Source organism: Poecilia reticulata, chromosome 19, assembly GCF_904066995.2.
Source record: "Poecilia reticulata chromosome 19, P_reticulata-male-v2, whole genome shotgun sequence".
Taxonomy (NCBI): Eukaryota; Metazoa; Chordata; class Actinopteri; order Cyprinodontiformes; family Poeciliidae; genus Poecilia; species Poecilia reticulata.
Window position 1 is genome coordinate 23116203 of NC_088848.1, and position 135097 is coordinate 23251299.

The 135097-nt window shown below is 40.6% G+C and overlaps 7 protein-coding genes across 13 annotated transcripts in view; 3 read left to right on the forward strand and 4 right to left on the reverse strand.

Moving 5' to 3' along the window:
- Window positions 1-9772, forward strand: part of LOC103481956 (cAMP-dependent protein kinase type I-alpha regulatory subunit) — a 15017-nt gene extending 5245 nt beyond the window's left edge. For both annotated transcript variants that reach the window (XM_017310960.2, XM_008437796.3), the window contains exons 3-11: window positions 4094-4264; window positions 4359-4450; window positions 5123-5184; window positions 5272-5318; window positions 5407-5565; window positions 5640-5700; window positions 5832-5953; window positions 6178-6259; window positions 7437-9772. In XM_017310960.2, coding sequence (XP_017166449.1) covers window positions 4094-4264; window positions 4359-4450; window positions 5123-5184; window positions 5272-5318; window positions 5407-5565; window positions 5640-5700; window positions 5832-5953; window positions 6178-6259; window positions 7437-7609 — 969 coding nt within the window. In that variant the 3' untranslated portion in view covers window positions 7610-9772. The remainder of the gene's footprint in view (window positions 1-4093; window positions 4265-4358; window positions 4451-5122; window positions 5185-5271; window positions 5319-5406; window positions 5566-5639; window positions 5701-5831; window positions 5954-6177; window positions 6260-7436) is intronic.
- Window positions 9773-11131: 1359 nt separating this feature from the next.
- Window positions 11132-31937, reverse strand: fam20a (FAM20A golgi associated secretory pathway pseudokinase). Its single transcript, XM_008437795.3, has 11 exons — window positions 30545-31937; window positions 27543-27736; window positions 26516-26566; window positions 23512-23590; window positions 23179-23271; window positions 14910-15025; window positions 13782-13962; window positions 13351-13460; window positions 13187-13268; window positions 12176-12235; window positions 11132-12088 (listed from the first exon to the last, which is right to left on the reverse strand). The coding sequence occupies exons 1-11, from the start codon at window positions 30916-30918 to the stop codon at window positions 11818-11820; spliced, it is 1611 nt and encodes a 536-aa protein (XP_008436017.1). The 5' UTR covers window positions 30919-31937; the 3' UTR covers window positions 11132-11817.
- Window positions 31938-43961: 12024 nt separating this feature from the next.
- LOC103482105 (myoferlin-like) lies at window positions 43962-81649 on the forward strand. 6 transcript variants are annotated; one of them, XM_081600211.1, is made up of 54 exons: window positions 43962-44233; window positions 44830-44885; window positions 45043-45134; window positions 51808-51916; window positions 52002-52095; window positions 52192-52355; window positions 54016-54144; window positions 54257-54319; window positions 54407-54457; window positions 54546-54576; window positions 56171-56286; window positions 56393-56519; window positions 56594-56697; window positions 57268-57336; window positions 57414-57457; window positions 58002-58084; window positions 58199-58237; window positions 60127-60287; window positions 60369-60482; window positions 62323-62500; window positions 62615-62739; window positions 63389-63498; window positions 64500-64692; window positions 64838-64993; window positions 65107-65238; window positions 65793-65956; window positions 67454-67568; window positions 67756-67858; window positions 68456-68598; window positions 68719-68889; window positions 69115-69208; window positions 69296-69373; window positions 70176-70357; window positions 70716-70874; window positions 71987-72088; window positions 72165-72326; window positions 73289-73454; window positions 73530-73606; window positions 75170-75181; window positions 75265-75363; window positions 75482-75610; window positions 76593-76748; window positions 76832-76923; window positions 76999-77169; window positions 77274-77422; window positions 77499-77638; window positions 78357-78445; window positions 78530-78625; window positions 79437-79578; window positions 79660-79759; window positions 79850-80043; window positions 80261-80370; window positions 80448-80595; window positions 81178-81649. In XM_081600211.1, the coding sequence occupies exons 1-54, from the start codon at window positions 44146-44148 to the stop codon at window positions 81214-81216; spliced, it is 6210 nt and encodes a 2069-aa protein (XP_081456337.1). In that variant the 5' UTR covers window positions 43962-44145; the 3' UTR covers window positions 81217-81649. The 6 variants fall into 6 exon arrangements, with proteins under 6 accessions (XP_081456337.1, XP_081456338.1, XP_081456339.1 ...); XM_081600212.1 differs by having other exon boundaries at window positions 52195-52355; XM_017310714.2 differs by having other exon boundaries at window positions 43963-44233; window positions 60163-60287.
- A 105-nt stretch (window positions 81650-81754) lies between these two features.
- Window positions 81755-88695, reverse strand: aarsd1 (alanyl-tRNA synthetase domain containing 1). The gene is made up of 12 exons (XM_008438132.3): window positions 87745-88695; window positions 87334-87462; window positions 87100-87259; window positions 86314-86371; window positions 86073-86229; window positions 85156-85272; window positions 84947-85077; window positions 84797-84863; window positions 84632-84723; window positions 83714-83768; window positions 83550-83644; window positions 81755-83468 (listed from the first exon to the last, which is right to left on the reverse strand). Exons 1-12 carry the CDS (start codon window positions 87781-87783, stop codon window positions 83330-83332), a joined length of 1239 nt encoding a protein of 412 aa, XP_008436354.1. The 5' UTR covers window positions 87784-88695; the 3' UTR covers window positions 81755-83329.
- A 339-nt stretch (window positions 88696-89034) lies between these two features.
- On the reverse strand, window positions 89035-91916 carry ptges3l (prostaglandin E synthase 3 like). Its single transcript, XM_008438131.3, has 7 exons — window positions 91739-91916; window positions 91504-91617; window positions 91363-91429; window positions 91171-91269; window positions 90983-91072; window positions 89291-89353; window positions 89035-89191 (listed from the first exon to the last, which is right to left on the reverse strand). Exons 1-7 carry the CDS (start codon window positions 91771-91773, stop codon window positions 89183-89185), a joined length of 477 nt encoding a protein of 158 aa, XP_008436353.1. The 5' UTR covers window positions 91774-91916; the 3' UTR covers window positions 89035-89182.
- Window positions 91917-93741: 1825 nt separating this feature from the next.
- Window positions 93742-105991, forward strand: kat7b (K(lysine) acetyltransferase 7b). The gene is made up of 14 exons (XM_008438133.3): window positions 93742-93947; window positions 95503-95653; window positions 95740-95988; window positions 96791-96873; window positions 96992-97075; window positions 97170-97268; window positions 97379-97489; window positions 99589-99780; window positions 101703-101792; window positions 102600-102740; window positions 102840-102933; window positions 103164-103310; window positions 104829-104935; window positions 105049-105991. Exons 1-14 carry the CDS (start codon window positions 93930-93932, stop codon window positions 105148-105150), a joined length of 1668 nt encoding a protein of 555 aa, XP_008436355.1. The 5' UTR covers window positions 93742-93929; the 3' UTR covers window positions 105151-105991.
- Window positions 105490-106914, reverse strand: LOC145549126 (uncharacterized). The gene is made up of 6 exons (XM_081600736.1): window positions 106565-106914; window positions 106399-106486; window positions 106297-106326; window positions 106027-106080; window positions 105821-105892; window positions 105490-105709 (listed from the first exon to the last, which is right to left on the reverse strand). Exons 1-6 carry the CDS (start codon window positions 106676-106678, stop codon window positions 105675-105677), a joined length of 393 nt encoding a protein of 130 aa, XP_081456862.1. The 5' UTR covers window positions 106679-106914; the 3' UTR covers window positions 105490-105674.
- Window positions 106915-135097: the final 28183 nt, after the last annotated feature.

A 135097-nucleotide genomic window follows, 5' to 3' on the forward strand; every position in this document is an offset into this window, starting at 1 on the left:
CTCCACCTGGTAGTGACTCTCACACCCAACCTCTGCTCAAAGCTGCAGCATCTAACCTAAAAAAATACATTCTACATGTGTATTAAAACTTTAGTTGTTTTAATACGTATTGACGGATGAGACGGATAATCTCTGAAAAAATAATCGATCTCCTCAAAATTTGAATAAAAAATGCATCTGAAACTTGAATGTTATATATTTGCGCTTACTTTTTCCATTTCAAAATTAATTCAGAATACAATTTTGACCTAAAAAAAAATCAGTGTCATTATTGGTACATGTTTGCAATTGTCATTTGTTAAAAAAATTCACATTCCTATTTCAAAGTGATGAAATTTTCAATATATATTTTTTCTCAGTGTTAAAAAAATTCAACTTTTAAAAATTCAAATACAATATTTTCAGTGTCCTAAAAATTCAACTTGCTCAAATTCGCTGTCTCAAATTCAGCGTCTAAAAATTCCCTGTACAAAAATGGCGAGGTTACTTCAGGTCACAGACATTAGCAATCGTCGTCAGATTTCAACACTGAGCCAATCACATGACCCAAGCGTCATATTGAAGAAATACCAGCATCACGAGGCTAGCGACCATGGAGGCGAACGCAAACCCAACCTCAACGGTGAGTCTATGCTTTCATATTTCTGTAGTACATTTTATTTTGTGCATGAACTTTGATACATGATATTAAAGCTTGATTTAAAACACGGGTTTGGGCCGTTGTTGATCTTACGCCATGTAATGCTGGCATATTAGTTCTCGCTACCTGCTAGACCTCCACCCCCGTCTCTTGGCTGTCCCACACCCAATTTTTCCGTGTTTTATTTCAAAAAAGAATATCACTTGCACCAAGTCTAGAATCTTTAAATATAACTGATGGGTGGCGACTTCCCGGGTTGTTTGTATGTTGTCTTAGAGGAGACTGAGACAAGCAGTCTTAGTAAAGTTGTAATTTTCCAGGAGATGCTACCGCTAATGTAGAAGCCAATATGGCTGCCTTGTGTGCTTCAAGGAGGGGCTGTGAACTCTACCGACATTAATTATAACCACAACCCCATTCTGTTCATCTACTGTGTTGTTCATGTGAATTCATTTATGAATAAATTAATAAATGTATGTTCATTATAGCGTCGTCCAAACTACTATATATTAATTTACATTCTTTTTACTTTGCGGTACAAAACGTCGTTCTGTTACCTAGCAACATTAGAAACAACCTCCTTTGTTTTTTAATTTGATTTTAACTCATTTTGAAGAAAAATATGCTTACAAGTACAGCTGTTAACTTATTAAAATTCTTTTAATCACCACTACTTTGCATCTCCAAAATGTCTTTGGTTACAAAGAATGTTTCAGCTATGCTAAAATTTTACTAAGACTGCTTGTCTCAGTCTCCTCTAAGACAACATACAAACAACCAGGAAAGTCGCCACCCATCAGTTATATTTAAAGATTCTAGACTTGGCGCAAGTGATATTCTTTTTTGAAATAAAACACGGGAAAATTGGGTGTAGGACAGCCAAGAGAAGGGGGTGGAGGTCTAGCAGGTAGCGAGAACTAATATGCCAGCATTACATGGCGTAAGATCAACAACGGCCCAAACCCGTGTTTTAAATCAAGCTTTAATATTATGTATTAAAATTTATGCGCAAAATAAAATGTACTACAGAAATATGAAAGCATAGACTCACCGTTGAGGTTGGGTTTGCGTTCGCCTCCATGGTCGCTAGCCTCGTGATGCTGGTATTTCTTCAATATGACGCTTGGGTCATGTGATTGGCTCAGCGTTGAAATCTGACAACGATTGCTAATGTCTGTGACCTGAAGTAACCTGGCCATTTTTGTACAGGGAATTTTTAGACGGTACAAAACGTCTAAACGCTGAATTTGAGACGGCGAATTTGAGCAAGTTGAATTTTTAGGACACTGAAAATATTGTATTTGAATTTTTAAAAGTTGAATTTTTTTTAACACTGAGAAAATATATATATTGAAAATTTCATCACTTTGAAATAGGAATGTGAATTTTTTTAACAAATGAAAATTGCAAACATGTACCAATAATGACACAGAATTTTTTTTTTTAGGTCAAAATTGTATTCTGAATTAATTTTGAAATTGAAAAAGTAAGTGCAAATATATAACATTCAAGTTTCAGATGCATTTTTTATTCAAATTTTGAGGAGATCGATTATTTTTTCAGAGATTATCCGTCTCATCCGTCAATACGTATTAAAACAACTAAAGTTTTAATACATATGTTAAATTTATTTTTTTAGGTTAGATACTGCAGCTTTGAGCAGAGGTTCAGTGTGAGAGTCACTACCAGGTGGAGCAGAAGCGGCGCTCCGTCTGAAATATTACTACCTGTAGCGCGTAGCAGCGGTTCAACAGCGAGAGCAGAACCAGCGTCTTACATCGCAGCTCGAAGACTTAAATAATTTTGCGGGTTATTTGTTTAGCTTTCTGACCGTCATGCTAATCCGGGTGAGTGTTTGTAGCTGTGCGCTGCTTTACCTGCTATCTGATCCTCCATATGTCTTTTACTGCAGTGAGCCTCGATGTAGCAAAACTCCATCAAGTATGGCATTGTTTTTATGCCATATTAGATTTGTCGTGTTGATGCATTTTGACGTGCTTCACCCCATGTGCTTCAATTTTCCGCTGCAACACGCAAACTTCCCCATTCACTCAGTGCGTCATAGTTCCACATCGCTTAGGATTTGTTGCTGCGCGTTTGCGCAGAGTGAAGGAAAGAGGAGACCAGCTGCACAGGCAGGCTGTGAAATGAGATGCAGGTGATCGGTTTGTGTGATCGGCAACAAGAGACCGTGATCGGCGATCACCGATCATACACTTTTTCACGGAAATCGGCCAATTATGATCGGTGGCCGATCGATCGGCACACCTCTAATTCTAATGGAACCTGTATTTGCCTTTGTTTTATACTTTTAAGTTTTATACTTGAATTTATTTTGGCAACGTTGAGAGGTTTTATTTTGGCTCTTTGTATTATTTAGCCTCTTCAGAGCCTTCATATGTTAGTCTGTTAAAGATAGTATTATTGATAGCAGTACAATTTGCAGAATGCCTGTTTTGTTTAGTTCTTGGAAAAAGTTATTAAAAAGTTTTTGTCTAAATTGAGGTGAATTTATGGTTCCTTTTTTCACATAATGTGACCGGTAGTGTTGATCACTAAAAAAAGAAAATAATTATGTGATCGGTATCGGTGATCGGTATCGGTGATCGGCCCTCATGGGTGATCGGAATCGGCAGGAAAAAACCTGATCGGCACATCTCTAGTAAAAAGTGTTAGTTGCAAATCTGTGATCACGAGGACGGCTGCTATCCATAGCTGCCGCAACTTTCCTCATTAAAAGTCAGACAATTAAATGGCAAGTATGGTTTGCATCCTCATGTGGTTGTGCAGCCGGCCGCGCAAGTATCCTGTCACCATTTTAATGTGAAATCAACTCAATAAAAGCGATATTAAGTTACACATGTCTGTTTTTGATGGACTGTAAGGCATTGAGTGCATTGGCTGTTTTGACGAATGTCGTGACTGAGCAGGCAGAATTCTTAAGAGCGTGACATCACATGAAAAGGGTCAATAGAGAATCCTAATTGTTCTAGGAATTGTGAACCCAATCAAAATCCTCAAAAATGATTTGAAAATGTGATTAATTTGTACGGTTTTTTCCGTTCCTATTTTCCTATTTGTGAGTTTACTGCATATCACGTCCACATGGTCACCATATGCGTTTTGAATAATTCTTTGATATTTTATTAAGAAAAACCCAGGCAGCTAAGAGAACCTAATACTAGTCATTTAAGTTGCAAGATTTTATGCACAAACCTTTTTTTGTTTTAAATATAAACTGATGGAATTTGATACAATACAGTAAATGAATGTTCAATGTACACTCTGTTCATGTCAGTCACAAAATGTAAACACAATCTCTAGACTGAATTGAAAACATTGGTTTCTGAATTAAAAATAGTTTGAATCGAACCGCTAGACACTGAAAAATTGTGTCTACATGCAATAGATTCCTAATCGCAGTGCGTTTTCCTCTCTTCCCTGGCCCTGCAGGAGGAGGCCAAGCAGATTCAGAGCCAGCAGAAGGCCAGCAGCTCCCGCTCAGACTCGCGCGATGAAGAAGTGTCTCCACCCATGAACCCAGTGGTGAAGGGTCGCCGGCGGAGAGGAGCCTTCAGCGCAGAGGTTTACACAGAGGAGGACGCAGCCTCGTACGTCAGGAAGGTAGGCACGGTCTGACGTCAGCGATCAGGAACATGATGCATGCAACGCTGCTGTGGATCTGCTTCAAACATCTGTTTTCCTGCTGGTACTGAAGGTGATTCCAAAAGACTACAAAACCATGGCTGCTTTGGCTAAAGCCATTGAAAAGAATGTGCTCTTCTCACATCTGGACGACAATGAAAGGAGGTACCTGCCTTAAGCTACTTTTTTTTAAAGGGGCATTATCATTTAAAATGGACATTTTTAAGTTTTACATCCTATTATAATGTTATTTCCTCATAAAAAACATGCCTGGATTGTTGCCTTGATCTTTTTATGGATGTTTGAGAAATCCTTTAATTTCTATGGCAACCATTCAGTTGTGTAAAATGCCTGGTTGGATCTATCCCCACCTTTGAGAAGCAGCTCCTCCTCTGAGCTGCAGTTTCCAAACTTCCTCCTTCATAACTCCACTACTCAGCTCCTTCAAACTAGCCAGCAGCAATTAGCAAACCCCTGACGGCCTGCACATTTGCTGAGCTCATTATATGCTCATTATACTTTTTAGAGCAGTGCTGGTAAAATCATTGTTAAAGGTTTAAAAGAGGAGCCACGTTGTGATGACTTCCTGAAGATGGAGTTTCAGAAAAGCAGGACATTTTAAAGAGACGTAATTTTAAGGCATTAAATTTCAGAATCAAAATTTGAAAGTAATTTTTAATGTATACAGGATTTTATAACAACTGAAGGTAACAGTTATTTGGTAGTACCATAAAGTAGCACTATGTGCCTATAAAACACATAATACTGCCCCTTTAATAAACTGTTCTTATTAACATTAATATACATCCAGTTAACCATAAACCTGTTCTTTCCCAGTGACATATTCGATGCCATGTTTCCAGTCACCTACATTGCTGGGGAAACAGTTATTCAGCAAGGTAAGGGAACATACATCCAGTGTACTCGACAATTATTCATAGCATAAATTCACTTTGAAACGAAACATTTTATTTTTGTGCCTTCAGGTGATGAAGGGGACAATTTCTACGTCATTGACCAAGGAGAGATGGATGTGAGTGTCTCTCACTCTCGTTGTCGTGACGTGGCAGAAACATTCCTGTGTCTTTCAGATGATAAAACCTGTCTGACCGATTGCTCAGGTGTACGTGAACAACGAGTGGGTGACCAGCATCGGAGAGGGAGGCAGCTTTGGAGAGCTGGCACTCATCTACGGCACCCCGAGAGCGGCTACAGTCAGAGCCAAGACCAACGTGAAGCTGTGGGGCATCGACAGAGACAGCTACAGGAGAATACTCATGGTATCTATGACTCCCTGGTCTGTGTTGTTTCATGTGTTTGGAGTGACACCAACACAACTCGCCCTTCTCTGTAGGGAAGCACTTTGAGAAAGAGGAAGATGTATGAGGAATTCCTCAGGAAAGTGTCCATTTTAGGTGAGATTCTCCGGTTCCAACTGTTTAAAAATAGAAACAGATCATGTTACCTGTGTGAAGATCCTAATAACATAAAGAGTAGCTAAAAATATCTTGTCAGTTCAGATATTTCTTCCCGTCTCCATCCTCAGAGTCTCTTGATAAGTGGGAGCGTCTGACGGTGGCCGATGCCTTAGAGCCCGTTCAGTTTGAGGACGGCCAGAAGATCGTGGTGCAGGGCGAACCCGGAGATGAGTTCTTCATCATTTTAGAGGTATGCTTTTGTTTTTCAACAAACATTTTACTCTTTAGACATCAACAAGTTCACTATTGTATATTTTTATTGCCATCAAATATGCCCATCAGTGTTAAAAGTGCTGTTTCACTTTGTTCTGTAGTTTGCTGTTTTCTTAAGCTTTGTATAAAGCTTTTTGTCTTTGTTCTGTTGAACACAGTAGACTAAAACTGATCAGAGTTTATTTATTTATTTTTTTTCAGGGTTCAGCAGCTGTCTTGCAGCGTCGCTCCGAGAATGAAGAATTTGTTGAAGTAGGAAGATTAGGACCGTCTGACTACTTTGGTGAGAATCGAGCAAACACTTCTCCAGGATTTCTGCTTTTGGCAGCCGACAGTAGGGATGTCCATGTCCATGGACATTTTCTCACACTGCTGTGTGTTTGACAACTTACGCGGTCTACATTAGTATTGTGGTCGTCTACCAGAAGCTGCATTGTCCAATTTTATTTCAAAGCAGCTTTTTTTTTTTTGGCTTCTAGAAACACCCATCTTTGCCCTGCTGCTGGTGTTTTAATGTGGAGCAGATGGCTGGAGAACTAGGCTACTGCTAGCAGGCTTCCTCTTTGTCTAAGCCAGTGGTTCTTAACCTTTTTTGAGGTACCGAACCCCCCAGTTGCATATTCGCATTCAACGAACCCTTCTTATTCCAACAACACCCCCCCCCCCCCCCCCAGACACACACAATACTTTGCGGTATTCTGATTTAGTAATGTCATTATATTAGCTGTGTAACCTCCCCCACACCACTAGAGGCAGTACCAACCCTGAAAAGATGCGACTAAGGAGCAGATTTAGACTATAGCATTTGGTAAAAACTGTGAGCTTTGCTGAAGTAATTAAAGACAAAAGTTCAAATCCATGCTGAGAGTGAAACTCCTTCAATCAGGGCTCCTTCGCAGCACTGATTGGCTAAGCAATGTAACGTGATCCTCTGATTGGCTAAGCAATGTCACGTGATCCTCTGATTGGCTAAGCAATGTAACGTGAACCTCTGCAACAAGTGATGGCAAAGCGGGGCGTCATCACGACTTTACACAAGTGTGTCTTTACCTCCGCAGCAGAGGCTCCGCCGAACCCCTGGGGTTCGATCGAACCCCAGGGGTTCGATCAAACCCAGGTTAAGAACCACTGGTCTAAGTAGAACTTGTTGATAATTCAGCAGGCTAGGCTAATGCTAGCATGTTTCCTCTGTGTTTAGATAGAACTTGTTAATAATTCTGCTCATAATCCATTTTCTTTGCTGTTCCTGTGACTCGTGTAGTTTCACTTGTTAGTGTTTTGAATGACTTGACATTAAATGAATGATGTCTCAGCTGCTGTCTGTGCAGCTCTAACATTACTGAATAGATGTAGGACTGGACACCACTAAGATAAGAGCTGATTAAAATGATACAGGCTAAATGATTTAACACAAATGTTTAAGGTTTGTGTTTCAGTAGTCGTCTCTCTCTGCCTCCCAGGTGAGATCGCTCTGCTGATGAACCGCCCTCGTGCTGCCACAGTGGTCGCCCGCGGCCCCCTGAAGTGCGTGAAGCTGGACCGGCCCCGTTTCGAGCGCGTCCTGGGCCCCTGCTCAGACATTCTGAAACGCAACATCCAGCAGTACAACAGCTTCGTGTCGCTGTCTGTCTGAGGGAGGAGCGCCGTTCCCCATCTTCTTTTTCTGTCCCCCTCTCCTCTTCCTCCTCCTCCTCCCCCTCCTCCTCACCTTCTCTTCTTTCAGACCCAGGGTCCACAAATGCAATTTGCTTTTTGTTGTTACTTTGCTCTCACTTATTTTATTTTTTGGCTTTTGAGTTCTCTTTGTTTTACTCAAATGGATTTTTGCCGTCTCCACGTGTCTCGCTGTGGTGACTTTCAGCCACTCACCAGCGCTTGTACCAGCTGCTGTACGCTACCTTGTAGACACAGTTACACCACATGTTACTTATCTTTCATATATATATAAATATATATATATATCTATATATATTTGCTGGTTACACTTTTTCTTTTTAGATTTCAATTTAAAGCAGGAGATCTGAAAGACTTTAGGGTCTCAGACTGATGAGACAATCAGACCTTACAAGGCGCTTTTACTGTTTTGTTTTCAGATGACGCAAAGGCTGATTCTTTCCTCCAGGTACACAGGAGCAGGGCAGAAATATGACCGCACCCAACTGTCTTTCTGCTTGTTTTTAATCCTTTCTTTTCGGGAATCAGCTGTGATCTGAGACTCCATTCGGTGTTTTGTTTTGTTACCTTTTCGATGGGGATGACGTAGGCAGTGATGCGTCTGTTTTCGCTTAGTTTGGAAGAGTTTGTACAACTTAAAGGGTTTTTATTGTGCAGCTACCAGGCTAGTGCCAAATGTTGATTATTGTCACAGCGCAGACGTGCATAGCTGCGGAAATGTTCCCTGGAGCTCCAACAGGAAATGGCTAGAGTCCTCCTAATCGACTGAACAACCACACAAGAACTGCCTTGAATACTCGAAGGAGAAGAAGAAAAAAATCTACAAGAATAGAAGGCAAAGGAGTATTACGCGAGTTTCAGTATTCAGTTTCTTTAGAAAAATACCAAATAACTTGGTCGCTCTTCTGCTATTGTTTATAATCAAAATGTTATTATAGTATAGTCCAAATAGTTCTATTATTATCATTGAGAAAATGATAAATCTTATGGTTTGGAGTGAAATATGTTTAACTGTCTTTTGTAAACACTTATTTTTCCATAAATTCTATTTTAGGTGTTTGGTGCCACAAAGTACTAAATAAATAAATGATTCTTCTCGTCGACTGACATCAACAGTATGTAACTCGTATTGTGTAAAACGTCATGGGAAAAATTTTTCAGCAGCAACGGGAGCACGTTTTGAAGGAAAGTGAAGTATTTGGCTGCTGAAGCTGGCGGGCAGAGCGAGTAGACTCACTGCTGTCATCGCCTCTTATCGCCTGCAGGGGGAGCCTGACCTGTTCTCTACTCTTACCTGGCAGGACGCTTTAAAGCATCCAGTGACCCGGTGTGAACGGAAGGGCGTATTTAAAGACCGAAAGAGGGGGAAAAAAGCTTGTTGCAGAAGCAGGAAGTTTGTCAGATATTTTGTTTGTTATCCCTTTGGCTTAACTGCTTCACCACTATTTAGATAGCATATGATGTTTTTGTAAGATCTCTACCAAGTGAGATGATGTTGATCTGACTCCTCATTCCTGCTTCACTCTTTTATCGGAGCTGACCTCTGAACCCGCAGTGTCTCTGTTCTTTGCTTCATTTAGAGCAGTCGTATGCGCTTCACGTTGAGATGTCTTTGATTTTTAACTTTTTATTTTTTAAGCAGTTTTTTTTCTTTTTTTTTTTTGGTACTGATTGCGGAGTGTTCAGATCGGTGTGAGGAACGTCTGAACTTAAACCGGTCATCTGTCGTCCCAGCCGGCCCCCGGGTCACTCCTGGGTTTGTGTCCACTGATGACACGTCGTGTTTATTCTCCGTCAGGGCTGAGGGAGTCACCTTCATTGTTTTCATGTAAATAGCTGCATCGGAGGTTTTAGTTGGAACCGTTTTTAGCCACACTGCAATCGTCCCGGTTTGCCTTAGCTTACCTAACCTGGGCTTACAGTAGTCGTCCGTCACTTCTAGCCCGACCTTCAGAGAGTTTGATTGGTGTGCAGCGCGAGGAGCTGCGGCCCGTCAGAGGACCATTCTTTTTCTATTCTAACCTGTATTTAGTTTGACCTCCTGTATGTGCAAAGATGTTTATCCTTTTGGTATAGATTGTTCCAGATGGCAGTTTAAGCAATAAAAAAAGGTAAAAAGTCATTCACCTTTGTCTCTGGTTTCATTATTTAATTTATTTTTGTACCTTATTGAGTGTTCTAGTCCTTCATTGCAGTTTCTCTTTCACACTGAGACTCACTTCTCCTGGGTTTCCTCCAGATAACTTGCTAAAGCCCGACAGGCAGGACGTCATGGCCGTCGTCCTGCTGTGGTTTTGACTAAAAGTTGACAGGGAATTTTAAAATATGACTCGTAATTATGTGTTATTAGAAGACATTATTAATGGTACCTCAACACCAACTATAAAGTCTGACATAAAAAATGTAATTAAAATGACTACATTTTATAACTCCACTTTATTCACATCTTTGTCCTGCGGCTGATATTTTGAAGTGGAGCAGTTTGCTGTAGCTATTATGTAGCATATTTCCTCTCTGTTTAGATGGGACTTGTTGATAATAACCCATTTTCTTTGCTGTTCTTGTCAATCGTGTGTGCGGTTAAAGTTGGGGTTAGATCAGTAGAGCAGCAGCGGTGATGTAATACCAGTGAATAAAACGGACACCTGACCTCAGTTTCCCTCTGTGTTCACATGCTGACCACACTGTGATGTCATTGTGTTTCTTTGCTATAAGACGATCTTGGCAATTCTGATTCTAAATCATATAATGAACATTTCCAACTATTCATTAAATGATCAGTATGGAAAATCACCGATCTCATTTAATGTAGATCATTAAATGAAATCTACATTGTCAGCATTTTGTCTTATAACCAAAACAGCAAAAATCCCATAAATATTTAAAACTGCCTCATCTCTACCTCTGCCTACTGTGGCAGGTTCTGATGCCTATGAAACGCTGCATCGCATCTGAACAGCAGAGGGAGACATTTATCTTGTGTAACTCCTGAAAACTTGTTCTATATCAGTCTTCTGCTGCATAATAACCAGAAAGTTTAAACATCCTTTCAGTCCTATTTTACTCTTTCCATTTGGTCATTGGCAATTCTTCATTTCAGACAAGTCTGCTTGCACCATGAAGAAAATGTGTCATGTTCAAAGTCTGTACTTTTAGAGTTTGTTTGTCACGGTTCAACATCCACACCTTGCTGCATGTTTGAGGAAAAGATGAAGAAACAAGAAACCTAATAAAATGAGTTCCTCTCATTTTCATTGGTCCTGCGGAGCATGCGTGTCGATTTCTTTCTTTCTTTGCCCCGGCCTGCCTCGGATGTCGTAAAAGGCATTTAGTTGCTGATGACACAGGATTACAAGTCTGGAAAACAGGGTGGAGTGAATTCAAACGTCTGCTAAATTGCCTTTTCTCCCACTCACAGTTCCCCTCCCTAAATCACACTTCTGTTATTTTAGGAGAAAAAATTGTCTTGGGAACATGTGTCTTTATTTAAAAATAATTTTATTTTAGAATTTAAAAACATCTGTCATTTCCACGGTCCCAAACTTGACCAACAACATATCCAGTGCATGACTTCTCTCTCCCCTTTCTTATTTTTTACAGAATTGGTTTGAGGATTCAGTTAAAAATTCATAATTTGTCAAAATATGAATCTTTGTTATATCTTTGTTTTACACAATAATAAGTGTATTAATATAATAAGTGTATTAATATTAAAGGTAGAATTTTCACAATGTGTCGCTGTAAACTGCTACTGCAAGAAAAAACAGGTCTACTGCATTTTAAGGCTTTTCACTCATCTTTTCCAGTGGCGCCAGTATGATGAGGATTCTGTATCTCTGTTGCTTATGATGGTGTGTGTGTGTGTGTGTGTGTGTGTGTGTGTGTGCGTGCATGCGTGCGTTCGTGCGTGCGTGCGTGCGTGCGTGCGTGCGTGTGTGTGTGTGTGTATGACAGCGGTTTTAGTTTGTCTTAATTTAAATGATGAAAAGTTTCAAACTTTGCTCGGTCATGTAGTGGTTCGTTCTTTGTCCGAGTTCTCTTTAAGGATCTCCTGACATCTTGTTCCTTCAGCTCCATTCTGATCCTCCTCGGTTTCCATGGTGACTGCAGGTCATCATTAAAGTCTCCCAGACAGCTTCTGTTGACCAAAAGCAGCTCAATCCTCAGCTACCTGTTGTCTTCCCTCTGCGTTGCTCTCTGAGGAGTCGCTGTGGGTCTTGTGAAGTCCTTAGTGATGACCTGGTCCTGGCCGAGCCGCCGGACGCAGCGCTGCACTGCCCGCAGGACCTGCTGCAGCCTGCGATCCAGCGCCAACAGGTGGGGCTCGGTCAGCACTGGCCTTAAAGGATCCCCGTCCAGAGACTCTCTCATCACATCGCTGAGTCTGAAGCGTGGTCGGGCCAGGAGCTGGAGCCTCAGCAGCGTGGAACGCTTTATCCTAAAAAGAAGAGGAAAAAATATCCATGAGGTTTGGGTTCATCAAAGTCAACAGGAACGTTTTGCTCGTCTGATCTGCAGAACTCACATGCAGCACTGAGACAGTGGAGCCAGGATGGACATCTCATCATGGGAATGCTTCCCAAACCTGGGAACAACATGAAACCACAGAGTAACGCTCAGAGCCGACCTGAGGCAGAAGCAAACCTAGCTGCTGCTTAGGACCCTCAGGCCACCAGGGGGAGCCCAATTACTGCTTGACTTCTCATTAAGAATATTAATCTCAAAATTTCTGAGTTGCCTTTGCATTTATCATTAACAGCCTCCTTCTATATATTTTAGGGTATTTTGGCTCTTTATTTGAAGGTGCTAGGACAGGAAAGAGGGTAATGAGAGAGAAGGAAGACATGCTGCAAATGTCACCAAGCCGGGATTCGAACCTGCGACGGCCACATCGTGTGTGGGTTGTGGCTTAACCTCTGTGCCACCACAGCACACCTTCTATATTTTAATCTGACAGTTTCTACATATTATATACATAAAAATGTTTATTTAGCATTTAAAAGATCCAACAAAGCAGTTCTTGTGTGAGTAGTGCCCTGAGTGAGACTACATAGACATAAATATATCTATTTATCCGGTCATATTGACCAGTCTATATATTCTGTTTTTGTGAATATTAACTAACTGGACTCCCCTCCTAAGCAAAACGCAGTAGAAATGCTCCTGATTGTGTTTGTGCAATTAGAATAAAATATTCATGGATCTCAAATTATGATTTAATTAATTTTTGTTCAGGGAAGAATTATTAAAAGATCAGTATTAAGTCATATGATAGAAGACTTTCCATATAGTTCCATTTTATAGCACAATCAAGTAACAATGTTACTTTCAGTTATAAAAATACTGAAAAAAACTCAAAAGTCACTTAAAGAAAATTACATTTAATAAATTAATGCCTTAAAATTTGACAACTATGAGACTGCTGATAGTCACACACTGACTATCAGCAACTCATAAGAAAATGTTTCTGGAATTGGACTTTAAATCAAAGTTAGGACCAAAACGGTCTGGGCCCGGTTCTGAACCCGATCCTCACCCTCTGGCGTTGTCCAAGTGCAGAAGTAATCCTTCATCTCCAAACTTGGTAAAAATCTCATAATGGTGTCTGTCCATGTTACCTGATTTAAAAAAAGAAAAACGGGGACGTATTCGATTAAAAACTAGAGAAAAACAGGAACAGCTGATGCACTGATGACTCACCCGCCAGGAAGTCAAAGATGGACATGTCTATGATGTTGAGCAGCCTGTTGCCAGAGTTATAAGGATACGCCTGTTTAACGGAGTCACAGTAGAAAGGATTTACCTCCCACCTGCAAAGAAATGCAGACAGGAGAAGAATCTGTGCATAAAACATGGACATTTCTGAGTTTTATTTCCTAGAAAATCTTCAACTTTTCAAACTCAAACATTCTCAGTTTTTCTAGAAAATTTCTAGAAACATCTTTTTGGGGAAATTAGCTCCTTTTTTTCCTTTGTATATTGGCCGTAGTACGCCGTTGGAAAGTCTTCTATCATGTTAAAATGTTATTAATATTAACATGGAACATTTAATGTGCTGCCAAATGTTCTGTTTAAATGTTATGACCTCCAGTGCAGTACAGAACTGGGAGCAGCTGCAGCTGGATTCTTACTCCTCTCGTCCGGAGAAGGTGTAGGAGCGTTTCCATGGATTCGGGATGGAGAGTCGAGGAGCCACGGTGAGGCCCGGCAGGTAGGCGGACAGGGAGCCCTCCAGCAGGTCAGGGCCCCCACACACAGCGTACTCCGTCTTACACACATACAGGCACTTGGCGAAGAAACACGTGTTGTTTGCTGTTGGAGAAGAAAAAGCAGTGAAAATCACCAGAGATCAGCAACATGAATCCTGCTGAGGCAAAGTGTTTACTGTGTTATACTGAGTATTATAATAGTTTTACTGCTTTATGGTTTCATCCATGAAAAACCCAGACTTCAGCCAAAAGCTGCATTTAAAGAAAAGAGTTTGATATTTGAGACAGTAAGTATTTTACCATCTTCATGAACAGTGTCTTAAAAATATTCACACCCACTGATTTCTTTATGTGCCAGACAAATGCAAACCACTGCACAAATGTAAGTTAGAAGCATTTTTTTGAATTATTCTTTTAAATAATTAAAAAATACATATATGGGAAGCATTTGTTTCATGCTCAGTCAAATTGGATAAAGAGAATCTTTAAATGTCAAATTTCAAGTCTCATCATGTTTCAACATAGGTCCAGACTTTAAGTAGGCCATTCTAAGACCTGTAGATGCTTTGATCTAAACACTGAAGCTGACATGTTTTCACCCAGGACTCCCTCTGCGTTCAGCTTCGTCCATTTGTAAGTAAAGGGCTGAACTGTAGCTGCGTTTCCATTACAAATGTGAACTAATGTGAACTTATGCTAATGTTGACAGAACACAAATTTTCAATTGCGGTGTTTCTGTTAAATAAGAAACAGAGTCAAAGTCACATGTGAATAAGTTTGTCCACATGATGAGTCATTAAAAACAAACAAACGCCGCAGCGTCATCATTCCTGTTGTCTTCTTCGTTTCCTCCAGTAGTAACATCCTGCTGTTGATCATGTGACTCGTTTGATGTGAAAAATGTGTTTCAGTTGCAGTTTTGCCAAACACACTAATTTTGATGCAGCTGATCAACCACCTCATCATAATGCAAAAACTTTATATTAAAAACGTTATTGATATAGATCTGCAGCACCCAGATCCAGTCAGCACTTCCTGACCCTGGCTGACCTGGTGAGGTGAAGAACACGGCCCGCAGGTCTTCGTTGTGGGCAACGTGCAGGACTTCTCCGCTCACGTTGACTCGCCTGCCGGCCACCGGAGGAACCCTCCGGAAGTCCAGGATCCTGAAGAAACCAGGAGGTTCAAAAGAAAAACGAAATCAGATAAAGTCTCTTGCAAAAGTATTCATACCCATTGAAGTATTTTTCATTTTGCCATCTTAGAACCACAAACTGATATGGAAATTTATACTAAACCAACTCAAAGTGAAGTGGAAGGAAATTATGGTTTTTTAAAACAGTTTTCAAATAAAGACCTGAAAATGATTCCATACGTTTAAAATAGACATATTTTAAACGTCTATTTAAAATAAACGTCTAAATTTCTATTTAAAATAGAGCAGACTATTTTAGCAGACTAAAATAGAGCAGACTATAGTCAGAATAGTCTTCTCTATTCTGACTTACCACATTCTACAATTTGTTACAGCATATTTTATCAGTTTTGCTCAAGTAATAATTAGCAAAACTAATAAAATGATCTGGCCCAGTCACAGTCCAGACCTAAAATTGATTGAAAACATGTTTAGGTTTAATGTTTATGAATGCTCTCTATCCCATACAGCTGAACTTTAAGTATTTTAAAAAGTACAAAAGTACCCAAAAGTAAAAGTAAACTGGTTCAAGTTGTAAACAGTAAAGATGATACAGACTGCTGCAAAACATGGGCCTAAAAGTTCTGACACCGGGGAGCAAAATACAAATGCCTGCCACAGTGTTTAGGTTTGTTATTTGTAAAAAAATTTTTTAAAAGAATGCATTCATTTAAATGAATTTCACAATGTCCTCCGTAACATTTTGTAACGTAACAAACTCGATTTTTCCATGCATGTATCAGCAGATTCACCTCAGTAAACATTCTGTCTTATCTTTTCATCTCACTGATTCTCATCACAAGTGCAACCCCCCCCCCCCACACACACACACGTACACACACACACATACACCTATTAAGACATGCTATTCTGTGTCACTGACAATGTGGAGATTCCTACACAATGTGGAGATTCCTACACAATGTGGAGATTCCTACACAATGTGGAGATTCCTACACAATGTGGAGATTCCTACACACGTCTACATCTTGAAATAGCACCTGACCCAAACTCTTGCCCGAGTTTGGGTCAGTTTGGGTTTCTTGTTCTTAAAATCTGCCTTTGAAATACAATCATAAAGCCTTTTTATCACCAAGGCTCCTGAATGACACAAGCCAAGAACTTCTGGGTTCTGGACCTGAATAAAAGGATGTATAAGTGCATGCCTAGATTGCTCTTCCGCTTTTGTTTCTAATGTTTGGTAAAATAGTCACAGCATTAAATTGTCTGTGAAAATTAATAAAAATAAATATAACAAGTCCCAGACTGTTCCTAGCATTGTGCAATGATTAATACATGAATAATCCTAATGAATTAACAGTAATTAAAAATAATAGTGGATAAAAGGCTTCAGAACATTTATACCAAAGCAGGTATGGAGAACCACAAAAGCAAAAAGTAAATCATATACAAATCTATTAATCTCTTCATTTTAAATGAATAAAAAGTATAACATTTTATTCAAGTATTTATGTCAGCTTGAGTCATGCAGAACTGATCTGATCATTTCCATAGCAACGATCAGAAGCAAGATGTTGCGCCAGAAGTCCAGTGAGCTCACTGATGAGGTCATAGATGATATTGTGACATCACAGTAGATCATAGAAGTTCTAATGCATGAATTAGAACTTCAGTCAGGATCCAGACATTTCTTGGAGTTTCAGATTTGTGTAGAGCAACAATGTTTAGTTTTGCGTCGGCGCTTGTTCCCCTGATAATCCCGGTTGGTTGGGGCATCGGATATGCCGTGACCACCGGGATGAAGAAAGTGTGCGATCGTTTTTTTCCAGGGAAGGATTCCAACGAAGGATACGATCAGGATGAAGAGGACGATCCGTTTTGGAGAGGATTTCCATCCAGTTCCAAAAAGCAAACCGACCCGGCTGGGGAGGTTTGCTCTCAAAAGGTGATGGATGTTGGGACCTCGGACTCCATCTTGTCCTCTGTACGAGACTGTACAGAGGATGACAGTACCGTCTCCGGACAAACCGACCCGGCTGGGGAGGTTTGTTCGGAGACGATGGTACACCGTGAGGGTGAGAATTCAGTCGCAGAAAAATCTAACCCGGCTGGGGAAGATTTGTCTGCGGCTGATCTCGCAGCCGAAGCTGTGGCTGAAGTGACAGCCAAAGCTTTGGTTTCGTTGGTCCCATCGCTTTCCGTACAGGAGAGTCCTCTGAAGGGCACTTTCAGAGGGTCCTTTGAAATACAAAGTTCCCCGGACGGGGAACTTTGTATTTCAGATAGCGGAGTTGCTCATTTATCTAACAAACCACCTCTAAATGCAAATGTTTCCGTTGATGTCGAGGTTTCCTGTTCTCCTGACGTTAATTCAGTAGATAGCGTTGGGTCGGATCTGCTGGATGTAGGAAGGACATCTGCAGGACAAGGACAAGCCGAGGAGAACTACTTCAAGTTCTCCGATGAGCTCCACAACAGCTGGGTGAACGCTGCTTTCCAGAGCATCCTAAACCTCAGCATCACCAAGCGGTGTCTAGCTAAGGAAAGGGTGTTTCTGGAGGCATCGTCCATCCCCTGCTGTGGGAGTCTCCTCCTCTCAGCTGTCCGTCAGCCCGGCAAGCATTTTAGTCAGAAAGACCTTTCCCCAGTTCTGATGGAGCTGAAGGAGAAGAAGCTGCCATCAGGAGTGGGAAAGGACTACGACTTAAAAAGTTTGCTGGAGTCTGTGCTGGTCTGGATGGATTCGTTTGGCGGCGACACAGATAGAGAGTTGTATGACAACGACTCGTGCTCTAACTGTGGAGCCACTTCCCTCAGGCTCCTGAACAATGGCGCCATGCTTGCCCTTCCACCGGTGTTATTTTCAACCAGTATTAGTATACTGCTTGAATACTGGTTGGATTTGGCTTGCAAGCGCCGTTGTTCAGGCTGCGGGTCACCCTGGCAGAAAAAACACTGCCTGACCGATAACAAGGTCCTGGTGTTTTTTCTGCACAGGTTGACCAGGAAGCACCAAACCAAAGTCACTCAGACCATCGATGTCCCTGCAGAATGTGGGACGGAGACGTACCACCTGTCCTCCGTCATCTGTGGGGATCCAAACCTGACAGACTTCTACTGTTATGTAATGAAAGGAGAACAAACCATGAAGGCAGACAATGAGCATGTCTTCACTGCAGACAGCGACTGCAGTGAAGACATGTCCAACAACGGATTCATTTACATTTATGAAAGGAATTGATCAGATACCAGAGGACAAAAGGTAAAAAGATTTGACAGGTTTCTTGTTTGCAGGTTTCTCTCCGGGCGCTCCGGCTTCCTGCCACAGCCTGAAATCTCCACTGAAATGATCCAGTAGGCAGAGGTGGACCCTGGAGGCGGGTCCGGCAGGCGGCACTGATGCAGGGGGCAAAGTCCCCCAGCAGGAGACTGAGCCCAAAAGGCCCAGTCTCCTGCTGGGGGGAGCACGGGTGTTAGCACAGGGAAGCGGAGGCAGGACAGAGCACAGGGAGGCGAGGAGCAGCGGCAGACTCTGGAGACGGCGGCAGAGGAGCAGCGGGAGGCGGCGGAGGAGCAGCGGGAGGCGGTGGAAGAGCAGCGGGAGGTGACGGAGGAGCAGCGGGAGGCGACGGAGGAGCAGCGGGAGGCGGTGGAAGAGCAGCGGGAGGCGGCGGAGGAGCAGCGGGAGGCGGCGGAAGAGCAGCAGGATCAATGTCTCTCTCTCTCACATTTTGCTTTATTTCGCAAAGATTTGAATCAACTCTCTTTGAAGCAGCACGACAAATACTACGACTGTTAAAGCTGTTAAATCTGCTTGTTTTACAACAAGTAGATTTGTATGTGTGTGCCTGGGTGATTAGATAGATAGATAGATAGCTGTGCTCTATGTCTGCTATTGTTCCTTCTGGGAGTGAGACCCCTTCTGTGTGGGCGACCTTCCCTCTCTTTGTAACCATCCGACCACACTTCTCTAGTCCGAATGACATCCCAATGTCAGTGCTATAGATCCTGGTGGTGTGGATCAGTGAGTCGATGTCTTGCTCGCTCTTGGCGTACAGCTTGATGTCATCCATGTAGAGGAGGTGACTGATCGTGGCCCCATTCTTGAGTCGGTATCCGTAGCCAGTCTTGTTGATGATTTGGCTGAGAGGGTTCAGGCCTATGCAGAACAGCAGTGGGGAAAGGGCATCTCCTTGGTATATGCCACATTTGATGGACACTTGTGCAAGTGGTTTGCAGTTGGCTTCAAGGGTGGTTTTCCACAGCCCCATCGAGTTTGCAATGAAGGCTCTTAGAGTCCTATTGATGTTGTACATCTCTAAGCATTCAATGATCCAAGTGTGTGGCATTGAGTCATAGGCTTTCTTGTAATCAATCCAAGCGGTACACAGGTTGGTGTGTCGGATTTTGCAGTCTCGGGCGACTGTGTGGTCTACAAGGAGTTGGTGTTTGGCTCCTCTGCTATTTATGCCTATGCCCTTCTGTGCCTTGCTCATGTATTTATCCATGTGCCCGCTTATCTTAGCCGCTATGATGCCTGACATGAGCTTCCATGTTGTAGAGAGACAGGTTATTGGCCGATAGTTGGATGGGACTGAACCCTTCGAGGGTTCCTTCTGTATCAGGATTGTGCGCCCTTCAGTTAACCATTCAGGGTGAGTCCCATTTTGTAGCAGCTGGTTCAGTTGAGCTGCCAGTCGTTCATGGAGGGCAGTGAGTTTCTTAAGCCAGTAGGCATGGATCATGTCAGGTCCTGGTGCTGTCCAGTTTTTCATACCCGAGACATCTGCCACAGTAATTGGTTACCGGGGCTTGTTCAGGGAGGTTGCTGTGGTCCTCTCGTAGAGAGGTTAGCCACTGTGCATTGCTGTTGTGGGACGCCATATGCCTTTCCAGTATTGTTCAGTCTCCAGCCTGGGTGGGTCTGCTCTGTTGTTATTACCCTGCCATTGAGAGAGTGGCGAAGAGCCGGTTAATCCTCCTGGCTTCATTCTCTCTCGTGTATCTCTTTAGGCGGCTGGCCAAGGCTTGGAGCCTTTGTTTGGCAGTTTCGAGTGCTTCAGGTATGGGCATCTGGCTGTACTTCTTGGGTACTGATCTTTTCATTCCACCCCTTTGGAGCTCTGACAGTTGACTCACTTCCCTCCTTGTTATCTTGATCTTAGCCTCTAACCGTCTTTTCCATGGTGGGTATTGGGTCTCATGGTTGCTCTTATAACCAAGCATCTCAAGGATCACTGATGCTGAGTTGTATATCAGCTCATTGGTTTCTGTTATGGTGTTGGTAGGGATCGTTCTCAATGCTGCATTCACATCTTCACATCTTCACTCAGCCGTTGTAATTGGCGTCGGGGTCGTCTGGTGTTCATTCGGGCCATGATTCTCTCTCTCAGGTCAGTTGCTGCCTCGTTCAGCTCAGATGGTTCGTTCATTACTGGGGCTACATACCCAGTCTCTGGGCGGGGAGTTGTAGTTGACTCCCTTCTGACCTGGCATCCTGGCTCCTTCCCCTTGCCGTAGCACTTGTGTCGTACCTCGTCAATCTCAAGTTGTGACAGCAGTTGCCGTTTGCGGATGTTGGAACACTGAGCTACTAGTTGTTTGGCAGTTAGTGTTGACTGGGGATGTCAAGCTAACCATTCCTCCCACAGTCTTTGCATGTAACTAGGATTACTTGAGTAGTAGCATTCCAACAGATCCATGTTTTCACCTCTCGCCCATTTCCGTCTTGTTCCAGTAGCCCACTTTTTATCAGGGTGCTCTGGTTCCCCAGCACCTGACGCAGACCTTGTTTGACCGGGCGACGTCTGAGCCGGCATGTCGTGCTTATTTGTGTCTCTCATGGTATGAGGTAGAGGCTATATAGCTCCAAGGGTCTTGCCTAAGGACCCACACTGACAGCTCAATGTCACCGTTGTAACTTTTTGCCCCAGCCTGGCCTCAAACCCGGGTCTCCCGGGTGGAAGACTGGTGACTTACCTATTGAGCTATTGAGATATATATATATATATATATATATATATATATATATATATATATATATATATATATATATATATATATATATATATATATATATATATATATATATTTATATATTGTCTATTGTGCACAGAAAGGTAGCAAGGATTTTACTTGCGCGCGCGCCCACACACACACACACACGCACACACACACGCGCACAGACGCGCACGCACACACACGAGCCTGGAATCCCTGCAGGGCCCGTATTTCACTCAAGTTTCACAAACAGTAATCAAGCAATCCAGGGTGTGAAGTTGAATTGCTGTTTCTAAAATTGCCAGCGTTCCTCAACCCCTCATTGCCAGCGATAACGACGAGAGCCGACAGCCGAGTCAGACACAACAAGGCACGGCGCACTGCGCCTCATTCAGGGAAGAAACTAAGCAGAAGGTGCAGACCATACTCCTGTAGACTTTAAAATGTCTGAACTCTGACATATAAGCAACATTTATAGTTATTGTTTGAGCCACTCCTCCTGCTCTGTCTGATCGTCTGTCACCACTTATGGCTCCTTAATCACACTGCCTCACACAGATGACTGTATTTTTGTTGAGTGAATCATCTCACCTCAGCTCACAGTGCAGCCATTTAAAGATGTGTGTGTGTGTGTGTGTGTGTGTGTGTGTGTGTGTGTGTGTGTGTGTGTGTGTGTGTGTGTGTGTGTGTGTGTGTGTGTGTGTGCGTGTGTGTGTGTGTGTGTGTCAAGTCTGCAAACAAACTCTGTGGTTTATACTGATCAGCAAGTTGGGAAATCCTGGGCTGTGGAGAAATGCTGCAATCTTTTCTGAAAGCCACATAAGCGGTTGATAGGAGGAGCCATGTCTGCTGTGGGATCAAGCTGAGCTTCAACTTAAACACAGATATCAGCAAACTGACGACTCCTCCTGGTTTTTGTTTACAGGACTTCACACAGGATCCATAAAAACTGGGTTGTTTTAGTAAAACTGGAAAACCAGCTCCACTAGTTTAAAACTGTGAGTCATGTGGCTTCAAAACACCTGATAATGTTTTTCCTTTTTATCTCTTAACGGAACACAAACGCGTCTACCACCTCAACATGGATCAGATAAAATACTGGCAACTGGCATCCATCCATCCATCCATCCATCCATCCATCCATCCATCCATCCATCCATCCATCCATCCATCCATCCATCCATCCATCCATCCATCCATCCATCCATCCATCCATCCATCCATCCATCCATCCATCCATCCATCCATCCATCCATCCATCCATCCATCCATCCATCCATCCATCCATCCATCCATCCATTCATTCATTTTCTTTACACCCTTGTCCCTCAGTGGGGTCAGGAGGGTTGCTGGTGCCCATCTCCAGCTAATGTTCCAGGCGAGAGGCGGGGTCACCCTGGACAGGTCGCCAGTCTGTCGCAGGGCAACACAGAGACACACACGACACACAACCATGCGCACACACACTCACACCTAGGGGCAATTTGGAGAGGCCAATTAACCTGACAGTCATGTTTTTGGACTGTGGGAGGAAATCGGAGTACCCAGAGAAAACCCACACATGCACAGGGAGAACATACCAACTGCGCCACTGTGCAGCCCACTGGCAACTCTAAGAAGAAATATTATTTATTTATATGGCCACTGCAGCTCACCACCCAGGGCGGCATTGCTGCAGGGAGAAGCATAATCACTTTAAAAAACTCAAACAGTCAGACTGGGGGAGCGGCTGCCTCTCGGCCCGGATGGGGGCCCGGATCTGGAGGTGCCAGGGAGAGAGGAATGGTTTCAAGTCTGATTATAGACGGAGAAAGTGCGCCCTCGCCTGTTCAGAAAGGTATATGTAATGTTAAAGTTACTGTCCCTCAATGGAAAATGTAGTAGTCAGTCCCAGTGACGGTTTCACTCACGTTTAGCTTCCTGGGTAAAAATGACATGAGAAAGTTCACCCTTTAAGGTTCACACCCAGGTTACAAATTTAGATTTTAGTCATTATTTTGTGGAAATCAGTTGAAGTTTTCTTTTGGTGTTTTCTTTAGGTGTCAAAAAAGTAAAATTTTGATCATGATTAATTTGCAAAAACAACAGAAAGGGTAAATTACTGAAGGGGTTGAGTATTTTCTTATACACACTGTGTAAAATGACCGAACACTGTGGCTTCACCTGTCCAGGTGGAAGGCTGCGATCTCTGCGTTGTGTCTCTGGAAGTCCACAAAGTAGAAGAAGTCCCCTGGAGTTTCCTCATCTCTCTGCTGCCTGCAACACACACACATGCACACACCAATAAAGATGTCACTCACATTAGTCTGCAGTGTGTAATCAACGAGACAAATACTGTAATTCTCCCGGCCTACAGGATAATTTAGCCAGATATAAATTAGGACAGAACATGGGGTCACAGTGTTTGCTGTGATTTATTAGATTTCTCACAGACCAAACAAACCCTGAACGCCGCTGAGTCTGTTGGAAGAGCCACGTCACTCGTCATCACCTCACCTCATCGGTTTAAACATCACTTTGCCAAAGTTGCTCATCTTCAGGGCCAGCTTCAGGTGATGGCCACTCGGTTTCACCACTGCAAGAGAGACGAAGAAGATGATTTACTCCCTAAAAGACTCCTTCTGTTTGTTTGGTTTTTGTTTTTTTCATGTTTCAAATAATTTAATAAAAGTTCATATCAGACGAAGGTACAAACAGCAGCTTTCAGATGGTGGTTTCTTATAAGGAAAAGAGTAATCCAAGCCAACCAGACCTTATAAAAACGGATTTGTCCTCTGCTTTGGCTCACTTTTTGTCTTTTAAATATTTAAATATGATTTACTTAATGGGCGAAGAAAAAAATTCACATCACTATATGTGTCAACATGAACTGGGACGGTAAAAACATCGACAGAAAAATTTTAATTTGTTTGAGTTTTGAGAACTAGAAAAAAACATATTTACCTTCAAACTGTAGTTTATTAAAAAAAAAACTTCAGGCAATTCATTTAGTTAATACAGAGCCTATAAGAACATTCATTCCCTTGTTCATTATTATTTTTACTTCATAATTTGGCTTCCTTGACAGAAATGAATTGCCAAAAACAAATTTAAATGTCTAAGTGAAAAATGATTTCTACAAATGAATGACAATGAAATAAAAATGTGTAACATGAAATCAGAAATGACGTAAATATTCACACCCATTAAAGTGACTGACCTAATTCAACGGAGGTCCAGTCATCTGGTGCTGGTCTCACATTGAGTGGACTGGAGATCAGCTGAGTGCAGTGATTGTAGTATAAAGACAGCTGTGTCTGGAAAGTTCATCAATATTTCTGGCATGAAAACTAAAGAAAACTCCCAACCAATCAGAGGAAGGTTTATTGAAAGGTAGAAGTCAGGGGATGGACACAAAAAAATTCTAAGGTCCTGAACATCCCCCGGAGTTCTGTTAAATCATTCATCAAAAAGTGAAAGAAAATGCAACATGAGTAAATCTTCCTAGATCAGCCTGACATCACAACCTGAGAGATCAGGAAGAACGCACCAGGTCACCACGACAACGCTGTAGGAGTTACAATCTTCAGCAGCCATGGCTGAATTCTGAATATATCTCATATAAATGATTTTAACAACTTACTGCATAAACAAGCTTATTCATGCATGATTTTAACTTCATTTCTTATTTAATGAAAACAGTGCAATTGTGAAATTGTGTTTTTTCTATATCAGTAGAATACAGACAAAGATTTGTGAACCTTTGTAATGCAGACATAGATACTAACTGTTGGAAAGACACATGGGAAAAGACTCCATGGTAACGAGGAAGAAAATTCAGCTTTTTCACCACCAGAGGAGACTCAGTTTTCATTTTGACACTAAAGATGATTTTTGTCAAACAAACAAAATTCTTTTGATTATGATTGATTTCCAAAAGTAATAGAAGGGTAAAATCTCCAATGGGATGAATACGTTTTACACAGGGACTGTATTTAAGCTTTTGGCTCGGTGAACCTGAACTCAACGTCTGTAAATCACCTTTGTTCTTTGCTCTCTGTGTGATAAAGTGAGTTGGTGTTTGCTCATCCAGCCGCTGCGTTGAGCCCGTATATTACAGCGCCAGCAGCACGGCCCCGACTAACCACACGCCGCGCTCCACCGAGATCCAGGGTATTATTAGTTAACAATCATTCAGAGTTTACTTTCAAAACGGTTCTGGAACAGAATCAGAGGCTCGCCACTTTCTATGGCCAGCTGCAGCTGATGAACTATGTCGCTATTTGCGCCTGAAATAACAAGAGTTTATACTGCAGCCTAAATTTAAACAGAATGTGCAGATTGTTCTGGTGTTTATTTCTCTCTGGCAGGGAGTCGGGTTTGTGTGGTCACCCGCTTTATTGTGCAGGGATGCTGGTGTGGCACAAATGGGACAAAAACACGGAGAATAGACTTTTTTTTTCAATGTAATTCTCATATTTCCAGCTGAATGGAATAGAATTGTACCTCAAGATCACTATCTATTTTTGCATTAAAGCTGCAGTGCATAGATAGCATAGCCACCTATGACGGTGGATAAAGGTTTTTCCTGTAGCGGTGAGTTGTTTCTCCGCCATTAGCACATTGAGCAACGTTTTTTATAAGTTTGATTGACAGCACTAAGCCCCACCTCCTGGCTCTGATTGGTGCGTTTCTTCAGCTGGCAGTAGCAGCTCAGGGAGGAAGTGGAGGAGATCACAGATTGTCTACTGTCTCTACATGGTGACAGTTTGAACAAATATTTTTGTAAAAGTTACATACTGAAGCTCGAACAACTATTTATATCTTAGAGGAAAAGTAGCAGATGACACCCTGGGTGGAGGCTAATCTCTGCCTCTGAAACAAACCAGCGTTTTGGTGTTTTTGCCCTGCGCTGAGCCTCCGATACAAAACTACCAATCGGAACCATTTTCTGTCAAAAGAAGAGCCACGTGGACGAATACAAAGACACTTGTGTGTCAGTGTGTTAGTGTGAGACGGTGCCAAGCAGCAACGAGACGACAAGAGACAAACGGGAAACAATGAGGACAATGTGGATGAACTGTAGAGCTGGAAAACTTAACATGCAGGAATGAAGAGCCCAGGACAAGGCTGGGCGATAAGTCCATTTGATCCATTAATACAATTTTTTTTAATTTATGATTATACTTTTGGAAAATCTGGATTTATTTTTTCATCAATGCACTCCTTGGGTTTCCATATTTCAGAGCCACATATTTATATATTTAGCCACATATTTCAGCCCACCCAGGGCGAGTTGAACTAACGCGTTTTAGAGTTTGGACTTTAAATTCAGGTCAACTGTACAAAAGCAAAAAATATAAAAATGTTCTGTCACTTATCATATCTTTTTAAGAGAAGAATGGAAGGTGGGAAATAGATTAAAATCAGAAATTGGATTCTGTACGAAAAGTTCAGATGTGACTTTTTAGCTGCATCACTGAGCCCACCCGACAGCCTCTGGGTGACGAGTTGAACAAACCTTGAGTGCAGTCACACGCTCCTTTTAGAGCCTTCTCATCCTGGGTATAATCTGGAAGAAAAAAAAGATTTAAACTCAAATGTTTCAGTTTGATGTAAAACAAAACTCATATACAAGAGCAAAAACAATAACTGTTTAGTTTTTATTCTGGAACATGAATTATGTTGACGATTTTAAATAGGCCGTAGTGCAAAGAGATGTCAACAATTACTGCATTATGGTATGCTGACTTAGAATTTTAACATGTTAAAAATGTTTGCTGCTTGTTCATGGCATGTAGATATGAAAATATTTGCATGCATATACATATATATATATATATATATATATATATATATATATATATATATATATATATATATATATATATATATGTGAATATATATATATATATATGTGAATATAGAAAATACTAAGAAAGAATGTTGTAACTGAGTGAAGAGTAATGTATTGGATGAAGAGAGGGGTGTGTGAAAATGAATTCATACTTCCACTAACTCCATTAAATGTGTAAATATACTTCACTACTGTTCTTCTTTTGCTTGCTGTTGTTTTACATTTATTTTCTCTGTATGTAACTTTATTTATTCTTTTATTACACTACGTTCAATAAAGTCAAACTCAAACTCAGAGCCAGTGATAGATGGCTCCCTCCCACTCATCCATTCATCCTGACCTCATCTCTACTTCCTGTTTTTTTAGCGACCCTCTCGTCTGCCTGTCTCTTTTTCTGGTCCCTTTCTAAACCACTCATCCTCCACCTCCCACTTTATATCCTCGCTATCTGTCTTTATCATCCCACTTTACAAACTATTTTTAATCCCATTTTATTTTAAAACCTAGCAAAATTCAGTCAGATCTAAGCTAGACTTAATTTGATTTAACAACGCTGCTCTCTTTATATTCCTGAGCCAGTATAGATGAAGGCCAACTGATCCCTCTGCTTCCTCGTCCTCTCTCCTCTTTTGTTAAACAAGTGAACTCTTGCGTATCTGCGGGTGGAGATGCCATTTTTATTTCCCTTCACCTGCGCCAATGATGGTCATGTTCTGCATGTCGGTGAGAAGCTGGAGGATGGCGGGATCATCTCGGGCGTACAGGGCGTAGCGGTTGATTCCCAGGTGGAACCTCAGCCAGCTGGCGTTGGGATCATAAGTCATCTTTTGCTCCATCAACGAGATGTTGGTTAAAGTAGCTGCCTCTTCGAAGAGCTTCTTATGTCTGCAGAGAGTCAGACAATGGAAAAGAATTAATAAGAGCCTGCAGAATAAGTAAACTGACTGAACTTATGTAGCGCTTTTCCAATCATTTTGACCACTGTAGAGTTACATTAACCCATTCACACTCACGTTTATACACCAATCAGTAGGCAATTTGGGGCTAAGTGCCTTGCCCAGGGTTCACACCAACATGTGGCAGGAGGAAGCTGGAATCAAACCTACAACCTTCTGATCACAAAATGACTAAGCTATCCACAGAGCCACAGTCACCATCTGCAATAGCAGAACAGCAGTAGTAGCAAATAATTGATCATGTGGACAGTAAGACAGGTCAAGTTATATGAAAAAATATCTTGTCTTTTTAATTTTACTCTATTTTTTTACTTATTATTAGTCTTATTATTACTTATATTATCTTAATAGGGATTAATGGATTAATGGATTTATTTTTATTTTCTTGTAATTTTTCTCTTTTTCTTTTCATCAACTTATCTCATCGTTTTTGTACAGCACTTTGGTACAGTTTTAAACCTGTTTTTAAAGTGCTATATAAATAAATTTGACATTGCAAAACACAAAACAGTTCCAGTTTTTTTTTAGCTATAGCAAGAGGCAGCAGTAATCTGAAATCAGAAGTCAGAGGGACAGAACCCGGTCCAAACCGACCAGCTAGTTGGACATTCAAACAAACTCCATCACAGGCTACAAACAAACTAAGACAACGGAGCAAAGGGCTAAAGTTCACGTTTGTTTGCAGGTCAGGCTAGCCACCTGGTCACCAAGCAACCTGAAGGGTAAACAAGGCAGCTGGGAAGAGTGTGGACAAAATGTGTACTTGAAGCAGAGTTGAGATGCAGGTTAAGCACACTGGAGCAAAATACTACAGTATTTTTATACTTGAATAACTGTTTTTATCTGGAGGACAGCGCTCTGGGTAAACCAGATCCAATTTGAAGTTTTTGTCCTACGTATAAAATGCTGCCGCTAACAGAAAACTAAAGCTGTAAAAGAAAAAGCCTACCATGATACCAGGTGGTGACAGCATCATGCTGCAGGGCTGCTTTTACTGAGCAGAAACAGGTCAGACAGGTTAGAGCCGACATGCTGGATGGAGCTGAATGCAGGGGAATGTTGGAGAAAGAGCAGCCTGTGACGCTGGAATGCTGTGCTTGTCTTGTCTTTCATTCTTTTCATTTCATTCCTTTACTCAATCATAAGTATGAATGAAGTTATTAAAAGAAATCACGAATGAAAAGGAGCAGAAATAAGTATACAAGTTCACAACAGACAACATGAGCTCTTCACTCAGAAGACACAAAACATCTCACCACAAAATATCAGCTTATTCAACACCAAATCGCTTCATCATAATAATCATGCTTTTGTCATGATCCAAATCATGGATCAAATTTCTTCCATGATGAACTGACACCTTTAACTGAAATGAATCTTTCCATCATCGTCGTTCTCAATCAAATTTTTTTTTTGTAATTTGGTTCTTTTTGAGTTGCATTTGCTTTGTGTCTTTCCCAATCGCTGGAGACAAATAGCTGTTACTACAGTACCTGTAATGCTGTGTTGCCCAATTTGACCACTTTTCTGTCAACTAGGAAAGTTTTACTGGTTAATTGAGCCAAAGAGATAATAGAGCAAAACCCTTTCCTAAGGACAGCTCAGCAGAAACCTTTAACCATCACCTTTCACAAATAAAGAAAAACCACAAAGTGCTTCACAAGATGCTCTGGAAGACACAAAGTTCTAGATCGGTTATTGATCCAGCAACTGCCTGAACCAGTGACTACCTCACAAACAGTTTGTAAGACTGAAGGTGTGTGTGACTGACCAGCAGCACTGGAGCACCACAGGGCACTGGACTCACACCATTTCTTTTCACTTTGTACACTTCAGACTTCCAGCACAGAACAGAATCCTGTTGTCTGCAGAGATAATCAGGTGGATCAGAGGTGAACAAGAAGCTGAGTACAGAGAGCTGGTGGGCCACTGTGTGGTATGGAGTTGAATATGAGTGAAACAGAAATACATCAAGCCCCAGTTCCATCATTGCAGAAGAAGTGAAGGTAATTGAGGAGAAGAAATGAGATGTTCACCTGGGCAACAGGTGGTTTGAGATGCAGCGGGATCAAGAAGGGACAGAGCAGGCTGAAGTTTTTGGGAAAACGTGCATCATTCAGCAAGATGTTGGACATCTTCTCTAAGAATGTAATCTCTTCTGACATCATCTGCTGAGAGAGCAGCATCAGAGGTTGGCACTTGGCAGGACACTGACCCTAAACATGCCGCCTGACGTGGCTCATCTGTTAGAATGGCAAACGATCCTTTCACTTTACAGTTTTACACTAATTAAATGTGACAAACATGACAAAATGTGCAAAGGTTCAAAGTGTTGTAATATTCATCACAAAGTAAAAAGTCTGAGTCTCACATTCAGATTTGGAAAAACCAAACTCTGAAAGATGGCTTAATCTTCCAGAGAATAATTTAACAAAAGCTTCAGCAATGTTAGATTCCTTTTTGACCAGAAGACACCTGCTGTCAGAGTGACATGTTTGGACATCTGCACTTCCAAAGTGGGCATGCGTCTTGGGAAAAAAAGAGGACTTCTGTTTGTGTGCTCCAACGCGCCCTGGAGAGGTCTGACCGCTCTGACTCTGACCTTGCCTCTCAAACCGCAGCATGCCACAACGCGTGCTCTCAGAGCTGAAGACTTCTTTCCTTCCATCAACATAAACACAAGACGGACTGACAAAAATAAAGTTGGACTTTCATTAATGTTGCTTTAGAACCTGACCTTTCCCAGTGTGACACCTTCCTCCTGTAGTACTCCATCAGCTGCTTCACCTGCAGCAGCTTCTCCTCTGGCTTCAACTCCGGAGTCTGGATGTTGTAGAGAGGGTGGGAGAACAGCCTCTGCAGCTTGGAGCCTCCATCATCCACTTCAGGTGTAGTTGCAGCACTTGACAGAATTGCATGAGTCCAGTTGGAGAGGTGTGGTGTGGCAAGAGTCTCCAACCTTGGGAGGCTGAGGTTGCTGTCTGGGCTACACGAGCAACTGTTTGCCGCTCTATGTCTCCTGCTCTGCAGCTTTGGCAGAAGGATGAAGTAGAAATCTGCAGAGAAAAGGACTGCCAGGGTTGCAGCCAGCAGGAAGCGGTCTCTTCGCATGGTGGAGGCAAAAGAAGAGAGAGGAAATTAAACAGTTTAAGAGAACGCCGAAGGTCCGGATTGACCCAAAAGCAAGGGATCACTTGTAGGGATCCTCCAGTCACCCGGCGCGAGCAGAGCCAGATCGGAGCTGTCAGATTGTTCTAGCCTCTCAGTTCCTCAGATTTCTCTCTCTGCTTTCTGTCTCTTCTCTCCAGCCACACTTTCCATCCTCCTCCTTCCTTGGCAGGAACTTTCAAAAAGAAATAAAAAAAAGAGAGAGAGCGGAGAGCTCGAAGCCGAGAGCAGGCGTGCGTTTGCAGCAAGTCACTGACAGCTCGGCTGCTTCCAGGGACCTGCTGCTTATGAGGAGGAGCTGCTTTTGTGACTGTCTAGTGTTGCAACATTGTGGGTGTGAGCATGCACACATCAAATCACAGGTTAGCAGACCGAGACAGAGGGTGCGTGCAGCAAAGGTGCCGAGACGCAGATCCCAGGCAGAGTGACACTGAAGCCAAAGCTGGAAGGATTCTCCTCAGAAGTCAGCAGATCCACATCCAGTCTGAGATTGAGAGTGTGTTGAGTTCCCATATGCAAATTGTTGTGTAGAAACTTGTGAAGCGCTGTGGATCCTTTCTGTTTTCCCTATAAGGCAAAGCTCTCCTCTTCTGTCATCTTCCTGTCTCCTCCTTTTTAAGTCCACTCTTACTCATCACCTACCTCCTCCAACTTCATCCTTCACACCATCCCAGCTTCAAACTTCCGTCCCCCTTGCTCTCTTCTCATCTCTTCCTTATGCTTGTTTTACTTTCAGCCACAGATCTCCAGCCTGCCGCGCTCCAGGCAAAATTCCCAGCTGCATTCTCCTTCCCTGCTGCAGTTCTCACACATCACTTCCCCTCACTTTTCACGCCGAGCCACAGCAAAGCACGCTTTCAGCACTGGAACGAAACAATTGTGCTGGCAAAACTTTCAAGCAGCAGAACACGGTTTAAAATAAACCCTCCCTCTGTTTTGTCTGTACCTCCCTGATGTAATCACTTACAGCTCCTGAAACTTTATTGCTCCTTGTTTGCCGTCTCCTCTCTAAAAGCTCTATGAAACTTGTGTGGTGAAGCAATCAAACTCTCAAAGGGGATTTCATAGCCTGCCTCTGTTGTTATTGTGGTACTTTAGAACATCTGTTGTGTGTGCGCGTGTGCGTGTGTGAACTGTGACAGAATTACGTGTCAGTTTCTTAAAGTAGAGCTTCAGGGTGTTTTACCCTCTTTCAAGATAAAACAGGCTGACATTGTTAATGAGGGAAATTAGCGAAAGGCAGCTTTAACCTGTTATAGTCGGCAGTGGCAGAATTTGTGATTGGCCTCTCCACTCAAAGGCAAACTGGGTTAGTGCCATTTCAGTTATTTTGAAGACTATAACTAAAAACAAAACCAAGGAAAGAAGAAAGACAAAAAACTGTTGCCTGAAAGTAATTATATTTACTACAGGCTTTCATTATAAAAGTATAAATTGATGCTTTTAGCCGGGAACAGCGTGTTTTTGCCAATGCCAATGGCTGAGGCTGACTGGGAAAACAGGAAGATAGGTGGGCTTCACAGGAAAATTTAGGGAAGGTTTGCTTAAAGTCACTGCAAGTTAGCTTCAGGAAAACAAAAAGCACTGGGGGAACGTTCTACAGGTGCTCTGCCAACCTTCATTTTTCTGACAACTAAATGATTGGGAAATGGCTAATGGGCGGAGCTACCATTTGTCTAACTCTTAGCTAACCACAACATTGGTTGGAGCTAACTTCTGTCTAATTTTTAGCTAACCACAACTTTGCTACATGTAGCCCCAAATCAATGAACAGTGCTCTTACGAAAAAACAACAAAGCAATTGTCAAAAAACTTACTTCAGTAAATGGTCAGTAGCACTGACCTCTGTTCCCACAAGCACAGTGATACACTTGTTCCTATCTGTCAGTGTTTGACCCAGTTCGTCTTCTTGACATAGCCATTAGCTTTTACTGCTACTAACTATATATTTCCAGCGAACATAAATGTTTTTGGACTACGGGATAAAACCAAAGTAATGCATCACTGGGCAAATATGCGGACTCCACAAACAAAGGCGACAGCGCAGCCTGAAATTTGAACCCAGGAGCTTATAGGTGATTTTAAAAAAATGTTTATGCAACTTCCAGAGGCAGCAAAATGTGTCATGTCCTTCTACGATTTCACATGGGTAAACAGTAACTAAAGATGCCCACTGGTTTCCTTGTAACCTCAAAAACACAGCAGGAACATGGTTGTTCCTTTTTTAATGCCTCACAGTCATCAAAAAAAATCCCCTATGACACAACAATGAGATGTTTTCCCCATACGTCTCCCAAAGAAAATCAGATTAGACAAAAAAAAAAAAAAAAAAAAAACTCTCCAGTTGGAGAGTTTATTTTAGTTTCTCTATTCTATTCATCGCCAACCCAAGAATATTTCCTAAAAATATTAAGGCTGTCATATTAGGAATTTTTTTTGTGGTATCTTCACTTAAAATTTTTTTTATCTGAATTCCAAGTATCACAAAACTCTTTGGTCAAAAAACAACAGCTTAGACAACAGAGAAAAAATAATAAGAAGACTCTGAAGGATAATAACGACACTGTAACAGTTTGTTTTAGAAAATCACTTCCCTTTCCAGGCTGCTGATGTCACAGATTGATACCACGCCTGGTTGATGCATTCTGGATAAATACTGCAGAACATCAAACATTTTTACTGGACTTTTGGAAAAGGAACATGTTTATAGAAATCTTAAGTTCACAGGACACAATAGTTGGAAATTTCATGTACTAAAGCGGCAAGAGAGACAAAGGAAGAAGTTTTTTCCCCAGTAAATCCTAAGTGGCCATATAAACGGGCTTTTATAGAAAGGTTCTCCTCCTTTTCTGGTCCACAACTGCATTCTGAAGCAATAAACACACAAAATAAACAGACGAGGTTGGGAGGGAAAGGGAAGGAGTTAGCAAGCTCTGCTATCAGCAGGAGCCACAGATGTAAAGACATAACAGGAGGAATAACAGTTGCTTTTAGACCACTTCAGCATTATTCATTCTGCTCTAATCCCTCAACATTAATCTTAACTTTGGCCTCACTATGGGGTGAAGCAGCCACGGCTATGGGAATACTGAAGTGATTTTGCTCCAGTCGGTTCCTTCAGAGTCCACCGGGCCTTGTAGCAGAATGTTGCCAGGGTTTCTCTGCAGCCAGTAATGAACTTTTCTAGGTGGAGTAAAAACGATATATTGCAAAATAAGACAGAAAGAGGCTCTAAAGCCAGGAGAGCTCTTTAGTTCTTGCCATGATGGCAGTTTAGCTCAAGAAGAAAACAAGATGTCAGCCATAGATAAGGCAGGTATATGTTACCTTCACAAAGTATTCACACCCCTCGAACCTTTACTCAAGTGGTATACTGCGACCGCAAATGTCAGTGTCTTGCATTGGTCTTTTCTGTTTTGGCTGTTTTATAGTTTTCTGGAAGTTTGTTCCAGTTTTGTGCATAGAAGCCGAATGCTGCTGCTCCATGTTTGGTTCTGGTTCTGGTTCTGCATCCCCAGAATCAGAAGATCTGAGAGGTCCAGAAGGGTCATGACGATGATTAATGTGGACCAAAATGGAAACTGAAGGAGGCAGCAAGTTCAATGCAAAAGGAAGATTTATTGTAAAAATGGAAGAACTTCTAAAACAAAGGAGGGGAAAAAAATCAACTAGCTAGAAACATGGAAAGTGTAACCAGTGAAGAGTAATGAGTCTGAGAGGTAGATATGCAGAGGAGGGAGGGGGGATGACAAAGGGACTAATCAGAAGTAAGTAGCTGCAGCTGGGAGGGCAGCCAGTGAGACTAGATGAGAAAATGACTAGCAGCTGGGACAACAGAGGAAAGTAGCAGGAAGAAAACCTAAACAGAAACAAATACCAAACCGAACAAACATAAACCCAACATCAGAAACTGAGCTAACAGAAAGAATAAACCAGAATGAGAAGATAATACCGAAGGCAAAACAAATACAAACCACAAGCACAGAGCAAAATTAAAGGATAAATTGAAAGTGAAATATTATGAAATAAGAAATCAAAGCAAAGAAATAACAAAAGCAGAAAAATGTCTCAATGTTTGTTTGTTTTTAAGGTACATAAAAATTATACAATTTAGAACACATGATCATATTAAATGTAAGCATGAGTCAATGACTTGAGCTTTTTCTGGACTTGGATCAATGTATTACAAGAATCAGAACTTTATGTCTGAAATAAGTAATAAGTGACACATACCATGGTATAAGTATAAACTTTAGTATTAATTTATGTCTTAGTATTCCTTTACTTAGTGTTAGATTTTTCTTTATACTTTTATAAGTCAAGTTAAGTTTTCTTATCGTACATGGTTCATAATAAGTACAATGCCTCATTTCAGTATAAAATAAACATACTCGTAGCATATCAACCAACTGTGCTAATCTGGTCTTGCTAAGCTAACCTCCAGCCTGGTCAGGATCTTCAGACACATTCAGGGACGGATGTGGAAACAGAAAGAGGAGAGAATGACAAGCTGAAGTGTTTTCTCGTGGTTGCCTGCTTGTTTTCATGTTTGCAGGTTACCATGGGTTCAGGCGTCACTCTCAGTCAGACTCAGCCAGGCTGGATGGAGAGGCAGACTTAATAGTTTTGGGGGTTTTTCATCACAGTTTAGTTTTATTGTGTTGTGACTTTTTTTTGGTCTAATTTGGTTTATTTTCATTAGTTTGTAAGAGTGTGTTTGCTTGTTCTTATTAGATAAAAATTGTTTAGTTTTTATAAGTTGTAGGGTTTTTTCCACACTTCAGTACATTTTTTGGTGCAGAATTTAAAAAATGAAAAAGTGTTGCACATGGATTATGTAATAGATACTCAACAGAAGATGCAGTTTTATAAAAGAAATTATTCAGTTATTGTTGAACAACGACTGACTGGTGTTTTCTCCCAACTTTTGCTAACACCATTTCGCGGATTAGCATTATCTGCCAACAACTGCCGGTGTGTGGAATAAAGATACATTTCAGATCAATTCAAAATATTCAAAATAGATCCATAAACACAAAATTAAGATCTATAATTTCAGTATATTATAGTTAGTTTTATGAACGAGCAGTATATTTCCAATCAGTTCCTCATTAATTACTGTTTTTGTTTAATGAAAATGTTTTCTCAGTTTCAATTTTCGTCATTTTGTTAGTTTTGGTTAATTATGATAACCTTGTGGACAAAAACAAAGCTGATCGCTTATTTTGGCTGAGTTGTGACAAGCAGGTGGACAGCAGGGGGAATGTGCAGAGAAGATCTTACAGATGAACTTGCTCTCACACACGCACCCACACATCACACACAGTCGTGTTTTCATCACTTGTGGGGACTTCACATTGACTTCCATTAATTTCTACAGCCTAACCCTTACCATAATCCTAACCCTAAACCTAACCATCACATACTTAACCACTAACCCAAAAACAACAATTTCTCTCATGGGGACCAAGAAAATGTCCTCGCGAGGAGCAATGGACCCCATAACCCCACAATGTAGACAGAAATAGGTTCCCATGAGGATATGAAAACCTGGTACACACACACACATGCACACACACACAAAAGAAAATATGCGCTGTTAAAGAAAAAAAAAAAGCGCTTTCCTATGCTTGTGAAACGGAGCGTTGCCCAAAATTTCCAGAGCAGAGCTCCAAATTTCAGAGCAGGAAGAATGTGAAGCATGCTTAGACTTCTCTTTTCATAATATGGTTCAAAACTGGCAGAAAAGTAAGTTTGATGAGTTTGGAAGGCCAGTTTAACCTCAAGCATTTTAGGCTTTCTTGAATGAATTTCCTTCTGTTGAAGATAAACACAGATGAAAATGAATGGGACACTCCCTGTGAGCAGCAGGCCGGGTCAGCAGGAGGACATTCAGAGTCTGAGCAGAATTTCAAACCAGCAGCTTGAGTTTACTGCTGAGGTCAGATACTCCACCAATAAATACAGAATAAAACATACCCTGATGACATCACATTTTTTAATGCTGTTGTTTTTGATGTAGGCAGAAAAAAAGAAATTAGCTGAGAACAACATATCAGATCAATATCATTAACCATAGAAAAGTTTTGACCAAACATCTTATTTACATTTAACACATAATGTCAAGATGTCTCTGCTTTTTGGTTTATGTACAACTAAACTAAATCTATCAAGTTATTTTAGATTTGCAAGGCTGTTTTCTGACTCGAGTTTGAAAACTGATGGTGTCAACCAGGACATGCTAATGCAAAATACCTCTGCTGAATGCATACTGCATGTCATGGGATGTCATACAGAAACAGTCTTCAGTCAGAGGCCTCTTCAGATTTGTTTCAACACTGACTGCTACCAGATATCCTTCCTGCCTTCGGTATCACATCCACAGCAACCTTTTGAAGGTATATGGACAACATTTTATTTCTCTTAGGAATAAAAAAAGTATTTTTCAACTGAATTGAACTTAATTTCACATTGGAAAAAGAGAGGCTCCAATCCATCACTAAAAACCAAAAATTAATATGACATTCATGTGCATGATTATTGTATTTAATCCTCTGAAAGCACTTTATTTTGCTTCAGTTTTCCTTAAGTTTTTCAGTTTAATCCACTCTCTGTTTGAATGAAAAAAAAAAAAAATCAAGCCTGTACAGATAGACAACGCTGCCCTGGTCCACTGACACACACACACACACACACGCGCACACACGCACGCGCACACACACACACACACACACACACACACGCACACACACACGCACACACACACACACACACACACACACACACACACACACACACACACACACACACACACACACACACACACACACACACACTCAAATCTTCCCATGCAAGCTCGCACACATATGCAGCGGTCACACAACGTTTGAATCCCTCACCGCTAAACACAGATGGGATCTGGAAAGAGACATAGTTGTGGCCAGTCAAGAATCGGACCGGCTGGAGGCCAAGTAGACGGTTCACCCTCGCTCTGCCGGCTGAACTGCTGCTTTGTGTTAACCCGCCATACAGCAGGAGGATCACTTCAGCTCACACATTCGCTTGTCAGCTGGTGTAGGTTTATTTCAAATAAATCTTGGTGTGTAATTCTGTTTTTTCCTTTAAACATTCTTGTCTCCAGTCTTCCTTCCAGAACAACCAGCCTGGTGATGACACCAGGATGTCTTTGATTCTCAGCTGATTTATTGCAGCTCAACACTGAAAGAACATAAGACTCAGCAACAGAGTCTCTGTGAATTCAGAGAGAGAAGGAAGATAAGAATTTAAAATTCTAAACGTGAACACAAGTTCAGTTGTAGGCTGGTAAAAACCAGTTCCTTGTTTTGCGCTTTGCTTGGTACAACTGTTCAACAGTGAAGTTTAAGTTTGACTGGATCTCATTTTACCCGATTTCTAACATCTGACCGTACTGTATGTAACGCAGCAGCTCGAACATGAAGGGAGCAAATGCTGTGAAGAGGGAAAGAACCAAGGCAGGAACAAAGAGAAAGTCCTGAACCGAACATCTTTACCAGGAATACAATAGCTGTGTTTCCATTAACCATAGAACTGAGCAAAATGAAATTTCTAAAGTCAGTTTGCTTAATGGAAACACGTCAATTTAAAAATAAATAAATAAAGAAAGAAAGAAAGAAAGAAAGAAAGAAAGAAAGAAAGAAAGAAAGAAAGAAAGAAAGAAAGAAAGAAAGAAAGAAAGAAAGAAAGAAAGAAAGAAAGAAAGAAAGAAAGAAAGAAAGAAAGAAAGAAAGAGGAAAAGATTTTGTGCTAGGATGAGGTTGCTTATGGGCTGTTTTGAAATAGGTGAATTTAGCAAAACTTTAATGGAAACACTTTTCACATGATCAACAGCCAGATGTTACTACTGACGGAAACAATGAAGAAGAGACCAGGAAGTGGTAGCAGGATGACGGTTTGTTTTTATTTTTTCGGACAGTCTGCAGCTGACTCCTCCAGAGCTCATATGTCATCACAGACTATAAAAAAATATGTGTCATTCCATCATATTGAATCCAGAACTCTTCTGTAAATTGGTTGACTACAATTTAATATGACCAAAATGGACTGAACAGCTTTGTTCATTTCCTCTGCTGCCTTTATAAAACCTACAACTCTTTATAGGCAGACTCTAGCTATAAAAGAGCTTAAACATAATTTTAAACTGTACTTAGTTAAATATTATTGTTACACATTTCATTTACTAATTTACTTTACACATTTTTATATGTATTTTTGCGTTTTCTTTTTAAATAATTGTATTTCATAAATTTATGATCAACTGATGAAGGATTATTCTTGGATTATATTATTTTTTCTATGCCGTTTGGTTGGAGGCTTTATGTTAGCCCACTGGGCTTCAGCTTCGTCCTGCAACGTTATTATTACTGTTATTTTTTCTTAATATATATGATCTGTATTTCAATTGTGCAAAATAAATTGAACTAAACAACAATTCCAAAATAGTGCAGAAATTTGTATGTAGAAGCCAAGATTGAGCAGAATTGACCTGGTGCTTTCTGTTGTCCACTAACATATAGAAATGTTCTGAATAAAAATATACTGCTTTTTATGGCTTTTGGAGAAAAAGGCCACTTCCTCCTCTGGGCTCTCATGCTGTGGTGAGCTCGTAATCTCAGTCCATCTGGAGGCTCAGCAGGTGAACGGTCAGAAATCTGTCCACACGTTTTTGATCTCAGCAGCTGTACCACTAAATGTATTTGTAATTTTAACTATTTGCTGACTTCATGTCATTTCTTCAGTTTTCTGGATGTAAAACAAGCACAGTCGTGTGTGTGCGAGTGTGTGTGTGTCTTTTTATAACTGAAACAAGAATGTGGCTGAGAAGCATAAAATAATGAATGCTACTACTGTTCTTCAGCACATAAAGGAATAAAGCCAAACCACAAGTCAAACTGAAGTAACAAGTTTCAAAAGTTAAAGAGGAATTTAAGCTATGAAAATTACAGACTGAACTCACAGATGTTTGCATATTTGCAAAATGAGGATCAGTGTCTGAACATGCAAATTTGTGGGTTTATTTATGAGTTTGAAAGAAAAAAAGCAAAAAAAAAAAAAAAAAAGGACAGATGAGGTTCAACCAAAAGTTATAAATCTAGTGAACTTTGGCACGTTCAAGCTGCTAACATTTTTAACAAGAATACTGAGCTTCACATGTTTGGTTTTTATTAAGCCAGACTGTTGTTCCCTAAAGAAACACTAATAATGAAAGATGTCATTCATTAACTTTCTTTGGTACATTCACTCCCTAAAACAATCGGCCCTTACAACAAACAAACTGAAAAATTTATATCTAAACAAACAATTTTTATAACATTTATTTTGATAACCTAAATAAATATTTAGGATAGAAGTTTTAGTCTTAATTCTAAATTTGTTGCAGTCCATAAAAAGGCTGCATCACCACCCAGTTTAGTGGTGTCTTCACTCACTGCCTACCAAGATGTCTGCCCTACCATCAGAAAAATCAGCTCATTCTCTTTAGTTCTTCTTGAAGACAGAATTAAATCAAGATAAGCTCTATAAAATAGCAACAACATTTGAGGCTGGTTAAAATAACTTTTCTACATGTCAGGTCAGAGTCACCCTGACCTGCAGCTGTCCAGTTGTTGACATTTTCTGATGTGTAGGTTAATGATTAACAGGCAGAACTGACAAAAGGTTTTCATAAACAACCCTGAAAACGTGAGGATAACGACTGGAAGTATGAAGAATTACAGTTTCGTCAACAAATACAATTGTAACAACTAAAACAAATAAAAGTAAATATTGCAAGGAAATTAAAGCCAATCAGATTTATTTTTGGAAGCGTGCAAAGGTGGAGGTAAATAGAAAATTAGCCAGTTATATTATATATTAGTTGGATTGGTGTCACATTTCTCCATGCGGCCTGCAGTGGGACGCTTTGGAAAGCTGGTTGTTCTGGAAAGAGAAAGGAAAGAGTAAATGGGAATGTTCCTCCACTTATTCAAAAACATGGTGACAATCTGCAAAGATTATAGAGCAAATATACAAAAAAAATGAAGTTCATTCAAATTTTACTAAGTTACATTTCAGTCCAAAGCCAAACGAAGATGTGTCAAAATAAACATTCGTCCTGTTCTCATCACCCAGGATCCTCAGCAGCAGGAGGAACAAATGAATGAAACCGGTGGTTCAAAAAGCATTTTAAAACTGTGAGAAATCCCCAACACTGAGGCTGATTACAGGGGAGCTACAACAGGGTTTGGACTTTTCACACTATAGTGTTAGATCATAAGAAAGGAATAAAATCATTAATGTAGTGTCACCACATGACTGGTTAAAGGACCAGTATAAATATGTATTCCATTTAAACCAGTAACAGCCCAGCAGCAGATATCAGAGTGCTGGGAGTTCTGGGCTCTGGACCAAACAGAGCTGGAGGCCTGGAGTTTTAGGAATTTTAAATCTGGGTTTTATTTATTTCCGTTCACATTTTTCAAGTTATTCATTTTCCTGTTATGTTATATTAGTTATATGATTTCATTTTGAGCTTAAATTCTCTTGAAGCAAGATCTTCTATCAGTCTGTTGTTGAGAGCATCGTCTCTTCTTCCATCATCTGGTGGAGCAGCAGAACCAGAACCAGGGAGCTGAAAAGGCTCAGCAACATGATGAAGAAGCCTGGTTCTGTTCTGGTTCTGATCTGGTTCTGTTCTGGTTCTGTTCTGGTTCTGATCTGGTTCTGTTCTGGTTCTGATCTGGTTCTGTTCTGGTTCTGTTCTGGTTCTGATCTGGTTCTGATCTGGTTCTGTTCTGGTTCTGTTTGTGGGACCTTTGGAGAAGATGATACAAGACAGATTCTTCACAAAATCAAGGAAATTATGGATCCTCTTCAAGAGATTGTGTTACAGTATCTTCAGTCAGAGGCTTCTTCAATGTCACTGTAACACAGACTGCTACAGAAGATCCTTCCTGCCCACAGCCATCAACAATAACTCTTTGAAGAACCTTAAATACTATGAGCTACAACTTCAGGATTAACAAAGTATTTTTGAATATAGTCATAATTATTAATTAGATTTTAGCTCTTTACATCTTTTTATGGGTTTTAGTTGATTTTTCTACTATATCCAGCCTTGGTTTCCATTTTGGACTGCTTGACCTGATTCTTTAAAGACTGCTTGCACCCTTTGAGTCACACATTATTGGCTAATTTAGGTTAAATTGGCCTCTATATTCAACTCAGACTGGTTAGGTTGTGTTTGATGTTGTTCCCAGGTCGAGGTTCTGACTTCACACCACACAGCAACCAGAACTCCTTCTGGTCGTCGTCAGCTTCAGCTCTTACAGGGAGTTTTTGAAATGTTATCCTTTCTAACAAAGCAAAGGTGAGCGACTGAATGACTTTTTGGCAGGTGACACGTCTTAGCTTCCCCTCAGTTTTTTTCATCCACAGCTGCTATACAGTCTACCTGCATATATATGGAACAGGATGTGAAACATCTGAAGTTTGGTGGAATGGTGTAGATTTTCTTTGCTTGACACTTTCAGGAACACACTTTTTCTTACCTGACTGACTAATCTCTACTCATACATGATGGGTTTGGTGCAATGTCGAAAGTCAATAGTGAAGGTAAAGGTGATCAGACTGAAACATATCCATATCAAATATTAAAATGTAAAACAACGTTAACATATTGATGTCAACCAATTAAAACGTTGTTTACTTTAAAGTGTTTTACGGAGGTTAAAAACAACGTCCGTTTTTAAACCTTTAAGGCACAAGTGATGCCTTCTCGCGAGAAGGCAGCGCCCCCATGTGGTAGTTCTGCAACAGTACAATAAAGGGCTAACATTTTTTGGAAAATCTCAATAAATTTATATATTATCGAAATGTAAATATATTTCACCAGTTAAGTTTAAAAGTGAAACAAGAGAGAAAGGAGAAGACCCCACATGCCAATCAATACAACGGGTTTATCAACAACTGACCAATCAGCGGTCGCGATTTCCGAAGGAAACGCCCCTTAATTGGAGGAACTGAACCTCAGACAAAGTTAAGATATCATTATTGCGGTCGTAGAGATTTGGTGAAAAGTTACTGGGGAAAAAAGGTCAAATGTTTCAGGGGAACATGCAATGAAGGCAATCTTTATCCAGAGCATCTGAATAGAGTTTATTCCATTTCCAAAACACAAAGTTTGTAAAAATGTAAAAGATGGATAAATACCTGCTGGCGAATGTTATTTGACTTCAGCTATTCTCTTATTTTGAAAGGCCCCAAAACGTCCCTACCTAGTTAACATAAGGGCAGCAAGCTGTTGTGCATTACCTGATTAACCGCCTCTTCAGAACAGGAACTGTTGATGTATATGTGAGAGCTTTGAATTGGAATAGTCCAATCCTTAACTGCATCAGCAGCGAGAGACTGAGAAGAACTCAGATCTGAGCATCATTAGTGTTTGTCTCAGCTGCTGCTGATGTGTCTGGTGAGTTTTTCTGGGGTCTACCAACACTGCCCTCTTCCAAAAACCCAAATTAAACTCCAGTTAAGTTGCAGTTCGCTCAGGCATAAACAGCAGCTCAGTGACCTAGAACAATAAACATCTATTTAATTAAAATCTTGAATTCCTGTGGTGATGTCTAAATTATTAATTTGTCATTATTTTTCTAGATACTCTGCTGTTATTGATCAGCAGTTCTAACGTTGAAATCGTTTTTTCTTCTACTCATTTCTGTATAACATTTTTCAAGTGGTGCGTTTCCCAATTTGACCGCTAGATGGAGTCAAATGACAACACATTTAAGTGAACGAGTTAACCAGTTAGTTTTTGTGTTATCTTGGATTTGACAACAATAATGACATCATTTAATTAATTAGTAAGATATTTAAAGCGGCAGTTGCTTCGGACACGTTTCTCCTCCTCCTCCTCCTCGGACCCCCACGCCGGCAGCAGCTCATGTAGTCTGGATAATTAGAGACTCGTGACCCGCCCTCTCACTCCCCCCTCCAACCTCCTTTAACTACTCTTGCAAATAAAACGTTCATTCGTGTTGTTCTCGGTGATGGAGCAATGAAGATGCCGAAGCTGGACTTCCTGTAGAGCTTTTCCCTTTTCTACAACCACTTTTCTTTCTAACTTTAATTTTTTTGTCCTACCTGTTCGCTGCCATGCTGCGGGTCATAGTAGAGTCTGCCACCGGTCTCCCCAAAAAGAAACTCGGCAGTCCTGACCCAATCGTTTCTGTGACTTTCAAAGGTACGTCTCATTTCAAGGCAAACGCTCCATGTTCAGACTGATTTGAAAGCCAATGTTTTGTTTTTGTAAAATTTTAAGTGAAATTTAAAAAAATAAATTATAACGATTTATTTAAAACTTGATCATGATTGATGTACAATTTTAGATATTTACAAATTTTATTAATGCTAAATAGAAGATATACATGTGGCTAATTTGACCTAAACAGGATCCTATGTTGTAAAACAAAAACTTAAAAATTGCCAGCTGGGGAGTGGCTGATCCTGGATCCACGGGAACACTCGCATATGCGCACGCACACACACACACACACACACACACACACACACACTCACGATTGTGATGACTAAGAGAGACAACCTGGAAATTATGGGAAAAAATTATCCCGAAGCTACAAAATTACTGTAACCGTAGCAGAAACGTTTAGATGTTTGATCCAAAGTTTTAAATCCTAATAATTCTAGTTGAGCTAAAGTTGATGTCAATCAACAAGTGTTGCAGGATGCTTCCTGGGTTCAGGCACTCCTCCCAAATTCATCATCATCATCTGTCAACGATGACAACCTTCCTGTTTTCATGAAGCGTTTCTCTTCCAGATGAGAAGAAGAAAACCAAATCGATCGACAATGAAGTGAACCCTGTCTGGAATGAGGTAATCAGCATAAACACTCATCATTCCTCCAACTCAGCACATCATTACTGTGACCCCATCAGAGTGACCCCTCACTGTAAAGCAACACCAATCAATAGTTTAATATCATCATTAGATTGTCCCAGTACAGCAGTATTTACTCTTCGTGTTCCTTCAGGTGCTGGAGTTTGATCTAAAAGGCGTTCCGCTGGACTCCGGCTCCCAGCTAGACGTGGTTGTGAAAGATTACGAGACGATTGGGAAAGATAAGTGAGTTAAATACAGCCTGAAAGCTTCTTGGGCTTGCTGTTGGTTTTGCACAACAAAGGGATTTCAGTAATGAGGTAGTCGGCATCAAGTCTTTCCTTTGATGAAACCTTAAAGTTGCCGTTGTACAATCTGAGTTTTTAGGAAACCTTTCTTTCTCTCTGCAGCACTGATTCGTCTTCCAAACGCATTAATGAGATTAATGAATAGTATTCAAGGAAAGTTTGAAAATTTCAGAGAAATTAAGTTATTGGCTGTCTCCACCCGATCACACCCACTTCACCATGCTGAGACTTGCTGGACGGTGTGGGATGACAGAATTTGATTGAGTAACAATGCCTCTCTGTTAGTCTTCAGTCTCAGAGTAGGATTTGTCTACAGAACGCTGAAACTTTCTGCTGCATACAGGAAGAAACTCGACCACTGTGAACTACTACAGCCGTAAACTGGATGTTGCCTTTTAATTAAAGAAACATGTGGGCCCAATCTGTGCCAACCACAAAAGACTGTTTCTATCCTTGTTGACCATCACTAGTTACGGCGACAAAACCTCATCTGATACTGAAAGTACCTCGCAGAGTTAGAGAATTGCTTTTATAAATATAAAATATGTAAAGCTACATCCAAATTTTCTTTCCATGTGCTTTGCTGAGTAAAAGTTTCCCTTGTGTCTGGGCAGTCATTCGGAGGGAGGTGCGTTTCCAGAGCGTGAGCTCAGTTTTCCACTCTGCTGTCCTGCCTGACACACTCCCACAAGATTTAAACAGTGCTGGCAGAGGGGAGCTGTGCTTTCTCTGAAATAGTTTTCCAGCTGCTAATGGGTCATTTCCTGTTATCATGGCAACAGGTTGGTCTTGATAACCAGATTTTTTTCCTTTTTAAAGAGCATTGTGGTGCAGAGTCTTGTGTATGTAATTCTTAGCATGTCTTTGTAGGAAAGATCAGAGCTCCAAGTCCAGAGAGTTTTAAACATGAGAATGGAATTCCTTTAATTACCCCAGTGGGATCTGAGCATTGGCATAAAAATGGACAACCCAGATTGTTTCTGTGGTGGCTTAAAGAACGCAGCAACTGTACTCACATTAGCAGATCAGAAGAATATTATGTTTTAAAGCAGATGGGTTGCCAAAAACGATGCTGTAAAGCTGAAACCAACACCCTTCTTATCCTGTAAGCAGCGGGTTTCCTTTTTCAGATGGCATACACACCCGACGATGGTTAGGATCCACCATGTTTCCTCAGGAATAATTCTGGAAGTGTCTGTAAGATGGGGAAACTGAGTAAATGAAGCTCTGACACGCTGGCCTGAATAGGAAGTAATCAGGAAATTGTCTCTTTCCACATGGCTGGACTGTTTTCTAAAACCCAACCTCTTTGTGACATTAATCCAGTCATTTTTACTGATATTTCTCTAACTTCTCCTCTGTTCAAGGTCAAAGGCCTCATTTTCTCAATCCTTTCTTTTTAAGAGAAGTTATTTTGAACTGGACAGGCTGATTTGAAGATCAGTCTAATTCAGTAGTATAAAGTAGCTGAACTTCAAAGTTTAATCTAAGGGACTGTTGGAGTTCATTTTGTCTCTGTGCACCACCCAGGTTCATTAACCAGCTTCAGGACCCGACCAGAACCCCTCAGTGTAAAGTACCTTGAAAAATAATGAGATAATGCTGAAAAATGGTCAAATGTTACAAGCCATACATGTCGTACAAATGGATATGGAGTTACATTCACCGTCCAGTGCTGGTGCCACACTTGGCTCACCTTAGGGATGTGACCAAGTGAGGCAAAGATTGTAGAGTTTAGCTTTTTTTCTTCTCTGGGATCTGTACCCTCCCTAAAGGGTAGTCTAATCAGTTTCAGTCTGTTTATGTGTGACTAGCAGCAGTCACACATAAGAGGCTAAAAGAGATGGAGGAAAAGACAGAACCCATAACAGGACATAAAATTATTTCAGGGTTGTCCCCTCAGTCTTTTAGCTCTGCCAAGGTTTTTCCTGTTTCTCTGGCCTTGAGGTGATGGAGGCAGCTGAGAGCTGGCTGTGGTCTGTCCTTGTTGAAAGTGTGTCTGACTAAAAAGCTAATAGCAGAAACAGAACAGGGGTGCTGGTCATTGTCAAATGCACAAAAATGCGTTCACTTCCTTCTGGGCAGAACGTTTCTCCTTAGGGTAGGCCACAGAAGTCCAACCTGACTCTTTTATTTAAAAAATCCTGAACACAACTGGCTGCTAGGTTTAAAGAACCATGCAAGTATGAACTTTACATTGAAGATCACTCTGACTGCCAATGTGCAAGTTTAGATCAAGGTGAGCTACTGAAGGGTCAAGAAACTATCACTTGTAAAAACTAGGCAAAGTTCAGATCCTCATATAAAGGATGCTTTCACTGTCACACACAGCACAGTGGGTCTGATTGGATTGTTGGCTGTGTGGTTCCACTGGTGATCAGACATATTTCTGTGCAACAAGTTGGAAACAGAACAGAGAAACGGAAACAAGTGGAGGCTGATGTTTGCAGTAACCACTGAGCTGCATGCAGCAGAACAGAAAGAGGATGCTATGCTTTCTATAGTTCATCGCTGGAAAGAAGCAGCGAACTGGTTTGTGCCTGAAAGCCTGGCACTGAGGAAAACTGGAGCTGAACTTCAGGACAGAGGTCATCTACTGAATGGTTAAAAAAACTGAATTTGTATTGAACTTTTCAAGTCACATCAACCAATCAGAGCCCTTTACGCTAGAGCAATATTCAACCAATTGCACTCATTAACTCAGACATATGCACAGATTATTTGGCAATTTGAGGCTGCCCTTCAAGCTCTAAACTGGATTCAGATCTTCGGTTTTTCGGAATGCAAAACAACCACTCCACACCCACAGGGACATCACTGGGAGAATATTGCAAGTTGCAACTCATCCATCGAAGCTGGTTTTATGCAAACAGAAGTCATGTACTTTTGTCATAATCCCCTACAGTCTTGGCATCTAGATGAAACGAACAGTTCAAAGCACCTCAGGGCAAAGTTACCTCTGGAAGTGACCTTCACAAGTACATATTGTAATGCCTTACAAGTGGAGCCAAGCTGTAAAATTACCGAGCAGCAGCACCTGGATTGGATCCACCTTGAAGATCAAGATCTGGTCAAAAATGAATTCTGTTCAGTTTAGAACTTCATACCCTCTCAATGACCCAGAGCTTTAGCATTGGTTTCTGACCAAACATGCTAACACTGGGGGGAGAGATCCACTCATTTAAGTCCTTACAGTTAAGAGCTGGGGAAAAGATGAATCAAAAAGAACTATGACTTTACATTACTTTCTTCTGTGCTCAATAGAAAACCCAGTATTCTTGTTCTAAATGTGGTGTGACTGTTTGGCGCTCTGGCTTTGCCAAAGAGACTCTACTTCTTGAAAAAATGGGGCTAGTGTAGTAGATATATTAGTGGGCTGTTATGTCCCACATAGGGATGTCACTCCAGCAGCAGACTAATGTTGGAGTGGGGTGTGTGTAGAGGGGTGGGTGGCAGGGTTTGAAGGATGTGTGAAGTTCTGTTCAAAACACTGCATGTGTTCAGGCTGCTGCCGCTGCTGCTTTCCTCACTGAGGAAGTGATCCTTCGTCTTGGACTTGGGAGTCTAATAACTCATTCTAACTATATGATTAGAGGTTTGGAGAGTAAACGGACTTCATACCAGTTCATATCAGTTAATTGGAATCTGTTCTGTTCTCAATTAAAACAAAGCTAAACACACTGAAGGCCTTTTTGTGTCAAGTGTTTTTAAAGCGTTTCTCATCTCTGCTGAGAACAAGAAGCCAAATGACTGTTTTGTTATGACCACAAGGATAAGTGGCACTGCTGTCAATTGAATACGAATAAGTCGGCTTGTTGACAAAGGAAGAACTGTTTACCTTCAGCAATTAAGTGATACAAAGGATTATATCCTGCTCATATTTCTCTCTGACTCACCACAGCTCAACTAGACTCATAGCCTGATTTAGCCACTGGATATTTACAGGGGAAGTTCATAATCCCAGCATGTTCTCTGTAAACTGTCTGTTTAGAAGGAAATTGTTGTAATGTGCCCTCGTCTTAATGCTGGTGTTTGTTAATCATGGGTGGATACAGGTTTAATGTACAACTTGATCTCTTAATAAGTGAACTCTTTTAGCTGAAAGCGGTGCAGCAGGAACTCATTGAACCTAACAAGTTAGAATCCAGAACTGGTGCTCCATTCTGCAGATGATCCGGGTTTGTTCCCTGAAGGGGAAATTGGTGACAGAGCAATGCAAGAGCTTCATCTCCCTGGAGATCCTCCTTTATAAAATCCTCTTGACACAATTCATTTTTAAAAGACCCTCTGGGTATTTTTCTTCCCAGTGTGAGACCCCCACTTCAGAGTTTACAAAGATGAAAACTTTTTTTGTATTTTTTCCTTCTTTTTTGTTTTTCAAATAAAACGGTTGCGCTCACTTTGGAATAATCATGCACAACAACCGTTACTCTTTGCTTCAAAGATTTTAACTTTATTTTTGTCTAAAATTGTGTCCTGTGTCTCAGTGTTGTGACTGTGCCCAGTAAATTCATGCTCCAATTTACTTTTACAATTGAGGCCCTACATCCTTTGCTATATTCTCCACATGACAGATCTGTCTCTCTTTCCAGTCGTCACTATAAACCTTTCTGGTTGGTCTACAGATCTAAGGTCAAGCTAGCATGACTGACCTACTTCCCTCTCCATTGTTATTTGCTTTTAATCAACATTTTTTCCTGAACTTGTTATGTAGTTGTCGTAGTGTTGACAATTGGTAGCAAAACACTTCATCCCCTTTCCTTTTATATACAGTATCATTTGTACATTTAAGATTTAGCGGGTTGCCAGCTAGAATCAGTGGTTGTTGTGTCGGCGAGCAGCTTTTGTCCCTCCATCAGAGGGCGGAATCTTGTACCTGTGATGTCATGTCGCAATATGTCCTGCCCAGTCAAGCAGGTCATTATTTTCTTATCTTCTTATCCTCCTTAGTCTTTTATATAAAATCTAACCTAGAGTGTTTTCTTCAGTAAATTGTCGTTGGTGTGTGTTTCATAGGATGGTACTGTAGGAGCCTGCTGCTCTAACTTCTACAGCTGTGTTTGACTGTGGACTCCAAGCATCCCTGCTATTAGGAGTCCAGCCGAAGTTTAAAGTTACTCAGCCTGACCAAACAAGATACAATATGATTTATATACACACTTTCATGCATATACATATTTATACAAAGGATGTGTGAAGTTCTGTTCAAAACACTGCATGTGTTTTGAACAGAACACATGCATTTATAGATACAGAACTGTATCTATAAATTCGTATAGATACTTGTTAAAGTATCTATATGCATTTATTAATACTAAAACTACAAATTCTGTATTTTGTAGAGACGCTACAAAATGCAGACGCCGTGTGTTCATGTCTTCACTGAACTGCTGGATTTATACTGAAATTAAGTTCTAGACATTTTGTAAGCTCCGCTCATTAACTGGGTGACTTTTAAAATCAATTGACTGCATTGTATTTTAATTGATCATGCTAAAGGTGGCTAAATTTAAATGCACCCTGCATGAAAGATTTTAAACATTAAAAGTGTAGTATGTAACTTTTTATAAAAAAATTATTTTTTAACTCACCATGTTGTAACAGTTTGAGACAGATAATCTGTAAAAAGATGGATCTCCTCCACCCTGAAGAAATGCACCAAAAACAACCAATCAGAGCCAGGCTTAGCGCTGTCAATCAACGTCATGTTCTCTACTAAATGTGCTAATGGCAGAGAAACAACTCACTGTAAGAGAAAAACTGTTGTCTGCCATCATAAGTGGCTATGCTAACTAGCATTAGCATTCACAACAGGCTCTGCCTATAGGGAAAAGCTGTAGCGGTAGCAGAGAAGAGACCGGGGTGACAAGCACTAAGACCCGCCCCTGGGCTCTGATTGGTTGCTTCTAGTTGGTACCAGGAGAAGACAGAGGAGTTCAGTTTTTTCAGATTATCTCTCATACCAAGTTGTCACAACATAGTTTCAACAAATATGTAAAAAAAAAACATAGTTTTTTTTTTTTTTTTAAAGTTGCATACTGCAGCTGTAAAAGATTGATGAAGAGCTTTCTCAATTTTAAGTATTATTTAGAGCATTACTGATGATCATCTTGGTAAGCAGCAGGGCGGCAGCACATGATCCAACAAAACACGAGAATCCATGATTGACTGGAGCCACTCCACCAGTCCTGCTGTTCACACAGCTCGGTGTACGATGAGATCCCAACGCTGCAGCCTCACCTCCACGTACAGCAGGTGGTGAAGTCACTAACTCTGGTAGTTCTCAGCTGTTTGGACACTAGCAGTGTGCAGAATCTTGAGCAGACGGATTGAAGAGTGAAATGATATTCCTCGTGGTGAGTTTTGTTTATCTGTGAAGGGCAGGGCTTGTTAGCTCTGGGTGGTTTCCCTCTCTGGGCTCTTTCTGTGAATGTGACCTCAGCTGAGCACACATCAGCGCATCCACCGTCCCTGTCACCGAAGACATCCTGACCGACTGCAACCAAGCCGGTCAGCAGAATGGACATTACGGAATAAAATTGGCAAAACGGGCATGCTGACTTTTACCTTACAATTTGGAAACAATTCTGTTTGCTGTTTTTGATTTGTAGATTCCTTGGGTCCACTAAGGTTTCTCTGCGAGACCTTGCCTCTGGAAAATTGAGATCTCTGCCGTGCAAAAATGTTCCTCTGGTCAATGACAACGGGAAGGGGATCGGAGTGAGTGTTATATTGTAAAAGTAACGTTAAACATGATAAACAAGTCGAATGAAACGGAGCTGAGCAGGTTCCCGTTTCCCTTCAGGCTACGATAGACCTGGTGGTTGCCTATGACCCTCCAGCCAACGCCGTGCCGAACCCCAACATCCCCCAAGATGGAAATGCTGCAGTGGACGCCGGTCTGTTTGTTTCATAGTGAAGTATTGCTGCACAAAACTTTGGCCGACAGGATTTAGTTTGCTGAATCTCAGGTCATTTCTGTCTTTGGTGCCTAGCAGGAGGGGGTGGGGATGAGGAGGGGAATGAGACTGTTCCAGATGGGGCCCAGAGTGGCCCAGCTGGAGCCCCTTCGTCCACCGGCCAGGCTGGGGCTCTTCGCCAGAGGCTGAACCGGGCGCAGAGTCGCCACCGACTCGCCAATAAACCCCAGGACTTCCAGGTCAGTTCAGTAGTTTTTATTTATGGGCATTTTGGTAATAATTTTTCATGACTTCAGAATTGAAATGCATATGCTTCTTCAAATCATCCAGTTGTGTTGCAGTAGAATAATTCCTTACTGAAAAATGTACAAGAATCAAACATTTTAACTTCAATTCATAAAGAAGGTTATTTCTGTTAAGAAATAACTTTTTAACAAGGTCATTGGTGGATCATTTTTGTGTCATTTATTTATCTGCATGTTGTGGATGATGATCCTGCTGAACGGTCAGATGAAGAGCAGGTTGTGTTCCAGCCCTGCGGGTTTATCTGGTATTTCAAACGACTCATGAGGACATGACTCTGACTTTGGGAAAGGAAAAGGCCCACAGCATCACAGATCCTCCACTGTACTTAACAGTGGATGTGAGACTTGCTTCACCCAAAAACACCACCTTGAATATCTGTTGCCAAATAGTTTTAAGCATATCACACTAAAGCATATTGTCGGTGCGTCCAGCGGTAACTACGGCTATTGTTTTTTTTTTTTGTGTCATTCTGCCAACAAAAGTCTTCATTATGGTTCATTGGCCTCAACTATTCAGTTTTATTCAGACTTCATAATTCATTTTATTTGTTGTTTCTGTTATTTTCTTTTTTTATTCTGGATATTTAAAATGTGTTTCACTTCCAGTGTTAAATGTTTGTTAGATTTAAACTTTATTGATCTTTGAGAATGTGTTCTTGCATTATTATGCCATTTACATCATATTACTTGAAAATGGTCTTGGAACTACAATATTATTGTTTATCGCAATAACTTCTGTGACGATTTATCATCCAGGGAAATGAGCTGTCCTGACAGGGCTCCTCTCTGTGTGGTGGAAGGATAAATGTGGGTTGTTGTCCAGCTCAGCGGTCAGGAGCCGAGAGAAATTAGGCTTCTGTCATGGTGTGTTTATGCTCCATGGAAACAAAGTCATGAATAACTAATTAGTTGCTCTGATAAACTAGAAAAACATAAAATAAAGATTAGCATCTGTGATTGCGTTGAAACCTTTTTCAACTCGATCGCCTTCAATTTAACGTTGACTTGTTTTCTCTTTTTGTGAGACGATCCTCCTGCATTTACAGAAGAATTCAATTCAAAGGTGTTTTTTTTCTTTTTTCTTTTTCTTTACACATTTTCGGCTGGTGTGTGTCAACACATCTATCATCTGCAGATTAATGTAATCCTAAAATTCTTCAAGTAAAGCACATTTTTAAAATCCTGAAGATATTTTCTGGACTCCTGATGACCCAGATCGGGTCAACAGATCACTGATTTAATCAAACATTATTCTGATTAAATCAGTAATCACTGAAAACCACTTCTGCAGATTATTCAGTTTGAAAAACATCTGAATTCTTTCTCCCAGAATCTCGTTCACCCTATATGGGAAAAACATCTGAGGAATTCTGCTACAGAAAGGAAGCTCTTTTTTTTATTTTTTCCGGCCATGACTAAACACGTTCTGTTCAAACGAGATGAAAATGTTTTGTGATTTAAGTTATCTTGAATAGACCAGTGATTGTGTGAACTTACATGGTGACATGACTATGTTGTGTTACCTACTTTCCCTCTAATCACGTTGTTTCTTTACATGCAGTCCACTCATGAACTGATCCACTCTGTCCTCCAGATTCGTGTTCGGGTCGTGGAAGCCCGTCAGCTGTCCGGAAACAACATCAAGCCTGTGGTGAAGGTCCATGTGTGTGGACAGACCCACCGGACGAGAATCAAGAAGGGAAACAACCCGTTCTTTGACGAGGTTTCGTCTTTTTTCCGATCTAACTTAGACGACACAAGCTTAAGTGTTCCTGCTCGTTGTTCTGCTCTGGCTCTCGTGGATCCTCATGTGATTGGTTGTTGGCTTTTTGCAGATCTTCTTCTACAACGTTCACATGCTGCCGTCGGATTTGTTTGAACAGAACATCAGCTTCAGGGTTGGTGCAGCTCATGGAAATGTTGTGGTTTTCTGTCCTTCCGTGTGGATGCTCCTGCATAAAATCTGATTGTTGTTTTATTTATAGGTGTATAATTCATATTCGCTGAGGGCAGACAGCCTTATGGGTGAATTTATGGTAAGTATTAAGTGGCGACCACTCATACTTATTAATTTTTATAAGTGTTTGTGACTCAACCAGGCCTCTCCTTGTTTTTTTCACACAGCTGGACGTTGGTTATGTTTATGATGAACCAGGTATGTTCACACAGACCATTAATAAGTGTTTTTCAAGTCCATGTTGTTCTTTTTTGTCACTTCTGGAGGGAATTTAAGAGGATTTTTTGAAACACCTTTTGGTAACACTTTATTTTATGGGGTTTGCAGAACACTGACATGACTCTGTCATAAACATGACATAACACCTGTTAGGAACATAAAGGAGTCTTTATGAATGTTGTCATGAAGTGTCGTTCGGTAAATAATGACACTTTAATGCAAAGTTGGCACTTTTAATGGACTTTTAATGCAACTTTTAGAGCATCTTTGCATTAAAAGTGTCATTATTTACCGAATGACATTTCATGACAACAGTCATAAAGACTACTTCATGTTCAGGACAGGTGTTATGTCACGTTTATGACGGCGTCATGTCAGCCTTATGCACACCCTGTCAAATAAAGTGTTACCCAACTTTCTATTTATAAGACAATATGTAGCTTTTGGTGCTTTTCTTAATCTAGTTGTTTCTTATGAAAATGCTGAAGCAGTTCTCAGAGAGAGAGAAACTAATTGTTGCCTGGTGAAAGTCGGGGCAGCGCAGTCCAAAGCCCTCATGATCACATGTTATTTTTGGCATTTTGTGGAAACATTTGTCATTTTTCAGACATTTAGCTGTAACAGCTGTAGAAATTCCAAGTTTTCTGTTGAAGTTCCAATAGAACCTCGGGTATTAAGTCTGAGCCTCTTCAGTCTGAATCTGAGAGTGATTTTGAAATTATTTTCTGCAAAACTCAAAGTACAAATGTGAAAAACTCAAAGAAAGCACACCGGACCTTGGTTCAAAAAAATCCTTCAGACATGATCTCCGAACTCTTCACAATAATAAACATGGGTGAGTTCACTATACACGGCACAGAAAAAAGATGACGATGAAAAATCCTTATCAGAGGAGAATAACTGACTGATTTTAACATCATACATGGGAAACAGTCAAGGAATGCAGAATATCATCTCTGAACAAAACACATCATTGAAACAAATGGCCTGTACCAGCAGACGCTGACACTAGGGGCCGCTCCTGACAGAGAGGTTCAGGAAACGGACAGCAGCTCACACAGACTGACCAAAACTGGATAATGATTGATTGGAAAAACGCTGCCTTTAGCTTCTGACGCAACTTCACCCTAAGCATAAAAGCATGGATCCATCCTGCCTTGTATCAACAGTTCAGCCTGGTGTTGTGGAAGATGTTTGTTTGTTTTTTTTTTGGCACATTTTGGGTCCTTTAAGCAACATTTAAACATGTTTGTGCTGCTGATGTCCATCCCATCGTCCAGCAGGATAACATGCCTTGTCACAAATCTCAAATGAGTCCACTGGCTTCCTGAACTTGACAATGAATTTACTGTCCCCCAACGGCCTCAGTGGTCACCAGATTTCAATCCAACACAGCACATTTGTACTGGAATGGAAGCGTTTCATCATAAAACTCCAGCTACTGTGAAATCGTGTCAGTACGGACTGAAAACCGCCAAGGAACGCTTGAATCTTTCTCTACTTGCTGCCAAGTGAAAGAGGCTGGGGAGTCTGTGATTCTCGTGTCCTGATCATACTTGTGGTCATTCTGCAGCCCATTGTGTAATGAGGAAGTGGCTCCTGTTGAATGACCCAGATGACTCCAGCTCCGGCGCTAAGGGCTACCTCAAAGTCAGCCTGTTTGTTGTGGGAACAGGAGACGAGCCTCCGGTATGTATTCACTGATTCTACACCTGCCTCAATTTCACTACCAACCACAGAATCTGCTCCCATTTTCCATTTATTTTATTATTTTTGGATTCTTTTCTGACTGTAGGTGGAGAAGAGGGAATCAAATGACGACCAGGATGACATAGAGAGCAACCTGCTGCTGCCAGCAGGGGTCACCCTGCGGTGGGCCACGTTGTCCTTAAAGGTGTTCAGGGCTGAGGACGTCCCCCAGAGTAAGATGAGACAAAATCAATCAGATCACAAATCTCTGTCTGATAAAACAAAGCGTGTTTTTTCTTGTTTTAAGTGGACGATGCATTTATCCAGACGTTGAAAGGGATCTTTGGAGGAGAGGAAAACAAGAAGAACCTGGTGGATCCTTTCCTAGAGGCGCACTTTGCTGGCAAAAAGGTTTCAACTCAATCCAGTCTTGTTGGCCAGTCAGGGATGAACAATGGCTAAAAATCCAGATCCTGATAGAAGTATTTCTTATCAGTCGATATTAATAATTGATTAGATTTTAGTTTCAAATATTTGAAGTACAACCAAACTTTTCCTGTTTTATCCAGTTTTCCCTCCAAATTGTTTTTAATTTTTTAAATTTTTGAGTAGTTATGAGGAACAGTGGCAAAACCTGAAACTGCTACTGCACAAGTCACTCAACATGTTGTTGTTAGGTAACCAAAGAGTGAGTTACTTGATGTCACTCAGCTAGCTTAGCTAGCCGTGAAAGGTTGAGCTGCTAAAACCTTTCCTTTGCCTACATCTCCCAGAATGCTGTGTGGTTCTAGCTCAGATTTCAGTGAAAATTTTTATATTGAATATTATATTAGATGTATTATCTATTGATATTAGTCACTTGTCTATCGCGATATATTATTATTTATTTATTGTCCAGTCCTAGTCAAAGTCCTTTAATAAAAAAGCATAAATGTTAACTGCTGAGACAAAAAACTAATAACGGTGTTTTTCTGTTTCCAGTTGTGCACTCAGATAATTGAGAAGAACGCAAACCCAGAGTGGAACCAAGTTTTGAACCTTCAAGTCAAAGTAAGAAGTTCTGATTCTGTTAAAGACGATCAAGTTTAGAAAAGTTTAGTGGAAATGATTTTTTGTCTTCGCTGCAGTTCCCGTCCATGTGTGAGCGCATCAAGCTGACCGTGTTCGACTGGTGAGTTCTTCTGTTTCAGAGCATTCAGGCTGCAGCAGTGTATTATTTTAATGGAGTGAATTCCAGCTGGGAAAACGTGCCTCCATGTTTCTGCAATGTGGTCAGTGACATTCTCTATGTGTGTGCTTGTGTGTGTCTGTGTATATGGATGGCCCAGCAACAACCACTTGAGAATAATGCAGGGCAGTGACTCAGACTGCGGTGGCCCTTCCCTTTCCCCTCAATAACATGTTCTGTTGGCTGAGCTAATTTTCATCACAGTATCTGAAAAAAAGTGTTCACATAGCTCAGGTTCAGGAAGGCCAGAGGGAAATAAGCTCAAGAGGAAAAGGTTGGAGAAATGGCATGCCTCTTTAGGCGTTGATAACGTATTTAAATCTCGGTGTAATTTGATACCATGCAGAAAACTTCCAGACTCAAAGCAACAAAAAAAAAGATTTTAATTTTGCCTTCTTAGTAATGAAACCATAAAAACTCACTTAGTGTGTACTTTAAAAAAAATGCAGGGATGAATGAAATGTCTTTACTTGATGTTTGGCTGCAGGGATCGGCTGACAGGAAATGATGCGGTTGGCACCACATACCTGAACCTGACCAAGATAGCCTCCTCTGGTGGAGAGATAGAAGGTACGGGACTTCTGTTTTAGTTCAATGTCTGAAAAGTGCAAAAACTGGAGGAGAAGTTTTCTAATCCAAGTAGCAGAACTTTTAAATTACTCTTCTTTTTTTCTTTTGGAATAGAGGAACATGCAGATAATGGGAAAATGCCATCGTTTGAAGGTTCACCTGCGCTTTTTGTTCTGTGTTGCATGCGATGTTATGCATTGAGCATTGGCTTGTGATTAGCCCTGGGCCGGTATGAAGCTTTCATCTGATTCAGACTCAGAGGAGATTTATTTTGTTAAATTTACAACATTGCTAAAAAAGGAGGCAAAAAACCCCACTATTTAACAAATCAATAGTTTACCAAAAAGGAATAGACTGAAGCCTAGGCTTATACTTGCCTACCCTTTTGCACATAGAATACAACAAAACCTGTTTTTATTTATTTAAGACAATATATTTTATTTTCAGTTATGAATAAGTCATTTAATAGACTACAGCAAAAATACTTAAGCATTTTTTTAATGGTTTAAATGCCTATTGTACAGGATAATACAGTGCTGAATGCAAAATTGGTAAAATGAGGTCGGCCAGAGTTCATGACAAACCTGGACAGTTCAGTTCTTCTTCCTTTTTTTTTTTTTAACAAAGTTTGACTGAAATAGAATTTGAGCCAGGCTTAGAAAAAAACCCCGATTAAGAATAAAGTCTTAATAATGAGAGAAGTTGTATAAGAATAAAGTTTGGTAACACTTTATTTGAAGGGGTGTGAATAAGACTGACACGACACTGTCATAAACATGACATAACACCTGTCATGAACATGAATAAGCCTTCATGAATATTTATGACTGTTGTCATAAAGCGTCATTTGATAAATTATGACACTTTTAATACAAAGTTGGACTATATTCAAAATGTCTTTGTTATGACAGCTTGACATTAACCAAGAAATCATTACTGTTTAAACTTTACCTTTAATAACATAAAGATACCTAATTTCTAAAGTGCAATCAGTAATACTTTTATAACAAGTTTATATCAGTAATGATTTCTTGGTTAATATCAAGCTGTCATAACAAAGACATTTTGGATAATGTCAACTTTGTATTAAAAGTGTCATAATTTACCGAATGACACTTTATGACAACAGTGATAAATATTCATGAAGGCTTATTCATGTTCATGACAGGTGTTATGTCATGTTTATGACAGTGTCATGACTGTCTTATTCACCCCCCTTCAAATAAAGAGTTACCTAAAGTTTAAATGGCACAAAAATAATCTCATATTGAAATAGTAGTATTAGTCAAATTAATTGGTAATTTTATAACTCCAACGCAAAAAATCTTAAATCTAAATGACGAATGTTGAGCATCTAGTGAAGTTATGGTTATCAGTTTTACAAATGGGACATAATCTTTTAACTCATGAGGACCAAATTGTCACAGACAGGCTTTTGAAACATTTGTGCAAACGACTGAGTCTAATTCGAAGAAAGAACCTCGGACTGAATGAGCTGCTCTGGTCAGATCCTAAAACCTCTTTTGAAAATTAATCCTCATTAAAATGACTTTCTTCTGGTGTTTTTGTCTTATATTCTTGTAATATTTTAACTATTCTCATAATTAAGAAAAATGTTTGGCCCTAACATATATAGAAATGCTAAACAATGGTGACTATTTTTAAAACAAAAAACAAAAATTAAGGGCTCATGAAATATTGAATGAAGGTTGTGTATAATAGCATAAACTATCCATAATTACCAGACCAGTGGGGAACGTAAAATGTCAGACTTCACTGTTTAAAGCTGTTTGACGGAAAAACTTTAGCTGTTGGTGAAACCTAAACGTTTTGAAACCTCAGTACATTTCGATACTGGCTAACCAGCCCATGTCTAATTGTTGTCAAGTCCTGTTTGTGCATAGTGTTAGTACCACTGTTCTCTGCTCTGTTTTGACCTGATAAGTTTTACGTGTTGACCTCACACCTCCCTGTCACTTCAGTTTGTTGCTGCCTGCTTTCCCAGCATGACCTACTAACAAGAAGAACTTTGCTCATGTAAGTTTGTCCAGAGATGAACTCTGCTGCCGTCTCCCCAGCTGACTCAGGAGAGTCTCAGGTGGGTTTCCTGCCCGTGTTTGGCCCCTGCTACATCAACCTGTACGGCAGTCCCAGAGAGTTCACGGGCCTCCCAGACCCCTACGAGGCTCTGAACCTTGGCGAGGTACCGGCACCATTTTGCTTTTAGCCTTTCCTTTCTTTGGTACGATAATCTTGAGATCCTAATCATTTGAATTCACTACAGGGAGAAGGAGTGGCGTACAGGGGCAGGGTGCTGGTGGAGCTCTCCACGAAGCTGGAGGGGAAAGCAGACAAAGCAGTTGACAGTATCCACAGTGACGACATCCTTGTGGTTCAGGTACTGCAGCTGTTCAGCTCAGAGGGACAGTATGATGCAACATTGACTTTTGTGAGCTTTACATCATGTAATAATGTTATTCCCTCATTAAAAACGGATCTGGAGTGTTGTCTTCATGCATGTTTGAGAAATTTTTTTATATCCATTGCAACCATTGAGCTGTGCAAAATGCCTGGGTGGATCTAGCCCTGCCCAGCTCCCGAGCTTCCACCTTACAGATGAGCCCTTCCTCACTCAGCTCCTTCAGACTAGCCAGCATCAATTAGCAAACACCTGCTGGAACTGAAAGTCAGCTGAGCTCATTATAGGAGCTGTTTCTCTGCAACACTGGTGAAAACGTTATTAAAGTGATAGAGGAGCCATGTTGTGATGACTTCCTGAAGACGGAGCTTCAGAAAGAGCAGGAGTTTTCAAAGAGACGTCAAATTTCTTTAAAGTGATATTTGACAACTTTTGGCAACTAACGATTTTATGACTGCTGAAGGTAACATTTATTTGATAGTGTTGTATTACTTTTGTAATATGTGCCTGGAAAATGCATATTGTCCCTTTAAATTGCAAGTTCGTTGCCTGAAATGAGTTTATGGAGGAAATTATACTTGCCAATTAGAGCTTTCATAGTACAGTTATGTTTTTAGCCGTTTCTTTCTCTTTTATGATAACCTTGTAGCAATATTTTGGAGTTCCTAATGGTTATTCTGGTGGAAAAATCAGACATTATTCCAATATCTTGTTTTGTGAAGGAAAACTGATTTTAGATAATTATGTCTAAAATCTATGTCTAAAAAGCTATGACAAACCGAAATATTTATGTTCTAGGTATTATGTTTTGAGTGCCATACAAAAATAATGTATTGTTACTAATCAGTTGGGATCAAAGGTGATGTCACACTGTGTGAAAAATGGGTGTCTTTAACAGAGATAAGAGGATTAAGGACAGAATGTAAACTGTAAACACATTCCTTACAGAACTCTTTAACTCTGATGGAGGTTAAAAACTTAAAAGCAATAAAACATGAACTTTACAACCATGACCCCTCCCCTGGGTCCCAACATGATGAACAACAGGGACCTAAAGCCAGAGATTACCAGATCACAGCTGCAGCCATGTGGCCCCTCAGGAGGCCCCTCATGCTCATGTCTTCAGCTGGATAGAGCTGCACATGAGCAGAGCGGCACATTGCTTTGCTCTCTTGGATCAGGCTAAATCCTGGTCTTTAATCAGAACACGGGCTTTAGAACAGGGGTCTTCAGATCCAGGCCTGCAGGGCCAGGGTCCCTCAGCTTGTCTCTGGTCCAACGCAGCTGAATCAAACGACTGGGGAAGTTGACTGCATACTGGTGAATCAGTTCTGGTAGTGATCGGATTATTTGACTCAGGTATGTTGGACCAGGGACACATCTAAACCCTGCACCACCCCGGCCCTCGAGGACTGGATCTTGGAGAGCCCTGCTTTATATAAACACCATGAGATAGCTGGAAAAATGCCCTGAATTATGTTAAAACTGACATTCTTCTTGGGCAGGAAAGTTTAGTTTAAAATGGCTCCTAACATATTTTGTGCTTCTTAGTTTTTAATCACCTTCTGACAACTGCTGAAACATGAGACGTATTTCCACAATAATAACTTCCACAATGAAGAGGGTTGTTAGCATATCTAGCATAGCATATTAGCACTTAGTTTTAATGCATTTGAATGAAAAAAATATTAGATTTGTGTTTCAAGCTGAAAACCATCCCATTCCAATCACCATTAAAACTTATTCATCATTTTCACAACATAGCTAGCATTTCATCATATGAAAGTTAACATGCTGTTTTTTCTTCCCCATTTTTTAGAAGTACCAGCGAAGAAGAAAATACTGTCTGTGCGCAGTCTTCCACAGCGCCTCCATGATTCAGGAACCTGGTGAACCCATCCAGTTTGAGGTCAGCATTGGTAACTACGGCAACAAACTGGACACCACCTGTAAACCCCTGGCCTCCACCACCCAGTATAGCTGTGCTGTATTTGATGGTACGTGATTAAGCTCTCTGTTTTACAGTCGCTGGTGTAACTTGACAGTCTAAAGCTCTTTAAATTAAACGTTTCAAGGCTTCACTTGACCTCAAGTGTGGTTCTGTTTCCCAGGTAACCATTACTACTACCTGCCCTGGGCAAACACTAAGCCGGTGGTTGTTCTCACGTCCTTCTGGGAGGACATCGGTCACCGCCTCGATTCTGTCAACATCATCCTTTACATCACACGCCGTCTGGTAACATCGGTGTTTTCTTTGCTAACTAAAGGCCTGATGCAATGTGTTTTATTTTATTGGTATTTATTGATGTGTTAATGCTGCTGTATGTAATTTTAATAAATGTATTTTACATATTTGTTATGTAACTGTCACTCACTATGTTGTAGTCAAGATCAGACAGATGTAAAAAATCCAACTAGAAACGATAATCAGTGCCAGGGGGCGGGGCTTAGTCCTGTCGATCATGTCCCCCTTCCCTTGCTTTCTGCTATCACTACATTCTCCCTGTCAGCAGAGCCTGTCCTGAATGCTAATCCAATGTTGACTGATGCATGGTTTTCCTGTAACTGTAAGTTCTTTCTCCACCATCAGCACATTTAGCAGAAGGAACACAAAGTTGATTGACGGCTCTAAGGCCGTCCTCTTGGCTCTGATTGGTTGTTTCTGACCTGGAGGTGGTACATTTCTTCAGACGGCTATAGAAGCACAGGGCGGTGGTGAAATAATCTTTTTCACAGATTATCTGTCCCATACGTCACAACATGGTGACAGTTTTAACAAATATGTAAGAATAACACTTTTTTTTATAAAAGTTGCATACTGCAGCTTTAAAGTTGATCTGAGAATATGTGAGAGGGAGCTGCTTGTTCTGTGTTTCATGTTTTAGCAATCCAACCTGGATGCATTTAAAACCACCATATTGGCTAAAGTTCCTGACAGCCAGCTGACAGAGGTGTGGATGAAGTTACTCAATCAGTTGATTGAAGACTTGGACAGGTAAACAGAGGAAGTTTCTATTTCCTGCCTTTCTAACAGGAGATGCATCCTACAGCATTTTGTAGATTTCTTATCTTGACTTTTTGTAAAAGATTTAAACAAAAATCACTTTTGTCCAAAAATGACTTGGGCCATTATTTTACAAAGGTGACTACATTTCCATTTTGTATTGGGAGAGGGAATCACATTTTATGTGAGAGTCTCTTGGTGATAATTGAGAGTAAACTAAATCATCTTTGTGTTGCTGAATGTCTGCCAACATTTGCAAATCCGGCATGTTCTCTGAAATGTTGAAAGTGCAAAAGGATGAAACTGTAAGCAGTTCTTCTGTTCAGCCTTCCTGTTATCCACCTAGCCTTGCTCTCTTCCAGATTGAAGAAACCAGATGTGTGTGTTGCAGGGCTCAAAAATACATTAAATTCTTTTCAAACCCGATTTGATTCCTGATTTTAATCATTTATTTCCCCCCACCCTTTCACTTTCTTTACTTTTTTTATCTTTTTTATTTTTATTTTATTTTTTACAAATGATAGAAATGATTTTCAAAAAACTTTGATTTTTATTTCAATCATCTCTTCCTTGAGTTGACCTGAAATCAAATTCTAAATAACTAGAAACAACAAGATGAGTCTTGCGTGTGCTGACATCACTCCTAACTAACCCAAGGAGTGAATTGCTGGGGAAAAAGTCTAGGTTTTTGACTGAATAAATTATTAACTATGAAAATGATTGACTCTGAAAATGTTTTAAATCAAAAATTGACTTGAGATATCAGATATATTGCCGAACCTTATTTATTTCACTCTTAAACGGGGCCTAAACACCTTTTACAAAATGCTAGAAATGGTTAGCATCAAGTGTTTGTTGGTGCATCTCTGCTTTAATGAAAGGGAAGTCCGGTTAAAGGATCAGAATAACCACAAATCAACAAGACCAGAAAATGTATTGACATGGAAGTGTGTGTGGATAATGATTGACTGACTGTGTGTGTTCTCGTGGAGCTTCCCCACCCCTGACCTGGAGGGCCGCTCCAACCTGACATCTCTGGACATCCAGATCAAGAAACTACGAGACAGTGCTCTGACGTCCATCAAGGTGGCAGCGAGACGCATGAGGGAGGAGGCCAGGGAAATCCCAGACACGGTGCCGGACATAGAGAGCTGGGCGGACAAGCTCAACCAGCTGGCCGACGAGGTACGCACACACACGCACCCACACACACAGACGCACACAGACGCACACAGAAAGCCCGGAGGTTTGAGGCTGGGTTCCGGCTGGCGTTCAGGGATCGTCCTAATATGTCCAAAGTTTTCCCTGCCAACGTTCTCCTCGTCTGCAGCCCCAGAACAGCATGCCTGACGTGATCATCTGGATGCTGCGCGGCGAGAAGCGTGTGGCCTACAGCCGCATCCCGGCTCATCAGATCCTCTACTCCACCTACAGCCAGCAGGCCTGTGGGCAGCACTGTGGCCAGACTCGGACCATCTTCCTGAAGGTACACAGTGTGAGGGAGTGAAAGAAACACTGGACCAGATTCTGCTGTTAGATTTCCTGAACTGCTACTTTCTTCATCACCTTGTTGAAGCTTTGTGGTGTTCATGCCCTCAGTACCCCATGGACAAGACCAAAGGCCTGAAGGTTCCGGTCCAGGTCAGGGTCAACATGTGGCTCGGCCTCTCTGCACACGAGAAAAGGTTCAACGCCTTCTCAGAGGGAACCTTCAGTGTGTTTGCTGAACTGGTATGAGACTTCAACAACTGAGCTTTTATGGACAATTTATTTATTTATTTTTTTCAAATTAAGATTTTAATATAAAGTTTCCTCCAACTTGGAGGTTGTTTATCAACAACACTTGAACTGAGAAGCATATTATTGTATTGAGCCCTCTTTACTATGATGCTACTAAATATGCAGCCAACTTCCTTCAGTTTGTTTCACTTCCTAATCAGAATACGATCCTCTTCTTTGTAATGTGGGCAAACGTTTAAAGCAGAGTTGGTATATAAAACGGCATTCTAAGCTGTGGAGTCACTACGCTCTGTTCAGTCGTCCAAACATAATCACATAAATATCAACAAAATAAATACAAGAACATGGTGATGAGAGAGAAAATGGATAAAAGTTTAAGGATATTCATGCCTGTCCATGCCATGCGACAGACTGGCGACCTGTCCAGGGTGACCCCGCCTCTCGCCCGACCCCACTGAGGGGCAAAGGTGCAAGAAAATGGATGAATGGATGGATGGATGCCTGTCCAGTCGTTTTCAGTTGCTGTGTCGTCTGCTGTGTTGCAGTATGAAAACCAGGCTAAAGTGTTCGGGAACTGGGGAACCACCGGACTGGTGGGCCGACACAAGTTCTCTGATGTGACAGGAAAACTGAAGCTGAAGCAGGAGTACTTCATGCCACCCAGAGGATGGAAGTGGGAGTCTGACTGGTTCATCGACCCTGAGAAAGCGTGAGAACACACGGGTTTAATGAAGGGAGAAAAGTTTGTCTAAACTAGTCTTTGTTTATTTAGTAAAATTCAACACAGAAAAACTTATTTTATTCACCAGGACTAAATTTAATGGACCACACTTCCTTTGTTTACATTTCTCGCATCAATATGATTTGATGTCTGTAGCAGAACGTACCAGTGACCTGGAAGTTCTTTTTTCCAGAACAGCCAGTCTTGGTGTTTGATGAAATCCCCCCCAAAAAGAAATTATCATTATTATGACTTGGCTAACAGAGCTAGCTTGAATTGGCTCTCTTGCGTTCTAAGAAGATGAATGAGACAAGTTTGTCTTGATAGAAAGAAATGGATTTTGCCAACATCACCGAGCAAATCTTTAGGATTTGTTGTAATATTTGTAATATTGGGAGTTTTGAACAATACCATAATATCAAATAAACTTCAAAGAACCAGGTTTGTTGTAGAAAAAAATATATCTTATGATCGCGGAATGGCGAATCCGAAGTCATAATTCAGGATGGCGTCATAAGTCAGTCATAATTCGCTGACTGGCGAATTATGACTTTGCCAGTAACCTGTACCTGTGAGAAAAGTCAGGATTTACAAGTTGTTTTTTTTCTATCAAAGAGGTGGAAATGGGCTTCCATGTCAGACAATTACTATTATTAAAAAGAGAACAGAGAGGCATTAGCAGCTGGTGCCCCGCAGTAAAGGGAAGAGGCAGCGCTGTGGGGAAGCATCAGGAGGAAGTGTCGTTTTGAAAACTTGTTAGGTTAATTCTAACTGGAATCAAACTAAACGGCAAACATTTCTGCCTCCCTTATGGTCGTTTCCATAGAAACTGCTTCTGTTTTTAAAGCTTCCCCAGGGCACGTGTGTCTCTTGGCACCAAATGACCTCTGTCAGTCAGTTCCAGTTTTTCGCAATCCCTTGATCGTAGAAAGTCGCGCCAAAATCAACAGAACCCCGCATTTTTTCATGCTAATGCAGAATTGTGAATTTATTGCAAATTTTCTGCAAAAATCTAACTCCCACCTGCAGGTGGCAGTATTTCCTACTTCTGCTACACTCATGTCTCAGCTTTACTTAATGTCACGTTATTGTCTGTGATTGATGTGGTGAGTTTAACAGTCCCATTTAATGTCATGCATAAGTGCAAATATTCCAAAAATTCCTTTGAAATATTAGATTTTGAAAGTAATATGATTATGATTGCAAAGAAAAATCACAAAAACAAACATGAAATCCTGGAGGAACTGATCAATGTGAAAAGACTTTCAATGTTGAAGTCATTACTGGATGCAGACGCAGCTATTTATTTATATTTTAGTCATTAGCTAATGGGTTTTATCAATACCTGTGAGAACAGTCAGGATTTTTATGTGGCCCAAAATTAGTTTAACCCCTCTGCCTTAGGGCTTTATTTAATTTTAACCCACCTACACTGAATATTTGCATAATTTTTTTTATTAAAAAGATGGTTTGACTTTGCTTCAGCCTGCTAACCGAGGCAGACGCCGGACACACGGAGTTCATGGACGAGGTGTTTCAGAACGAGAGCCGTTTCCCCGGCGGAGAGTGGAAGGCCCCCTCGGAGCCGTACACCGACGTGGTGAGAGCAGCGAGCCGCTGCACACACACACACACACACACCATCAGGATCTCTATGACAAAAAAATACACAAATTTGGATCTTTTAAACTTGCGGATCATCTCTCTGTTACTCAGATGCTTAAAAAAAAAGATATGCACGTTCTTGATTATGAAAATGCAGCTGACCTGATCTGTGTGTTGGGCAGAACGGAGAGAAAAACCGAAACCCTAAAGAGTTCGACTGTCCTCCGGGCTGGACGTGGGAGGACAGCTGGACGGTGGACATCAACAGAGCTGTGGATGATCAAGGTGCAGAGACTCACAATGTGTCATTTTACATCCATAAACTGAGCTTTTCATGGATGTGCTTTGATCTAATCAATGCTCTCACTGCCATCTGCAGAAATACACTCAGTCAGAAACAGCCAATCAGAGCCAGGAGGAGGGGGGGTTAAGCGCTGACAATCATCTCATGTAATGGCGGAGGAACAGCTTAGTTACAGGAAAACTGTTCATCTACCATCATTGGTGGCTATGCTAACTAGCTTTAGCATTAATGGCAGACTGTAAAAAAATAAAAAAGACAAAAAAAAAAATGTATTTCTAAGTATAAAAGTTACATACTGTAAGTGTAGAGCACTGGCGATTTAGATCCCATGAATTAAGAATTACATGCAACACAAATTAATGTGTGAAGACAGGTTAATAAATCACTCACATATAAATCTACATTTATTTCTGTAGAGCTGTACAGCAGTGAACTCTGCACCAAAGTGCTCTCCGTTAGTTCAGGGGTAAAAAAAAGAAATGACACTAGAAGAAACATAAAAATGACAAAATACTGCCAGGATAATATGAATGACAAAAGTATATAACTCTGTGCGTGTGTGTGTGTGTTCTGCACAGGCTGGGAGTACGGGGTGACCATTCCTCCAGACGATAAGCCCCGATCCTGGGTCCCTGCTGAGAAGATGTACCACGTCCACCGGCGGAGGAGGCTGGTCCGGCTCCGAAAGAGAGCGGCGCGTCCGGCCGGAGCAGCGCTGGAGGTCAGCACCCAACGCCACGGCTTAGTGAAGGAACTGTCAGAAATGCTGCCACATGCATTTCTGCATTGATCCATTTAAGGAAATATTGTTGCCTTTAGATGTTTGTTCTCAAATGCACAGAGGAGAGATCACGGTGACCCCGAGGGATGGGAATTCTCCTCCCTGATTGGCTGGAAATTCCATCAAAACGAGCGTTCCTCTGACTCGTTCCGTCGACGGCGTTTGAGGAGAAAGATGGCGCCCGAAGATCTCCTGGGAGCCTGCGCCATCTTTCAGCTGGAGGGCGCATTAGTGAGTGAAACTGGATCCACCGTCACAGACAGACAGATTGTCGTTCAGAGCAGCAAACTGTCCTGTTGGTAATTCAGAGGAAGCAGGAACTGACTGTGAGCTTAATGAGTCACCAAATATTTACCCACGATTAATGAAAGCCGGCTCTTCAGGCGCAGTTTGGCTTGTATTTCCCTTGTGACACATGAACACGCCGCTGAAGGATGTTTCTGCTTTGGTCTGCAGGGCGTCGATACAGAGGACAAGGAGAAAGGCTCCAAAGAGGACGCCACCAAGCTGTTTGGGGCCAACACCCCCACCGTGTCCTGCTCCTTCGACAGTGAGCCACAGGCAATCAGAACATAAGATGCCACAGACCAGCAGGGTCAGATGTGAATTTATCTTATTTTCCTGAACTCCTCTGTAGGGTCGTACATGTACCACCTCCGAGTCTATCTCTACCAGGCGAGGAACCTGACGTCTATGGACAAAGACAGTTTCTCTGGTAAGATTTTATCTGTTTGCAAAAGATCTGTGGATCCATGTCGGGAAATTAAAATGTTATCAAAAAGTTTATTTTATTTCAGTTCAAAAAGTGAAATCCTTTTAAAGCATCGCTTCTTGCAGCAGGTCAAATGGCGCTCTGCTACCGGGCTGCGTTTCAAAAGTTACACAGTAAAACATTAACAGCAATATTTGGTTTATTTAGCCTGGGAAATAAACTGAGTGTTAATTTTCAAAGTTATATTTAATCATGTTCATACATTCATAAATGTGTGCAGTTCATAATCAGATATAATTCACAAGCTAAATGTTTAGTTAAACTAAGTATTAAATGTGAAGCAAAATATTTAGGCTATAGACTAAATGTATAGTTTACAAACTAAATATTTCATTTTCAAACTAAATATTTATCTCTGACATAAATACTTAGTCATGAGTTAAATATTTAGCTTGCTGGCTAAATTTTTAGGTCTGAGCTAAATATTTAAAGAAAATATCTCAATTGGAGCTAAATATTTCGTTGGCAAACAAAATATTTGTAAACTAAATATATCGGAGGTAAATATTTAGCTACAAATTAAACTAAATATTTAGTTTTTAAACTAAGTATTTAAATCACACACTAGTAGGTTGATGTGACTATCTCAGACCTGCAACCACGTTTTGAAGTGACCTGGAGAAAAGCAGTTCAGCATCATGTCTGCTACAGATTTCCATGTTGAACATGACAAGTCTTTGTGTTTTTAATAAGACTGTCCCATGCAAATGAATATGAGGTAAAATCACGTCTTCCCCCGTTACAGATCCGTACGCGCACGTTTCCTTCCTTCACTTCAGCAAGACGACAGAGAAGCTCCGAGCCACGCTGAACCCGACCTGGGACCAAACTCTGATTTTCAATGACGTGGAGATTTACGGAGACCCCAAGAACGTTGACGCCAATCCTCCAGACGTGGTCCTGGAGTTCTACGACAGCGACCAAGTGGTAGGCTGCATGGTGGTGGTATATTACAATGATTCAAAGATCCCATTTACAGATGAAATAGCTTCGGACTGTAAATGCATAGTTCAAACGCTGAACTTTCATAGGGCAGAAAATTGACTTTTCAAGGTCTAATTTTCCTTCAGGAAAGATTCAACATGCCTTTATTATATGTAACGGAACATTCTTCAGAATTTTATTTCCCTGCAAAACAGCGTCCGTCTCTCCCCCTCCTTAACGTGTGACTGTGGCTGAATAAATCCGTTCCCCTCCGGGAGTTTTCTCAGCTCCTCGTTGGTTCTCTGCCGTTGGGGATTCCAGCTGAACTCTGTGGCAGTGAAACATGTGATGCTGTGTGCAGGGGAAGGACGAGCAGCTGGGCCGCAGCGTTTGCGTCCCGCTGGTGAAGCTGAACTCCAGCATAGATCAGACGCCCCGGCTGCTGTGGCACCCCGTCATCCAGAAGGGCCAGAGGGCTGGGGAGGCCCTCGTGGCGGCTGAGCTCATTCTGAAAGACAAGGTCTGATTTATTAAAAAAAAAAAAATCTGTACATCTCTGGGAAACGGGTTGCTTTACATTCTTAGAAATTCTGGAGCGTTCCTTCCTGCTTTGCATTTGGACTGAATGACCTGCTACACCAACTGTTTCTATACGGTTTCATTTCCTGACACCAAACATTTCTTGCTGTTTTAAATTGAGAGGGTTGGAGGTGACGCGTTCTTACAGCTGGCAGTCTGAGCGACTGGAATACGGAATGCTGGGAAAAGACGGAAAGTACAACAGCAAAATGATTTTCATTTCATTCTGTGAACAACAGATTAGCTCATAATGTTGGGATAATCTAGAGCAGTAGAGTTGATATATGGTCAAGTTCATCAAGGCTGCAGCTATTGCTGTAGTAATCGATTATTCTGAAGATTAATCCAATAATAAAACTTTTCAACCAGATAACTGCAACTTTTTCATTTTAACTTGCACTTAAAAAATATTTTGTGCAAGATAAAAATGCTAATTCTTTTTAAATAAGAAGTTTATTTTATTGCCTTGAATGCAAAAACAGTGATGAACAATGATGCTGTTCATGATGTGCAGCAAACGATTCAACTGCAGCTAAAAGAATCACCATGTGTGAAACTCATTCCTTCTGTTTGACTCGTCAGAACAATGTCAGGCTGATCTGCTGCTGATTCATATTTAAATGAACTAATTAATAACAGGATAGTAAAAGATACTTAATGTGAGGTTTGCTCGTTTTTACAGAATTTGAACCAGGTGAGGCCGAAACTAGAGGAGAGCTGGGAAGAACAGATTTAAATTTTTTTTTTATTTTTTATCTTAAATGCATCTTATATTTTTGGAAGTTTTTGCTGCTCTGCATATGTTCTTACAGGAAACAGCCTTTTTTTGAGTCTGAATACTCCTGTTAACGGTTAATCAATTATTTGGTTGATTATTTTCATACATTTTTAATAATCATACTTTTTAAAATGTGAAACCTGTAAGAACCCTGAATTTCAGAGCACTAGTAAAAAAGTTTTGTGTTTTTTCAAACTGGTATTTCATCCTCTTCCCTATTTGTCTCTCTACGGTCAGTCTTGGAAACAAAACGTTGAGAGTTTGTCTTTTTGCAGTCGGGTGATGGGGATCTTCCCCTGGTTCCCCCAAAAAGAGCCGAGAACCTCTACATGGTCCCTCAGGGGATCCGGCCGGTGGTGCAGCTCACAGCTGTGGAGGTGAGGCTCATCGCAGACTCCGGTCCGTCGATGCTCTCCGTCTCTCTGTGTAACCAGCTCTCCTCTCGGCCTCCAGATTCTGGCATGGGGTCTGAGGAACATGAAGACCTACCAGCTGGCGGCGGTGTCTTCTCCCAGCCTGGTGGTGGAGTGTGGAGGCCTGCGGGTGGAGTCTGCTGTGATCAAGAACATGAAGAAGAGCCCCAACTTCCCCGGCTCCGTCCTCTTCATCAAAGTGGTAATGATGATGTCATTAAAGGACGATGCCAGCACGGATATTTTAAAAGTAGCGTTTTGGCTAAAATAATTCACCAGGACCCATTAAAAAAAAGTACGTGTGTGTGTTTGTGTGTGTGTATATACACTGCTCAAAAAAATAGAGGGAACACTCAAATAACACATCCTAGATCTGAATGAATGAAATATAATTTCCATCTGTTGTCTATTCCATTTGCACAACAGCAGGTGAAATTGATTGTCAATCCGTGTTGCTTCCTAAGTGGACAGTTTGATTTCACAGAAGTTTGATTTACTTGGAGTTATATTGTGTTGTTTAAGTGTTCCCTTTATTTTTTTGAGCAATATATATATATATATATATATATATATATATATATATATATATATAGCATCAATTCACAACAAATGTCGTCTTGAGGCACTTTGCAGAAAAAGTCATATATATTGCAATTGACGCTTCTGATCAAACTGCATTAAACTCAGAAACCAAAAAAGAAACAGATGAACTGATGTTTTTATTTTAATAGTTGTGGCCAAAAAGAGAGGGAACAAATCACTTTTCATGAAGAGGTTTAATCTGTAAAGCACTGGACATAAAAACATTTAAAATATGTTGATGTGTTCTTCCAAACACTGTAACCAGGAAATGTCTGCAGCATTTAGCTCACAACAAAGTCACATGACTTTACCCATAAATAGTCTTTATGTCCAGTGTTTTTAGATAAAACCTCTTTAAGAAGTTTATCACTACCTCACTGTCTAAAAAAACTTCATAGATATAAATTTTGCTCCCACTTCAGTTACACACTACTTTGTATCTAAATACATCAGTTTTTGGATAAAACACAAGCGATAAGAGGACATAGATGAGCATTCGACATCTCAGTGTTTAGTTGTTAAATATAAAATCCTAAACTTCTTTCTAAAGCTTCAGGTTGTTTCCTATTCTTTCCCTCTCAGCTCCTTCCAAAGGATGAGATGTACACTCCTCCCATCGTGGTGAAGGTGATTGACCACCGGCCGTTTGGCAGGAAGCCTGTGGTTGGTCAGTGCACCATCAGTTGTCTGGAGGAGTTCAGGTGCGACCCGTACGTCATCGTTTCCGAGGGAGCCAGGGCCTCCAAGAGTGAGTTTCAGTTCCTCAAAGTCGACAAGTTGTTCCAGACGTGGGAGAAAATCTTTCCTCATTTCTGTTCAACAGTGGCTCTGATGATGACTGCGCCTCGTAAGGACGTTGCCATAATGATGGACGAGGGAAGACCGCTGCTGGAGGCGCAGGTTAATGCTAGTTTCCTGTGTCTTTCCCCCCAGCACTGAGTTTAAACACAAACAGAATTTGGCTCCTAAAGTGTCAAATTTTGACAGATTTCAATGCTCTGGCTTGCAGTGTTTGTACAGTATGTCTGCAGTTTTCGACAAACTGGCTTCCCCAACTTTCCCGTTTGTATGTATGATTATTTCCTGTAGCTTTCACTAAACCAGTGACATGGCTGTAATCCACACCGCAGCTGATTTTACCAAATGTGTCTAGAAATGCTTTAATAGACACACTGAATCATTTTGATCACAGTGAGGGTGTAACATGAAGCAAAGGCTCCCTGATGGGATGTCTGGCTGCTGGCCTCTTCCAATTCGTCCAGAGGAGAAAACGGCCAGAAATCATCCATTTGACATTTTCTCTCTCTGAGCTGTGGCTCAAGTTTACCAAACCACTGAGGTCTTCACAGAACTGCTGTATTTACACAGCCAGACGCCTTCTTAGTAAATGAATGAGTTTCAATGCACTTTAATATTTTTATTAGTGAGAACATTTGTTTGTTTTTGTAGTTTTGTTTTTTTTTTGTTTTGTTTTTTTAGGTTGGACCTAAAAAACATCCAACCCAACTAATTAACTCCAAGAGTCTGAATTAAACCTGACTTACTTTAATTAAGCTTTTTTTTTTTGCTTTTGTTTTTATACCACCATTATTGTAGTGCAACATCTCCCTCCTCTATTTTGTCACTTGTAAACACATGGTTAATTTTTGACTTTTCAAACTCAAATTTCTTTCTTTCTTTTTTATTTTTGTTTTGTTTTTCTGGAAAAGTTTTTAGATTAATCTAAAGAATTTAATGATTTTTTTCTAGCAAATGTTCAACTTTTCAAACTCAAATTTCTTTTACTCAGAAATAAATCTTCTGAGATTAGATTAATCTCAAAATGTTAATTTGTTTTTCTAAAAAAAAAAAAATTCTGAGATCTCAACATTTGAGGGTTTTTTTTGGTGGAAATGTACTTTTTTATGTAGTGGAGCATAAATCCTCTGGGACATTTGGATGTGGATGAGGGCGGGGCCATGTCTACATTAGCAGTTTAATGTGCTGCGCTTGTTGGTCCTAAATAAATGCACCGTTCTTTCTTTCCTTAGCAGGGTAATCCACTTTTTAGACTGTTCTAATTAGATTAACACGTCTTTATTTCACACTTTTCATTTAGTTTTCTCTGTACTGTTTGTCCTGTACGCTTTGTGAAAAATGCACCACAGAAGCGTGAACCCGACTCGACTCGATCACCAACCAGATCATTTTGGCCCATCCTGGTCTGAATTTTGGTTCAGCTCCAGCTATAAATCTAAACTCTAATTTGAACCTTTTTTATTGATTGGTCAGTGCTGGTAACATTTGAAGACTTCTTTCAGAGGTGCATCTGTCTTCCTGGTTACACCCTTGTACCATCAATCATAAAATCAGGAATGCTCACTAATCCTTCGCCACATCGCCTTCGCCATGTGTGTCCTCTGATGATGATATCATGACTGACTCATTTATTGACCTTTTTCCTCATCCTGTCTGTCTACAAAGCACTCAGAAAAGGTGAGACAAACATTTCTATCTTTCAAGTTCTGATTGCACATTTAACTTTGCCAAGATAATCATGCAACGCAACGGCACTTCAGGAAAAGGAAACGGTTGATTGGTGGAGTAAATTCTACGCTTCAGTTGGAGACCAGGAGAGATGCGGCCCTTACACCAGCAAAGGCTACGACACCCTTAAAGTACGCAGACTTGATTTCTTCTTACAAGAAATGATCCTGACCCATCACAGCTCATTGTGTGGCAAACAGAATTATGTTTCTGGTTGCACAAGTCTTAAATGTTGGTGCAAATTTTCAGGTGTATGACTGTGAGTTGGAGAATGTCGACGATTTCAAAGGGTTGACCGACTTCTGCAACACGTTCAAACTGCAGCGAGGCAAGAACGAAAACGGGGACGAAGACCCCACCGTGGTCGGAGAGTTCAAGGTACCAGAACATATTCAGAATAAAATACTGGTCAGCAGCCAAAACAACTATCTGGGGTTTTCAACTGTTTTAGGGTCGTGTTGATGAGCCGAATCCAAAAATCACGTTGGTTTTGCTCAACCAGGTCAACTTTCTGAACTATGGAGCAACATGGGCATCAAAATTCATGACTTGTTCTGATATGTGGATCAGTTTCCTGAGAATCTGATCAATGAGTGACAAACAGGAGGAGAGATTCTATCAGGACAGAAAAAAGACAGAGAATTTTACACAATGAAGACGTAATGTTCAATTCACATGAACTTACCATTATTACTGTTTATTATTCAATTTACAGAAGTCCAAGTTTGTAACATTTAATTTATATAATATTTATATAATGTCGGTGTTAGAAAACACTTTTTTTTTTCTCCTAAACCTTTTTTGGATGAGAAATATGAACAGAAATGAACTGATGTCACAAAAATGTCATCAAGTTAGTCACAAGATGGGATTTCTCTAAATCAAATTAGAATAAAAACCTGACCTGATTGAGAAGAAAATGGATGTCATTTTTGGATTCAGTGATGCAAAATAGTCCTAATTCAGTTGAAAAAATTAATTGATTTAATTAATTGATCCATTGTATGTTTACGATTAACTGACCTTTATTGATTTATTCTTATCAGTATTATGACTTGATTGATGTTTTTAATTTCTTTACACGCTGATAATGTCGGTGTTAATTCATTCAGTCCACAGTCATTGCTCACACACACACACTCTCACGCACACTGTCATCAATATCCATTAACCTGCAGTGTTTTTTTTTTTCTTTTTCACAAATGTACCGTTGCTATGTATGTCGTACTGTGTTGTATAATAAATACTTTCTTTTCTTTTTTTTAAAACGCAAAACAAAAAACCCTGTGGTGGTGGTTAGCAATATGGAAGCTACCACGCTCTCCTGAGCTCATCTGTGTTTCCCTGTTCCTACCACTAGGGGGCGTTCAAAGTGTACCCCCTGCCAGATGACCCCAGCGTTGCTGCCCCGCCCCGGCAGTTCCGAGAGCTGCCGGAAAGCGGACCTCAGGAGTGTCTGGTCAGGATTTATGTGGTTCGGGCAATTGACCTGCAGCCTAAAGACAACAATGGCAGAGTGAGAATGGAGCCGTAGTGGGAAAAAAAAATCATCATCATGCTCATGATTTTTCCACTTTAACTTGGTTTATGTCTTTTCAGTGTGACCCGTATATTAAAATATCAGTGGGCAGAAACACAGTGGACGACAGAGATAACTACCTGCCCAACACCCTGAACCCTGTGTTTGGAAGGTGAATCTACTGGCCTTGTTGTTCATCCTTCCTTCAGTGTCACGCTGGGCATTTTCCAACCTTCCTCTTGTTCAGGATGTTTGAGAAGACGTGTTTCCTGCCTCAAGACAAGGACTTGAAAATCGCCGTGTACGACTATGATCTCCTGACTCGTGATGAAAAGGTCGGCGAGACGGTCATCGACCTCGAGAACCGCTTCCTGTCTCGATACAACTCCTACTGCGGCCTTCCTCAGACCTACTGCATGTGAGCAAACTGTCAGCCCGCTTGATTTTATCATCCTCACATGCAGTGAAACGTCTGAAGCTCTTAAGGACAGCGATGTGAAATATGATTCTCTGTCATTGAAGCTCTGGCATCAACCAGTGGCGGGATCAGCTGAAGCCGTCTCAGATCCTGGAGAACCTGGCCCGACTGAAAGGCCTGTCCAAGCCCAGGATGGAGGACAACGGCACGTCACTTACGTTCAATGGAAAAGATTACACTTTGGCTCAGTTTGGTAAGAGATTAAAACGATGTAAGAAGGGGGTCGTTTGTTTCAACCAATTTAAATGAAACTCTGTTTTGTCGTAAAGAAAACAACACGGAAATTCACCAGCACCTGGGCCCGCCGCGGGAACGCCTCTGTCTGCACGTCCTCAGAACTCAGGGACTCGTTCCTGAACACGTGGAGACCAGGACCCTCTACAGCTCCTTCCAGCCAAATCTGTCTCAGGTTAGACATCAGTGACCCAGCAGTCCAGTCATGCATGGCTTTTAAAGTGTTTTTTTTTTTTTTTAGTAAAAATCTGACAGGTTTTTACTGCATTTATTTTCAGCCCCTTAATAAAATACAGTGCAGCCTTACAGTAGCTGCATTTCCATTACCAATGTGCAAATGTGTCTATATTCTATATAATGTAAAAAAAACAACAATATTCTCCTGTCACTTCCTGTCATTGTCTTTGTCATTTTGACCAGTAGTAACATCCGGTTGTTGATCATGTGACTGGTGATGTTTTGTGAATGAATTTTGATATGGCTGGAAAAAAAAACACCTCATCCTTATGCAAAAACCTTTTTTTTTGAAAAAGTATGTTGTTTCAGACATCGAGTCCAATTGGATTTATTTTTTTTTTTCAGGTTTTATTTTCAGTTTCTATATTTGCAAAACTAGATGTGTTCGTCAAACACCTGGTAATTGTGGTGGAACTTTTATTTTAGTTATTTTGACTAACACAAATGGATGTCACATTTTTGTGTGCATATTAAAAAAATGTTTTCCTTCCACTACTTGTGTTTGTCTATCGCATATAGTCATAATAACTACACTAAATTTCATGGTCATGTAACAAATGTGAAGGATTATTTTGTAATGACTACCTTGACAAAAACAAATCTGAATATATGGTCAAATTAGTGTTTATACTGGTTGCAATATGTGTTGGTTAAAGGGAAGGCTTCAGATGTGGGTAGATGTCTTCCCCAAAAGCATCGGGCTCCCTGGTCCTCCCTTTGACATCACACCCCGCAAACCCAAAAAGTAAGTCTGCAATGTTTCTCCCTCGTTGAACGCACAATTACGCCACCAAACTGACCTGACCTTACGACCTGTGCCGATGTTCAGGTTCTTCCTGCGAGCGGTCATCTGGAACACCACCGACGTCACTCTGGATGAAACCAGCATCACGGGAGAGAACATGAGCGACATCTACGTGAAAGGGTAGGCTACAGTCAGTCCTTCCACAACAAGAAGCGACTTTACAAATGGAACAAAGTCACAGAGGCTAAAGTATGTACTGAAGTCTTCCAGTAGTGGATGTTGAAGGTTTCAGAATTAATTTGAACTAACTATTATTATACTCATGTAAAGCACTTTGAATTGACTTGTTGCTGAAAATGTGCTATTTAAATAAAATTACCTTACCTATTCCAAACTACCTTTACAGTCATCAGATGAAGATTGACCTGCTTGGCCACTGTGTTGAGACATCTCCTCAAGGAAGTTAAGATCAGGCTTTTTAAATGTAGAATCATGCGGCGGGTTTGCTTAGCTGTGGGTTGTTCTTGTTATGCGTTGGATGAAATGGATTGAATAATGAATGAAGAAGATGACCTCATAATTGTTTAACTTGCCTCAATTCATAAGCTAAAAATTAAAAAGTAAAAGCCGTTGGGTGTTCCAACAGAAAGACGGTTCTAAAGACCAAAACATCTTATGGAGTTTCTGGAACAGCTTTAAAAATAACTTCAGTTCAGTTTAACTCTGACCCCAAACATATTGAATCATGTTGATGGCAATAGAAAACTTGGGGGCAAGGTGTCGCTCACAGTGACGTTTAATCAAATATTAGTTATGTACTTTTGAGACTGAATATAGAATTCAGTCTCAATTGTGGATGAGAAAAACATTCCTTGGTAAATTCAAACCTGTTGGCCTGGTTGTCTAGTTTTTCTCTAAGGGTTGTTTGTTGTCCAATCAAAGCAACAAAGGACATTTATGAGTTCATGAGTTCTGTCATTCTCTGTGGCAGCTGGATGCCGGGCATGGAGGAGGACAAACAGAAGACTGACGTCCACTACAGGTCTCTGGATGGAGACGGAAACTTTAACTGGCGGTTTGTCTTTGGCTTTGACTACCTGCCAGCTGAACAGCTCTGCCTCGTTTCCAAGAAGGTAATTCGTGTTTAAGGTTTTCGTAAAGTGGACCGGCTTTGTTGAATGAATGTAACCGTGTGTGTATTCGTTCTGCATCAGGAACACTTTTGGAGTCTCGACAATACAGAGTTCAGGATTCCTCCCAAGCTGCTGCTTCAGATATGGGATAACGACAAGTTCTCATTGGACGATTACTTGGGTAAAAGCCCAAAACTGCACCTTGTGTCACACAGTGCTTGCATTCATAATTGTGGAAACTACAAAACTTGTTGACTCTTGTTTTTTTCAGGCATGCTGGAGCTGGATTTACGCAAGCTGGTCCCTCCTGCCAAAACTCCAGAGAAATGCTCCCTGGACATGATGGACAATCTGGAAATCGGAACGCCAGACAAACTGATGACTGCAAAGTCTCTGTTTGCTCAGCAGTCAGTCAGAGGCTGGTGGCCTTGCTCCATCGAACAAGACGGGAAGAGAGTACTGGGTGTAAGTACAGTGTTTCTTTTTTAACAAAACCCTTCCTTATTGCATTATAAGACAAATTTCTGAATAGTTTGATTCAAGTATAAAAATAAATCCTTGAGGTGTAACTCTAACCGTACAGGTAAAAAGAGGGCCAGTAAGGTTTGCAGAGCAGTTTTGATGAGAATCTGTGGGCAGACAGATTCAAACTGAGTCCCTGTTCACTTTTTCGTCTCGGCAGGGTAAAGTGGAGATGACGCTGGAGATTGTGAGTGAAGCAGAAGCAGACGAGAGACCTGCAGGAAAAGGACGGGACGAACCCAACATGAACCCAAAGCTGGACTTTCCCAAGTAAGAAGTCGCCTTACCAAACTGAACGGAACGGGTTTCAGTTCAACTGAACAAACGCTGCTTTATTCTCTCATCAGCCGTCCAGAAACCTCTTTCTTCTGGTTCACTAACCCCTGCAAGACCATGAAGTTCATTATATGGAGAAGGTTCAAGTGGGTGTTCATTGGACTCATCATCCTCATCATCGTTGTTCTCTTCATCGCCATCCTGCTGTACTCTTTACCGGTAAGAGCAAATTACATAACATGGAAGTATATGTCCTTTAATAACCACACTATTTGCTTTTTCTTTTGGTCATTTTATCCTTAATGTATATATTCAGTGAGTTTTACCTAAACTAATTCAACCAAAACTGCTTTTAATAATTTTGTTAAACTATATACAGCAAGGTTTTTCAGTTATAATTAAATTTAGACATCAAATTCTAAGCACAGAATATGGAAAATAATCGACCTTAAAAAATAATTTGCAATTTGGATTTGTCATTTCTTTTAATAAGGCAAACATAAATATTCATAACCTGCAAAAAATATGCTAAGATTTCTATTAAAATACAGCATGCTTAGTTTATTAATCAATATAAATCTGGCTGCCAATTACTTTTGACTTGGTAATTTTGACCCATATAACAAAGTTTGGACATTTGATCCAAGTTCATCATCAGCACTGCAGCAGTGTTTGCAATGAGGTTACAGTGATATGTAATTCTACCTGAAACTTTTCTGAATATCTTTTATGAAAAATACTCCAAATAATATTGTCCAGGTACCGGAGCAGCGCTAACTCGTCTTAACTTCTCTGTTTCAGAACTACATCTCCATGAAGATCGTGAAGCCGCTCCAGTGACAACGGATCGCGCAAACTGAACACTCAGCCAAACTAAACAGGTTAAGCTTTTATTTTCACAGCTGACGGTGTTTTATTATTGACGGGTGTTTTTGCATATTTGCACTGTTGCCATAATAAATGTGTATTTTATGTAGACGGCTTCAAGGCGATAAAAATGGGACACTGTTAACATTTCATGCTGCACTGCAGTCTAAAACCTCAGGTGGTTGAAAAATGTTAATGTCCGTTGTAAGGTCATGCAGGTTCTGGTTCTACGTTGGTATAGAGACGGTTTTAAGACTTTCATTGCAAGCCTCTCATTCATTCTTTCATTACAAGGTGTCTTCCTGATTTTTCTCATTAACATTATTGTGCCAAACTGTTCATTCATATCTGTCCTGTTTTTAAGTGAAATATTAAACATGTTTTACATTAAAGTGAAATATTTCCAGAGGATTTGTTTGAATGAGTCGCCAGTGGCGTTTGCTGCTGTAGTGCATCACTTTCACATGAATGGAAAAAAATGTTGGAGGAAAAATACAATAAAGACTCAAAGTTTCAAATGAAATCTATATTTATTGTGCAAATATGACAGAGAAAATTCCATCTTTGTTGGGTTTGTTCTTTAGGATTTTTTTCATTGCATTATGATGAAATATTTGAGGCTGAACACTGGAGAGGATTTCAACCACTAACAGTTATGGACATGTTTACTATGAGAGTAAAACGAAGCAGCTTGTTTTACCATATGATTTATTATATCTGCAGACAGATATGGAAACTGATAATGAAAGGATTTCAATAGGTAACTGGTTAATAATAGTTTCAAATTTAGAGTCCCAAATTTGTTCATTGAAATTCAACTTAATCTATAAAAACAGATCAAATACTCATTCAGGTTAAGAGGTTTATCAAATGTGGCTTTTATGTACCTGATGGCTGATATATATATATATATTTTTTTTTCTTTTTCATATTGTGGTTCTTTCATATCTCGCTGCAAACCAGGTCTTTTTTTTAAATTTTTTTTTTATGTTTAACATGGAGGTAAAATAAACAAAAGCATCTCAGACGGTGCACCGTAAAAACGGCTCGATTTACACGGAGGCTGCATTTCTATCCTGAATCATCATCCTGTATTTCACGTGGATATAGGAGCCACCTGTCATTATTCCACATACAAATATGTACATCATTAGAAAGGTGCTCCAGTATTTCAGCAAACAGAAAATATGTACATACAGAAATGGACAAACTGGCATCTCTGGTAAAGATGTGTACAGAGCTCTAATATAAACTCATCATATTGCAGAATGTCACTAAAATGTTTAGAAAACAATCTAATACCAGACAAACTTTATTCAGCATGGAAGAAAGTCCACAATAAGAAATATTTAACAAAATAACTAATACAACAAACACAACACATTTCATTTCTCTGACTTTTCAAGAAATGTCTAATTCATGACTTTCTGGTATTTATGGGTGTGAATGGTGACAAAAACTCCCAAATTGTCAGAGCTGCAGCATGCTGTGGCATCTTGTGGTCGCCGTAACAACCCCTAAAATTACAAATGTCCGCATGCTAAGCTAAACTGTAGCTTTAGCTGCATCCATGTCCTCAGATGAGCCACACATCAAACAGCCCAGGCTGTTACCACCTCAGTACGGTGAGAAACCTGTGATACTGAGGGCAAAACATCCAGCACCTGCTGTCATTAATGCTTAGAAATACAACTTTCACATTTTACATAGAATCATGGTGAACTGTACCAGAAAACTACAAATGGGCTATCAGGGGGGGGAATGAGCCACTAAACAGGCTGAACCTTCTCTCTGGGTCAGGCCAAGCCTCAGACCGAAATCTGGTAGAACAGCTGTGAGAATCTAGAGAAGCCGTGTAAACACCCTGTAGGCTCTAAACATGTGTTAACAGAACAGCTGTCAGCAGTTGTGCCAGTTATTTTGTAAACTGTTTATGTATAAATTTGCTCCAAAATAAAGCTTAAACTTTTCTAAATGTTCTACTGAGCCTCCCACTGCAATAATGTGACTTTATTCTAATGTTCTGTACACATCTTTTTCTGGGGTTTAAGGTCTTCCCTCCAGGGGGCGCTCTCTGCTGCAGGTTTTACTCTTCCTCTGAGCTGTGATGTTTGCAGCGCTGCCTCAGAAAAGCCTCCACCTCCTCTCTGTGCGCCAGGCTGTTGGCTTTGCCTTGGAAACGTCCATTCTTCCCTGCCCCTTTTCCCTGAAGCAACTCCAAAATCCTGAAGAGAACAAAGGAGTCTTCAACAGCGTTTTTTTTTTTTTTTTTAATAATACAAAAGTAACATGTCAGACTCTCCTACCGTGGGCCTAATTCGGTAACTTGTCCACTGGGTCCAGCGAGGAGAAACAAACCGGCTCCCTTTTCCTCTCCAACAGTGAGGAAAACCAGAGTTTCCTTCAGGCAAATAAAACCATTACTCCAGGATTATCAGGCGGGGCTGAAGCAGACAGGTGGAGGTCTTACCTCTGTGTTTATTTCATTGGCGATGATGTTCATGAACTCATTGTCACCTTCTTTTCTGTAGTTGGAGGAAGATTTCAATTATTGTCAAACATTTCTAATGCATTGCAAAGGTTTTTATTCATCCCCCCAAAGGTTGCACATTTCCTCATATTACAACTAGGGATGCACCAATTAAAAAAAAAAAAAGATAAATTGGGCCAATAACATTGCTAGTATGGGCTGATAACCAATATTTGAGATATTTCTATGCTATTTTAACATTGAAATATTAATCCACTGTCTAGGCTTCTGACTAAGCAATGAGCAATTTGATCGCATGATAAACTGAAATAAGTGCAATAATGTGATGCCCTTTAATATTTTTGTAAAGCTGCCATTTTGAAAAATGCTGCAAACATTTGATGCAAGGTAACTTGTCAATTTTGTTTAGGGACGAAATAATCCATTTTATTTATTTTGGTATACTTAAATGTAGGGTTCCAGTATTAAAGGTACTTTTGAAATTAGTTTGTTGACCTTTGAGAGGCTGTACTTGCATTATACCATTACCACTAGATTAATTGAAAATGGTCTCAAAACATCAATATTATCATTTATCGCAATTTATCATCCAGCAAAACTTATGACAGGCCTCCATCTGAGCTGGAGGCACACACAGGGACAAGCCCCGCCCCTTTCTGAAACAAACGGCAACAAGATGGAAATAAACTTAGGTTGTTATCATCAGGCTGATAATGTTTTGAATGCTGATATATCGTGCATCCCAACAACAAACCAACTTTTCCTTTTTCAGTTCTCTTTATTCTTTTCAACTTTACACAGTGATGTAATATTAAGTGACTATCACATCAAATCCCCCCATAAATCCTTATTTTCTGATTGTAATGAATAGTTTTCTATGTTGACCGTTTATCTTACTTGTGAAAGCTGAAGAAGTTTCCTCTGTGAGGGTTGTTCTTAAAGTCCTGAGCAATAAGGACAGCCATGTCCCGCAGCAGACTCAGGTTGCTCTGGAAACACATTGTGACAGGTTGGATAAAATCTCAGGGCTGCAGCTTCAGACAGAAGCTGAAATCCTTCTACCTTCTGTAGCAACTTGACAGACTTCTGGATCTTCTCCACGGCTTCAACGTGCTCGTCTGGACCCGTCCTGTGGAGTCATGACCAAAACGATGCTTTTATCTCTGAGCTTTGCATTGTGGGAATTCTTCAGACATGTCAGTTTGAACATACTTCAGGAGAGAGACCAGCGATCGCTCTGTGCTGTAGCTCTTCTCCGCGTACTTCAAGACTCTGTTCCCTGTAAGGAAGATCAGGTTGGTTTTGTTTTTCTTTCCCTTCTCTGTTCCCAGCAGCTTTATGACCTGAAATTAAAAATCGAGAGAGAAGTTGTTTTTATCGTAACCACCTCAGCTGATGTCTGTCTGAGTGATGGGAGTCACCTGTAAGTGGCTGAGGTTGGTCACATGGGTTCCACAGCACATGTTGGCATCAATGCCCTCCATGTCGACGATTCGAATAGGCCCTGCATGGTCGTCTGGCAGCCCCCGACTTCTCACCTGCCTCGCACAAACAGTGATCACGTTTCAGTCACTGAGTCATAGTGACTCGGTGTCTGCTGCTGTATTTCCATTACTAATGTGCACAAATCTGTCTATATTCTGCTAATGTAAAAAAATCCATTTCACACTTGTAGTGTTTTTATTAAATGAGAAATGAAATTAAAATCACGTGAATAAGCTTATTCATGCGATAAATCATTATGTCCGTCACTGCTGTGGTTTTTAAACTGCAACATATATTCATATTTCAGGCATAAGATTAGATGTTGGCGTCTTATTCAGGCATTGGAGTGACGAGCCCCGCCTACTTGGGAGCGGTTATGTATGCGGCGTATTGGAGAAATTAGTCAAAGATTTTATAGAAGAGTTTTGGATTCAGCTCGTTCAAATGACGCATAACTTTTGATGAACTGTGATGCTGTGAGAGCTCTGGTGGAGCCAGCTGAACATTGAAAAAACTAAAACTATCATCCTGCAACAACTTCCTGTCTTCGTTTTCGCCAGTAGTAACATCCAGCTGTTGATCATGTGAGTTGTGCGATGTGAAAAATGTGTTTCTATTGCAGTTTGTAAAATCCATCCATTTCAATACGACTGAGAAACCACTTAAGCCTTGCACAAAAACTTATCAAAAATGTGTGCTGGCATGTTTCCATTAAGCAAATTCATTTCTGTAATTACAATTTGTGCAATTTTATGGTAAATGGAAACACAGCTACCGAGTACAACCTGTGCGTGTGTGTGTGTGTGTGTGTGTGTGTGTGTGTGTGTGTGTGTGTGTGTACGCACGCACTCACTTTCTCCACAGTAGGGTCGCTTAAATCAAGAAGTTGAACACTGACGGGAATCCCAGATCGAATCTTCTCATTCACGGCTTCTTCCAGTTCCTGAAGCTGCGTGGCTTTAACAGATGGAGTGTCCAGTTCGATTGTGCTTCTGTGACGGCCCAAGTCCCTGAAGAGAGGGAGGGAGGAAATGACATCAGACCAGGGAGATGCTCAGGTCTTTATCGATGGTGAAACTGATCGGATGACATACCAGGAAGTGGTCTTGTATCCAAACATTGCATCTGCCAGAGCTGTGATTAAATGCTGGCCTAAAGAAGAAGAAAACTATATCTTGGAACATTTTATTTTTTCATGTTACAATCTCAGCTCACTGTATTTCTTCAGGGACAATTAAATATGAAAATCTGACATCCAATCACGCCCAGCTTCCTCATCCCTTCTTTCCACCAGCCCAGTGACGAGGCTACATTCACATGATGAATCTAACTCATGCCTCTTACACATGGGCTCTGGGTTATCTCTAAATGTGTTCCTTTTTTTTTCTTTTGCAAAATGGCTCTCTCCGTCAGGACTGGACTTCCTCCCTGACTTGTCTGCTGTGCTGCTCGGTCTCCATGACAGCATCATGAAGACCGAGAGGTTTCTCTAACAAACCTCTGAGGCCAGAAACGGAACAGCTGAATTTATGCCGAGAATAATTTGGACACAAGTGGACGTTGTTCTCAAATTAAAGGACTTCTGAACTCAACTGGTAGCCCTGGATGTTATTCAGAGGTATCAGAATAAAATCAGTCAAATCCAAATTTGTGCCAATCTTTTCAGATTTTCATTTGTAGTGAAATTGAAAAACCACGCGTCATTTCCCTTCCATTTCACATCTACACACTATTTTGGTATTGGCCTATTACATAGCACCCTAATAACATACCTGGATGTTTGTGATTGTGACAAAAGGAGAAAAAATGCGTTCCTTCTTGGAAAACATTTGTATCTCAGGGCAGTTAAAACGCTGCTGTTTGACTCTCCTCTTCCTCACCTGAGTGTTGCTGCATATGATCAAATCTCCTCTTCCAGTCTACCGTCACGCGCACCTCCTGACCCACCTCCACAGGTGAGGTCACAAAGTGGACTGCATCCGGTCCCTGCCTGGTCACCCTTAAAACTGGAACCTTTCCAATCAGACCATGGTCGTCTGGCTGTGAGAACATTAAGAAAACAGCGTCACACACACTTTCAGTGGTGGAACGAGCTTAATGATGAATACGCTTACTTGGCCTCCTCCCTCAGGGAATAGGATTGTATCTTGGAGCAGGACATTAAAACCTTTGAGGGTTTCTTTCCTCCCATTCACTTCTTGTTTTAGTTCGGCAGGACAGCAGGAAACCACAGAGGTGACAAACTGAAAGCGAATGAATGGAAATGGGTCAGCCAGCAACGCTTTTCTAATTTGTATGGCGATGTTGCAATTGATTTAAGAGCAACACTACTATGCACAATGAATATAAACACACAATTCACAGCTCAAAATGGACAAAAATTTTCACTTCACTTTTATTCTTGAAAATAAAAGTGAAGTTGGCTTTAGCTACTGTAGTTTAGCAGCCATGCTAGAAGCTCCAGCAGGATTTAAAGGTTACGTTTCCGGGATGCTTAGTTTAGTTTCCACTTTAGAGACTCGTACCTCTTTCATATAACAGTCTCTCTGACACTGGAAAGCCATTCCGGGCTGTTTAAGAGGTGAAACCTGAGTCTAAAATCGGCGAAGACTCGTTTGAACTTATTCAACTCAAAGATGTCAGTGAAGCACAGGTAGCAATGTAGTCCAAACTTAACAGCTTCGAGTTTTCCTCTTTCGTCGGGCATCCCTTAAAGGAGCCACACGTATCATTGGCTGGCACCCAGACGAACACTTCCTGTATCTATAATATGCTTAGGACGAAACAATACATCAGTGTCTATCTGTTCAGTTACATTAAAAAATACTTCTATAATCCTAGAGGTAAATTAAATGTTGTAACTCGTACTACAAAATTTAATGTTCTTTATCCACAGTGTTCTTCATTTTATATAAAAGTATCTCTGTACCATCATCTCCAGATGTTTCACAGTAGTTCCCAGAACAGAACCAACCTTCAGCTTTTTGAGCTGTAAGTTCCTGGCTCTGTTGCTGCTGCCCCAACAGAATGTTAGAAAAGATGGCAACATGGAAGATATGCAGCATTTTGTCAACAAGTCGCTGTTGAGAATGAGAACTTTGACCTCAATCACTTTAACTGGTTAGAAAAAAAACACTGAAGGATTCCTCAAAAGGTAAACTCTGCTCTGTCTCTCTGATGTCAAGTTCAGTCTGCTGTCCAGGTGAACACCAAGGTGTTTATACTTCCCAACAACAACCACTAATCATCGAGTAATGATAATAGTATTTGCTCTAACTCTGTTTCTATTGAATAGATGATGGGAGTCTGACTTGTATTGGACATCAGTCCAGAGTGAAAAGGAATAGTGAGTACAGTGTGTAGTGCTCCTGTGCTGTTGACCTGCTGGTGATGAGACACTTTTTCTATCTCAGATTTTGGTCTCATTGTCATCAAATGCAAATGCAATATAGCATAACACAATATCAGTATGTCAAGATTCATAAATAAATATAGTAATAAATATAAATATATAATATATATTTTTTGCATGTCTACTGACTGAAAATTGTTTCTATTTAATATTAAATCTGTTTATAAATGTTTTTTTTTTGTCTTTAGGTATCCTATATAAAGCAAAAAATATTCCGCTTGAATGCCTTTAATGCTGAATACCTTCAATGCTGCCACCTGCTGGAGTTAACAAAAATGCCAGGCTTTTCCATCTGTCTCCATCACCTTTTTCAACGTGTCAATTTCATCTGTTGACTGTTCATTTTTAAAATATAACCGAAAATACAGACAAAACATTAACATCATACACCATAATACACAAATAAACACGCATGAAATAGATTTATATATAAAAAGCATGTAACACAATTTTATCTCACAACAATTCTCCCTAGCATCAGCACAGCATTTAAAATCCAGGGCTGTATAGGAAAATCTGTCTCCAAAAACCATCCTGAAGAGCCATCTGTGTCAGTCAGACTGCAAGAGAAGAAAATATATACATGTCTGAGTACATATTCTTTTGAATTATATTTTTTCTATATTACATAATGAAAGCTCAAAGATTCCTCTGCTTACATCACTGAGGTCCCCCATGTCCGGTATGGCTCCTTTGTTGTCACTGGTCATTTCTTGAATCATCTGACAAAGAAAAAAAACCAACATATCCAGGAGTTTAATCATGCATATGTTGCATAATTGTACGTAACATACCCTTGAATCTTTTCGCATTTCATCATGCACTGTAAAAAAAAAAAGGTATATAATTTACGGTAAAATACTGTAAATGTTACTGTATAAATACAGTCAAATTCTGGCAACTACAGTTGCCTGTCTTTTACTGTAAATTAGAGATTTTTTTTTTTTTTACTGTGTACTCCATATACAAACTTTACTGTTTCATCAGGATTTTATGCGACAGAGCAACACAATGTAGTGCCTAACTGTGAAATGGAAGGAAGATACAATTTCCAAAAGTTCTTTTGGAAATATTTTATACGTAAATAGGCTGAAAATACACCACAACTTCCAGATTTTATTTTGGAATCCTAATGAAATACAATAAAGTTTGTGGCTGCAGTATAATGAAAATGTGAGCACTGGTCAGATAAACTGGGAGTCTGACCAAGCAGAACACTGATCGCAGATGAAGAAAAGAATCATAATGGGAGAGCTGTAGAGATCCACAACTCAGAGGAATCTGTTGACAAAATGTTTAATAATTATACATTCATGTACAATTCAGCGTTTTGAGGAGAAAAAAGTCTGTGCGCATCCCTCTCTGATGGTGTGCCCTCTGAGCACACCATCATTATTTAATAAAACGTGGGGATAGCTTCATGCTGTGCTTATGTTTTTCTTCTGCTGGGACAGAGAAGCTGATCAGAGTGGAGGGAAGACGGAGCTAAGGACATGGCAAAAATCTGTTGGTACTGTATGTTCACCTTCCAGCAGGAAAAACAACCAGACATGCAGCTAGAGCTAGATGAAAGGGTTTAGGTTTAAACAGGGTTCACATGCTAACATGGCTTATTCCAAGTTCAGACTTAAATCCATTAGAGAAGATTTGAAATGTCTTGTTCAGATGTCAGATTTTCCAGATGGACTGAGCTTGAACTAACCGCTAAGAAGTTGCAGTTCTAATTGCAGTAAAATATGGTTCAGAAAAATGCTGAGACTGAATCCAAATACACACTACATCCAAAATTTTGATATGCCAAAACAAATAAGTAATTAAAAATGATGTAATTTCCTTCCATTTTTGAAACCTGCACTACTCTTTGCTGGTCTATTGCAGGTTTTAGGAACCTTTATAACCCACAGGGTAAGTTTGGAACTTTTTCTTAATCAACAAAACAATCTGTAGTCATATGTGAGGCTTTTTCAATTGTATGGACACCTAATATATAAATAGCCTTTGTTTTACAGTTAAATTAATGAAATAAAAGTGTAAATCTAACGTTTAACAACAAAGAACAACTTCAAACTTTAATAAGCGGACAATAAAACAAACAAAAAGAAACAAAAAACAACAAATTCCTGGTATCACTATTCCTTTGTGGAAATGTTGAGCAAAGTATGAAAAACGAAATACCCAAAATATTCTCATACAATTTATTTTTGCCTTTATATTTTTGAATATTTCTCAGATCTTTAACATACGTATATGGTTAAAGTTATGAAAAGCCACACATGGCTCAAGAGCTGCAGGATGCAGAGGCCTGTACAGCTGCATGAAAACCTAATTAAATTCAACAGGATCCCACTCACATCCACGTATTGGTCGTACTCTGCCTTTCCCTCATTTTCCTCATGCTCCCAGTCTCTCCAGTTATCGAAGTCTACGGAAATCCAGCTGGGCTGCAGGAGGAGCAACAACGTATTGTTAAACACTCAACAATACAAAAATGTCACAGAAATTAAATGTGTGTGAGATGAGAGCTTTTTACTGCTGCTACCTTTGCAGGGTCCTTCTGTAGACGAGGCCATGCAACGTCTGGTTTAATCTTTCTGAGCAAGACATTGATGGTGCGTTCATGCACTCTCTCTCTGGAGTCCTTGAAAGTGTTGAAAGCATTTCCAGGTCTACATTTAATGTTGTATTTCACACGTAAGTTAAACACAAGAAGTTTCAAAAGGTGAATGCTTACGTAGATTTGGACTTTATCATAAAAGTGTAGTTCATTGTAGAAGACGTCATCTGTGTCATTTTTGCAGCTGTTTAACAGGTAGAAGTTTAGTCAGATGAAAACCGTGTGCAGTTATCAGCAGAGTAAATTATACAAACCCACCACAAAATCATTTTGTCTGGCTGGATGTCCACTTGGACATCTGTCGGCTTTTGAACAGCAAAGTTGATGGTGACGTATTTCTTCCTGTCGAACCACAGCGCATGTGCCGGCTGACTGTTGAGAAACAGAGTCAGTGGTGATTTGTTTCATCGGTGTGAAGATTCAAACCTGAAAGCTCAAAACAAAGGTTCACGCGTGAGCAGCTTCTTCCTACTATGCACTAACCAACACCTACCTTACTTCTGGTCTCACAATCTTTGGTTTGTTCATTCTGATTCCTGGAAAAATTAAAAGAGCAGCTACTTCTTTTATTTCTTTAAATCACAGAAATGTAAAAGGCGTGTGTCACGCCATATGCTCTAATACAACGACCAGGCCCAAGAAGCTATAAATAGAGCAATATCAGCTGCTGGGAGTGAGACCTCCCACAGCCCCCTCTCTGCCCTTTATAGGCTGCCTGTGGAACACTCCGGAAGGCAAAAGCACTTTCTGGGTTCTACAACACTTTGTTCAAGCCCCCGCTAATCCCCCACTACCCCTTGAAACACCCAACTGGGCAGAGGGGTTGAGAGATTTAGGCCAAAAATAACAGAAATAAACTTGCATTTTTCCTTACTTTTGTTGCTAAAAGGATTGTTCAGTACATCTAAAGTGATTTTTGTTAAGATATTGTACACTTGATAGTTATATGACATATAATTGTACTGGTTAAAAACAACAAAAGAAGCTATCTTGCCATCTTAATTTGGATAAAAATCCAGATTATTTGATTCTGGTGGATGAAGAAAGCGGCTTTTCAGAGAAAAATCAAGACCAAAAAGCGGTCTACTAAAGTCTTTAACTTCAATTCCAAAAATGCTACAGCAGTTCATATGAATGATCTTTTATGAACCTTCAAACCATCATCTGATTCGCATTTGGTGGTTATTTACAAAGAGGTCAATGATTATTCACATGAGAAACGGAGCGCCATGACTGTGTGAAACACGTATTGAGAACAGCACACAGAAAAAACATTTCCAGTCACACAAAAACTGAAGTTTTAGAATCTTGAGTTTAAACCTCAACAGAAGAATTTGTGTATGATGGAAACTGACTGAAAATTATTTGTTATGGTTTCAAAATACATATTTGAAAGGCCTAAATAAAGCTTCCAGGGTGTAAGCAATGTTTCAGTTTTGTTTCCAACCTCTCAGTAAATCCCAGTGACACATGACACACGTTAGAGGACAGCATGGTTTATGCAGTTCTGTGCTAAAGTATGAAGCTAAAGGTGCAAATGGAGTTTGTCATTATAGTGTCATTGAAAATTATTGCCGATGAGTCAGCGGATTGTAGAAGCATAATTACTGCATACTTGCTGAGATTATTGTTTATGCTCAATGAGTAATGTCAGTACAACAAAAAAAACGTCTTGTGTGTCAACCTGCTTGGAGTTACAGCTGAAGTGTTTTGCCTTTTACACTGTTTAGCTTTTGTAGAAGTCATTTGGTCTGACTGAAAACACATTACATGTTTTGTTTTCCACATGTTTCTGTTTTCAGTAACCTACCTACCCCTAAGTTCAAATTAATATTCTGTTCATACAAATGTTTTTGGATAGACTGGTATAATATTTTTTGAGATCAGAAATTGTTTAAGGACTGTAAGTGTCCACTTTGGTCTGGACTCCATTGTTCTTGTGAGATGAGACCAAGCATGAATTATTCGGTCCTATATATAGGTGGTAGAAAGCTAACCCTGCACATCATCCATACCCCAGGGTGGTGGTCTCATGCTGTTGGGATGCTTTGCTAAAGTAGAGAAATTAAAGATGGTTCAAACTGATGGGATGATTGGTTGGGCTAAAGACAGGACAATCCTGGAAGAAACCTATTGGAGGTTGTAAGAGACTTGATACTGGCGTGGAGGTTCCCACCACTCTGTGGTTGGTGTTGCCTGACACCAACCCTACAGAGCTGCAGGAAAATGTATTAGATTAAAGCATATTCGTGTGTTAGAATGGCACAGATAAAGAAGAAATTGAAAAAGGTTTTCATAAGCATGTGAGCACTCTGTTGTGCTCACAAGTGTGGAGATGATAAAACTATATGTGTGACTTTTTGTATGTCTCATAACCATAAACAAAACATCTCTATGGTCATACCTATGTGTAATTTGTGTATTCCATAAGAAAAAAATGTATATTATGAGAGAGCAACATGACAGTCCCTGGGGTGTGGAGGCCTGTTGCTGTCGTCACCGGAAATGTAATTCCCTGCTCAGTCTGGGTAGGGATGTGGCGCCAGACTACCCGGGCGAACACAAACAAATTCATGACAATAATCATTAAATAGTGTCTCCCGTCCTTTGTTTTATCGTAAATCAATAGGGAATTTCTGTTTGTTGCTCCAATCTCAGTTGAAAAAGCGTCCATCAAAGGAGACATGCCGCGCACACGACAGGTAAGAAAGCAGATACAGCGGGTTGCTAAACACGGTTAGCATTAGCAGAGTTAGCATCAGAGTGCTTCATTCTCCAAACGGAGAGCTAGAAGGTTCCACTGTGTGTCTTGTAGTAAGTTGGTAATTTGCCACCCTGAAACAAACTTTAGCTACTCATTCAACCAGACAACGTCAAAACAACCATTTTATTCGCTTTCCCGTAGTTATGTTTAGCTTTTGTCAACGTTTTCAACCAATAGTGCTATGGTGTAGCCTCTGTGGGCGGTATAAACAGAAAACCCATATGTAACATTTGGGGTTTGGTACTACCAAAATATAGACAAGCATAAAGATTATATTAATGCCGATTTTATCTTTGGACGACATACGAAGTGGACTTGTACAGTCTTATTAACTGTACGCCGTTAATATTGTGTTTTTGAAGAGTAAAAGTTAAAATATAGTATTGGTCATTGCAGTCCGTCACAGTAGGGCTAACGGCTAACTTCCATAATAATGGGTTGCGGAGCTAACCTTGTAAACTGCTTGGTCTGGTAAATCACTGAGACGCATTTCAGGGAAATTTGAATGAATGAAACAATTGTTTAGTTTTGTGGAAATTGTCAGTTGCAACTTGAATCCTGCGTAAACAGACAAGCAAACAGCTGATGGTTCCTGACCAGCTCCATGGCAACACAATGCGTGACAAAGATCAAGTTTGTATGAGTGTGATGAAAGGATCTCAGCAGTTGGCTAACCAAATTAGAACATAAAGGTTTTCTATATTTGTCATAAACTAAGCCCTTTAAATGCTTATTCTGATTCGTCTGAACTGTAATGTAGGTATGGGTTGTATTCCTTCAGTCCTGTCTCATCTGACATTGTTTAGATTAGAATACTACATGATAAACTATAATGCAGAAACAGCTATGATGTCATTGTGTTCACTTTTTTCCTTCCTCCCTCATGTGGACTTAATAATTCCCCTCTTTCTCTCTGTCCTTCCTACATGTGTCCTTCCTCCCTGGTGTACTTCCTTTTTTGTGTCCTTCCTCCCGTCTGCCCTTTTCCCGTTCTTGTGTTTTTCTCTCCTCTGTCCTTCCTGTTTTTGCAGCCTCTCTATCATTGTAATGTCTGTCCTTATTTCTTTGTGAACTTTGCTGCTTTGTCTTTTAAAATGGATGTAAAGAATGGCCAGTCTGGAAAGTTTGGAACCCTGGCTTTCAAATGAATGAGGAGCTCTGTCATCAAAAAGGGAAAACGTTCATATTGATGACTTCTGCTGTTCAGATTGTACAATATTTCATTCACAGTGTGGGTTTTTATGCTGTTGATCTTAAGGCACTTCATCTATAATCTGTCTTATCGCTCATATATAGCTAAACCAAGCCAGTAGCATAAACGCCAATCAAGCATTCAGAGCACAAATAGCAGTAGCATTAACAAATGTAGGAATAGAGCAGGAAATAAAGTACGCAACAGGGTTACTTTGGAGGTTAATTTTCCTCTATAATTGATATAAAAATCATTTGTGTCATCTCGTTTTAGCCTCATTTAAGCTGCTTTCTCTTGGCAGAGGCCTTTGACTGGGAGCGTGTCTGATGGAACTGAAGACTCCGATTCCTCTGCTGAACGGGAGCAGACCAACAGCTCAGAGAGCGATGGAAATATGCCCAAGAGACAGCGCCTCACCAGAGCTTCTACCCGCCTCAGCCAGAGCTCTCAGGGTGGGCTATTATCTCTAGAAGGCAGGAGCCTTAAACTGGAGCATTAAAACTGATTCTTGACTTTGTTTCCATCCCTCTCTCATCAGATACTCCGGATCTGAAGCGTGCTGCGGACCATGATGAATCGCCACCGCTCACACCCACAGGAAACGCCCCGTCCTCTGAGTCCGAGCTGGACATTTCCAGCCCCAACGCGTCTCATGATGAGAGCCAGTCCAAAGATCAGGCCAACAGGGACTCGGATAAGGACCTGTCCCATCGACCCAAGCGCCGGCGCTGCCATGAGACGTACAACTTCAACATGAAGTGCCCGACGCCCGGCTGCAATTCTCTTGGTATGAGTTCAGCTTTGATGCACGTTTTTCTACTTGGGGATCTTTTACAGCTCTCTGCGTCAGTATTGGAATCCTTGATAAACAGGCAAAACCTTAAAATAACTAAATCTTTTCTAGCGGTTGCATAATCTCAGACTGGAATAAAATCTGCCTTTTAATATTTGTGGCCAAAGGAAAATAAACAAAACAAAAGAAAAAAATTCTTTGCACAAACTTATTTTGCTTATAGGACAGCACAGAGTCTGTTCTCTTACGTTTCACCAGTTTGGAGCATTCAGAGACAGATCTATGACCAGTCTGGTTTGGATCATCTCCAGACCAGGAAGAGTCCTGGACCCTCTGTGTGCTGTCTTCTGTTTAGCTACAACTAAAGAGCAGAGAACAAATACTGTAATAATTTCAGTAGTTACAGTTACATTCATCACTAAAACCATTTATAGAAATTAAATTAAACAACAAAATCAACCCGGCAGAATCCATGTTATCTTAGGTTAAACACATAATTAACTATAGTGTAATATATTCAGTTCACATCCAGGAACTTACATCGCTTGCAGTTCACAAAAAATGTTTTATGTATCCTTTAAAATTTAACAGAAGTATTTAAATTTTCTTCTGTTTCTCAACATATTATGATTCTCTTTAATATTCTGATGATCTACTTATTTGTCATATTAGACAGAAACCGTAGAACCGTTTGGTGTGTGTACTCTGCTGCTGATTCAGATGTTTTGTGTTCCATTCGTTTCTCTACCATCACATCCTGGTTTGATTCTAATCATCAGCCTCTTCCTTTACGTAGGCCACCTCACTGGGAAACACGAGCGCCATTTTGCTATATCAGGGTGTCCTCTCTACCACAACCTCTCTGCTGACGAGTGTAAGGTGAGGTTAATGACCAACATGGTGTCTTGTGTGCAGCTTGATTAGAATTGATAATTTAAATGAGTAAAGTAGCACATGTGACCCCAGTGAGCTTCAACTCTTCATCTTCTCTTGCCAGGTGAAAGCCGTCAGCCGGGAGAAACAGGAAGAGGAGATGAAGACGCAGGACGAAGGGAATTCACGGCATGCAACTCGCCACCAGGTAGTCTGGAATATTCAGCGTCGCTTAGTGTTTGTCACAAGGCGGTTGCCATGCACGCAGAAAAAGTGATGTTTGTTTTGTGCCTGGTCTCTAGACGCCAACGCCCAAACAAAGCAGATACAAAGAGCAGGTCGCTGAGATGAGGAAGGGCAGAAACTCTGGGCTGCAGAAGGAACAGAAGGAGAAGCACATGGTATGTTGGCGTCATGCGGTCCGACCTCCTGTCTGTTTAAAGCTGGGATCACTGCTTCATTATAAAGCAATGCTGTGGAACTGCTGCCTCACTTCCTGTTCCATCGTCAGGAACATCGGCAGACATACGGCAACACCAGAGAGCCTCTGCTGGAGAACATCACCAGCGATTACGACCTGGAGCTGTTCAGGAAAGCTCAGGCCCGGGCATCTGAAGACCTGGTAATGCTGTCTGCTGTCTGCTTAAAGGGCCGGTATCATGTCAAATCCACTTTTTTGAGCTTTACATCATTTATAATGTTATTCCTTTATAAGAACATACCTGGAGTGTTGCTTTGATTCTTTTATGCATGTTTGAGAAAACCTTTAATCTCCCATGGCAACCATTCAGCTGTGCAAAACCCAAGCGTTTTACTTAGCCCCGCATTAACCCCGCCTTCCAGACGCCGCCGCTCCTCTCAGCTGCAGTTTTCAAGCTTCTGAGCTTTCGCTTCACAGATCAGCCCTCCCCCACTCAGCTCCTTCAGACTAGCCAGCAGCAATTAGCAAACATCTGGTATAACTGTTCATTTGCTGAACTCTTTCAGAGTTTACCCCAGTGTATTATAAGCCTGGCGGCCCGCCATGCTTTACTCCGGGGCCACACGGAGATCTGAGAAACTCGTGACCGTCAGGCACGGTCGAGTCCCATAAACTTGACCAACCAGAATAGTTACTGTGACGATTAAAAACTCAACAGACACGAAATGAAAGAGCTACTAAAGCCACATTAGCAGCATTGAATTACATCTCCCGTTTGTTGCGCGTAGCAGATTACCTCATCATGCAGGGCCGGTCCAAGGCTGTATGAGGCCTGGAGCAGAATATGACATAGGGGCTCCTTTTGCTGCTAAAAATATCAGCACCTCTAACAGCTTCTGTGTTAGATTTAGTGAAATCTGGGAGAAGGGAGTAGTTTAATTGGCCAGCCTAAAAAGCAATAAGTTATAATCGCAGTTTACTAATTTGTATTTGTAAATTCAAAGATTAAACTCACAGCATCAGATTGTTGCTATGGTAACAAAACAATGTAACTATGAATATTGTTCTTTGAAATTTTACAAAGTAAACTTGCCAGGTCCTTAAAATCTTGTATTTAAACGTTAAACAATTTAAAATCATTTAATTTATGTATGCCTAAACAATTGAATAAAATTTAACAGCATTGATAATCTCAATAAACAAATGTTACATTTATGTAACACAGTGGCGCAGTTCGTAGAGCTGTTGCCTTGCAGCAAGAAGGTTCTGGGTTCGATTCCCGGCCTGGGGTCTTTCTGCATGGAGTTTGCATGTTCTCCCTGTGCATGCGTGGGTTTTCTCCAGGTACTCTGGTTTCCTCCCACAGTCCAAAAACATGACTTGTCAGGTTAATTGGCATCTCCAAATTGCCCCTGCGTGTGCGTGCATGGTTGTTTGTCCTGTGTGTCTCTGTGTTGCCCTGTGACAGACTGGCGACCTGTCTAGGGTGAACCCTGCCTCTCGCCCGGAACGTTAGCTGGAGATGGGCACCAGCAACCCTCCCGACCCCACTGAGGGACGAGGGTGTAAAGAAAATGGATGGATGGAAATGGATGGATGGATACATTTCTGTATCTGTGGTCTTCTTTAAAATATTAGCGTTTATGGGGTTCCTGAAGCTCTTGGGGACCTGATGGAGCCACTGACTTAATTTAGATTAAACAGTAGTGCAAATTTGTTGTTTTTAGACTAGTTGGGGGTTTAAATAGCATTTCACTGGAGATCTTTTCCCGTAACATATAATTACACAGTAATACTTTTACATTTCCTGTCAACTTAACATCTTTTAATACAAAAACACGGTGGACCGCCTCGACGCCCCGACCACCGGGCTTAGCAAGTTTTCTGGGGGAAACCCTGTCTTTATAAGAGCCACTTCTCAGTGCAACACAGCTAAAAATGTTGTTAAAGGTTTAATAGAGGAACCAGGCTGTGATGACTTCCTGAAGGTGGAGTTTTTAGAAAGAGCACAAGCTTCTTAAATTGACAGAAGTCCAATTTTAAGCCTTTAAATTATGAAGTCAGATTTCTCTTGAGTCATATTTGATATATTCAGCATTTTTATAACAAATGTAACATAGTTGCAAGATTGTGGTACAAAATAATAGCAGGTGGTGAAAAATGCATAATACTGCCCACTGCATTCAACCCCCAGCATTCACAGTACAGTCACAGATTACCTAACACACGCACGCACACACACATACACAAATACACAGCCTTTAACAAATGTGCTTGTTGTGGTGTCTTTCGTTCTGCAGGAGAAGCTGCGTATCCAGGGTCAGATCACAGAGGGCAGCAACATGATCAAAACCATCGTGTTTGGCCGCTACGAGTTAGATACCTGGTACCACTCACCCTACCCTGAGGAGTACGCGCGCCTGGGCCGCCTCTACGTCTGCGAGTTTTGCCTGAAGTACATGAAGAGCCAGACCATTCTCAGGCGACACATGGTGAGATTTCCACCAACACAGAACAGAGTGTTTCTCAGGCAGGATGCCTTAATATTCTTGAGTTTGGCTCTAAAGTAACAGTTCTCAACGTGGGCGGTACCGCCCCCCAGGGGGTGTTCAGAGGACGGCAGGGGGCGCTGGCGGACATTTTTACAAAAGGGGGGGGCTGGGATGCCTTTGGGGGCGTTTGATCGAAGGTAAACTTTACACCTTAAATTCCCCGAAATGCCAGTTTAGACTTTGAGCAACTTGGTAAAACTGTATTGTGTAACATTGAATCATGCTTGGCTGCAACTGTATCGATGGCAGCTCTTCTTCTTCTATTCAGTGTTTGTTAGCTTCTTGGCGCAGCTCCGTCCTTCTTCTACTGGTAGCTAAAATCACGACACCCTCACTTTGTAACCCTCTGAAAAATGAACCCATTTAAATAAAGAAATCAAGAAATCCCTCCATGGGTGATACCACGATAGAGAGCGTTCATTTTATAGCGTTAACACCGGTGTTGTAAGTGGTCCGGTATGAAACTGGTGTGATAGAACAACACAGCACTTTTAAATTTCAGTAATCAGAATGCAGTATAGCCTGTATGTGCTGCATCGCTTTTCCCCATCGATGCGCTTCCCGACCGCCCTGCACCTTAGGGGCTTAAAAGAAAAAACGCACATTGCGCAAAACTCTGAAACAGGAGAAGCGGGACATAAAACGGAGCGACGAACTAGATGTGAATTATGGCATAAAAACAGAGAATCCGACACTGAACAGTGAAAAATCAACACATGATGTGAAACACATGATGATTAGGAGAACAAAATGCAAGAATAAACTAAGAAACTAAATGCAGAGGAATAAACTGGTATGGCAAGACCTTTAGAACAATACTTTATACAGAGGACTGTATGGCAAGAATAAACAGACACTATTTCCAGATAAAAGGTAAAATAATATTGTTGAAATGTCATGGGTTTGTTGAGACCACATCTAATACTGAGAATAAATATATCTTACAGACCATAACAGTAAAGAACTGATCACTTATTTATGTTTTAATTAGATTTGATATATTTATTTCTTCAATATTATTTTTTATGTCAGTGTTAATGTCATGAGGCTGATGACTCCATGACACTTTCAATTTGACTCATTAGGATTTGATTAAGAACCAGATTTGTTCTTTGTAATTTCTGTCCAGTAAAACTATTAATCTATAATCAATAGACAGGTCTATATAAAGATATAATCCATGTTTCTGTCTCATATTTGTATGGCATTAAAATGACCTGGAACTTTTGTTTCTCCACTGAAAGCTCTGGTTTGCACAATAAATGCCATGAGGGTGAAGTTTTATGGATGATACTCTGATGTCCCATTCTCCTGAAGGCAGCACAGAGCTGCACCACCAGAAACTGAAAAACACTGAAGAGAAGAAGAGTTATGATTAATGTGGTTACAGTTCTATCCATGTTTTAATGTTGCAGAGCTCAGTCGTGGAATATTTAACAACTAGAAAATGGCACAAAATAAGAATATTTTTCCCACTCTGATTGGCTGCTGTTAGGCCTACAAATTTTAACTTGAATGTTCATTGCATTTTTTGTAGACGCCTGTGAAAATAATTTCTATTCCCATGACTTTTTTGTTCTCTGGGAAATTATTTTTGATGATAAATACAGAAACAAGCATAAAAATCAAAACATCTACAATAGTGATAGTAATTTTAATGATAAAATAATGGTCAGTGCAAAGTAGCCTACAAATTCTTTGGTGGGGGCGGTGAGGGACCTGGATAAAGGCTAGGGGGGCGCTGGGCCAAAAAAGGTTGAGAAACACTGGACTAAAGCTTAGCTGAATATGCTGAAAACTTTCTGTATATGTAGAGTGTTTTGTGATGACGCTCAGACTTCCTCTATCCTGTGTGTTATCAGGCCAAATGTGTGTGGAAGCATCCTCCAGGAGACGAGGTCTACAGAAAGGGCTCTATATCTGTGTTTGAAGTGGATGGCAAAAAAAATAAGGTGAAGAACGTCAAATTTTAATTTAACATTTTTCTGTCTGTCCTTCTGTCATCCATCCTTTTGTCTATTTATCCATTTACTATAGCGGGATTTTAAAGAGACAGGCCCAATTTCAAGGTGTTAAATTAGAAAGCCAAATTTATTTTAAGTTATGCCATCTATGCTTTTAAAAAGATGCTGAATAAGGTAATTCTAGTCAGATCTGACTGAGAGCAGAGCTTCCCTGCTCTCACCGTTCTACACATGGCTGTTGTTTACATAGTGAGGAAACTTAGTGACTAAACCCTAAATAAACACTGCCATTGTTGTCATTAAGATAAAGTTATTTTAAAATACAAAGACTAAGATGCTAAAGTACCAGCTCAGAGGAAGCAGGCTTTCCTCTAATCCTCTTCCGTCCTGCAGCACACAACCAGCAGGTTTGTAAAGCGTGTCCGGCGTCCATCATGTCTGCTGTGACAGCTGACCAAACACACAGCCTGTTAATGAGGCTCTGTTAGTTTGCTAGACTCCTGGTGTTCTCCCTGAACATTAGACTGGAATAACAAGAGCTAATAATCCCCATAGAAAGCAGGCTTACTTCCAAAGTTTCACTAAAATCAGCTGGTGTTTATTCTGTGTATTGCTTTAGTCTTCCACAACAGCTCACAGCTGTAAAAAGAATACAATAAAAACATCCATCTGCCCCTGTCTTTCTGCCTCCCAAGATTCCCTCCTGGTAAAGTTCAGTGTTTAAAATGAGGACTGCATAGGAACCCTGAGGGAACGTGTTCCATTCACAGTCAGTGTCGGTTGTGTTCTGCCCAGATTTACTGCCAGAACCTGTGTTTACTGGCCAAGCTCTTCTTGGACCACAAAACCCTTTACTACGACGTGGAGCCTTTCCTCTTCTACGTGATGACGGAGGCTGACAACACGGGCTGCCACCTAGTGGGCTACTTCTCTAAGGTAAAACAAAACCACTTCCTGTAATATTCTTTAAATGTAAGATGTATGGTCAAATAAACTTGACTGAGCTGTTTCTTTGATGACTTTTTTAATTTCAAGGAGAAGAATTCCTTCCTGAACTACAACGTTTCCTGTATCCTGACCATGCCGCAGTACATGAGGCAGGGATTTGGCAAGATGCTCATCGATTTCAGTACGTAGACGCACCTGGACTTTTCTTTTAGTTCTCTATTATTCATGAAACAATTGCTTCAATAATTGTTTCATTATTGATAAAACAATTATCAAATATTCCCCTGAGGAGTGTCATCACATAGAAGAGAGGAGGAGCGGTTACCCCCGCTCCTCAGGGGATAGATAGCCTGACGAGCAATTTTGTTTTGCTTGTTGCTGTGTCGCTGACCAAGCCTTTGTGTTGTCCAGGTTACCTGCTGTCCAAAGTGGAGGAGAAGGTGGGCTCGCCGGAGAGGCCTCTGTCCGACCTGGGCCTCATCAGCTACCGTAGCTACTGGAAGGAAGTGCTACTCAGATACATGCACAACTTTCAGGGCAAGGAGATCTCCATTAAAGGTGACATGTTGGGCAGCTTTGGACTCTTTCTCCATAAAGTCCTAGCAGTTTATACAGGCACATCTGAATGAATTAGAACAACATTAAAAACTGAGTTCATTCCAGTCACTCAGGTCCAGACATGAAATCCAGATCGATTCCACACAGAGATCTTATACCAAAAAAACGATTCTTAATGCAGAACTGTTAGCATACTGAGAAGCATATGATATAATGAATTCTAATTTGCTGCTATTAATACTAACTATCTCATTGTTCATACATTTTGCATAGTCTTTCAGTTTTCACCAGCACTTACTATGATAAATGATAATATTGTTGCTTTGAGACCATTTTCAACTAATACGGTGATAATAATGCAAGTTTGCTCTCTCAAAGATCAATAATCTTTCATTTCTAACAAACATTTAACAGTGGAACTGGAAGACTTTTTAAATAACCAAAATATGACACAACAACCAAAAAGGATAAATAAAGCTGAGACGAATGCCACACACAACTGAAACCATAAATAAAATGGACGATGTAAACAAAATTGCCCTTCCGAAAAAATATTAATCAGCAGAATGGAAATTATTGAGCTAATTTTTCTTTGTCCTGTGATGAATCCATTTATTTCTTATTGTGACAGGATTTCACAAATCTGCCCAATCACCTTAGCGGTTTCTATATTTCCTTTTTTCCCTGGCTGAATTTTGACCAATCCTCTTAGCCCCCCTTCTAATTTAACTTCCTGTTTCACAGCATCATTTTAAAAACAGACTTTTGGTTCTCTGAGCAGGTAAAACACTCTGAGGTTCTGCCATCTACGAGTGAGGAGTGTATGAAGTGAAGGAAGTATAGTCTGGGATCATTTATTGTAAATAAATTTAACACGACAGGCCCGACCAGGTGAAACTAATTCTTAAATGCAAAATGGTTATAGTTTTTGGTCTAGTTGCTGTTCTGGGTTTGTTGTTCTCTCAGCAGCATTATTTTAAGTCTGTATACTCCAGGTAGTGATCAATTAATAAATTAGTTGGCAATTATTCAATTAGTGTATTATTTTAATCCGATTAATCATTTCAACCGTAATCTAATACTGAGCTTTGGGTTTTTTTCAGCTGCAAGCCATAATCATCATGATGTAGAAATAGATATAAAAGCTTAAAATGGTGTTTATGTATGAATAGATGTACAAGGTTTGCGCCAGAAAAGTTGCTAAGCTCGGTGGTTGGGCATTAGAGCAGTCATTCATCCAGCGGCCTTCCTGTTTTTGAGTTAAAACATGTTTTAATGTTGAAATTTGAAAATATCACTTGATAATTATGTGTTATTGAAAGACGGGAAGATTAATGCCTAAACGCCAAGAATGCAAACATTTTAAAAAGACTTAAATAAATAAGCAATGCTTAGCCTGTTGGGGCACAAGTAAAGCCTAGTGGCCCGCCAGGCTTAAAATACTCTGGGGGAAACCCTGGATGTATATAACAAGTCTCTAAATCAACTCATTGATGTAAGTTTGTATTGTGTGTTCAGAGATCAGTCAGGAAACGGCAGTGAATCCAGTGGACATTGTGAGCACCCTGCAGTCCCTCCAGATGCTCAAGTATTGGAAGGGGAAGCACTTAGTACTGAAACGACAGGTGAGATCAACTCGTTTCCGCCGAGTGACACCAATCTCCTGTTGAGTTACGATCAGATTCCGTTTCATAAATGTGATTCCACCTATTTGAGCGCCGCCTCTGTTTCCTCCCAGGACCTGATCGACGAGTGGAAAGCGAAGGAGATCAAACGAGGTAACAGCAACAAAACTATCGACCCGAGCTCGCTAAAATGGACGCCTCCCAAAGGGACATAAAGCACAATACCCTCAGGCTACTGAACCTTCACTACCAGCCTCCAAAACCACAAGTAGCCTAAGACCTTTGACTCGTCAGTGAAGATCAGTGTTACTTTTCTTTTACTCCTGTATCCAGATCATTTATCTGCATCTTTTTATGTCCATTTCTATCCTCAGCATCATGAGTTGAAGCATTTACAGCTAGAGGAAGAGTTTTTGTGTTTTTAAAGGGTCTTCGTCTCACTTTGTTGTGAATGTTAGATGAGTTGACCTGGGCTGGTGGAGAGACATGAATGTTCTGCTTTGCTCACAGATGAATTGAATACATAAAGACATTCAGCAGCATTTCCACATTTCTTTTCTTTTTTTTTTATTACTATTTCTTTCAGATAATGTGCATCATTGAGATGGTAGTTATTCCTGTTTGGCATGATTGGGAAAAAAAAAAGCAAGGTGAAATTTTTTTACTAAAAAATATTTTTTATAGTCTTTGGTTGGTGTAAACGTTGTATAGATGTTTTTCTTATTCCCCATATGTCTGATTAGTACAAGAAGTGTATCCATTCCTTTAGGGAACCTGCCAAATAAATGGGAAAAAAATGTGATTTTTAATTTGCTTAGAGAGGGAAAAAAAATATGATATTGAAAGTAAGCCAAGCTCAGGTTTTTTGTACTGCTCCGGTCATACCCTGCTGGGACGGTTCCTCTGGACGCTGGGTCTCTCTGGTTGCTGCAGCAGGATTCACTCCACTCACAGACTCTGTAACAAACAGAACACATCTGAACGGGACCACATGCGCTTGGTGATCATCTGCTTTTGAAAACCGTCTCTACCAATAAAGCTGCCTTGATATTTTCACTTTTGCTTCGCTTGTTTTTTTAATAGTTGCTCACCTTCGGTGGAAACACTTCGCCCCATCAGACCCACGAATGCAACCCCCTTGTTTCCTACAAGTAGAAGAAAAAAAAATAATTTTTTTAAAGAAATCGTTTAAAAATTATTTAAAAAATAATAGTCACTTAAAATTACACAAAACAAAAAAAAACTTACATTTCGAGGGGAAAAGATCATTTTAAAAAAGTTATATAAAAAAGGAGAACAAATTTTGAGGGGAAAAGATCATTTAAAAAAAGTTATATAAAAGGAGAGCTCAGATTACTCACGCCTCTTCACTTGAAACGGTTTCTTCGTCACTGTGAAGAAATCAAAGCAGATGATCTGAATGATGCTGCAGGATGTGATTTGTTGAAGTGTTCAGATGCTACCTGCTCTTTTTCCCATCAGGCCGTAGAAGCGAAGGGCTTTGGATCTTTTCATCAGGCTGTCTGCAGGGCTGTTGTCCCCAAACTCATACTGCCAGGAAAATCAGGCATTGGCTTAAGCTTATTGATGCAAGAATCTTCAAAATAACTGAAATAAACCTGTTCTCACCTGCCAGTGTCTGGACAGCCTTCTCTCGTCTTTGCCGCCACTAGTTGATTCTTTGGAAGTTTGCATCAGCACGCAAAAAGTCACGATGACAAGCTGGATCTTCCAGTTCTCCATGTTTTGGTCGGGGGGGAAATGATTCTGCTCAGGCTCTCAGTGATGTTTTAAATAAAACGCAACGATGTCTGGTGAACCAGTGTTCTGCTCCAGGCTGTATTTATGTTCTTAAACGCCCCTCGCTCTGCAACCCCTCCCCTTTAATCATAATTATCCACGCATCACATTTTAGATGTGTAACGTTTCATAAATGTCACATTGATTCAATTGTATAAGGTCCGGATTTTCTTCAATCAGTCCTTACAGTTAGTGAAGGTGAAAAACTTAAACATGTAGGTTATTTTATACTGCTTTAGACGGTGTCATTCAAAGCTTTATAAACAGCAGGAAAAAAAACAATCTCCAAACTCAAAAATTTACTTTTTAAGCTCATTTCCAGTTTTATTGGACATCTAGAGCTGCCCGATGTTAAATGTTCACAATGGTTCAGTGGAACACAATGGTTTCTTGTGTTCACTGTTCCTTTAATCTCATGGAGACAGGCAGACGCCTGGCTTTGCTGTTTATATAATTTATCTTTACAAATTTTATTGTTGTATCGACTGACTTAGTCAACTGATGTCGTCTGATCTGAAGTGTTATTCTGCTGCTGTGATCAAATGCAAGTCAGTTTATTTGAATGGCACATTTCGGCAACTGTACACCATGTGTTTTTAAAAAATTATTTTTATTTGACTTTGTTTTCCAGGATCAAAACCCATTATGATTAAAGCTTTCTTTTTCAAGGGAGTCCTGGCCAAGAGGCAGCAACAAATCCAACATTAGTAACAGTTTATACCTTTTAATGAAACATTTTTTTGAGACAGATGATCTGTGAAAAAAATTGAGCTGAAGAAATGTACCTCTCCAACCAAAAACAATCAATCAGAGCCAGGGGGAAGGTTTTAGCGCTGTCAATCAACCTCATGCAGATACTGTTAAATGTGCTAATGGTAGAGAAACAACTTGCACTTACACAAAAACTGTTTATCTGCTGTCATCGGTGGGCATGCTAATTAGCATTAGCATTCACAACAGGCTCTGCTGACAAGGGAGAAGCTGTAGCGTAACAGAGAGCAAGGGGTGAGTGCTCAAGCATGATTGACAGCCCTCTGCAACTTCCCAACTCCTCCAGACTAGCCAGTAGAAATTAGCAAATACCTGGTGGAACTGTGCTTCAGCTGAGCACATTATAGGAGCTACTTCTCAGAGCAATGCTGGTAAAAATGTTGTTAAATGGTTAATAGAGGAGCCATGTTGTGATGACCTTCTGAAGGCGGAGTTTCAGAAAGAGCAGGAGTTTTTAAGGAGTCGGAGGCCCAATTTCAAGGTGTTGAATTACCAAGTCAAATTTTTTTTAGGTCATATTTGGTATATATAAATTTTTTTATAACAACTGAAGATAACAGTAATTTGATTATGCTGTAAAATGGCACTATGTGCCTAGATGATACATAATACTGTCGCTTTAAGGAAGTCTTCTATTACTGCAGCCATAGAAATTTCTAGAGAGGTAATTACGTGACGATGTGTGTGCTGTGAGGACACCCACTTGAAACAAAGCTGACAACAAACATCAAATGCTTTGATCCCCACACAGGTGCTTCCACAAACAAGAAAAGCCCGCAGCAATTATGCCTGAAAGGCAATTACACCTGAACAGCCCTTTTGTGTGTGTGTGTGTGTGTGTGTGTGTGTGTGTGTGTGTGTGTGTGTGTGTGTGTGTGTGTGTGTGTGTGCGCGCGCGTGCGCGTGCGTGCGTGCGTGTGTGTGTGCATGTGTGTGCATGTGTGTATGGTCTTGACGTGGAGAGGTGAATCAAAAGAAATCCTATTCGCAGGATCTGCATATGAAATGGCTGAGTCACAAAAGAGGCCCTGTAATGGCAGGACGCCGCAATTCAATGTGATGCAGTGAGGGGGAGTAGCGGGGGGCCAATTTTCAGAGAGCCAGAGAGCTGAGGCTCAACTTAACCTGAGGTTTCATTTCCTTCCAGATCATTTCATGGAGGCAAAGGAAGTAAAGGGAATAGATCCCGACAGGTTGAGATTCAGTTTTAACCTGGTTTTAATATCCTCATGGGGATCTGGACTACATTGTGGAGTTGTGGGGACCACTGCTTTTTGAGGGGACATTTCTTGGTCCCCATCAGGGGAAATGCTGGTTTTGGGGTTAGGTATGTGATGGTTAGGGTTAGGGTTAGGGTTAGGGTTAGGGCTAGGTTGTAGAAAATGAATGGAAGTCATGTTCATATCCTTATTGAATGTACATCAGTCTCTAATATGACTGCTTGTCCTTTTTGAAATAAATTCCTGTTGATCTAATGGTTAGCTTTGAACTCTTCAGTCATCTGTTTCTCCTTTCAATTAGAAATGCCATTCCACTTCTATATATCTCCTTTTCCTCTGACATGCAGACAGTCAGTCAGCTCTGTAAGCTTTTCTCGTATTGCAGCTACAACACAGCCCATAGTCTACTGTGTTTTGCTGATCATCACCAGAAAAGGAAATTGTACATGACAGATGAAAAATCTGAAACATCTGTGCATGGTTTTTCTCAGGCTGGAACTAATAAGAACCAGTGTGTTTTCTGTCGTTTATGGCTTTACATCAGCGAGTTTGTGTGACATCAAAAGGCCACCATGTTCTCTGTTTACCAGGGCTTCTCTGAAACTGACGGCCCGGTTCTCAGACAGTGAAGTTAGATGTTTCTTACAGGTGACCACAAGGTGGCAGAAGAAGCCAATGTTGGAGCTAATGTGGTATATCCACCTCTTCTAATAAAGTTCAGTCTTTCTGAGTGGTTTTAATCTCTGGACAGTTCCGATCCATTTCATTGTCTGAAATCCTTGCGGTTTTAACCATTCTTCAGTGCCTCTGACTGGATGTTTCTAAACTTGCTCAGATTGATTATAAGAATCACATTACAAAAAATATTCTGTTGGAATTGTAGTTCCAAAAGAACTACAATTCATCTAAATTCAAATCAACTTTTACTTGGTTCAGTTTATCCCAAAGGGAAATTAAATGTTGTAACTTGTATCATCCAGGAATCTTTAAAGACTAGTAGTAAAAGGTGATGCTGTGGGCAGGAAGAATCTCCAATAACAGTCAATCTTGTAACAAATCAGAAAAGCCTCTAACTGAAGACTGTTTCTGTGTGACAGTCTTGTGACTTTGATGACATCCTTAAAGCTCAAGTTCCTGGCAGCAGAGACGAGATTCCACAGGAGTCTGTCCTGGATGATGCCACCACCTGTTAGCAAGTTCTGCTAATCTGCCTCATTTGTTTTTGCTTCTCTTCTTTAATCCTCTGTCTGGCCGTATAGTTAGAAAGCCGAGCAGACATTAGAGTTTGGAGCCACCTTTGCTCTTTGGTTCCTGCTCTGCATCCATGAAGCCTCCTTTTAAATCTCTCTGGGATTTGAGGTTGTTGTATAATATGAGCTTTTCAGATGCTAATCAACTGCTCCCATTTGTAAAAAACAATGACCTGTTGACACGGTCAGTGGTGCCATATGACTGCTGCTTGTGGGGAGAAACATTTCAGTAATAGAGAAAATGTACGGTAAGCAATCACTTGCATACTGTATGTGAACTGTTGTATGTAAAATTCATGAGCAGTAAATATTGCCCTAGTATCAGTATCGGACCAAAGAAAGCAAGGCAGCTGCAAGCCTTTAAAATTGTGATGCTTTTTGTGGGTCAAATAGGGACCTATCTATCTATCTATCTATCTATCTATCTATCTATCTATCTATCTATCTATCTATCTATCTATCTATCTATCTATCTATCTGTCTGTCTGTCTGTCTGTCTGTCTGTCTGTCTGTCTGTCTGTCTGTCTGTCTGTCTGTCTGTCTGTCTGTCTGTCTGTCTGTCTGTCTGTCTGTCTGTCTGTCTGTCTGTCTGTCTATCTATCTATCTATCTATCTATCTATAAATTAATTGATCTATCTGAAAATCCCAAAAACCAGGTCTTCCTTTGACCTTATGTAGTTCTGTATTCTCCATTGATATTGATTCCGTTGGTGTGTCCCAGTGTAAACAGTCTTTTTGAGGCGCTGTGAAAGTATTTTTCCTGAATGAATGAATTAGGCATTGTATGTCACATTTTTAAGTTTTTAATGTTTCCCCATTTGTCCACTTTAAAGTGTTCCAGGCTAAAATTGCAAGTTGTTGTTTCCTTTTGTGAAATAAAAGTTGAACTAAGTAACTAATTTGTTGAATTAGTTACTTAATTCAACAAATTAAGTAACTTTTTTACTTAATGTGGTATATCCACATTAAGTAAAAAAGTTAGAGATGCAGTGTCGACCATGTTCCTGATTGCAGTTAGTATTTTGTTCAGCAGGTGGCAGTGTTGCCCAACACATAAATTCAACATCTTCCGTGTTTCTGGTCACACAGCTAAAATCCTGCCACCACCTTACTAGACGCTATAAGTTCGAAAACTTTTTTTGCTTTTTTGTTTTGTTTTGTCTCCATGACTGACATGCAGAAAAATGAAAGAATATGCCTGTTTTGTTTTGATCGATGTCACACATGTTGCAAATTGTGGTTAATCTTTGTGGTCTGCTTTTGTTCATTTTTTCTTTTCTCTCTTTGTGCCAACATGCAATATTTTGCCACCTCAAACAAATGTGTTTATATGTTGTTTGAGTGCCATTAAATAACCCTTATTAAAAGCTGAAAACATGATTGTGGCGAAATGTGAAATTAGCTAAAACCACATGACAGATAAATTCTGAACACATTTTTAGCTCTTATAGTAATAGTTTAAAATGTACATGATTTTTGCTGTTTATTTGTCCTTGTTTATAGTTGTAAAAGATGCAACCTTTTATTTTCTAAACAAGATTTGTTCTCTTTTAGGCCAGTTAAGATGACCACAATCATCAGTTTTTGTTAAATGGTAGAAAAACAAGGCATAACTTTTTATACTTGGGGAAAAAACATATATTTCTCCCAATTTGGTAGAGTCGCCTTTAAACTGTTTGACTTGGGTCAAACATTTTGGTTTTTCTTCCACCAGTTTATAGTTTCCTGGAATTTTGACCCATTCCTCCTTAAAGTTCTGTGGTAACTCAGTCAGGTTTGCACGCTGTCTTGCTCTTTAACCTTTTTTTGTTTTAACCACACATTTTCTGTAGGACTAAGGCCATGGCTTGAAGATGACCAATCTAAAATATTGACTTTGTTGTCCCTAAGGCACTTTTAACCAACTCAGTGGTACGCTGAGGGTCATTGCCCATCTAGAACCATTTGGTCCCAAGTTTTAACCTCCTGGCTGATGTCCTGATGCTGCTTTAACATAATGTTCATTTCTCTTGATGTCATCTATTTTGTGAAGTGCACCAATCCTTCCAGCAGCAGAAAATGTGACAGAATAATCTACTCAGGTTTGCATGTTCTGCTTTTTCTTTTCAGATGTTGCATTTGTCATTATGGCCAAGCCAAACACAGGATAAATCTCCAGAAGCTAATATCTTTGCTTCTCATTGCATATGCAAACTGCGTTTTGAATTTGAAATGCTGTGTTTGCAGTAATGGCTTCTTCTTTGGTCTTCTTCGGGGCTTTTACTTTTGTACTGGGGTTGGTTAACACTTTAACAGAGGAAAGGAGCAGGGTCATCATTAGGCTGAATTATTTTGATTTTCCTGCGATGTCAGAAGAAAACGATGTGTTGGAGGTGTGGTCCTGCAACGCATTTCACTCAGATGTTGTAAATCGGAAACATACAAATCTGTGATGTGCCTTGAGCCGTACAAGTCTTACTGTATGGAAACTTCTGAATTTAAAGAAAGTACTAAATAATCTGGCATTTAGCAATGATACATCATTTTGATGAATACAAATGACCTAAGACAGTGACGATGGTTAAATGATTCCAATCTAGGTTCCCTAATATTAATGATCTTAGTGTTTACTGTGTTTGCAGTTTGAAGACTAACAGACTTCTGCTGTAGGCTGATGTGCTGAAGGATTTCCCAACAGAACAAAGAATGACTTCTTCTTTACAGCTGTGAAAGTCAACCTTGTTTCTTTTTTAAAGCAACCATAAATCAAGTCTGGCATTTTCAGTTTTGCACTTCTTCTGAAATTCTCCTCGCTAGCTAGCTCCTCAAGTTGTTTTTCCCATTTGCTGCCCTGTGGCACTTTAGTGTGGTTTCTGCACAGAGAGGCATAAATTCGGCTCCCCAAGGCTCTCCGAGGATGAAATACCACTGTCTGCTCTTGCATGCTCAGACTGGGGGCTTCGGGCTGGTACTGTGGCCCGCTCTGTCTCTACGGATCCATGAGACTGGCTGGTGTCATGGGATCAGCTCAGCCACAAGGAGCATGGGATGTTTCTCGTTTTGCCAACAAGCGCCGGAGTTCCTCCGTGGAAAGTCTCTCTAGAGGAAGCTGCTGCTTCTTAAATATGACAGCTGAATGGTGAGGGGAGATCTGAGAGCTGTTTCACCTCCTCCACACACTTGTCTTTCTTTCAAGAAGTTTGAGATGAAGCTTTTCCAAATAGCTGCATATACTGTCCTTTTTTTTTATTATTGCTAAGTTTAAATGTACTACGACTTCCAAAATTAGTTCAGCCACTAAGTTACACAACAGGTTGTCTCAGTTGCATTTGCTGTTAATTGCTGCCAGTGTTTTCTTGTTTATGTCCACTAATGGTATTTTTCACTGGTAAACTGACTACCAGCACTGGCATGCTGCCCTTCATACATGTAGAGCATTCATTGAAATAGGTAGACACTTCGTTGGGTTTAATGAAGCCTAATTAAATGTTCCCTGTAAAGAAAACGTTTAATTACGTTTTCTTCAAACATGCATGATTTCTCATACATATTTGAGAAATCATGCATGATTTCTCAAATATACATGAAAGAATTAAAGCAACACTCCAGTATATCCCAAACTTTGAACTAATCAATTCAGGTGGGAGAGCATTCACAAAACTCATCATTAAAGGTGCAGTGTTATATGTCATCCAGGCACATATTGCCATTTTATAGTACAATCAACTTTGTTCCCGAAGTTGTTATAAAAATTATGTGTATATAAAATATAACTTAAAATTAAAGCTGCAAGCGGCGTTGGAGGCCCTCGCAGATCAGCGTCGCTCCGGCCTATTTGCCACCGCGGGGTTCCTGCACCACCACTCTCTCGCTCTGGCGCAGTTTCCCCAGCCTTCATGTTTCATGCAGAATGGCCAGATTTGAGGCTTGGCCAGGCCCACATGCTTTGACATAGGAAAATTCCTTTGCTATCTTTTGACCCTCAATACCTCAAACTCATGCTGACTGAGTTTGAAGCCTGGATCTGGAAAGCTCTAGGACGAGTTCACCCAGATACGACATCAATGAAAAAAGACAAAATGGTGACAAAATGGTGGATAAGGATTGATCTTAGTGAGTTTGGTGCAGCTGGACTGAGACATATGGAATCTAGAGCCAAACGTATAGTGGCGGCGTGACCTGTGACTTGGCCGCGCCGCCATGGCAGTTTCCAGTTTCACTGGAAACTCTTGGCGCTTTAAAGCAAGTGAGACCAACTTGTTATCAGTCATCTGACACCAGTTGTATCTTTCCAAGTAAAAAAAGTAACTTGCTGTTCTGAGGGGGCGGGGCTTAGGTGAGGTCAGACTATGACGACATAGGATCCTCAGGTATCCAACCAGGATCACTCATACCAAGTTTGGTGCCAATTGACCTTTATATATGAAAGTTGTAGCGGTTGGTTTTCTGTGGCGAGTACGCCAACTTCGGCGCCCGGAACGCCCCCTCAACATGTACGAAACTCACCGTTTTGATAAATTTTAATGCCACACCCCTTAACTGCAACCTGACCAAAACTGAAGCCAATAGGTCAATGTGTCCCTAGGAGTAGTTTGTTAATGTTCGACGTGAATAAAATGAAAAATTGCCAAAATTTGACCTGAAATGGCCGCCTCCCTGAGCTTTTTAGGGGGTACCTCCAAGAGACTTTTTTTCTTGGTTTGGGGAGATCTACCTATATACCAAATTTCAGATCTTTACGATCTACGGTTTCCCCCAACTCACGTTAGGGGGGCTGTAGAACCGTTTGGCCACCCCCCCTTCGGATTTCACCAGAAAATTTTTGTCGGGGGACAATTTTGGGTGAAGTTTGGTGAGTTTTTGAATATGATAAAGCCCACAAATAGCCCCGCGAAGTGACGGAAAAATAATAAAAACAAGAATAAGAAATCCTGCGATTGCAATAGGCCTTCGCAGCGCTTAGCTGCTCTGGCCTAATAAAGGTAATTTAAAGCCTTGATATTGGGCCTCTATCTCTTTAAAAACTCCTGTTTTGTCTGAATCTCCGTCTCCAGGAAGTCATCACAACATGGCTCTTCTATTAAACTTTTAACAACGTTTTACCAGCATTGAATTGAGAAGGGGTTTGTATAAAGAGCTAAACAGAAGCCCAGCTCCACCAGGTGTTTGCTAATTGCTGCTGGCTAGTCTGATAGAGCAGAGTAGTGGTGCTGAGGGCTGCTCTGTGAGGTGGAAGCTTGGAAACCTGGAGACTGCAGCTCCAAGGAGGAGCTTTGTCCTCAAAGATTGGGCTAGATCCACCCAGGTGTTTTGTACAGCTTAATGGTTGCCATGGGAGACTTAAAGATTTCAATCTGGAAAGACTCAGACGGACAAAAAGGGGAACAATTAAAATATTTAATGACAGGAATGAATAACAGTTCTTTGGCGCTCGGACCCGGCAGCTGATTTGAACTGAGATTTGATATGAACTCGATGAACATCCCGAAAACTGATTAGGGATGCTCTCCCCCGGGGCCCGACACTGGTGATGGTGGTCAGGAAAGGGTGCCATCCTAGAGAGCTGAAGGATGTGGGTGGAGAAGGGGAGGTGGTGGGTTGAACGCAGCTGGGAAGCGGCCGAAAGCTTGGGTGTGGATCCTTTATGCAGAGCCTGATTGCTGATTGAACGCGCCGGGTGAGGACCAGTGCTGAGGTCGGAGATGAGCATGATGTCAATGGGCGAACGGAGGGGGCGGAGACTTCCAGTCTGAACTTCCGCTTTAGCTCCATTTCTCAAACATACATGAAAGAATCAAAGCAACACTCCAGGTATGTTATTGATGAGTGAATAAGATTATAGCATGAGAAGAAGCTCAAAAAGTTGATTCTACATAATACTGCCCCTTTAAGAAAGAGTGGTAAGAAACAATCTGAATTCCAGTTTGCCAAAAGTCACATAGAAAAAGCAACGACGTGTGGAAGAAGGTTCTCTGGTTAGACCAGACCAACATGAAACATTTTGTCCTAAATGCCAAACACTGCGTCAGTGGTGTCCAACTCCAGATAGACTGTGTCCTACATTTTCTTGATGTGGCCCTGGTCCAGCACACCTGAATCAAATGACTGAATCACCTCATCAGTATGTAGATTTGTAGACAAGTTGTCTAGAATCCTGCTAATGACCCAGTTAATTGATTCAGGTGTGCTGCATCGGTGTGTGCTGCGGAGAGAACACTGAACACGCCATTCCCACGGTGATTTATTATGGTGGAACAATAATGCTGTGGGAATGTGTTTTTAAAACAGCTACAAGAAGTTACACACTACAAATTGAACACAAATGTATGCCGCACTTTTCAGATTTAATAGCAGCGTTGCTGAAAATCAGGCTTCCATTTTCTTCCACCTCCCAGTTACTGTTTGCACTACTGTGGATATTGATATTGTTCTAGGTAAATGTAACTATGACATGCACCGTTTACAGTCGGTGGCAAGAGGAACAACCTGGACGCGGTCACACTTACAGAAGACTTCCACGCCTCTGGGACCTGAACACCGGCAGCAGCAGAGCAGCTGGGTTAGTGCTGGACAGTCAGCTGCCACAAACCCATGTGATTAAGGGATGGCTGGCTGTGTACAAATGACTACGGAGAGAGGATCTAAACAATGACATTCTGCCTGACCGCATCATTATCCCATCTGGTTTGTGTGCTTTATCAGAAAATATGTGAGAAGATAAAGGAGAAAATCTTCTATTTACACCCTGAGCTACAATAATAAACATGTATCTATTCACAAGACCTGATGAATGGAGACAGTAGATTATGTGTTGGGTAAGAGCTGATTCCTGTTTAGTAACTGATTTTTTCTTTTGTTTAAACAGCTGCATAATTTCCATTGACAGGAAATTAACCACAGCTAAATAAAAGTTAAATGCTCTCACTGATTCTCTAGTTGCGACAGACTGGCGACCTGTCCAGGGTGACCCGGCCTCTCGCCCGGAACGTTAGCTGGAGATAGGCATCGGCAACCCTCCCGACCCCACTGAGGGACAAGGGTGTAAGAAAATGAATGGATGGATGGATGATTCTCTAGTTATGCTACAGATCCGGTTCGGTGACGCCTGGAGGACTGGTTGTACCAGAGAGCTAAGAGACTCTGTGTTTCCATGTGTCAATGATAACCTATAAAAGCAAAGCCAGCATGATGAATGTAACCAATATTGACTCGTATTGTACAATTTTTAGTTTAACTTAAACTAAAAATCAGTTTTAATCACATAGACTGGCACTGAATAAAGATCACACATTAAGGCAATAAGAGTTGCCTTACACTGTTTTTGGTATTTTGTTTTAATCAGTGAGGCTAAAACAGAATGATAGAAAGTTGATAGAAAGCAAATTGAATGAAGATATCTGAGTGAGTTGTAATGTCATCCTGAATAGAGTCAAGATTAGGAATGCTACTTTCTTATGAACTTTGGTTTTCCTTCAGCCTCATTTGTCTCAGTCACAGTTGATCAGATTAATTTAAGCAAATAAAGGGCAGATGTGACTGGTAGTTGTTTTTGTGCCTAAACTCCTGACTTATGAAAATCAGCACACATCTGACTAGCATGGATAAGAGGAGCAGGTCATTGTGTCATGTCATTTTTCCACCCTCCCTGGGGGCCTAACAAATAACTCTGACCAGCTTCAAATAAAAAGCATACAATGAAAGCGTTCTTCAATTACATTTATTTTTTAGCTGTTGTCTCGAATTCCAATACATTTGTTAACAGTGAGTTTACTGGTTTAATTTATTTTGTAAATTTTTTTTAAGCCACTGAATAAAACACTATAATCAAATTTGAATTTTAACCCTACCCTAACCCATTATTTGGTGTGCCGTCATGCTTTTCTATTAGTAATAACTAACAAGTTCTGGTTTTGTCTTTTGTATGCTAACATTTATGCTACGTCTAACTTTTAGGCTAGCAATCTCACCTGCCTACAGAGTTAGCATAAAGCACCTCGTTAAAATGATTACTGCCTTGAGGAAAATCTGATGTTCCCCAACTAATGAGAAAAACAATCTGGAATATTCTGACAAGCATAAATTTACAAAAAACTTGCTCAATATGGCTATTGTTGGCTAACTTTTCTGCTTTGGACTATGAAACTTTAGGGCTACAAAACAAACTATTTTCTATGATGGCATAGAAGGTCCATTTTAGATGGAAAAGAAGAAGAGTAAATTTCATCCAAAACATTGAAAAATTTTCAGGTCAATTTCTGACAAAAAAAGCTGGGAAATTTCTGAGTTTGAAAAGTAGAACATTTGCTAATTTTTATATAAAATTTCTGAGATAAATCTCAGAATTTTAGAATGTTTTCTCTCAAATTTTTGACTTAAATAAAAAAATATCCTAGTGTTTTTGGGAGAATTTCTCTGTTTTTTTTTGTGGAAACTTACTCCTTTTTTTTCGATCTACAACGGCCCTGATAGGCCATTGTACATTTTTGTCATGGTCACTTTTCAATGTTAATTTTAATCCACACAATTTTCTGGATTGTTTTTTACTTGGTTATCAACAATTTTAAGAATTTGCTGCATGTACTGTATATAACCTAATGTGGCTTCATATGTGTCCATGTGATGCATGTTCATATTTAGCATCTGGATAAGAGCAGTGTAAATCTGCTTCTAGGTCATGGCAGTAATTCCTAAAGTGTTTAAATTTGGCTCTCTTGCTGGTTCAGGCTGTACATTAGCCACCACTGCCTCAGTGTGATCACGCCTGGTGTTTACCAGCCTCTGTGCAGCGCTCATCTTTTGACTGTGAGGTCATGGGGTCCCCAGAGGGCCGTACTTATCCCAGTTACCAACGTTCTTGTTTGCTGGGCTCTTGTGGCTTCTCCAGCACTCTCTCCTCATGGTGAGGCCTCCTTCTGGTCAGATATGCTTACTTTGTCTAGGAGCCAATCACCATTTCTTTCCCAAAGCCTCAGAGGTTCAAAAGCCAAGTGCATAATTGCTCTTTAAATCAATCTGCAAATCTCGCGGTATCCAGGCTCGCAAACAGCCTGGCCTGGAAAAGTTTACTTGCACCGTCTGTCCGCAGGCGCGCATTTAGAGGCGCAGAAAATGTGACGGCATTCTGGAGGAAATGATCTACGAATTAGGAAAGATAAATTCAATTACATGCCTGCGGTCTCCATACATTTCCCATTAGCGTTGGTTGAGATTGGGCCTTTCTGGGTATCATTGTGCTCTTGTGGCTGTGATTGTGGCGACGGGCCACACAGTGAGGGAAACGGCTCAGTTTGTGTGAGAGAGCAGAGACAGAACAGTGTCACCTTAAAAAAAAGACCAAACAGACAGAACTCATCTCTGTCTCTCCACCTTAATAACAGCTTCGCTACATACACACATACTCGCACACATACTCGCACACACACACATACACACACATTGACGCCCAGGGCTTTATGAGTCTTCTGTAATACATGCTATCCTTCTTGCTACTCCAGTCCCTGTCTCTCTTCTGAGTCTTCTGTCTCCCATCTTCTTCTCCCCCCTTCATGTCTCTTTCTCTTCCTCTCTTTCTCTTCCTCTCTCTCTTCCTCTCTCTCTCTTCTTCTCTGTTTCTTCACTCCTCCCACTCCTCCTCCTCATCCTCCTCTCCCTGCTGTATTTGCAGTCAGCTTTAGTGCCAGACACCCTGAGGCAGCGGTAGCGCCAGCAAGTCTTCCCACCTCTGTTTTTGTGGTAGAAGATGACATGTCGAAGCTTTGAAGGGCTGAGGAAGGGAGGGGAAAGGGGGAGGGAACGAGGAAGGGAAGGAGGGAGGGTGCACATCACTCAGTGCGGAGGGAAAAGCGAGGGACCCAGAGAGGGAATGTCATGTGGCCTGCAGTCCGCCCAGATCCTCTCGCTCTGCCGCTCTTTTCTTCGCCTGTCTATGTGGGCAGGAATGGCGACAGGAAGCAACTCCCCTCCTCCGTCCTTCTTCCATTCATCCTCTCTTCACTCACTTGCCCCTCATGTCATACACCCTCCTTTTTTCCTCCTCCCCATCCCATGTTCCAGTCCTCTCTCTCTTTCTCTCTCTCCCCTGTCTGTTCCTAGTTTCTGTCGTGTGAATTTCCCAAACTGCTTTTTCTCTCCGTCTCTCTCTCTCTCTCACTGTTCCTCAGTCAGTCAGTCAGTCAGTCAGTCAGTCAGTCAGTCAGTCAGTCAGTCAGTCAGTCAGTCAGTCAGTCAGTCAGTCAGTCAGTCAGTCAGTCAGTCAGTCAGTCAGAGTCTCTGGCGCCCACAGGCGTGTCCCTTCATCATAACTCACTCTGCGTTGAAGTGTGCTGAGGTGTAAACTGTGACTGAGCTGCAGACAAAACATGTTTGATTTCAGATCCTCGGGCATTACTCATCTTGTTCGTGAGAGCGGAGGGCAGCAGCATTTTTTATTTATTAGATGTCAGATCAGGTCTCACTGGATGCAGAGTATCACTAAAACTAGTTCAGGGTGCAGCTTTCCCTGGAAGACAGCAGTGATTCATGTTCAATAAGGTCCAAACAATTCGTGTGACAAAAGTGGAAAAAAAATTCATTCATTTCACTTCATCCCCTCCTTCTCTCTGCTACACTACAGCTAACTCCCCACAGTGGAGCCTGTCGTGAATGCTAAGGATACTTAGCATAGCCACAGGCAGCGGTGGGTAAACAGTTTTCCTGTAACAGTGAGTTGTTCCTATTAGCACTTTTAGCAGCAGAGCATGACTGGCAGCACTAAGCCTCTCCTCCTGGCTCTGATTGGTTGTTTTGGTGTATTTCTGTAGATGGCAGTAGGACCACAGGAGAAAGCAGAGGAGCTGGATTTTTCACAGATTATCTGTCTCATGTAGTGTAAATAAATGGTGTGTCAAGACATATGCTTAAAACAAAACTTCCTTCCTTCCTTCCTTCCTTCCTTCCTTCCTTCCTTCCTTCCTTCCTTCCTTCCTTCCTTCCTTCCTTCCTTCCTTCCTTCCTTCCTTCCTTCCTTCCTTCCTTCCTTCCTTCCTTCCTCCCTCCCTCCCTCCCTCCCTCCCTCCCTCCCTCCCTCCCTCACAGTTTTACTGTCAGTATGGTTTCTTCCTGAAACACTGTGTTAGTTTTTCTTTTATACTTTTGTCTTTTCAGTCTACTGAATATTTTGTCCAAAGTCTTCAGGATCACAGGTTGTTGGTCACATGGTCTTTGTTTGATCATGTGACAGTGACAGTGATGCAGTGAAGGATCATGGGGTGTTTAGCTGAAGAGGAAGTGATGCCAGTAATGGGGTCATTTTCCTAGCAGAGACATAACTGACCTCCTGTAGATCATGTCCTCATACGGACATGAGGAGAGCTTTAAGCCTACTTCAGGCTGTCTAACAGGTTCTGTTTAAATCATTTCTTAATTCTACAGGTTAAGGCAGTAATCAGGTCTGAGTTCGGCTTATGAAACTGTAAAAAAACCCCAAAACAAATAAAGTCATTAGAGTTAGTTTGTTAGCTAAGACATCCATACAGCCTACTCAAACCTGTTCTTTCATGTGTTTTTATTCCTGCTGGAGGAATGCAGAGTTTGTGTTCTCTAATTGAGTATCAAAGCAGTGGGATTAGCAGCGAGGTAGACAGGATGGGGCCACACAGAAACGATCAAACATCCGGCCAGAGATGCTCTGCTGGATGAGTCGCAGGCGTCGGCCTTTATTTGCTTTATGCCTGAAACCCAAGATACGCCACGCTAATTAAACCATGGAAGGACAGCAGGAGCCTTCGCTGGGGTTTTTATCTACATGAATAAAAAATCTCCAGTGAAAATGAAATGAGCTCCTGGTGTCACACACCCCGGTTGGTTTTGTGTTTTATTTTGCCTCATTCTTTTCCTAAAACACTTTTCTGTTTGAACAACAATATTTTGTATATTCAATTACTCATGAATGTCTCATATTCTCTGTAGCTTGTAGGCTTACCTCTGACTTTGTTTGTTTCCAAATCTTTAGCAAAGAGTTAACAAATTAAATACATTTTTATTACATAACTTTATAGTTCTTAATGTTTTTTCCTAAAACACTTTTCTGTTTGAACAACAATATTTTGTATATTCAATTACTCATGAATGTCTCATATTCTCTGTAGCTTGTAGGCTTACCTCTGACTTTGTTTGTTTCCAAATCTTTAGCAAAGAGTTAACAAATTAAATACATTTTTATTACATAACTTTATAGTTCTTAATGTTTTTTCCTAAAGTTTTTTTCTTTAATTAATTTTGATCAATGATAAATAAATCTTACTATGAGATAGAAGTAAAACATCTTCCTCCTCCTTTAAATCACATTTAAAGGAGGAGGAATGGATTTACATTAAGATAGTTTAAAAAGCTTATTAAGATTAATTGAAACAATGTGTGACACTGAAATCTCAAATAGAATTAATATATATTTTTGTGGCTTTCTTGTCGCATTTCCACCTGCAAACTTGGAAATTCTGTCGTCTGAGTACAAACAGAAAATCAAAAAATTCAAAATGCATAGTTCACCTGAGGACACGTCTGACTTCAAGTGACAAGTTAAGCCCAGAAGTATTCATACATCTGACAAGTTTAGCTTTGAAGAAATCTTCTAGTTTTGTTTTATAGTAATCCTGGAGAGAGCTGACTGGAACCTGACTGAGAATCTGTGGACGCGGTTTAAGATTAGTGTGATGGCAATGAGGCCGAAAATGATCAAAATACCAGTGGAAACAAGCAAAGCTTGGCTCCCCTGGTAATAAGTATAAAAAGGTTTAATTGACATTAACACTTTTTCAGCTTTATTAAAGCTGTTTTTCAATAAAATGTAAAAACATTTTTTCCAGAGATTATAATCCATTATTCTTTGACAGATTTCGGTCTCATTTCATACTCTCATATCATAACCAAACTTCTTGGTTCAATTCTTTAAAAAATCGTTTTAAATCTAAATCTTTCAGCTGTGTAGATCATTATGGGCTTAACTGGAGTGTATGTATACACACTGACTGAAAATAACACGACAATACGAGTCAACAACAAAAAATCTGTCACTTGTTGACTGACGAAAGTTCCAGCTGAGCTCATCTGATGCACAATTTGTGTGTGCGTGTGTGTGTGTGTGTGTGTGTACCAGATTTTCATATCCTTGTGAGAACCTATTTCTGTCTACAATGTGGGGTTATGGGGACCATTGCTCCTTGTGGGGAAATTTTTTTGGTCCCCATGAGGGAAATTGTTGTTTTTGTGTTAGTAGTCACGTATGTGATGGTTAGGTTTAGGGCTAGGAATAGGGTAAGGATTAGGCTGTAGAAATTATTGGAAGTCAATGTGAAGAAAGAAAGAAAGTGATGAAAACACAACTGGATGTTTCTGTCACTGGACAACACAATATTTGTCCCTGTGTGGATTGTGTCACCACTGGCCAGTTTCATATTTGAAGTCATATCCAACAGCGTCAGAGCGGGGAGCGATTACAGGGTGCAGCAGTAGCAACACACACTATTAGCCAGACAAGGTGTCATTATGCTGCTGGAGTCAGGTGAGATGTCAGAGAAACCAACCTGTCATGCTTCTAATTACTGGATCAGCAGCAACAAGTCAGGAACACAAATACATCCACAGAGCAGAGCAGAATCAAACTTTTCTGAATGGGCAGTTGGAGGATTTCTTTGTTTTGACTAGTATTTTTTTAGGGTATATATATTGTCATTTATTTAAAAACATTGTTAGACATCCCAATCTTTTAAAATTTCACAAGGTAACATATATTTTTTTTAAAGTTTTTTTTTACATATTATTAGAAATTCCCAGCTAATCAGTGCCGTCAGTCATGCTCATGTATGTGCTGCCCTTTGCTCTCTACTACACTACAGATCCTTCCTCACAGCAGAGCCTGGAGTGAATGCTAAGGCTAGTAAGCATGGCTACTGTCGATGACGGTGGATAAACAGCAAGATGATCGACGTTGGTTGACAGCACTAAGACCCGCCTCCTTGCTCCTGATTGGCTGTTTCTGAGCGGGAGCGCTGCAGGAAAATATGGAGAAGGCAGAGGAGTTTGGTTTTTTTCACAGGTGTTACAATTTGAACAAATATTACAAAAGTGACGTTCTGCAGCTTTAACTTCTGAATCACTTCCATAGTCACAAACTGCAATTACGCTGCATTTTCTAAACTCTTTCACTTTCAGATTTGGAAACTGTCTCTGCAAGCCCCGCTTTGAACAGAAAGTGTGTTAAAAGCATTAGGAAAATGCTCACCGCCACGAAACTGAATGAGCACATAAATTTTGTCTCCCTCCCCATCCGCCCCCACCCCCATCTTTCCCTTCTTTCTTGTTGTGTTTGAATTTTCCATGCCTGGCCTCCCCACTGCTGAGAGTGCTGTTCCTCGAAGCCGCAGTGTATTTTGAAGCGAGGTCGGGAGAGAGCCAGAGGCTCCAAAATCAGGCACAAGACTCCCAGTGTTCCACTGCTCTGCTTGCTCTTGGCTTCCTTTCCTGACCAGAGAGGTTGAGTTAGCCACAGCAAACGTATATGTGTGTGTGGATTTGTGTGAACATATATAACCCCACCCCCTCCCCCACCCTCACCCCCAACCACCACCTTCCTAACTCCCGTTGCAGCTTCCAAGACTGTATAGAAACAGCTAGGGTTGACTCATTTATGGGCTCTCCCACATAGCGCTTGGGTGTGAGTAAGACAGACCTATAAGAGCAGTTTCCGTTGGCGGAATACGCTTTTTGTCACACAGCCCCCCCCAGTCTCCGTAACAGTACAGTATGTGTGCAGCAGAAGTGGAAGTTGGCCCTGATGTAGTTGGGTTTGACAAATCTGAACACACCAGTGATTCTTGGGATCTCCTTTAAATTGGTTCCATACCTTGGCTGACAGCAGTGAGGTCATCCCTGCAGAAAAAAAAAAGAAGAGATCTGATCGGGTTTCATCAGATCTCTAATGCTGCCGATGTGGATCATCACTGGAGGTGTGTGCCCTCCATGCCGTGATGCTGTGAAAGTCGGGCCTACAGAGCCGAGAACGAAACGGAAGGAAGGGGGCAGGGGGTGTTGGTAAACGGAGGCGGACCACACATCAAATGCTCTCACACCATTAACACATATGGATCTGACATTAATCCAGAAAGTTCCTTCAAGTGTGTCGACGGAAAGCCATCCATCTGTCTTTGTCTTCAGACAGAGTGTTCACTCAGGGTCTGGAAGTCTAGTATCCAACACGCAAAACCACAGAGAATATAAATAAATGGCTTTATTCCTCTCCCTGCTTTTGTCTGGTCAGGACGCTCTGAGCAGAGCCTGCCAAGTTGAGCATCTACATTTGGGTTTGGCTGTTCCCTTCGCCCGACAGCTTAGCCTCGGCCAAACCACAGGAAAAGGAAGCTAAAGGTTCTCTCTGAAGAGCTTATAAAATATTGTCTCGGGTAAAAACGTCGGACGTGAATGGCAACATTCAGCTCCTCCACTGCAAACAAAAGGCCTTTGAAGGACAGACATGAGGTAGTCACTCATGTTTTCTTTCTTTCTTTTTTTTTTTTTTGCTGCTTCGATGCCCAGGCTCTTGTCTTTTATGGTTTCTCGTAATTCATCTGTGTTTTTAGAAAAGACCTGTTTCCTGGAAGACATTCTAATCATGGTGGGTATGAAGTAACAAACCTCAAACTGTAGAGGCATTTCTACTGACACTTAGCTATTCTTCAAAGTGAGACTTTTGAATCAGTTTAAAACACATAATAATATCAACTCTGGTTTTAACATCTTAAAAACTCACAATAAGTGATTTAAAGTGAGACAATGCTTTTATTTTGATAGTCCACTTCCACTTATTTCCAAGCCAATTTACAACTTGAATATTTAGCAAGCAAAATATCTGGTTAGCGAGCTAAATATTTACTTTTAGGCTAGAATATTTTTAAACTAAATATTTAATTTGAATTTGAATATTTAGTTGTAGTCTAAATAAGTTTTCAAAGTCAATATTTAGTTTTGGAATAAATATTTAGTTTGCACAATGACATTAGAAAACAAGGAGCATATTATAAAAATCAAAAGAAGGAGGAGTAGATATCTTCCAAAAATCAACAAAATTTCAGATTAATCTAAAACAATTCTAGAAAAACAATTGGGAATTTCTGAATTTGAAAAATTCTACATTTTCAACTTTTGATTTTTGGTTGTAAGTTTGCAAACTAAATATTCAGTTAAATAGTTTGTAAACTAAATATGTAGCTTGTGAATTAAATATTCAGTTTGGAACTGCAACATTTAGAAATGTATGAATAATATGATGAAAATATGATCTTGAAAAATGAACACATTGAGGTCGTTATCGTGTTTATGTTAGTCATGTGATGTGGGCGGGGCTAAGAGCAAAGACACTTCCAGACAGACAAGATTGGGACTGAAGCTGAACAGTCTTGACTATTCTCTCCCTCTCTTTCCCTCACTCTCTCTCTCTCTTTCCCTGTCTCTCACTCTCTCTTTCTCTCTCTCTCTTTCCCTGTCTCTCACACGCTCTCTCTCACTGTCTCCCTCTTTTGTTTTGTTAATTACCAACTTGTGGATAAGTTGCTTTTCTTCTATTTTATTGCTGTCCATGTTTCATTTTTTAAGCATACATTTAAATGCAAGCCATCTCTGAGAATTATTTTTCAGTGGATAAAAATTATGTTGCATATAAAGGGAGCATCTGTGTAACTTTACAGATGACACCCCGTAGACATAGTCTGTCATATAGCATTGTTCAGCATGTTCAGTTTTTTTTGTTATTTGATCATGTGGTTCTGCTGGTCTGCCGTGTTACAAACAAAACTTTTCATTCCTCTTGCAAATGTATTCTGAAGGCCAACTGTGAGTCACCTTGGCAACAGATTGCCATAGGTCTGTGGTAACTCTGCAGCTCCTCCAGTGTTTGCAGTAATTTGATGCTGAATTATCTGCAGTCATGTGCTAGACTGAGAACCTGTTTCTGCTTAAATAACTTCTTACAGTTTTTGTGTTTTTCATATTTGTATTCAAACCTCAGTAATATTTAAAGTATCTAACTGCAACTCTACTTAAGTAGAAGAGTGTGTTCACTAACACACTGTATATCTGATCTTTCCGTTTCCAGCAGGTTCAAAGACGTTCCAATTGAAAATCACCTGATTCTGATTACGAGGAAATTTCTAGATGCATTTCTATATTTGTTATATCTTTGGAAACACTAAATAGTTTTTTTATTTAAAAAAAAAAAAAAAAAGATTTCATTCATATAATTGCTTTCGACCTATTCTCTTTTCAGCATGAATTAAGCATTGTTTCCACAAGCTCAGCTATTTTTCTCTAAGGATTAGCAACACATAAACCTCGTCTCCAAAACTGAAAAATTTTATTTTGGGATTAGAGAAATGAACAGACTAGTCATGACAGGTTTACAGCCTCAGTGCAAACTGTTCAGCAGAGTTATTGGAAAACGCAGCTTTTACTGAAACTAAGTTTGGAGTTTGAGCTTCTTTTGGGGTCGTGTTTTTCTGAATGTGTCCAACTCTTAGTAGCTCTTAGCTTCACTCCCTGATTATTAACTACACTGAGATTTCAAATAAGAGACCATCTTCTCTTGAAGGATACAAAAAACTGAACTTGATAAAAAAAAAAAGAAAACTGTCATTTTAAATGCAGTCGCTATACTGAACTAAGCAATTTAACAAACACATCTAGCGCTAACCAGTGAGAGGCAGAGATCAGCTGGTCGCGTTGTTTATAGGTAATACTTACGGATGGTATCCAATTTTTCAGGATTATATTGTTATTAGTGTTCAACTTGGTAGATAGAACAATAGGAGGAATTAAGTTCTTTTTGCTTCATATCATGTTATAATGTTATTCCATCATCAAAAACATACCTGGAATGTTGCCTTAATTATTTTATGTTTTAAAAATCCTTGAATTTCTCGCAGCAACCTTTTAGAGGTGCCTAATGCTTACTCTCACAAAGTTCCGCCCATTTCCCCAAAGCTCCTCCTCTGAGTTGTGGTCTCCACCCACATTTCCAACTCCTCAAGACTAGCGGCAGCAGGAATTAGCAAACACCTGGTGGAACTGCGTCTGCTGAGCTCATCATAACAACTACATCTCCGTTCAGTCCTATTAGAGATAAAAACAATGTCATCATGAAGGAGTGAACGGTATCAGTGGACAGTATGTACGTATGTACGGACGGACGGATGTTTCTTTGTTCATTTATATTCTGTAAAGTTTTCTCCTACATGTTCCTGGTTTTGTAAGTGCTGAAAGGATTTTCCTCATTCACAGTCAGATGCAAACAAAACAAACAGGCACCACTTCCTCCCATCTTCCCACACGCTGTCTCTGTTCCTGACATGTCTGAGGCAGATCGTGGCCGCATTCCTTTTGTATTCATGGCTCGCGAGTTTCGTGAGTACACACATGTGAGGAGAGTGCAGCAATGCATGGCTGGGCGCAGCCGAGCATGCAGAGGATTCACGCATGGAGTGTGTGTACGCGGCGGCCGAGTCGGCTCATGCTGTTGGATGTGTGTGGAGGGCCATCTGGTCACCCTGCCATGCCGTGGTCCCTGTGAAGTGCTGTCAGCGTGGCCGCTGTGGTCTGCCGTGGCGACTGGATGCTTGCTGCACAGCACTTCCAACCCAGGGAGCCGACCTCAGAAAAGGAAATTTGGGTCGCTGAAATGGAGGGGTTGCTCCCTAGCTATTTACAGAGCCCTCTACCGGTCCAGCACCACCCACGATATTCCATATGAGAACCAGTGTGCGTGTGGTACCTGCGGTTTGTGCGAGTATCGGGGATTGCAGGGAGGGTGGAATGGGGAGGGAGTGAGGTAAGTCGGTGTGTATGAGAATGAGAAGTGACTTTATGAGGGATTTCTGGTATAAAATATGAGTCTACTTGGCATTTGTTGTATATTCTAGCATACAAATGATAATATTAATAGGAACTATAGTATTTCAAAGGGGCAGTATTATGTAAAATCAACATTTTTGAGTTTTAGATCGTGTTATAATGTCATGAAAAACATACATGGAGTGTTGCTTTAATTCTTTCATGAATGTTTGAGAAATAATTGACTCTCCATGGCAACCAGTCAGCTGTGCAAAACACCTGAGTGGACCTAGCACAACCCTCAATATGCAGGTACTCCTCAAAGCTGCAGTTTAAACTTTAAACTTTTGGGGTGAAGTGCCTTGCCCAGGGGCACATCGATGTGGCAGGAGGAAGCTGGAATTAAACCTACAACCTTCCAATCACAAGACAGCTACAGACCACATGATGACTTCCTGAAGGCGGAGTTTCATAAACAGTAGGAATTTTTAAAGAGACAGAGGCCCAATTTCAAGGTGTTTAGCATATTTGATATATGCAACATTGTTATAAGGTTGAAGGTAACATAGCTACTTCATAGCTAACATAGCTTTAAAATCCACTCTGGCTGGAAAACACATAATACTGCCCCTTTTAAAGTTTGTAATCCCCTGAAGCAATGAATGACAAATTCTTCAATCCTGTCCAATGATTCACTTGTCAGAAACCACAATACCACAACTAACATGCAGGTTAGGAACAACAAACACATGCGTCACGTGTCGCATTTCAATGTTAGTTTTTTTTGTATTTTACCTGGCTGGGACTATTTAAGGAGGGGAGCAGAAATCCAGCATGTCATGTGTTAAACCAACCTTAGAGAAACGTTCTGATCCAGACACATTTCTGGTGACTGCTGATGGTGGAAATCCAGTGAGGATCTGGAGAGGAGAGATGAAAAACCTTCCCGTTGGAAACTTTGGTTCCAGTGAGATCATGGGCACTCTGCTCTGATGCCCATCACTCAGATTAAGTGGTTTTCTTGTTCCGACTTGAAAAATATCCCAAAATGGGTCTGCGGATTCATTTACAATCAATCATGCTTTTTCAGTAACTTTCATCACCCTTAATGCACGCAGTCATGACCAAAAGGTTTGAGACTTTGCAAAATCTTGTTTTGTTTTTTTCTCTAATTGATCTGCTTTGATTTGTTTGTGTGACAGTTTGTATTAAGTCTGGGTTTCTGTAGAGATCACATTGCAAGTAAGGTTAATGAAAATGAACAGTTTCATGTTTTACAGTGCAGCTGATGTCTTGGTGATTGAAATAAAAGCAGAGGTGTGCAGATGAATATTCAGATGTACATATGGTGTTGATATGTTTAATTGTGTTGCTGTCGGGAGGCTGTTGTGAAAGAGATCTGTGATCTGTAGGAGTTTCATCCTGGTTTCATGAAGGTTAAACGTCCTGAGACCTCAAACACCTCCACACTCAGCCAACGCCGAGTGGCTAAGGGAAATATGCCAACCCTGTTACAGGAAATAAAACCAAAACATTCAAAGTTTTCCATGACTCTGACATCTCACATGCCCCTGAAGGCAACATGCGTAAGCTTTCCCAATATTTAACACCTTGCTTTACTGTGGCTAAACAAACTCTGAACTCTGGGTATTGTTTGGTTGATCACTAGTAAAAGAATCAGAGTGATTCCTTTATTCATTTGAAGGAAGTGGTGCTAGAAATCCTTCAGTTTTGTCCTGAGGGTCGTCGCTCTTCTGAGCACTCAACCATCACTGACCCGGGGCCAGCTGACCCTCCCAACACAACCATGAACTCTTGCTACTCATTCACAAATCACACTGCACTTTTTACTACCTACATATTTATATATTTATGTGAATTTTATGAATTCTGTTGTCTGAACTATCACTCCTGTGTCTATTTGTAGTCATGTGCCTTAAAATTTTCCCTCAGTGACAAATAAAACAGTAGTTGGACCAAGTCAGTGTTTTGCAAGTCTCAATTCTTTATCCTCAAGTTCCAAGTCAAGTCTCAAGTCAAGACAGGCAAAAGTTGAGTCAAGTCTCAAGTCTGAAACTTGAAATTTCAAGTGCTTTATATGTTAAATGTAAATAATAGACCATGTGTTTTTAAATCTGTATTTATCTCAAATCTTGATAAAACCTGGCTGTCAAGAGCGGGGACAAAATCAGCTACAAGACTGCAATATACAGTTTTAACACGGAGTTGATGAAAGTGAAACTCCTGTATTCTGAGAGACTCCAACAACACAAAGTCAGCTATCTTACCGCAAAAGAAAAGTACCGCCTACCATTTCTTGTGTAACTTCAAATGTTGAACAAAGTTGGAAGTTATTGCATCTCCATCTGAGATCCTCTTCTTGCAGGTTTTGCATGTTACACTCCGTTTTGTGTTGGATACTTCATAATTGATTAACCCAATTGAAATCACTACTGTTAGCATATCTGCTTTGAGTGTTTTCTTCATCTCTTGTTCCCCCCTCTCCCATTTTTAAATTTTTTAAAATCTTCTTAATTTGACTGGTTGTGCTGCAGCTTACACACACATGCACAGTATGGACAATCAGACAGACGGTCTGAGTCTGTTAATATGGAACGAGTGGAATTAAGTAATGGGGCCCGCTTTATAAGTCAACATTTGGGTAAAATATCAAGTCTTTTCAAGTAAATAGGTTCAAGTCCAATTCAAGTCCCAAGCTACTGGTGTAAAGGTCAAAGCCAAGTCCAAGACATTTTTTCAAGTCAAGTCTGGTCATATTAATGAGTTGAGTCTGACTCGACTCCAAGTCATGGGACTCAAGTGGCCACAATAAACACAATAAAGTTGTTTGAATTAAATTTTTCAACAGTGGTCATCATCACTTTGCAAGCCAAGAGCTTGCTGAAGAACGGCACCAGGCAGGTTCGAGTGTGTCTGTGTGCACAGTGAAGAAGGGGATTGTGGACTCGTCTGGTGTGAAGCAGCTCAGAAACTAAACCATTTCAACGCAAGAGAAAACGTTCAGTTGCTTTCTCCAGCAGGGCTTCCCTCAGCTTATTTAGGCCTCCAGCAAAAAAGGCTTGAAAGAAAAAGCTTCACTACCATGAGTCATGTCTCATGCTCACAGCTGAGAACGTTCATGTGTGGAGTTTCCTCCAGTCCAAGGGAGTGGGCTCACCAAGTCATTAATCCCATCAACAATCTATCAAAACTTGACGTTTATCTCAATAAAAACCTTTGAAACGTACAATTTTTTAAATTTTGGACTTAATTATGCAGTACCATTAAAAATGTCTTACAGAAATATTAGGAAAACTAAACCTTTTGACTGGAAAAACATAAAATCTATTGGTGGTATTTTTGGTCTGGTTTGTAAGGCAAATATCTTACTATACTTGAAATGAGCCAAACTAACTTACAAATAACTTTTCAGAACAGCAGCTTGTTGTAAGTCAATCATTTTTAAATATTGATGAAAAGATGCTAGTTCCATTGGCAGATAAATTTACTTGCAAGAACAGATTTTTCCCATGTTATAAATGAAATAATATACCAATGGAACTACAGCATTTTTTCATGAATATTAAGAGATGATTAAAACAAGCTGAAAGATAATCTGTAAGTTAGTTTTGTCTTATTTCAAGTGTATTAAGATATTTGCAGTAGAAACTGGAAAAAATATATTTGGTGAGACTTTTTAACAATAGTGTTTTTGCAGTGTGGGCCATGGCTGCACTAACATTAGGCAAATGCTTCATGGACAGGAGATCAAACAATTAGCTCTGCTGCTTCCTTCTTGATGCACCTTAAGAGAGGTAAGCAAGTGAAGAATCTCTTAATGCCCACAGGATGAGGAGAGTCCACCGCCACCCAAGGGGAGACCTCCAGCGTCACTCAAAGTAGTCTTATGTTGTGAATATTGGGTTAAGGTTATTTTAGGCCGACCTGCTGCAGCAGCAAATTACAGTGCAAGAGAGGGGGTGAAAAACCGAGTGGGCTGTCTACCATGCAATTTTCCTGTTTCTCTTTCAAAGCATGAGGTATTCCTCAAGGAAACCCTGTTAAATTTACAAGCCATGACCCCACCTCAGCGGGACGGATGCTTTTCTGACAGGAGAGAGGATGTTCGGGTTGAAGTTTTTCCCTTGGTGTCCGGTGCCTGGTAGAGTCAATGCGACGTCTCTATGACTCCGACTGCATGCGATAAAAACGCTGCGTTTTGGTTTGGCGTTTATGCCGTGCTTTGATGTTAATCCTCGTGCATACCAGACCTTGTTGGCATAAGATTCCCCGAGACTGATCTGAGGAAGGCTCACCTTGAACGAAGGTCCTTCCTGCCTGAACAGGAGAGAAGAGCCGTCAGAAGAATGAAGATGATCACCGCCTGCCCTTCGTGTCTCGGCTGTAATTATGCCAGTCTGGGAGAATTACAGGTACCCTGGCATTACTTTCAGAACACAGTGAGACTCAAACACAATTACTTCAAAAAACTACCGTGCTCCTGTCATCTCAAGGTCTGCAAAAAAAAACCTTTCAACTCTGTCACTTTGATCAAGATCACCAGCTGTAATTAAATGGCAACCAAGGAATTTGCAACACTGGATAGCAAAAGTCTTGAGTTTTGACATGTGAAGCTGTTCATAGTGCAAGGCCATGCAGTCTTCCTATGAATTTTTGAGGGGCCCCTGCTGTACTAGCATGGGGAGGGGGGAGGGATGTGCTCTACAGTGCGGCTTGCTGGTTAATTATGGGTCGCGAGCTGCTGCTCGGCTGGCCTGGGCGGGTGTTGGAGCCAGTGGGTCTGGCACAGGGAGGTCTGGCCACAGACCCCGGCGGTGACGGCATGAAGTCTGGGACGAGTCAGAACACCAGCCCGGGGTTTGGAGCATTCCACGCATTCCCTCCTCCCATGGCTCCCCTGCCTGTATGTGTATGAGGAAGAAGAGTAAGGAAAGGAGATGTGTGAAAGATGCAATGTGTGTTCGTGGGTTTTAAAGGGACGCAGGCAGAATGTGCTCATGTTGTGGATGCTGGTCTTATGGATAGAACATCTGGAGCCCCTAGAGGGGGAGCAAGACTGTAATGAAACGGCTTCTCTTTACATGCAGAATTATTATTATATATATATATATATATATATATATATATATATATATATATATAAAACTCAGTGTAAGAATATGAATTCAATTATTTTCTAATAACTTGCGACTGATTCATGCTCAGGGCCATCCTGAGCAGGAATCAGTATTATGTCTTTTCCAGGCACATAGCAACATTTTATAGCACAATCAAGTAACTATGTTACCTTCAGAAGTCATAGAAATGCTTTAAATGTAAAATATGACTTACAAAATATTGGAATTTGTAAATTAACACCTTGAAATTGGGCCTCTGTCTCTTTAAAAACTCCTGCTCTTTCTGAAGCTCCGCCTTCAGGAAGTCATAACAACATGGCTGCTCTTTAACAATGTTTTTACCAGTGTTACACTGAGAAGTAGATCTTATAATGAGCTCAGCTAATTGCTGCTGGCTAGTCTGGAGGAGCTGAGTGGGGGCGTGGCAGAGGAGGGCTGCTTTGCTCAGAAGCTCCTAGGAGTATCTGCATCCTGAAGGCACAACGATGCTGAGACTTTTTAAGAGATTGTGCCTTTAACTACTGAGGCAGCAGCAGTTTACCTAAAATCACCGACAAACAACCAAACACTACGGCCTCACTTCTGTCAGTGTTTCCTTCCTTTTTCCCTTTTTGGGGGCCCAAAGCAGCAGACTAGTTTGCTGGTGGCTTGGCCTGACTGTATTCATATTCAGCTCTTTATAACTGCAATATGTAACTTCAGCAAAAATATGTTTCATATACATTTGTTAAAAATGTGACCATGTAGTGACAGTATGAGAAACTGAGAAAAGATGGAGCTCCTCCTCCTCGTCTTCCTCCTCCCAGTGCTCCTGCTGCCATCTGCAGAAACAAACAATCAGAGCTAGGAGGAAGGTCTTAGTGCCGACAATCAACCTCATGTATACACTGTTCAATGTGCTAATGGTGGAAAAACAAATTATTCCAGGAAAACTGTTAATCTGCCGTCATTGGTGGCCATGCTAACTAGCCTTAGCATTTGTGGTAGGCTATGTTGTGGGGAACTATGGCTGTAGCATAGCAGAATACTAGGACGAGGATGATTAACAACACAAAGACCTGCCTCTTGGCTCTGATTGGTTGTTTCTTGCCAAGTGGGAGGAGTTCAATATTTTTCACACATTTTCTCTCATAGTACATTCTCTGGACATA

What these genes read in the sequence shown, in the direction of transcription:
- LOC145549126 (XM_081600736.1), bottom strand. Translation starts at nt 106,678, where the DNA reads ATGGAGAACTGGAAGATCCAGCTTGTCATCGTGACTTTTTGCGTGCTG. An exon ending in GGCTGTCCAGACACTGGCAG is followed by an intron (nt 106,487 to 106,564) that starts GTGAGAACAGGT and finishes TTTTCCTGGCAG; the next exon opens with TATGAGTTTGGGGACAACAG. An exon ending in CCTGATGGGAAAAAGAGCAG is followed by an intron (nt 106,327 to 106,398) that starts GTAGCATCTGAA and finishes ATTTCTTCACAG; the next exon opens with TGACGAAGAAACCGTTTCAA.
- aarsd1 (XM_008438132.3), bottom strand. Translation starts at nt 87,783, where the DNA reads ATGGCTTTCCAGTGTCAGAGAGACTGTTATATGAAAGAG. An exon ending in GAGACTGTTATATGAAAGAG is followed by an intron (nt 87,463 to 87,744) that starts GTACGAGTCTCT and finishes ATTCGCTTTCAG; the next exon opens with TTTGTCACCTCTGTGGTTTC. An exon ending in CCAATGAAATAAACACAGAG is followed by an intron (nt 83,645 to 83,713) that starts GTAAGACCTCCA and finishes ATTTGCCTGAAG; the next exon opens with GAAACTCTGGTTTTCCTCAC.
- fam20a (XM_008437795.3), bottom strand. Translation starts at nt 30,918, where the DNA reads ATGCGAAGAGACCGCTTCCTGCTGGCTGCAACCCTGGCAGTCCTTTTC. An exon ending in AGCGTGTGACTGCACTCAAG is followed by an intron (nt 23,591 to 26,515) that starts GTTTGTTCAACT and finishes TCTCTCTTGCAG; the next exon opens with TGGTGAAACCGAGTGGCCAT. An exon ending in CCACTGTCTCAGTGCTGCAT is followed by an intron (nt 12,089 to 12,175) that starts GTGAGTTCTGCA and finishes TCTTCTTTTTAG; the next exon opens with GATAAAGCGTTCCACGCTGC.
- kat7b (XM_008438133.3), top strand. An exon ending in CAAGGAGATCTCCATTAAAG is followed by an intron (nt 103,311 to 104,828) that starts GTGACATGTTGG and finishes TTGTGTGTTCAG; the next exon opens with AGATCAGTCAGGAAACGGCA. An exon ending in ACTTAGTACTGAAACGACAG is followed by an intron (nt 104,936 to 105,048) that starts GTGAGATCAACT and finishes GTTTCCTCCCAG; the next exon opens with GACCTGATCGACGAGTGGAA.
- LOC103482105 (XM_081600211.1), top strand. Translation starts at nt 44,146, where the DNA reads ATGCTGCGGGTCATAGTAGAGTCTGCCACCGGTCTCCCCAAAAAGAAA. An exon ending in AGGCTCTGAACCTTGGCGAG is followed by an intron (nt 60,288 to 60,368) that starts GTACCGGCACCA and finishes AATTCACTACAG; the next exon opens with GGAGAAGGAGTGGCGTACAG. An exon ending in CCAAAGCTGGACTTTCCCAA is followed by an intron (nt 80,371 to 80,447) that starts GTAAGAAGTCGC and finishes TTCTCTCATCAG; the next exon opens with CCGTCCAGAAACCTCTTTCT.
- ptges3l (XM_008438131.3), bottom strand. Translation starts at nt 91,773, where the DNA reads ATGAACAAACCAAAGATTGTGAGACCAGAAGTAAG. An exon ending in ATGATAAAGTCCAAATCTAC is followed by an intron (nt 91,270 to 91,362) that starts GTAAGCATTCAC and finishes AACACTTTCAAG; the next exon opens with GACTCCAGAGAGAGAGTGCA. An exon ending in AGTACGACCAATACGTGGAT is followed by an intron (nt 89,354 to 90,982) that starts GTGAGTGGGATC and finishes TTTCTTTGTCAG; the next exon opens with ATGATTCAAGAAATGACCAG.